Source organism: Rhinolophus hipposideros (assembly GCF_964194185.1).
Source record: "Rhinolophus hipposideros genome assembly, chromosome: 5".
Taxonomy (NCBI): Eukaryota; Metazoa; Chordata; class Mammalia; order Chiroptera; family Rhinolophidae; genus Rhinolophus; species Rhinolophus hipposideros.
The window spans coordinates 95,327,962-95,436,903 of NC_138051.1; the positions used below are offsets into that span (position 1 = coordinate 95,327,962).

At 40.7% G+C, this 108,942-nt stretch overlaps 3 protein-coding genes across 10 annotated transcripts in view; 2 read left to right on the forward strand and 1 right to left on the reverse strand.

The window, feature by feature from the left end:
* Nucleotides 1-9,346, forward strand: part of BDKRB1 (bradykinin receptor B1) — a 13,205-nt gene extending 3,859 nt beyond the window's left edge. The window contains exon 2 of the mRNA XM_081048020.1: nt 7,610-9,346. Within this exon, the coding sequence (XP_080904146.1) occupies nt 7,620-8,678 (1,059 nt within the window). The 5' untranslated portion in view covers nt 7,610-7,619 and the 3' untranslated portion in view covers nt 8,679-9,346. The remainder of the gene's footprint in view (nt 1-7,609) is intronic.
* A 16,238-nt stretch (nt 9,347-25,584) lies between these two features.
* ATG2B (autophagy related 2B) lies at nt 25,585-90,351 on the reverse strand. 5 transcript variants are annotated; one of them, XM_081048570.1, is made up of 42 exons: nt 89,827-90,351; nt 80,690-80,852; nt 78,605-78,757; nt 78,031-78,133; nt 76,628-76,790; nt 75,459-75,638; nt 71,818-71,914; nt 70,912-71,097; nt 69,745-69,899; nt 69,543-69,651; nt 68,563-68,824; nt 67,142-67,292; nt 65,874-65,966; nt 65,547-65,735; nt 64,247-64,520; nt 62,533-62,635; nt 60,655-60,850; nt 60,220-60,362; nt 55,230-55,387; nt 54,659-54,831; nt 54,048-54,198; nt 52,920-53,119; nt 52,675-52,755; nt 51,302-51,408; nt 51,043-51,135; nt 50,442-50,512; nt 49,961-50,037; nt 49,506-49,676; nt 47,800-47,941; nt 45,878-46,080; nt 44,633-44,859; nt 43,527-43,635; nt 42,541-42,735; nt 41,762-41,863; nt 36,443-36,521; nt 35,918-36,125; nt 33,424-33,493; nt 32,996-33,078; nt 31,989-32,110; nt 31,583-31,737; nt 30,504-30,653; nt 25,585-27,301 (listed from the first exon to the last, which is right to left on the reverse strand). In XM_081048570.1, exons 1-42 carry the CDS (start codon nt 89,986-89,988, stop codon nt 27,071-27,073), a joined length of 6,240 nt encoding a protein of 2,079 aa, XP_080904696.1. In that variant the 5' UTR covers nt 89,989-90,351; the 3' UTR covers nt 25,585-27,070. The 5 variants fall into 5 exon arrangements, with proteins under 5 accessions (XP_080904696.1, XP_080904692.1, XP_080904694.1 ...); XM_081048566.1 differs by having other exon boundaries at nt 69,745-69,896; nt 89,827-90,133; XM_081048568.1 differs by having other exon boundaries at nt 68,563-68,800; nt 89,827-90,133.
* GSKIP (GSK3B interacting protein) lies at nt 89,637-108,344 on the forward strand. 4 transcript variants are annotated; one of them, XM_081048574.1, is made up of 4 exons: nt 90,567-90,610; nt 91,675-91,804; nt 103,913-104,171; nt 107,079-108,344. In XM_081048574.1, exons 3-4 carry the CDS (start codon nt 103,914-103,916, stop codon nt 107,238-107,240), a joined length of 420 nt encoding a protein of 139 aa, XP_080904700.1. In that variant the 5' UTR covers nt 90,567-90,610; nt 91,675-91,804; nt 103,913; the 3' UTR covers nt 107,241-108,344. The 4 variants fall into 4 exon arrangements, with proteins under 4 accessions (XP_080904699.1, XP_080904698.1, XP_080904700.1 ...); XM_081048571.1 differs by having other exon boundaries at nt 91,675-91,787; XM_081048573.1 differs by lacking the exons at nt 90,567-90,610; nt 91,675-91,804 and adding an exon at nt 89,637-89,659.
* The last annotated feature ends 598 nt before the right edge of the window (nt 108,345-108,942 follow it).

Here is a 108,942-nt window from a genome sequence, read left to right on the forward strand (position 1 = left end):
ACATTTTCCTAAAGATTTCAATGTGGTCTTACTATTTTTAATTGTTCTACGTAATGGTGAAATCTTTTCCTTCAGATTTTATGGTTAATAAATTTAAGTTAACACCTTCAATTGACTCTTCTCTTGGACCAAAATATATTTAATCAAGAAACTGTTCCCTCTGCAGAGGCTGAGGTATCTGGTTAAGCTCTGAGCAAATCCTGACAAGCAGAGGCTATTTGAAAGTCCAGTTCTTTGCATATGGAACTACGTAAATATTTCCACCCAAGTATTTTCACAGGTGCTCCCTTTCCGCCTCAGTTCAGAGTTTTTTTCTTCAACCAATATTCTTAACAGATTAAACTCTTCAAATAAGTTGTAGTTATTTTTAATTTTTAAATGCATTGTCAAGTTTATATGCTGCAAACCATAGACTTTCTCAATTCTATCTCTTTTCTGTATAGAATATGAATTTATCCGATTGAAGATATTCTTCCTACAAATTGAGAGATTCCAAATCTAATTAAAGAATGTCATTAGAGAATTTTAAAATTAAATCTTGTGTGCCATTTGAGCTCTCGTCATTTAATTTGATCATTTCCTTCCTTGTTCTTTTAGCAAAAAAATTTAATTATTTGGAACAAAATCCAACAATTTAGAGATCTGTTTTAACAAACAGTTTAATAACATTTTAGGACTCTTAGACTCAATGTCTCCCCAAATTGACTGATACTAGGTAGCTGAGAAAGAACACATGCTAAAGTTGGGTTTTATTTTTCAAATTCTTCAACTTCATCACAGAGAGCTTGTAGTTCAGTAACTACGTTTTAAAATTTTGTAAATCTTGTCAACTACAATTTCCGTTTGAATTGACAGAATATTGAAACTTATTTATACGCAATTACAAATTGTGTGCACCATGCTCTGTTTGAAGTATATTTCTGTTAAGAGTCTCTCATTTTAGCAAGAACATTGTTATTACTAGTATGACACCCTGCCCACCAAAAATATGTGTTGTCATCACAAAATGCAGCAACTTTATTTCCAACGTGAACAATTTAAACTGAATTCAGTACAGCACTCACAAAAAGTCCATTGTTCACTTCTGAAGGCTTGGCTTTGATTCCATGGGTTGGACGAAAGAATTGACTCCTGATTGGAAGTGACTGGTTCTCCTGTTGGAAGAATCTGAACATCCTGATGTCAAATGGTCACCTGTCCCTGCCTGTGCAGTTCTGATGGCGCTGACACATACTCCGCCAGCACTTCCATTGTCGTATGTGCACAAGATGAGTTGCAACTGAAAATGAGCTGAATTAAAGACTAGTCGCTTGGTCTAAGTGAGAAGTCAGGCCTCGTATAGCAATCTATAACAGCATCTTCTGCCACTCGGTGGGTGAAATCAATGTCTTGGGGCACAATCTGTGAAAATGATTAGCTTCTGAAGTAGCAGTTTTGTGTCTTAGGTTTTCTCGTGGTCCATGAAATCGCTATGGCCTCCATAGTGATGAAAACATCAACAAACATTTTGTGCAAGTTACGCGTTCTTCATCAACTTCTTTAAGAAGCAGGAGTTCAGGATGTAAATTTTCATTGAACATTCATATTTTCAGGCCATTGCTACTGGTAGAGGCTTACTGCAAAATTTAAAAGTATTGGCAATAACAAAATAAGTAGTTGTGGATTCATGCCCTGCAATAAATGACAAAACCAGACGATCCCAACTGCTTCACATCCTCTGGGTCAGAATGCTGCATGCCGCCTCGCCCGTAATGTTCCATGATTCCCACTGACCCGTCCACTGGCAGCCCAGTGGCTTATCCTCTTCTTTTCCTGTATTCTCCTTTGCTGGTTTCACCCATCCTTGTGCCTTTAAACATAATCTATGTGATTACAACTCCTGATTATGTACCATTATCTCAGACCTGGTCTCGGAATACCAGTCTTAAACATCCAATCGTCCACTGGACATCCCCACTTGATGTTCAGCAGACATCTCAACCTTAACATGTCCAAAAGTGAACTCCTCATCTTCACCCCAAAAAACCTGCTCTATCTTCACTCTGTTATCTCTATTTCAGTTGATGGCAACTTCATATTTTCAAGTGCTCAGGCCAAAAATCTTGCCATCATCCAACTCCACCTTCCTCAAAACCTATGTCTGATCGCACCACATCAATTGCAACTAAACCACAGAACAACCATTATTGAGAAGTCTAGCCTGAAGTCTAGCTGAACCAAAGCTCTACAACTACGAAGATACAAAAGAAGTCAGCTTGAGACTGGTAGGAGGGCAGAGACGCATGTGACCATTAAAAATCGGGAGGGATACCTTGGCTGCCAAGGTTCTCCCCCTCCCACGAGGAGCGAAGAGTCCCAACCGCTTCCCAGACCAGGGTTTCAGTGCCAAGGAGAGAAGTCCCCATAACTTCTGGCTGTGAAAGCAGTGGAGATTGTGGCTGAGTGGGACGGAGGGCGGCTGCACTCACAGGTGCTCCTCTTCAAGGGACCACGCAAAGACTTACTTGCTGATGGAATCACTCGCACTGAGCTCAGCATTGGGGCAGCAGCTCGAATGGCGCCAGGGGCATACGGGGTGGAACTGAATTGTCTGGCTTCAGGGTAAGTAAGTGCTGCAGGGGCAGCTTTCTCCCAGATGGAGGAGCTGGTGGAGCCATTGTTTCTTTGTTGAGCCCTCACACTCTGGCATGCAGACGCCCGGTGGCAGCTATACCTCAGCTTCCAGTGACATGGCTAACGCCGTTCATTCACCACGCCCTGGTGATTCTGAGACTGCGCCCCACCCAACTTTCGGGCATACCCAAGCTGCTTCCAGTGGCTTTTCCATTAAAATGGCCTGCCTTGGATCATGCTATGGACTTTCCTAAAATCTTTCAAAGGTTCACAAAACCCAAACAAGCTGCATCTGGCTTCAGCATGTCCCATACCTCTGGCTGAGCAGCCCTAAGCCTGGCACTAGTGACAGCTGGCCTTGGTTTGTGGCTTGGCCTCTCAAGGCACCTCCAAGTGCAGGGGGCAGCCATCTCTGGATTTCTTTGTGGCTCATGCCAGGTGGTCCCAGGCAGGACACAGACTGTAGCTGAACTTGGCCTACAGCAGGTCCACTTGCAGGAGGCCCTGGGCTGGCAGGCCCAGTGGCCAGCTTCAGGTTGAGCTGGAGCATCACTTGGCCACCTCCTAGGACGACACACCCAAAGGGGAGAGTAGGCAGGCACCAGACCCCCACTAAGTGAACCCTGCTCTGTAGGGTCAGCCTCTGCACAACAGCCCCTCCACTGTAGTCACAGCCAGTCCTCACAACCAATCACCTGAGGGTCAGTCCCTCCCATTGACATGCAAATAGCAATCAAGTCTCAACTACAAGAGCAGGGCACACACAACCCACACAAGGGACACACCTGGAGCACCCAGCTCTGGTGACCAAGGAGACTGCACCACTGGTTCCACAGGACACCTACTAAGGCCACTCTACTAAGATCCAGAGACATAGCAGCCCTACCTATACATAGAAATAACACAGGGAGGCAGCCAAAATCGGGAGACAAAGAAACATGTCCCAAATAAAAGAACAGAACAAAGCTCCAGAAAAAGAAGTAAACAAAATGGAGACAAGCAATCTACCAGATGCAGAGTTCCAAACGCTGGTTATAAGGATGCTCAATGATCTCAGGGAGAACTTCAACAAAGAGGTAGGAAACATAAAAATTGAGATAGAAAACCTAAAAAAGAACCAGTTGGCAATAACAGAAATGAAGAATGCGTTACAGTATTCAACAGTAGATTAGATGAAACAGGGGATAGAATCAGAGATTTAAAAAATAAGGTAGCAGAACACACCCAATCAGAAGAGCAAAAAGAAAAAAAAAATCCAAAAAAATGAGGAGAGTTTAAGGGGCCTCTGGGACAATATCGAGTGTACCAACATTCACATTATAGGCGTGTCAGAAGGAAAAGAGAGGGAGCAAGGGATTGTGAACCTATTTGAAGAAATAATGACTGAAAACTTTCCTAAACTGGCAAAGGAAATAGATATACAAGCCCAGGAATCGCAGAGAGTCCCAAACAAGGTGAACCCAAACAGGCCCACACCAAGACACATTATAATTAAAATGGAAAAGGTTAAAGACAAAGAGAGCCTCTTAAAACCAGCAAGAGAAAAGAAGTTAATTACCTACAAGGGAGCTCCCATAAGACTGTCAGCTAATTTCGCAAAAGAAACTTTGCAGGACTGAAGGGACTGGCAGGAAATATTCAAAGTGATGAAAAGCAAGGATCTACAACCAAGATTACTCTACTCAGCAAGGCTATCATTTAGAATGGAAGAACAGACAAGAAAAACCTAAGGAGTTCCTCACCACCAAACCAGTATTACAAGGAATCTTAGAAGAACTTCTTTAAGACCTAATTAATTAATTAATTAATTAATTAAAAATATGAATAATAGGATGGCAATAACTACATATCTATCAACAATTACTTTAAATGTAAATGGATTAGATGCTCCAATCAAAAGATAGGGGGGCTGAATAGAGAAGAAAATAAGACCCATACATATGCTGCTTACGAGAGACTCGCTTCAGATCAAAAGACTCACACAGACTGAGAGTAAAGAGATGGGAAAAAGATAATTCATGAAAATGGAAATGGAAAAAAAAACACCCAGCATAGCAATACTTACACCAGACAAAATAGACTTTAAAACAAAGACTAGGGCGGCTGGATGGCTCAGTTGGTTAGAGCCTGAGCTCTTAACAACAAGGCTGCTGGTTCAATTCCCACATGGGGTGGTGGGCTGCGCCCCCTGCAACTAAAGATTGAAACAGCAACTGGACTTGGAGCTGAGCTGCGCCCTCCACAATGAGATTGAAGGACAATGACTTGGAGCTGATGGGTCCTGGAGAAGCACACTGTTCCCCAATATTCCCCAATAAAATTTTTTTAAAAAGCAAAAACTTTAACAAGTGACAAAGAAGGAACAAATAATTCCCTTGCGAGTAATTATCCAAAGAAACCCAAAACGCTTCTTTGAGGGGATGTGTGCATCCATATGTTCATTGCAGCACTGTTTACAATGGCCAAGATGTAGAAGTCGCCTGGGATAAAGAGGAGGTGGTACATATAGACAGTGGCATATTGTGTGGCCATGATAGGAATGAAATCTTGCCATCTGCGGTGGCATGGATGGACCTGGAGGGTGTTGTCCTGAGTGGAGCACATCAGATAGTGAAGGACAGATGCAATGTGATTTCTCTTATATGTGGAATCTAAAGAACAAAATAAACAAACAAAACAGAAACAAACTAATAGATAACAAAGAACATTTTGATGATTGCCAGCGGGGAGGAGGGTTGGTAATGGGTGAAAAAGGGGAAGGGATTAAGCAGTACAAATTGGTGGTTGTTACACAGTAGCCATGGGGATGTAGGGTATAGCATAAGGAATAATATTGTAATAACTATGTATGGTGTCAGATGGGCACTAGATTTTTGGGGGTGATGGATTGGAGAAGAGTTGGGTGACAGGGTGGAAAACGTGAAAGCATTAAGAAGTAAAAATTGGTAGTTACAAAATATTCAAAATAAAATGTAAAATAAAACATAGGGAATAACAGTTAAAATTGAAAATCATGGTGATACGACCTTCAAAATATATCTAAAACCTGATCACATCTCCCCATCTCCCCTGCTCACACGTGTTCAGTACATTTGGTGTTATTGACTCTCACCTCCCACGAGGCTAGAAGCACCCTAAGCAGAGGAATCTTTGCCTATTGCATTCACTCCTGTGTCTGAAATACCTCGTACAGTGCCTGGCACAGAGTAGGTGCTCAGTAAATGTTTGTTCAGTGGATAAATGGAGGAACTGGTGAATTACCCCCCAGAGTGAACGGCACAGTTTGTAAGTTGTAGACAGAGTGTCACAGCTAGGAGGTCATCAGGTCCTCCTCGGATGAGACAAAGTGACTCGCCCAAGGTGACACCACCAAAGATGAGTTCTCGCTTACACGGGATCTTGTGTTGCATGCTCTGAGGCTTTGCCCAGCTGAAGGCATCTCAAGCATCACCTAAGTCATAAGAACAACGATCATAATAGTGAACAGTTAGCAAGTGCTTACGAAGAGCCAGGAGCCATTTTAAGCACTTTCCATTTATTAACTCCTCCAGGTGGAGGGAGGATTTTCAGGTGTGGAGCCCCAGAAATCCCACAGTGTAGGCAGTGGCTCACTGAGAGTGTGGGACCATGTGGGTCCCCTGAGTTGGCTGTGGCCAGCTTTGCCAGCCAGTAAGCACAAATCCACAAGTACAGGATGTGTATCTCACGTCTCCATGGGATTCCAGAAGCCTGGGAGACTTGGTGTGTTTCCTTCCCACTAGATCCCTCTTCAATTGAAACAGTGTGGGCACGTGGGAGGAAGGCCAGCTGTGTGGCTATGAGTGTGGCTTTTGGGGTCATGGCAGGCTGAGGTCCATAGCCTGGTGCTATCACTCACTAGCCACATCTCCTTGGATAAGTCATTAACTTCTGAGCCTGAACTCATCTACCAAACGGGGACAAAACGGGCAGCAGAATACAGTAGAGAGAACCACAGGCTCTGGAGTAGGACTGCCTGGGTTTGAATCCAGACTCTGCAACCGACCTGCTGTGTGACCATGGACAAGTGACTCAGAGCCTCTGTGCTTTTTTCTGATTGGTCAAATGGAGATGACAATGGCTCAACCTCACAGGGCTCCTGGGAAGATTGAATGAGAAAGCACTTAAATTCAAAACTCTTAGGATGGTGCCTGGAATATGGAGATCATCTAATACATGTTAGTTATTATTTTATTACTCATATTTTTCAAGCCCAGTTCAAGAATCTTCTCATTCTGAAAACCTCCCACCATGCCCCAACCCCGTCTACCCCACCAGTCCCAGATCGGCTCCCACGCCGGCCACGTCTCTTCCTAGCCCTTGCTTGGTTCCATCTTAGGTCATTACAACTATCTCCACCTCTGCAACCCTCTAGACGGTGAGCACCTTCAGGCTGAGGGTTGCTCCATCCTGTTCCCTGTATGTCCAGCACCTGGCAGAGTACAGGCACAAAGTAGGTGCTCATTAAATGTTTGTTAAACTGTTAATGATAATAATACGGTTGTTAATAAGATTAATCACCGGTTTCCGTTGAGCGCTTCCTCTGTACCAGGCAACCATGCCACGCACTCCATAGATATTATCCCCAGTCCTTGCCACTGTCCCACGAGAGGCGTCCAATTAGCTCTGATTTTCACCAAGAAAAAATCAGGGGGTCTAAGTGGCCCACACCAAGTGGTTGTGCCAGGATTTGGACTCAGGTTTCACAGTCCTGGTCCTTTCCTTTATACCAGGGGTTGGCAATCTTTTTCTCTATGGGAACAGATGGTAAATATTTTCAACTCTGCCGGCCACAGTCTCTGTTGCAACCATTCAACTCCCGTGTTGCAACACAAAAGCAGCTGTGAACAATATGTAAACGAATGGGTGCGGCTATGTGCCCATGAAACTTTATTTTCCCAAACTGTGGCCAACTGGATATGGCTGGAGGGCAGAAGTTGGCAGCCACCCATGTCATGTTACATGCTCTTCATTGCAGGTCACTGTGGATGGCCTCCCAGGCCCTTCTGGAGTTCCAGTCCTCCAACCAGAGCCAGCTCTGGCCTCCAAATGCCACGTCCTGTGACAATGCTCAGGAAGCGTGGGACCTGCTGCACACAGTGCTACCGACAGTCATCATTGCCATCTGCTTCTGTGGCCTGCTGGGAAATCTTTTCGTGCTGTCCGTCTTTCTCGTGCCGCGGCGGCGTCTGACCGTGGCTGAAATCTACCTGGCCAACCTGGCAGCTTCCGATCTGGTGTTTGTCTTGGGCTTGCCCTTCTGGGTGGAGAACATCTGGAACCAGTTCAACTGGCCTTTCGGAGCCCTCCTCTGCCGTGTGGTCAATGGAGTCATAAAGGCCAATCTATTCGTCAGCATCTTCCTGGTGGTGGCCATCAGCCAGGACCGCTACAGCATGCTGGTGTACCCCATGGCCAGCCGGAGGCGGCGGCGGCGGACGCTGGCCCAGGCCACCTGCCTGCTCATCTGGGTCTTCGGGGGCCTGCTGAGTATCCCCACATTCCTGCTCCGCTCCGTCAAAGCCGTCCCGGACCTGAACGTCTCTGCCTGTGTGTTGGTGCTCCCCCACGAGGCCTGGCATGTTGCAAGGATCGTGGAGTTAAATGTGTTGGGTTTCCTCCTCCCACTGGCTGCCATTGTCTTCTTCAACTACCACATCCTGGCCTCCCTGCGAGGGCAGGCGGACGTCAGGAGGACGAGGTGTGGGGGTCCCACGGATGGCAAGACCACGGCACTTCTTCTCACGCTCGTGGCCGCCTTCCTGGTCTGCTGGGCCCCCTACCACTTCTTTGCCTTCCTGGAATTCCTGTTCCAGGTGGAGGCCATCCAAGGCTGTTTCTGGGATAACGTCATAGACCTGGGCCTCCAGTGGGCCAACTTCTTCGCTTTCACCAACAGCTGCCTGAATCCAGTCATCTATGTCTTTGTGGGCCAGCTTTTCAGGACGAAGGTGTGGGAACTTTATAAACGATGTACCCCTAGAAGTCTTCCTCCAATGTCCTCGTCCCATAGGAAAGAAATCCTCCAAATTTTCTGGCGGAATTAAAACAGCAGTGAGCCAAGAAGCTTGGCTCCCTTATCAGTTACTTCTGACATAGCAAATACTATCATAGTAGGCTGACGATGGCCCCCCAAGGTAACCAGGACCTAGTCCCTGGAAACTGAACGTTTCTATGGTAACGAGGACTTTGCAGGTGCAACTAAACCAAGGATCTTGTGATGGGGACCTGGTTCTGAATTCTCTGGTTGGGCCCCATAATCACAAAGGTCCTTACAAAAGGGAAGCAGGAGTGTCAGAGTCAGAGAGGGAAACGGGACAACAGAATCAAGAGGCGTGAGGTGATAACAGGAAGGGGCCCCAAGCCAAGGATTTCCGGCGCCCTGTAGAGGCTGGAAAGGCACGGAAATGGGTTCTATCTGGAGCCTCCAGAAGGAACCAGCCCTGCTGCTTCTTGCCTTCAACCCAGGGAGACTGCGTTTGGATGTCTGCCCTGCAGAAACATAAGATAATAAATGTGTATTATTGTAAGTCACCGAGTCTGTGGTAATTTTTTCCAGCAGCCACAGGACACTCATACACATTTCCAGTAAGGATCTCGTATTGCTTTTCCGATTGCCCATCCAAAATTTTCTAGGCTAACTGCTCGGAATACAGAGATGATAGCTAGAGAGCCTATCCACCAGGAACTTGTATAAATCTAAATAATTATCGATAAAAAAAAAGAAAGTGAGAAATCACATGAACATGCCACAGACCCCATTCCTTGAGCATTCAGAAAGAAAGGGGGTTCTTCTAGGGCTGTCAGAATGGATACCATGAAGGGAGTAAACTATGAGCTGAGCTTTAGCAAGTATCTGAATCTGTGGAGAGAGGGCAGAAGGGCTGGGGGAGGCATGACCAAGACACATGGGCAGAAAAACGTGGGCTACGCATGAAAGAATATTTATTGAACTCAATGCATCCGCGCTCTTCCTGCTACCAGGGACGCAGTGGTGAGCCTGGAAGTCTGCCTTCAAGAGCGCGTGGCCACAGGGACAATAATTAGGAGAGTGTCACCATCAGGGTAAGAGGAGATACTCCGAGAGCACAGAGAAGGGGCCTCCAGCCCAGGTGCCAGGGAAGGGGTGTTAGAGAGGGTTTCCTGGAGGAGGAGCCACATAAGCTGAAAAGGACTGTTCCACATAGAAGCAAACCAGACCCAGAGGCAGGCGGGTTCATAGACAAGGAGGGAGAAGGACGAAGGAAGGTGAAGTACGAGGCAGTCATGGAGAGATTTGAGGTTTGAGGAGAACGGAGATGTTGGGAGGCTCTGTGATGGTTAAGGGCAGCGAGAGAAGCAGAACGTGTCCCAGGGGACTTTGAGGGCCCCGCTGAAGCTACAAGGCATGAATTTGGTGTGTGAATAGCTGAGCTGCTCTAGCCATGCCCAGCGAGCCCCCAAAAGGCTGAGTGTTGGATTGCTCCAGGGCTCTGGTTTTCTCCAATGGATGGCCATAGTTCAAGGCTGTTGGGGGTGCTGATCGGACTATAGGGAATAGCTGAATCAAGGACGCAAATGAACACAGGAGGCGAGGGAAGCACAGTGACATTAATATGTTTTTAAAAAGCAGGTGTAATGAGAGCACTAAGTGATAGAGTGAGTAAAAGTAGGAGGTTGTAGCCACGGAGTAAGCATGTCTACACGGAACATTCCAAAGGTGGGGCCATCCCAGGAGATGATAAAGACCGAGTGCGGCCATGGCATTGGGTGGTTGGAATAGAGGGAAGGAGAAGGTCGTTGGAGACAAAATAGTGAAGGAGTGGAAAGGTGGAGAACGGGCTGTCCACTGGGGCTCTGTAGGCTCTGTAGGCAGGCAGGGCCTTAGCAGGACCCGGGGAGAAGAGAGCAGGCGCGCCAGGTCAAGGTCAGTCTCCAAGGAATGAGGCGGTGGATGAGCTGCCTCGACTGCTGCATGGGAAGGGCTGGTCCTCATGGGACAGCAGCAAAGACCCAGATTCGTTCGAGAGATGGAAAGGAGGCCAGTGTTCCTGGAGCCTGTTGTTGGGGTCTGAGATGCTGACAGGGGCTGGACCATAGGCCCTCACAGGGTGACAACCCTTTGGGCAGTGCTCCAGCCCCATAGGTTTCCTGGAGAGCCTAGACTGTGGTTCAGGCAGCTTGGATTTAGGTCACCGAGCAGGGTCCAGCCGGTGCATATGTTTAACTTGGACCACACGGTGTTTAAACAAACGTGTTTGAGTTGGTTCCCAATATTTAAATTCCACATAAGAATCCAGACTTCACACTTCCTTTGACCATTTGAATGTTTTAGCAACACCGACCTGCACTCGTTCATTCAGCTCATATTTACTGAGCACCTACTTTGTGCCAAGCACTGTTGTTTGCACTGAGAGCCCAGCAGGGACCAACGCAGAGGAACAAGCCCGGTCCTCTTGGAGTTCCTACGGGGGTTCCCTCAGGGCACCAATTCTTTGGTGCTGAGCCGCAGTGCCCTTGCAACAGGAGAGGCTCTCTAGCCCATTTGGCACAGCGCCCTCCCCAGGGGCAGAGCCAGGTCACCTAGCTTACTTGCCTCCAACACTAATGCAGTTTCTAAGCCCCTGGGGAAGAAATCCTGTAGCAAAGTGGCAAGAGCAGGGAGTTGGAAAAGGAGGCTACTGACCTGAATATGCCCTTTTCCTTTGTTCTCAGCCCCTGCATTAAACTGTGGCTTATAAAAATCCTTTCTAGGGGCTGCAGAAAACAATCCCACATTCAGGAAGAGGGTGTTGGCTGGGAAATCGGAACACTGACTGTAGTTCAACAGCAGACTGTCAAATCAGTCTCTGATATGCAGACATCTGACTTAGGTAATGCAGTAACATTGATCAACGCTCAGTGGGCAGCCCCCAGTGGGAGAGAAACTGGCAAACCTCCTCAGGAAGGATTCTGTTGCCCTGCTCTTGGGAAGCTCAATTATTCATTTGCAGAGGGAGAAATTCCTGTCTTGGTTAAAAGGATCGATGCTGCGAGAGAAATGAATATTTTGAGTTCCCATGGATCTAGTTGATGTGCTCACCTGGAGTATTTCACACCTCGATCCAGGCCCAGGCCCCACTTTGAAGGGCTGACACCTGGCATGGAGGATGGAGTTAGCAGATGGTCTTCCAGCAGCCCGGCTCCAGCACCCACGTGGGCTCCCACTTTCTCGCTGAGAAGGGCCAAGCAGAGATACAGAGCTTCCCCAATCCACTTTTCCAGCTTTGAGCCTGTCATGTGAGCCCACACTGCCTGCCTCCTTCCCCACCACACCCATCGCCCCATCCATCATGGCCATTGGGTAGCACTAAGCCCCCCAAGTCCCAGCCTGGGGAGACTCCCGTGTGTTGCAACAGACAGAGGCATTTTCCTGTTCACCGGAGATGAGTCACCATCTTGATGAGGAGCAGATGGGAAGTCTCCTCCTATGAGCTAGAAGGGGCTTGAAATATCATCAAAATGACTGTGTATCAAACTGGTGCAACCTGAATAAAATCTGAAACAATATACCAATGTCAGTTTCCTGGTTGTGATTCTGTTCCTTACTTAAGCAAGATGTTACCATTGGGGGAAACTGAGTAAAGAGTACAAGGGATCTCTCTATGAATCCAATAGAAAGTTCAAAAAAAGAAAATATCATCAAGTTCAACTCCTCCATTCTACAGGTAAGGAAACTGGGGCCCAGAGGTGGGCAGAGACACACCCAAGGTCATTCAGTGAGCCTGACCCCTGGGCACGGCTCTGTCCAAACCCAGGGATGCTCGCTAGGCGGTGAGGCTAGAGGAAAGGCCTAAGTGCCAGGGGTGCTACCATCTGAATCGCCTTGATGGTGGCAGAGACTCCCTGTAGCTGGGGTTGGATTTAAGGTAGTGAGCAGGAAGCTAGGACTCCTTTCCAAGAGCTTCAGGGGACAGAAGAGTATCAAAAGGGTCGTTCAGGGCTCAGCAAGCATGAGGAGAAGACACTTCAGAGTTTTAGTGCTCAGTATGCTATGGTTGCCAAAATAACTGCTGGCCCTTGGGCTATATTAATAGTAGTATAGCATCTAAAATGAAGGAGGTGATATCCCATTTAGCTTAGCACTGGACAGGCTACATGAGGAGTATTGTGTCCACTTCTAGGATAATTCAGAAGAAAGGAATCAGACTGGGGAAGGGACTCAACATCACACCCTCTGTGACACAATTAGGACCTGAGAGGGCTTGCCTGAAGAAGATGGGGGTGTAGGGAGGGACAGGAGAACAAAGGTATTTAGTGTGACCCCAGTAGGACCAAAGAGAGACCATTCCTGAGAAACCCATTCTGGCTTGATTTGAGGAAGAGCTTTTTGAGGCGCAGGGTTATCCCACAACAGAACTTGGAAAACAGTGGGTTCCTGGCACTGGAGGTGTCCTAGAAAAGCTGCAGGGTCTCTTAGCAGGATTCCAACAAGCCACAGGGATTCCAGAAGCATCTTCAGCATACCCACCCTTGAACTTATTGCAAGCAGGGGCAGCCAATAAAGAAAGAAATCACTTCTCAGTACGAGGTGAGTAATCATGAGGCGACAGCCGTCTGGGAGGAATTCAAGAAGGAAGGGGATAGCAGAGGAGGTAGCCCCAAGCTGGTGTCCCAAGTTAAATAGGACAATGAGGGTATTGACCCCTTGTGACCTTTGCCTCACCCAAGTTCTCAGCCAGTGAAATCGAGGGCTGGAAGAATAATGCCAAGGTCAACATTCCCTGTGGGCCCCGAGAGTCGTGGAGACTGAACAGGGGAGTTTCATGTTCAGATCTGCATTTTAGAGAGGTCACTCCCCTAGAGTGTGGATGGTGGCTTGCAGAGTGTGTCGAGTGTCTATTACTGCACAAAACCCCAGACCTTGATTTAAAGCCACCACCCAAGTTCACTGTTCTGTGGTCAGTCACTTGGGCTGAGTTCAGCGGGGCGGTTCTTCCGTTGGCCCGTGGCCGGGTTTATCACGCATGTGTGACCAGCAGCCCGTCAGCTAATGGCTCTGTTACTGTGGCTTGAGCGGAAACATGCATTAGATGCCGAGCTGACCTCAGATGGAGTAGGTGTAACGATGGAAGGCTGGGGAGCACTCGAAATCTTACTCCCCAAACTAAGACGGCACCAGAGCAGCTGATTTGTCCCCTGCTTTGACTACAATTAGTGTGTGTCTAATACATGCCAGGTATTGTGTGAGGCTTGCGCGTGCAGAGTAAGGAGACTTCAGAGAGGCCACAGGACATGAGGAGACATCAAGTGCAGCCTGCTCATTTTGCAGATGAGCAACCTGAGGCCTGGAATGCTCTGCCCTGTCACAGGGTGACGCCACTCTTGTGAGGTCTGGACCACCAGGCACCAGCTCTTCTCCTACTCTGTCTTGTCCTCTAGGGCTGTACCCGGGCTCCCAGAAATTGCTTCCTGAGAACCCCTTATCTTACCAAAGGAAGAGCCTTTGCCCAACGTTGATGGGGGTGGTAGAAGAGGCAGGAAATTCCTCTTCCTCCCTCTTCTATGAGAGGCATTACTGCTGCTCAGTGGCAATTCCTGTTCAGCTGTCCTGGGAAACGGGAGGACCATTGAGGCTAAGAGTGGCCTTCTCACTCCGTCGGCCAATGTGAGAGGACTTGTGGGTCTTTTCCAGAACATTTCGCCATGCTCTCCCTTCCTCTGCTGTAGCAAACCCTGCAGCCTGTGTCACAGCAGTGATGTCACTAAGTTGTGAAGACCCCGTCAGCCTGGACACCTGAGTGACTAGAAGAGCAGGCCCCCTAATGATGTGCCCTGAACATGCAGCATAAGTGAGAAGTCAACCTTCATCGTTTTAAGGCACCGAGAGTTGGGAAATGTTTGTTACAGCAGCAGACCCCAGCCCATCCTGACTGACCCACCAGGTTTCCATGAGGAGGGCTTGCTCCCTAAACTCTGCGTCTCTTGCCCACCCCTTATTTCTCTCCATGAAAAAGTGATTTATCCGATGGACCAGTTTCATAAAAAGAATTGAGCCTGTAGAGGTCAGTTCCTTTCTCCGTTCGTGACTGTCTGCCGACACTGGTCTTCTAGAGACTCCGCCCCAAGGAGGACTGTCAGCATTGCCCAGGCCTGTGTGGGTAAGTCAGCCTGACTCCAGGACTCACAATTAAGAAGTCCATTGTTTGGAATACTATTCGGCGGTAAGAAAAGATGAAATAGGAACATTTGTGACAACATGGATGGATCTTAAGAGTATAATGCTAAGCGAAATAAGTCAGACAGAAAAAGCAGAGAACCCTATGATTTCACTGATATGTGGTATATAAACCAAAAACAACAAAAGAACAAGACAAACAAATGAGAAAGAAAAACTCATAGACACAGACAATAGTTTAGTGGTTACCAGAGGGTAGGAGGGTGGGGGGTGGGTGATGAGGGTAAGGGGGATCAAATATATGGTGATGGAAGGAGAACTGACTCTAGGTGGTGAACACACAATGGGATTTATAGATGATGTAATACAGAATTGTACACCTGAAATATATGTAATTTTACTAATAATTGTCACCCTAATAAATAAATAAATAAATAAAAAGAAGCCCATTGTTGCCACCTGCCTAAGTGCCATGGTCCAACCTAGCCCTTTTCAGTAGGACAGCTGCCACTGTGGCCCCCATCTGTTCACTCCTGTCTGACTCATTTAGTTCAAAACTCAGGCGAGGAAAAAAGGAGCGTCCTCAAATCCCTGGTCCTGTTATTATGCCCATCCCTCACACCAAGGGACTCACATGGGAACCGTCTGTCACTCCTTGGGCAAAAACAAGAAAGCCTGAGGGTGAAATGCAAATTTGATACCTGGGCGAGTTTTCACAATTCCCTTAGAAATATCTTAGCAAGTTTGGATTCAGGGTTTGTTGGTACGATGGACATTTGGGGCCAGATAGTTCTGTGCTGTGGGGGCGGCCCTGGGCACTGTAGGTTATTTCACAGCACCCTGGGTCTCTACCACTGGGTGTCAGGAGCAACTGCTTCAAAATGACAACTGCTCTAAAATGACTGACAACCAAAATGTCTCCTGACATTACCAAGTGTCCTCTGGAACAAACTCCCCCACCCCAATTCCTAACTGAGAACCACATTTTAGCTGACCTGATCCAGTTAATAAACAGTGGCCTCGAGGAAAGGCTGGTGGTCTGGGGAGACTTCTTGGAGGTGGTGGGAGTTCAGCCCTTGAAGGAGTGAATTTAACAAAGGGAAGGGAGAAGCCCTGGGGCTAGGAAAGCATGAGCAAAGGGAGGCTTGGAGGCGGGCACGGTAATGGCAGCAGAGTGGGATGGCTGCACACGCCAACAGTTGGAGTGATTAATTAGCCAGACACAGAAAATCACTCAGAACCATTTCCGGCATGCATTCCACGCACAATAAATGTGTGCTAACATCGTCATAGCAGAATCTCTCCGTGAGTCCAGATAATGACATCAGTTTATAGCAACTCACAGCTCGCCACTATTGATTTTGGCACCATTCCTGGTGTTTAACAATAATCCCTCTAGCCAATGCCTTGTGGTTTCTTTCAATGTTATTTTCCCTTCATTGTCCTACAGCCAACCTTGGGGGGCGGGGAGGTACAGGATGGGGGCTCAGGCAGGGAGGAGGGTCTGGGGGCAGGGGTTTGGGGTGGGGGGTAAGATTCGAAAAGGGTGAGCAAAGGAAGAGAAGAAAGAGATTCAATCATCATGAACAAAATATCAACATTTTAAGTAAAGACACAACAGATCCTGGTGGAGAGAGAGGCAATTGAGACAAGCACGGCGGTGCAGTTGAGGCCGTCTTTATTTCAAATGTTGATGTTCTGTTTGTTCATCATGGGTGTTTTTACATTAATTTAGCTTTTGAAAAACTTTGCATTAAATTGTTATTTATTCTGATAAATTTATTCTGATGAGCCCCTGTGTCCACCCCTCCTTAAACCTCGTTCCCAAGGCCAGTACCTCCCTCCCCTGACCCTAGTGCCAGCCCTGAATTGCAGGATTAGGGAGCTGGGGCTGCATTTCCCATAGAGAAATGAATCTCTCAGAGAAGCTTAAATGGGCTCCTGTTTCAGACTCACCTTTAGATACCCCTCAGGAAGGACACAACAAAAAAGTCTTTATCTGGATATAAAGCACATTTCTATGATCCCATGCCCTGAATAGTTCCCTTATCAACGTTGTGAAAACTCCACCAGGGGCAACTTTCACAAGCCTTGAGGATTGAGAGACAGGCCTGGCATGTGTTATCACCCAGCCCAATATTTACAGGGAGAAATTAATCATGAAATGAAGTGACATTTTTATTTTGAATTTAGGCAATGTCCTCGACTAAAAGGAAGCAGCCGAAAACAAGCCTTGTGAAAGGGCTGGGATACTTAGGATTTTTCCAAAACCTTCCCACGGAGCGTGGGGTCAGCATTTGCGCAGGTTCAAACGCACTGCTGGGGCTTGTAGCGGCGAAGGCTAAACCCAAGTTCCACTTGGGAAGAGAGCTGGCACCCCCTGCTGACACCGAAAAGGTCTTTCCCCAGAAATGTTTCTGCACACATTCTCAAAGCAAGTCCTTAAATGGCTTACAAATTGAAGCCATTTACAAATTTAGGCCACTTTGGGTCGTTCCAAAGTGTACATGTGAACAGGCAATGATTTCTGGTTGGTGGGTATGTCAGTACAACTTCTACAAGAGGGCAAATGGCAACAGCCACCCAAATTTTAAATGGGTGTCACATATTAACTCGGTGTTTGGTGTTTCCCTTTGCAGGGGTCTATAGAACCTGCCGGGCAGCCAAGTTAAGGGACTTGCTCAAGGTCGGTCTTTGGGGTAGAGTCTCTACTCAGCTAACACTCCAATTCGGCAAATAGGACATAAAGGCTAAGAAGATGGCTTTCAAAATGAAGTCTGGTATGAAGGTATAAATAAGAACGGTTTTGAAAAAAATAGCATGTCCTGAAGGGGAACTAAAAACTAAGTGAAACTTCAGTTTGAACTGAAATGGATAAGAGAGGAAGGTACTTATTTGACCCTGGAAGTGTTTACTATAAATGAAAGGAGATTTTCTGACTGTAGAGATATGGCATTGTGAAAATTAACAGAAGAAATCTCAACTAGAATTGGAGTCCTGAGGGCCTTTAGGGGAAGCTCTTACACTCCACACCCATTATTGGTTGCCCCAAACAAGAAGAGACAAGACTTAAGTCCCCAAGAGGACTTAAGTCCAAGAGGAAGATGTTTTTCACTCTACTACCCCAGCAGGAAGAAGGAAGATTTTTCTCCTTCCCCAGCAACGACTTAGCCAATGAGAGACTCACAATCCAGACAATGAAAAGCCACCACATTCTATCTCCCAGTTTCCTCCAATGGACTTTTTGTTTATAACAGCCCCTCCTAATCCCCCTTTCCTCTCTAAAGGAACATTCTTCTCCTTTGTTCTCCAGACGTGCCTGTGGTTTTGTCATAGCTTTCCTGTCCTGAATTGCAATTCTCTGCTGTTCCTGAATGAACCAACCCATTTTTGCTGGTAAAACAACAAACTTTTATTTTTAAGGTCAACAACATTGATACTCATTTTAAAATCGCGTATGTCGAGGGGAAGGATTGTGTTTAACTTTTTTATTAAATGTTAATTTTTTTTTTCCTTAGAGTTACAACCTTGAGTTTGCTCCATCACTCTGAAAATAATTGGGCCACATCTGGGCTTGCACAATGCTCACATTAGGGTTTTGGAAGCAAAGTTAGTACTTTGCACTGAACAGTCACGTTTTCCTTTACACCTCAGGGGAATCTGAATTGAAAAGAATGGTTTGCCCTCTCCTGACAGCCATAGAAATTCTTACTGTGAGGATGTACTAGTGTTCATTTTTCTCAGCCATCCCCAAACCCCAAAGACTTTGCCTCCAACACCCTCCTTGACTTTTATTTCCAAATGTTACTCAAAAGTCAGCTTCAAGTCAAATTTCCCTGTAGCTCCCCCAGCTACCCTAAGGCTGCCTTGATCTGTGTTTAATGCCCAGGAAACCCATCCAGATGGCAGTGGGAGAGGACAGTAGGTGGTGTCTTCAAAACCAGGAGTTCCAATACTAAAACTGCGCTGAGTGGTTTTTCTGCTCCTTTCCTTGGCTTCGGGAAATGTCACTGGGTTTCTCAGGAGCAGAACAAGTTGATTTCCATTTATAAGGAACAAACGGCTGGAATGATTAGTTGGGATATCTTCCCATTGGTTCTGAGCTCCCCAAGAGCAAGGACTGTATCTTTCATCTCTCGCCCAGTGCTTAGAGGCTTTCAGGAAACTAACAGTATCTTAACACTTACACGGTACTTATTATGTGTCAGACACTGTTCTAAACCCTTTGCATATATTAACTCACATAATCCTCATAGCAACCCTTTTGTATCTCCATAGAGGAGGAAACTGAAGCACAGAGAGGTTAAGAAAGTTCCCTAGGGCCACACAGCTAACAAGTAATGGAGCCTGGGTTCAGTCCCAGGCAACCTAACTTTAAAAATCTATATTCTTAGCCACTATACCACTGGTTCCCAAACTGGTCTGCACATTAGAGTCACCTGGGGAGCTTCAAGAACACATCCCGGGGAATGTGATTGAATTGATCTTGGGTGTGGCCTGAGTTTGGAAATTTTTAAGAGATCCTCCAGTGATTCTTATATGCAGACAAGTTTTGAGGACCTCTACATTGTACTATCCTTCCTCATTACCCAGCAAACGTTTGCTGAATTTAATTTGCTCCATGTGGAACTGTTTTCAGGAATATAAACAAACAAGCCCAGGAGGAAAACAAAATCTAACTCCGGTAATGGTCAATTATGTTGTAGAGCAACTAACTTTAATTGATAGAGGATATACTAAGAGCATGGGTTTGGAGTCCAACATTCCTGGATTCAGATTCTAAATTACGAGCTGCATTGCTCACCAACCCACTTCCTTCCTTCCTAGGCACATAGAAAGATGACATTACCCAGCTTCCCTTGAATCTGGGTGTGATCACATGACAGAATTGTGACACTGGAATGTGAGCAAACGTCTGCGGCATTAAGCTGTCCTCCTGTCTCCACGAAGTTGCGGGGGAGGTAGAGCCACGAGACGAATCGGGAGGATTCTGGGTTCTTCCATTACCATTTGGAGAGCTGCCGAGCTGTCGGGTACTCAGGAGCACCGGACTGGACTTTATGTGAATAAAAATGGAAATTTTGTGAAGCTGCTGGGATTTGGGGGTCTATCTGTCCTTAGTGACTAGTGTTTCTTAACTAGCACATTGTGTGGCTTTGGGTAGGTCACTTACCCTAAGCCTGTTTTGTCATCTGCACAGTGAATAAGCCAAATACAAATAAAATAACGTTTGACAGCTCTCCGTGCCCTCTCTCCACCTGCTCTCTGCCACGCGGCTGAGCCTTAGATGCTGCATGGAAATTGGGATCCACCTGGGGGAGGCCCTGGCAGGAAATGGGCAGGTAGGAGCCTGAGGGTCAGGGCTGCTCTGGGCTCTCTGGCTACTTGCTGTAGCGAAGGCCACAGCTGCTGAGGGGCAGCCACTCGCCTTCAGCCACAGGTGCTGGGAGTCACTCGCCCTTGGTCCCTTCAGGACTGAGATGAGGCTTAGGTGGCTCCCGTCTCATGATCGATGGGATGGAGGAGGGGCGTCATGTTCCTGTTGCCAAGGAGAGCCGGAAAAGGCAAGAAATCAGCCCTGACACATGTGACTGAGGCCAAGGACGGGCCCAGAGTGGAAACTGAGAGGCGCCAAGTCTTCCCGTGGCCCCGAGTCAGCCCCCAGGTCTGTGTGGGGCTCCCTTGCTGCCTCTCACCTGTGCTAAGCAGTCCCTTCCCATGCCCTCCTCAGTCACCCGAGGGGCCACCCGCTTCCTCCCAGGACCCTGGCTGATACTGAACATGAACGCCCCCTTGTTGAGTCCTGAACGAAGCAGTAGTTACGTAGAAAATCCTCAACACATGTTGGATTTTCACTTTATTGTATATATATTTATATACTTTTGTTACTTCTTAGATTATTGCTACAACCAAGAAAACCTGAAATTGCGCCTTCAAGTACTAACCACGTGATCTAGGGCAAACAATTCGCGTCTGGGCTTAATTTCCTCAACTGCAAAGTGACCATATAGGACTAGATGACCACTTAACTTCATTCATTCACTCATTCACCAGTCCCTGATTCCTTATTCTGGGCAAGGTCTTGTGCTGGGCACCAGGTAGATATGTGCCCTGCCCTCACTGATGGCATCAGACAATAAATAGGAAAACAAATCAATATGGATTCATACAGTGGAGGAATGGCCACAAAGGTTTGTTTTGTTTTAAGGAGTGTGTGCTGTAACGGAGAGGAGGTAAGCAGGTGCCTGGGCCTGTCTGAAATGGTAGCCCTTAAGCTGAGATAAGGAGGAAGGAGGCAGAGCATTCTAGAAAGGAATGTGGGAAAGGTCTTAGGCACTATTCTGGCTCCAGGCTGCACATTATTTTCACCAGGGGAGCTTTTAGCCCAGTGGTTGCCCCAGGGAGATTTTGCCACCCAGGGGACATTTGCGTGTATCTGGTGACACTTCAGGTTTTTACAACTGGGCAGGGGATGCTATTTATATCTAGTGGGCAGAGGCCAAGGATTCTGCCAAACACCTTACAGTGCACAGGGCGCCCCCACAACAAAGCCTTCCCAGCCCCAAATGTCAAAATTGCTAAGGCGGAGAGACCCTTATTTAGCCCCATTCCCAGATTTTTAATGAATTGGTGTTGACTGGGGCCTGAGCTTCAGCATTAAAAGAATTTTTCCAGGTGGCTCTAACCCCTGCGTACAGGGACGTGGCAGAACTGAGTGACCAGAGTGCAGCCAGGAAAGGGAGAGGGGCTGGGATGCAGGTGAAGAGACAGATAAGCAAGTTTGTTCTCATCTTAGGCTCAACAATCCTAAGAGCCTTTAGCCTCCATCTTCTAGCAAAACGCCTTCCTAATTAGTGAAGTTTTTACTGACTTAGACAACTGTGCAAGTTCCTTAAACGAAACCATCGTCACATAAGCATGGGGTTTGGGAGCCAAACCATGTGACCTGAGCCAGTATCTTGACATCTCTGAGCCCGGCTCGTCTGGAAAACACGGACTCAAGTACCAGCCTCTAAGGTGCTGTGAGGTTTATGAAGAATACCACGAGCCTGGTGGACAATTGTTCCGCATCTCACAAAGGTTCCCTTTTACAAGAGTCATGTTTGAAGTGAGATGTGATTTTCCCGATTGCTCAAAGTGGACAATTCTATAATGACATCTGTCACATCAAAATCTCTTTGTGATATACAGAGGATGTATTACAGAATTGTACACTTGAAACCTATGTAATTTTACTACCCACTGTCACCCCAATAAATTTGAAAACAAACCAACCAACCTCTTTTAAAGTACTGTCTTTAAAAATAAGTATTTCTTGGGAGCATTTGAGATCTTGCTCCCCGGCATATGTCATCAATTTGGCTCAAATAAACTCTTATAAAAATTTTTTTTAAAAGAATATTTCTTTTAAATATTCCATTTACAAGTAAAAATATTCCTTAAAAAAAAAAAGACAGATTTATCATGTATTTATGTAGGTCCCTATAATCAAACCTACAAAATGTGTTTACCGCAAGTCTACACTGGAAGGATAAGGTAACTAACAGTGATTTGCATCCAAAAGTGGGGAGAAGGGGCAAGTGCTACCATCATGTCCCCTAGGTAGCTCAGAAATTGGTAGCATGGAAAAAACAAGATGTGCCATCAGATACTCGGGTCAGAAAAAACACCATTTCCCAACAGCAGAATCTCACCCCCCAGGCTCTGGGAACAGTTCTGGGCAAAAGACAAGTGTTGAAGGCGAACTCCAAAGAGTAAATACTTTACTTTTCTTCAAGAGGACTCTTAAATTCATAATATTTTAAATAGTCACACTAACAAGTTACATTCCCACAAAAATACTTGTACAGCATCAGTGTTCTTAAAGTATTGACATCCATAATAACATTAGTTAGGAAAATTAAGACACTTAGCAATGATACTCAACACATACAGCGTGTGTTCTTTTACTTGTGGAGAGATCAAGTCACGGTCTAAACTAATTCAGGGCAGATTCACGTAAGCACTGAACTTGGCACCCATACCAAATTTCGCAATGCAAAGTCCTGTGTGACCGGCAAGTTATACAAGGTAAATCCAACTAGAAACCGGAAGCTGCCATTTCATATACACAAAACACGTGTGAAACAGCAAAGTAAGCATATTTGTCTAAAGGTGGGGCTGCTATTTCAACCCCCCAAGGCATTAGATGTCAACAGTTATAATAGGAGGTGAAAATCTATCTCTAACACCTATGTTTTTAAAAATTGCTGACATTTCAAAGTATGAATTGTTGAAACTCTCTGAAATTTCTCATCCCAAAAGAAGCCTATTGTAGTGGAGTGTTAGACTGCCTTTTCCACCTCTGATTTCCATCCACTACAACGGAAGGAAAATATTCTGATTAAAATGGGCTGACTTGTAACCGCACATATAAAGTCTATTAAAGGGAGCAGTGTACCTAGCATGATCCTGAACCTTCTGAGATAAAAATAAATTGGCACAAAAGCAATCAATTATTCTTATAGGAAAAAACTGACGATATCTTCCAGTAAACAGAAGATTTCTTGGTAATCGAAAAAACATTTTTTACCTTCATTATCTATATACTCTACAAATAACTTTTCTCCTTAAGATTCACAAATGTATATTTGATTTATTCTATTTGATACCAGTTGGTACATCCAGTCGATGAACTTGCAGATACCAGTTTCACTTCATGCTTGCACAGCCCCTCACTTTCAAGAAGCTTCAAGAACTTGTAGACATCCTCTCTAATGTCTTAAGAAGGTCAAGAGGATGTGAGGGAAAACAGGGTGTAAGACTGCTCAGCACAGGCTCCCCACTAATCTGAAGAAGTATACCCAATGCAGGTCTAAGAAAACTGACGCAAAGTGAAATGATTTCTCCTTAGTCTCCAGCTTTTTGCCTATTTCAAATTCAAATTCATGTTGACCATTGTTAATCCTGAAACCATCTGGTGCCAAGTGTAGATTCCTCACTTCAAATTGCTTCACTTCAACCCTGCCTGCCGCCTCCACTCTGGTGAGCACACACAGTGCAAACGACCCCAGGGGCCACACCTCCTGCGCGAGCAGACACGTTTGTCTGGACTGTTTTGGAACTGAACAAAGGCACCAAACCTACAGAACAGTTTTCAAAGGAGACGGTTAAAAAGTAATTCCCTTAAAAGCTGGAAATATTGTAATAGCATTTTAAAAGTGACACATGGTAGGAGGGAGAAACACTGGTTTTTAATATTTTTGCCATTTTAGGCACATTGCTACTTGGGAAGTTGTTTTTCTTTCTTAAAGTGAGTGTTCCATGATAAAAAGATCAAGGTTAAATATGTGTGCTTAAGTGGGAATCCAAATGGGACCCAAACTTTAGTGAAATGGAAGTCTGCTATGATGTCTACAAGAAACACTGTATTCTATCTGAAAAGGCGAATGTTAAGTGAATGTTCTACTTGTAAGTAATACCAATCTGGGGCCACACAGGAAGGGAAACTGGGGGACCCAAACCAGTTGTTCAAGGGAAGACACAGCCATGGCCCTCGCTGCCTTCATAAAGAAAGGCGGTCTTACCACGTTTCTGTAACACTGTGGGTTCTGAAACTTGCCGGCAGATGTGGACCAGGCTTGCTACGTGGACTCCTGGGGGAGATATGTACGCGAGCTGGACGCAGTGACAAGCGGACACACACCGCTTACCCCATTCGGGAGTGTCGCATCACAAGAGAACCACGCCGGCACTGCGGCCATTCAGAAATGCCAAACTCTCAGAGATGCAAGATCCATAGGAGCTGCTCCATGAGATGTGACCAGAATGCTCTCACGTGGCAGTGCCACCAGTCTGAGGGGTCTCAGGTCTGGGCACTCTGCTGGGTGTTAACTCCCACACCATCATTCACACACAGGCACGCAAGCGCACACATGCACACACGCCCTAACCAGTGGAAAAATCTCTGGACTTTTGTCGTGAGAAATCCCTTTGTTCACAGAGAGGGACACTGAGGCTTAGGGAAGCCGAAGGCCATGCATGGCTAAGCCACCCGCTCGAGAAGTCCCAAATCTGGCAACCCCAGGATCCTGCCCAACACCCCTTACTGTGTTTTCGCAGCATAAAAGTTTAAAGCGACACTTTTAAAAAAGAAAAACTTAGGGATACTTAATGATGCAGAAGTATTCCTATATAGATACACAAATATCTCAAGTAAAGAGCATGTTGGCTAAACTGACAATGAGTAGACCCTTGACTCTGAATCTTTCTGAGACACAGGTTTCTTTTCCTAAACATAGATTCTCTCAATAGCAGATGCAGGAAGGCAGAACAGAGCAAGAACCATGGAGCCTGCAGGATATAGATATGTTTAAATGGGATTTATAAACCTAATTTGTCAAAAGACGGGTCCCTTTGCAGCTCAAAGAGCAAACAAGAGAATGATCATTCTCGCTATACCATATCTAATTGAACTTAAATAGTGTAACTGTGGGAAATATATTGGAAAGTGAAAGAGATTTTATACTTTTAGTTTGATCAAGCACGTTTCACTTTGATTAAGCATCACAGACAATGTCCGTCGTAGGTCCTATTGTAAGGGAAAATGGAGCAGGGGTGGGGGGGCTCCAAGCACAGGGCGATCGGACTGTGCCCCCGAAGCAGGCTGGGCTTTCACGGCAATAAAAACAGCCTTGGCGGCTGTTTACTCGGGACCTCGGTCTACACGGACTCCACTTACTTAGGAAAGAGTAACAGAGCTTCCGTGATGCTTAAACAGGTGCTTACTCTGAGTGTTGCCCTTCATTGTTTTTTGGCAGTAAAAAGGAGACAAAATAAAACTAACAGCTATTGAGCATGATTTTTATAAATTTTAAATGTTCAGATTTTTGGTTTACATTACTTTCTTGTTTAGAAAAATTAGACTGAAACTGATTCAATGTCATTTTCCCAACCCCAAACTGAAATGTGATTCTGAAATCCAAATTCAGCTCGACATTCCCCCACGTCAGAACCTGAGAATTCTTACCACGTGACTTTCAACAGTGGATGAATACAAAGTCCTACATTTTCTTTCTGCTGGATTAACCCCAAGTCAGAGACTGAGATGAGAACAACTTCCCTCTCACTTCCAGGTCATGATATACTTGATATTAACCAAACTCAATTCTGAGAAAGTGTTCCCAAGTATCTTGGAATAAATCACAGTATTGCATCTATGAATATGCATGCTCTAGGAAAAGCAAAATATTCATGGAAGCATAAAACACTTTTGCCTTTAAATAAAAATACTTTATTCATTCCTGACAGCTTATCAAAACGTACACTTAACCAAGTAAAAACGGTACTTTGAAATAGCTGACTAGGGCATATCGGGAGGATTTTTGGTTAATTTTAAGAGTAAAAACTACTTCCATACTCCCTTTCCACACATTCCTAACAAGCTTGCCCTATATAACCTGCTTAAAATTGAACATATAAACAATTATATGGGCCCCAGTTCTTTATAGAACGCACATTTTCATTTACACTTAAAATAAATGGAAGTTATTACATTTGAGTTACCTTCCTTTGCCCCAAACTTTCAGCCTTACTCCTCTTTATGTTTTGTGTAACTCTATAAATTACATAAAGATAGCACGTGACACGTATTAATCTAGAAACACATACACACACACAAGATAAAGTGCAACACAACAGAACGTGTCTGTGACACTCACGCTCTCCAACTCCCACAGGATTTTCTGAGTAAGTGGAAATAATGTTATTCTCGAGGGCATGAACACTAAATCCAACAGACGAGGTTATTTAGTCCTCACTGATATTTATTTTGAAAATCCTATTTGCTTTTATTTTCCTGTGGCTTCTGTCTCTCCCTCACCATGAAAGTTTCGAAGCTATGATTCTTTTTAAACCTTAAGAAAAATCAACTCCTCAGAACAACATAAACAGTGCTTTCGAAGTGCTCAAAAGTTTCTGAGCACTCCTGACTGTCAAAGGAGCTTTCCAATGACATCTCATCTGTAACCAGGAGAATTATACTCATTTTAATAAAAGCAAGCATTCCACTAGCTTGGCAGCAAATGCTTTAAGGACTTGATACCAGTCACCGAACCTTTCTACAGGCAAGTACCAACCTAGCCCTAAAACGGCAGAGAAGTTTTGGTTGCATGTGGCTGTGACATTACATTATTGAACTAAGAACTGCTTTTGTTCCTGAGATGAGCACAATAGAATTAAATGAGTTCCCTCTAAAGCTGCCAATGGGACACTATGCTCCTTAGTTCTGCCTTCGTTATCTTTGTAAGGATCACGCCTGAAACATCAGTCCTCCCCGTGGCGCCATTTCTGTGACTCGTCTTGCCGGACATCAGGTCGAATTTGGTTTCTCATGCCACCTAACACATTTGATGTTGCTTCTGTGGCGACAATCAGAGGTTTCACCACCGCAGGAGGAATCTGGCGCAGGACCTCGCCCACGGCGCCAGTAACGCCCCTGCTCTCGTGTTCTCGGGCTGCGGTTTCATAAATGGTGTGAGCCGTGTCTGTAATTCCCTGAAAGGGGGCAGGGGAGAAAGGTGAGTAAATTACTGGTCAGAAAACTCCCTAAACTATCCTGTAATCACACTTTAGTAGACTTAATCAACATGATATTTGTAAATTAGACCTCCCCTCTCTACCCAAAAAAGCCTGTGCTTTTGAGATAACATAGGATAATTGTTTCTATGATAAAATTCTAATTATAAGGGGAAGTAAGAGGCAATTATTATGATTTAGTATTCTGTGGTGTCACGTGTGCAGAAACCGTAGTAGGGAAGCTTACAGAAGTATTTAATGACTCAAGCTTTGCTGGCACTATTTGTCACTAGTTAAATCAAACTTAGCAAACAAAGCTTTTGGAATAAATATAATCACTAAAGGCATATGATAGTTCCTCTGATTCAACTGTAATAAGAAAATCTATTGCTAGCAAGCTCCAGGATATTATTAAATTTGTTTTAAATTGCTGGCTATGTACTAGAAAAGATAACTGGAATATTCCATTAAGATAAAGGGCTAAATAGAACATTTTATTGGATTAAACAGAGAAAACTCCGAGAACATAGAGCAGGAGCATATTTAATAAGTAGGAGCATTTTTCACCTTGCTTGTAACTGCCTTACGTTAAAGTCATCAGGATGCTAAGCTTTAAAGCTGAACATATAAACGTGTGGGTCAAGCCAAAGTGGTAAAACATCACACGATTTTCACATCTCTACCGTCGGTGGAACTTGAAGTCCCTCAGGGGACAAGAGGCAGTATCCGCTGTTACTTTTCAATGAAGGGCACAGTACGAGGAACTCTGGGTTCTCTGGGGAAACCAAGGAACCTCGTCCTAACCCAAATCTAGCCATCACTCTGACAAGCTAACAAGGGTATCATTTCTACCCAACACAGCAGGCAAAATGTAGTACCATGAGGGGCAAAAGGACAGAAGAACTGAAAAAAACCCAAAAACAAATAGCATAAGTGCTATTTTTATAACTATCTACAAGAGCCAATAAAAGAAACCGTGAACACGCTGAAGAAAATGCTTACAGTTTATACATTTGTCCCCATCATCTGCTTCCCCGTCCCAGCTCCCCTCCCTAACCCACAACAAGGAGAAGGTATCAGCTTATTGTAAAACAACGATTAACACCTCCAAGTCTGGAGGCTATAGAAGTAAATTCAAATCTCAGGTCCGTCACTTGGCTGTGTGACCTCAGACAAGTCCTTTCAAATGGGCAATTACAATATTGTGATGACTGCTTGAATTAAATGAAATAACACATCGAACGGGCTAGGCACAGCTGAGCAGGTCCTGAGTGTTCATTACAGAATTCCTAGATGACCAGCTCTGTGCCTTACAACTACCGGCCACAAATCACAACTATGCAAAGCAGAGGTAAGCAAGCTTTCTCCATAAAGGGCCAGATGATAAACATTTGTGGGCCATCAGTCTTTGTTGTTTATTCTTTTTTTCCTTTTTACAGTCCTCTAAAATTGTAGAACGCATTCTTAGCTAGAAGTGCACACAGAAGCAGGCACTGGCCAGATCTGACCCGCAGGCCTTAGTGTGCTGACTCCCATCTAAAGGATGAGCCTATCTGTGAAACACACAGGATGTTTTCCCTTAATCTTGGAGTTCTTAATATCTAAAAAGAAGAAGAAATATTTATCCCCATTGAGGAACCTCTATTTAAGAGCGTTTTTATATGGATTCAGATTCAGTCTCATCAAGCATCCCCAACCGTCTGAATCCCAGCTCACTGCTGTCACCCTCCCTTCCTTCAGTCTTTGCAGGGACAGCTTTAGAGAACGACAACTGAACAGCAGGCCCAAACCCCGGCTCCAACCCTGGCCCCCTGCCCACTCTCCATGGCCGTTCTTCCTGAGCCTGTCCCCTCACCTGTGACAGGGAATGCCATCTACCTTCAAGGGTTCCTATGCACTTGGCACAAAACAAGCACATAAATATTTATTTTAGAATGAATACAGATGAAACCAGGCAACCATTCTGCAAACTGCACAGTGCTACATATCCAACAGCTATTATTATCCTGCTGTCAACTGCCCCTGCTATGTCTTGAACCCCAGGACCATTTTTACAAACCTGATTTCTCACATGTCTACTGGTAACTGGCCCAGTCCTGACAAAGTAGGAACAGGTCTGACTGGTAATTATCTCTCTTTGTTCTCCCAACTAAATCTCTTTTTCATAAAGGTGACCAGTCTTGCCTTTATTTATCCACTAATACATTTCTGGGGGTTCCCCCTCAGTGGTCTTTCCACCACTGTGGTTTGGGATCACAGAGGCTAACTTTTGTCAGGTGAAAAAGACTGTTCTGCCTGTCAGCATATGATGGGGACAACAGCCTTAATGAAATCCTAATACACAAATCAATCGTAAGTAAAATGACCTCAAACAATGTGTCATATTAAAAAGAATGTCACAAAAGATTAAGACAGGGAATGCCTTTGAAAACAGCCATAAAATCAGGGTTCACTGGTGCAAATAAAGTACAACTTGGTCATATTTAATAGACATCAAGACTCAAATAGTCACAAATCACCATGTCCCCCAACAATTTCCTGCACATATCAACAAGAGGACATTCGTGGACATTCCCGTAGCAGTGTTTCAGGGAAAAAATGGAAAGCAAATGTCTACCAATAGGAAAACACATAAATTATCTCTACTCATACCGTGAAATGCCACAAAACAGTTGAAATTAGATCTACATCATCAACATGGGTTTATCTGGAAAGTTAGGATACCTATAACACCATTTATGTGAACTTTTAAAATACAAACAAGAGTATGTTTTGCTTATGAATACACACTTGTTCAGATAACTCTGTACTATCTTCAGGACAGGGAAGGCAGGGGAACGGGACCACGAGGCATTCACATGAAAAGCTGCCTTTTTAAACAAATCGGAGGTAAGCATAGCAGAGTGTGAACGTGTGTTGGGCCCCGTGGGTGAGCCCCTGTGCTGGCTCTTACTCCTGCTCGCTCGTGGGGGGAGGCAGGTCACTGCTGCTCCCGGGCACCCAGTGGCCACCCCGCGGCTCTCTTCTCCTACCTGATGCAGGGATTTGCCCTCATAGTTGGCAGCAGTGCCAAGTGAACTCCCACGGGTCCTTCAGAACAAACTCCAACCACAGGTGCCCTTTAGATAAAAGCCTGGGAAGCGTGGGAGAGGTTCTGGCCTGTCGCCCGAGAATCACCTACCTCTTTCACGACACTGTAGGCCTTGGCCACGCCTTCCCTCAGGTCTACTGGCTGCTGGGCTAACCGATGATGAGGAAACCTTCTCATTTTCTTGGGCTCGATAGCAAGGGTACCCGGAGACACCATGTCATAAGCAGTCTCGGCCGCGGCCTGGACCATTTATCAGAAAGTAGAAGTGAATGAGAAGCAAGTCTAGAGAGGCTCCAACGGGGCACTTCCCACAGGGCCTGGGGAAGGACGGGGGCTCATGCCCGCACACGGCACTTCCACAGTGCTTGATTCTTTACCACAGGACTTACGACTTTTATAAGAACATGAAAGCGTACATTAAAAACCAACACTATCTGGATTGAGCTGATTTTTTCAGGCCCTTTACTACCCTCTCAGAACATTCTCCAAGTGACCGGGTTAGTCAAGAACGCAGGTTCTAGATAAGGTCAGTTGGACCTTAATACTTGATGTAACAAACCTTAGAACAACTACTGTTTGCTCTGTAATTCTCTCTTTACATTTAGCTATGGTTTTTTTCACATAAATGTGGTAAAATAAATCCGCAGCTAGCTTAATGGCTATCATTTACAGTAGTTTCTTGGTTTTTGAACGCTTCCATTGATGAACATTTCGGTTTACGAACGCCATAAATTTTATGGATCTATGCTATCATTAGATAGTAAAAGTCACACTAAATTTGTAGTTTTAGGGGTTTATTTTAAAGGTCTGGAACAGATTTACCCATTTTGCAATACTTTCTATGGGGAAACCGCGCCTCAGTTTTGTTTCAGAACTCAATCAAACAGGATTCCGAAATGGATTACATTCGAAACCGAGGTAACACAAAATAGGCAAACACATTTCACACTGCATTCCACTGCTTTTTTTTTTTCTACAAATAACGTAACACTGGACAGCTAAGCAATTTAAAAAGCATAGTATTAAATCATTACAAATAATATACCTATTCTCATATTTTATTAATTTTGTATATTTCCACAGCATCGTTTTTGAAAACAAAAATAACCCCACTGTTTTATAAAGACCCTTCTTCTTTGTATAGGGTCAGGTAGCCTATGAAAAGATACCTGTATGGTTTGAACCATTCGATTGGTGAGTTCTAGAGCGGCCATGGCTGTAGAGGTGCCAAAGGAGGCGGCGCCTCTCTGAAATCCTCTGACAATGCGGCCATCCTTCCGGTACTGCTCTATCGGTAACCAGACCAAGTCCTTCAGGCCTTGCACTGCAACAGGCAACAGACACACAGCAGTCAACAAGCGTGCTGAGGCTCAGATCTCTGCTATCATTCTAACCCTGGGGCTTGCTTGCAGCCCCTGAAATGGGAGACAGAGTTTTGTGTATATGACTACAAATATAGGTTTTCTAGAAAGACGGTCCTCATGTAGACTCTCAAAGGCATCCGTAACCACAAAAAGGTTAAGCATCACCGATCAGGCAAAATAAATCATCTTCTGATTAAAAAAGGAAACTTACCTAATTGTACTAGTGAGTGCATAGGCCCAACACCTCCCAGGATGCCCGGTAGCTGGTTTTTCTTAATGTCAGTAAGCCATTCGGTGATTGCATACGAAAATAATTTGTCAACACCTAGCAAACTAGAGCAAATGACTATTAGTATAGAGGAAGGAAAAAGAAATGTATAGCTTTAGATAAGTTTGGGGGAATTTTTTAACTTAAAAGAAAATTTACAAATTACAAAGACAAAATAGTATAATAGATATTTAGTCTGAATATATAAATACATATAAAAATACATGTATATACACATACATATAATCCAATTATAGTGTTAATTTCTACAAGGCTTAGGTATTATGAATAGCTGTGTTTTTCCACTGTTCTTACTTCTTGAACATCTAAACCTCTGGCATAGGATTAACTCAACATCTACCGTGTTTCCCCCAAAATAAGACCTAGCCAGACAATCACTTCTAATGCATCCTTTGGAGCAAAAATTAATATAAGACCTGGTATTATATTACACTACATATTATATTATATTATGTTATGTTATATTATATTATATTATACCCGATCTTACAGGTATTATAGTAAAATAAGACTGGTCTTATATTAATTTTTGCTCCAAAAGACGCATTAGAGCTGATTGTCCAGCTAGGTCTTATTTTCAGAGAAACACGGTACAAATTGCCATATGGTTCTTAGCTACTAAGAACCATTGTTTTCTGAATTTAGTCTAGTCTTTTCACTAAACAAACTGATTTACAACTTTGGGAAATTATGAAAAAATATCATAACTATAGCTGTGTTTGAAAAATACTTCTTTGTCAAACTTATTCTACTCTCTCAGAATGAAAACTAGACGCTAACCAGTAAGGATGCTCTAAAAATGAGCTCTCTGCAGCCGACACGATAAAAGAATTAAATTATATGTGCTTGCTAAGGAAACTCAATTTTAATTTGTTGTAAACTAATGTTAGTTACTATAGCTCAAAGCCTCAGGTAATAATCCAACTTACCCATGCCGATAGAAAAGCCTCTTCAGCTTTAGTTCAGAACAATTTAACTGGGCTAGACCGATCAAAATCCCAGCTAACGTGCCCTTTAAAATGAAAAAAGCCCAGATTAATTTGTAAATTGAGAGACTCAACACTTAAAATAGTTGTTATTTGGGAAAGCCAAAGCAACACTCACTAATGAAGCTAAAACACTTAAAATGTTTGCAGTAAAAAAAACTGCTTTCATAATATGTATGACCCAATTTATATCAAATTGTACTCACGGGTTCTCAAGTAAAAACTATTGAATTTACTTTAAAATCAGAATTAAATTTTAAAATCTTATACATCATTTGAAACGTCTATGACATAAAACTTTTTTTAATTGAGTCTATCAGGAAAACAAACAAGGCAATTTTTTATACAAACTTTATACAAAGTTTGCAAACCTGATCCATTGACACGTGCTTTCCATGATAATCAAGTCGGATAGGAACTTCTGATGTGAATCTAAATTCTCTGAAATAAAGACAGGAGGGGAGTTATTATATTCAAAATTACTAATAGTTGAAATTAGATATAAATTAATTTGTTCAAACGGAGAATAAAACCCAAACCACAAAATAAATAAATAAAAATGCCTTTTCTTAAGGTAATATAACAACTATACTCATGTTAATCATCTTATAAATTGTATTTATTTTATTATATTTAAATTTGTTCACAAAAACTTTTTCGTAGTTTACTAAGTAATGTTTATCTTAGAAAAATTTACTCTGGCAGATATTCTCAATTCATACAGAGAACAAATTAATAAAAGCAACCTTCAAGATTAAACCAAATAATACCATCATTATCAACAAGTAAAAAGACAAGAGGTAAGATACTCATTTTAGCTCCATGATGAAGCAAAGGAGTTAGAAAAAAATGGACATGAAATCTCAGTTTTATCAGTTACATGGGAAGCAAACTTGGGCAAGTCACTTAAACTCTCTGACCCTAAATGTCTCTGCCAATACATTTTTTGAATGCCACCTACATTGGTGAATTGTAGTGAGCATTCTTGAGACCAATACTTGTAAATAGGGTATCGACACACAAATATTGGAATTGAGAATGAAATTATAATTATACACTGATGACACATCAAACAAAAGGAGAAGCTGGCTTCCAAAAGCTGGACTGTAAACTGGAACCAGAAACTCATTTTTTTCTACAGAGTATTGGTGATTACATACTAAGCCAGCCCACAAAGACATTTAACCTGCAGTAAAATGGAAATGCTGGATTCACATCAATCACACAAGAAGCCTGAGATCCAAGGTCCTCCCCCATCTTCTGAATACTCATCTCCATTTGGTTGTCTGGGCAACAGCCCGTTGACACCTGCCTATTGCTTTCTCACTTTCTTTTTCTCCAAAGCACATTAGGACGAATCATATGTATTAATTATTAATTAGGGATTTCTGTCTACTTTGCTCACCGTGGCATACATACAGTAAGTGTTCAATAAATACTTGTGGAATAAACTTTGAATAAATGTTTGGGGGGGGCATCACTTGCAAAATGCACTGAATTGGAGATGAAGACCTGTGTTCTAGTCCTGGCTTAGCCACTGTGCTAAGTCAGCTGAGCCAGTCAGCTCACGTCTCTGGGCGTTCATTTCCTCATCTATAAAATGAGGAATTTGGACTCTATCACTGGTTACTAGCCCAGAGTCCTGGACCCACTAGGAGCTATTAAAAGTAGAAACAGAAATCTATACACTATTTTAAATAGTCTAATGAAAACAATAAACACTTACATAGGTAAGTAAGTAAGGCTACACAAACTAAAAAGTGTCAAATTTCTTTGCTTTCAGGCCAGAATTTTAACAATTCAATTTCCTTTATACTGGTTATCCAGTGGTTACAAAAACCAAACTGGTAGTTTACATGTGATTAATATAAAATGAGAATACAAACTGTTACTTAGGATATACAATTTTTTTAGTAGAAACCATTTTTTAAAAGATCAAATAATAAAAGAGGTTCTTCTCTGTGGTGCAAATGTTTAGAACTACTAAAATCATCTATCTCAGGGTTTTGCCAATTCTCATATTGTTTTTTTTTTTAAACCTGTCATCAGTAGACAAGATATTTAAAACAAGAAAATACTTTAAAATAGTTATACTGCCCACTTTGAGCCAAAGTCTAACCTCAGAGCTCAGAGGAAAAGGCAGAATTTGGGGACCGCTGGTGTCAATGGGAGAGGAGCACGGAAAGCCAGGGAAAGTGGTCAATTGTCCCTCACAACACAGGTGGCTTGGAGCCTCAGCCTTTTCCTTCCAATAGAGCCAAGGCTCCACACCTACCCCAGGGGTGGAGAAAGAAACAAGACGGGAAGAATGAACGAGTGTGAAATGAGGGATAAGCTTGTGTAACCAGCTGGCCGCGTGGCTGGGCAGCAGTCACAGCAGACAGCAGCAGCACAGGGGCTGGGGTTCCGGACATGCAACTTACCCAGGGAGGGCAGGGTCAGGAAAGACACGACAGTGATGGAGGGCAGCCAGAAAACTAGACAGAACATTCCCGTGAGGAATAAGAAGGAATGCTGAAGTTGAGATGGATAACGGAAACGCGGGAAAGGACAGCCGTGTGAGGAGGCACAAAGAAGCCATACCAGTGACGGGAACGAGAGGGACAGGTGGAGGACAAAGGTAGGAGCTGAGGAAAAGGGAACCCCTGCTACAGAATCAACAGAGATACATCCTCACCAAGGGTTACCCTGTGTAAACGAGAGAGGGAATTAGGTGGGACCACATACAAACAAACATACCAGTTGATTATATGGCAGTGCAAAGAAAAGCTGACGTGACCTCCTGACTACCTGTACACAAACGCGTTCAAGGACAAGCTTCAAAACTAAAATAACGTCCTCTGTTATCCAAATTAAATGATTTACCTGAAAAACACAGGCTGATCACTAAATGAGGCTTCTTCGGCCGCGAAGGCCTTCTGCGCCTCCCCATTAACCACTTCCGCTGAGTTGGCACTGTCATTTTGGAAAGGATGCTTTGGCGCAGGGAAGGAAAGAACGACGTTTGGCTCCTTTGAGGTACTTAAATGCCTTGGCAAACTGCAGGTGACATCAGCTCCAGGAGACTTTTTAACTGAACATGTAATGTGGACATTTGAAAAATTAGGTAGTCTTCCTTAGAGTAACCATTTAAATCAATCTAGATTTAATTTGTGTTGCTACATTTTATTTAATAAAACACAATTACTACTACAGAGAAAATTGACTTTCACCTTTTAAATTACTACTATTACACAAACTACATTTGCATAACTTAATAAAAATAAACACAGAACACATTTATATAAATGAGAATAAAGATTGCAAGTACATTCTCAAAAAGGCCTCATAAAAATCAAAACCACTCCAGATACCTGTTACAGGCTTTTTCAAACTACATATATTTAGTACCTTCTGGATCTGGAGCCATCAGAAGCTCTACTTCTGTAGAAAGACTTGTGAAGAAATCCTTCAGGAAGAACAAGGCATCCTAAAATTAAGAGGTATAATTATAAGTAACACGGAAAAAGGTACATCTATTGCTAAAACTATGAAACAAAGTATGTTAAAGTCTCATATTTTACTTATTATTCATATACAGCTACAATTTATTCAGTCCTTACTTTGTGTTAGGCATTCTCTCTCTCTCTCTCTCTCTCTCTCCCCCCCTCTCCCTCTTTCTTTCTCTCTCTCTCTCTCTTTCTCACGCACCCTTTGCTAATTCTTACAACTCTGAGAAAATTAATTTATAGATGTGAACATGAAGACACAGAGAAGTTAAAAATCATAGTTATTTCTAAATCACAGTACGTTTCCGTTTCCTTAGAAACACAGCATCCTCACTCAGCCCCGCTCTCGCTCTGCACTGCCGCGGTAACGTTATTAACCATAGTAATGGCAGCCAGCATATCCTCCGTACTTGCATGTGCCTTAAAAGTTCTTAATGTCTTATTTCTGCCTTTACCACTATGTTTTATTGCCTTGATACATTTTCTTCATTGGACATGACATTCAAAACAAAAATTAAAAATAAATAAAATCACCCACGCACTGTGGTCTCTTCTGAATTTACAGTTATAAACAAAACTGGATGGCTCTGTCTGGATGCTATATACGCAATCCCTATTGGCCCGTTATCAGCAGCTTCGTTTTGCCTACCTTACTCAAACCAACAAGTCCATTTTGGAGAAGAAAATTCAATGCCTGAGCCTATTCTTTCTTATTCTTCCCTTCTATTTAAAAAAATTCTAAGTTAATATAAAACATTAATGTACTAAAATGCAATGCGAAGGTGAATCATAGAATCATGATATTTGGTAGGTAGCACACTGGAAGTTTGCCTGGCAATTCCCAAGGATCTGATCGACTACTGATCGCATTGATCAGACTACTGATCAGAAGTATAAATGACACAAGTTAGAAAGGTATTTTTCTGGGTAAGTAGCACATGGGAGACTGGGGGGTGGGACTGAAGAACAAGCAGGTGGTTTAACGGCTTTGGGAATATTCTTGCAGGAGGGTAGTGGGTTCATGAATTGTTGTTACATCATTATGCCTTACAATATATTTCATGTACTTTATAAACTATTTACATCATGCACATTTATTATATATTACTATACATATCTCCCAAGTAGTACATATTAATAAAATGCTAACAAAGTTAACAGTATATAAAACATTCTTTGGCCACTAGATGGTGATATTTTACTGCTATAAATGTTTTGACTCCATGGCTGCCTTCAGAGAAAGGCAGAGAAAATTCAGGTATAAATGTGCTCTGAAAAAAAAAAAGACTAAAGAGACAGTGGTTTTTACCCATTTTACTACAAATGCACAAAGTAACAAAGGGATACTAATAATTAGCTTTCAAAATGCTCTCAGAATTTTTTATTTTGATGTTTATGCTAAACTTTACAACTCAGTAAGACAACTTAATTTTAAAACTAGCAGCACACAGACATTTCACAGAAAAAGGTACACAAATGGTGAATCAGCACATGGAAAGATGCTCCGCAGCATGAGTCATCGGGAAATCCAAGTTAAAAGCACAATGAACACTAAGTAAAATAACTAAAATTAAAAAGGCAACACCACTGCAACTCTCATGCATTACTGGTGGCAACGTCCAATGGCAGCACCCCCAGGGAAAACTGTCTGGCAGCTGCTTATGATGGTTAAACACACATCTATCCTAAGACCCAGAAATTCTTTTTATAATACCCAAGGAATATGAAAACATATGTCCATTAACGACCTGTACACAACTTTCGTAGCCGCTTTAGTCGTAAGAGCCAAAACCAAGGAAACAACCTCAATGAGCACCGCTAAGTAAATGGATAAACAAGTGGTACGCCCGTGCGATGACCTACCACTCAGCAACAAATGCACAGACCGCTGATACATGCTGCCATCTGGATGAATCTCAGACATAATGTGAGGAGAGGAAGCCAGCTCCAGCTCCACTGATACGAACTGTGGAACGGGAAAGACCAGCGGGTGGTGATGGGAATGAAATGAACGGTTGCTTGGAATGGAGACTGACTACAAAGGGACATGAGGGGACTTTGCAGGAAATGGTCCATATTTCAATTGCTGTAGTAGTTACTCAAGCGTATGTATTTGTCAAGCTCAAATTGTACACCTAAAACGAGTGCTTTTTATTACATGCAAATTATACCTCAATACTATCAATTTTTTAAAACTTTAAAAAATGTGGTTTACACTAAACTTTGACCATGAAATAGTTATTTCTAGTTCTAAGGTCCTATGCTAAAGGATGTTAACAGTACTAAAAAGAATTGCTTTTGATGTCATACCCTGAAATTAAGCAGTGACGCTGAAAAACCACAAGTGTGCCAACTGGGCTTGCTACATATCCATCATTTCCAGCCTCAGCCGAGCACTTACTTATCTGACGTGCATGGCCTTACATCCCATCTTACAACCCGAATTAGGCCCTGAATGCCTGTACAAAACAATGAATGTGGCTACTAAACTCCACTGCATTCTGTAGGCCCCGCTGGAGTGTCACCTCTTCTGGAAAGCCTTTCCTGATCCCCACTCACTCTTCCAAAGTCCCAGCCTGGCTTGGGAGCCCTCTTCTGCTGGCGCATATCATCCTCTGCCAATCTTGATCACCTGTACTCACCACAGGTGCTAAGTCACATTTGATGTTGGTCCCTCCACTACACCCAGATCTTTGAGGATGGCACATTTATTCACCTTTGTATCCCTGGCATCCTAGTAACCTGGGACGAGGTTCGCATTCAGCAACCGATTGGAAATTCATTGACCTATCTTCCCTGCACAGATTCCAGGCAGCACAATACTAAAATGAACACTAGACCAGGAGAGTCAGGATATCTGGTCCCTTCCTATTTCCGATCTCAAACTGCCTACCTCTGGTACCTGCATCACCTACTTAAGCCCCTAGAGGGAGCTCATTCCATCTGCCTAGTTTCCTGCCTACCCTACCAACAACACACTGAGCTTTGGAGGCAATTGTACTAAACTTCAACAGCAATGCAGCTTTTTAAAAACATGAGAATACAGTTTGGGGAATATAATCAATAATGTTGTAAAGGTTTTGTAGGGTGTCAGATGGGCACATGTCTCATTAGGGAGACCACTTCATGGACAGTGTAGATGCCTGACCACTGCACTGTATATCTGAAGCTGAAGCTGAATAATATTGTATGCCAACTATAATTTAATATATATATGGTCACGGGATATGGAGTACAGCATAGGGAATGGAGTCAATGGAATTGTAATAGATTTATATGATGTCAGAGGGGCAATAGATTGGGGGAGAGGGGTTATCACTTTGTGAGGGGTGAAATGTCTAACTACTACATTGTTTTGTACATCTGAAACTAATTGGGAAAAAAAATAACACGAGAAAACAATGTATTGCTTTCATACTCACTGTCTATGATCCAGTTAAGATAAAGTCAGAGGTTTGTTTGGTAAGAAAAATATTAGTCAAAGCATTATCATTCATCAACTGATTTGTTTTCAAAAAAGGATGAAAAACACAAATATTTGGTTTTGTACTCAGATGACCATTTGCTTTCTCAAAATATGATGTTTCAATCTTAGAAGATGCAAACTAGAAAGGATTTTTTTGATTAGTAATATGCTTCATTAAGGCTTGCATATTTTTTGCATGGCTTTGTTTTCCTAGGTTTCATATCTTGGGGAATTATTTCCCACTCCTCCTCAGTTTAGTCATAACATTTATTTCCCTGACTTTCCTCTAAGATTAATATTTCCCCATTTGAAAACCATAATGCTTTATAGTTCTGAATGAGAAATTAAGCTCAATATTAAAGAAAATCTATTAAGGAAAATTGGACTTGCTAAGTCTGGTAAAAATCATACTACAAAGATATATCTTGCTCAAAGTCCTCCTCACATGTGATTTTCCACAGATCAAATTTCTCCTAAATCCTTCATCATGTTCCTAGTAGGCCAATGTATGGATAAATTAAATTAAAATATGGGTATCAAAAGATAGTCTCATAATGAGAAAGCATAAATCTAAAGTACTCATGGGTAAGTGTTACTCAGCTCAGAAGCTACAAATGTTAAAGTTGTGCTAAATTTCTGTGCTTCGTACTACACCTTCTCTGAGATATGCCTATATTTTGTTTACAGTATAAATATTATTTAAGTTTATTCCTGAAGTATCTGTTAATTACTTACATGAGCCAACATTATTCAGTCGATATTATCTAAATGAACACATAATGCCACCCCACACCTATTCTGCTTCCAAACCTGAACTCACACCAATATAAGGCATAACAGGAGGGTTTTGTTATTCCAAAAGCAGATTATTTAAAAAACTCCACTTGTTTTCTTCAGTTGGTGTAAGCATTTTTGACCTTTAACACTGTGTGCCAGGCACCAAGCTAAATGTTTTATATACACTAATCTCACTGAATCCTCATTTTTAAAAAAACAATGATGCTACATGTGTTACTATTTCTTCCATTTACCAATGAAGAAACTGAGGCTTGGAGAAGCCACATAACTGTATAGTAAAGGAGAACTAAGCCAGGTCTGGCTCCAAGCCGGTCTCTTCACTACACTGCACTGCCACAAGGCATCGTATTTCATACACCTTGAAAAAAGTTTGTAGAAGAGGCACCAACTATGTTTTAAACAGCTCTCTGGGTCAAACCAAAACCCAGAATGATTTGATGGGATGCTTGTTAGAATATGAGAAAGTAGATTTCTTTCTGTCTTTCCAAAAACCTCTGTTGGTTGTGACCTGTTTAGGTGCCCCTTCACTAATTTGTCATTTTACCCAGAGCAGAAGGAATTCTCTCCCAGGGGCTGCGTCTAAGACACACCCCTTCATAACTTTGAATCAAACACATAAGGGATTCCTTTGATACTCTCTGAAAATATCTGCATAGCCGCATTAGGGGTATGTACATAAGAATTAGAGAGAATGAGAAGCAGGTTCAAGCGCTATGTCACGGAGACCATAAGAGGAAACTGGAGGTAACATCTAAGAGCATTTACTCACCAACAGTTCAGGTTCCAAACGCCTACTGAATCTGCTGTGTTCTTACCAATGGGAGACTGCTTCAATTATGCAACTTTCATCAAAGTTCATTAATAATAAACATATAATTCTACTGAATCAAGTTTCCCATTCTGAATGTGGGACATGTATTGCATCAGAACCCCATGAGTTATGCTTGCAGAACGAACCTGGTCAATATTGAGGCGAAGTGGCATGAGTGACACTCGTAAGCAGCACTCCTGGGGCGACCTGCCAGACTCCGGGCGCACGTGTAATGCTTTAACTGTCAGCTACAAAATAAGAAAGAGAAAAATATTTTCCCCCCAATGATATTATGACCTTGTTTGCATTTAAAAAACAGGAAAAACAAAAAAGAAAGAAAATAAAAAGTCCCGTTTCTATTGCCTTACAGAACAAAAAATGGCATTGTTTATCCTTTTTCCTTAAAAGCCTTAATCAGACTTTCTTGGGTACAAACTCCCTCAAGAATCTGATGAAAGATACGGGTTTTCTTTAGAGGAGAAACCCATATATAATGTTGTACGTGCAGTCTTGGAGGAGTCTGCAGGCCCCTGAAGCTAAACCATAGACCTATGTTCTAAAGACAGCTTCTGACATTTTCTTCTGAAAGTCCTGAGCTAATCATTTCTATCCTAGTAAAATTTAAAAAGCACTAGAAATCTGAACATTTCCAACAATACTAAATATTTTGTGTAATCATTATGGACTTCTGGTTTTCTTCAAGTACCCTTATATTGGCAATTATAGTTAATGGACCCTAGAAGTGACATGCAAAATGATTTTTAAAACATAAAAATTTAAGCTGCATATTTTAAATGGATTTTCATATTAAATTTAGAAAAAATACCCAGTAATTTTCCCCAATCTAAACCTTTTGCAGTTCAATATTAATAAAAACACTTTTCGAAAACTCATATAGCACAAACTATACAGTTTTCAATCTTACCATGTTGGAATGAGCTTTTCGAGGCATTTCTTTACTGCAATACAGGTACAAAAACTTATTCATTTGTGATGTTGCCAGACGATCTCGAATTTCCAGGTCTTGCACAATGAATACCTGGCGGGAGACTGGGTGTTCTAAGAGGCTGGAGTCACACTCTGGCTTGCACGGGGGGTAGACCTCATGCTGAAATTTCACCTTCACAGACAAGGAGAAGGAACACAGAGCAATCTTCACATTTGATTTAAACTAGATTTTCTCTTTCCAGTGCAAAATACCACTCATCGTTTTCTTTAAATGCTCAGCTTTCAATTCCACTTTCAGAGAACAACGTAACATCCATTTGTTCGCTTATGTATTGATCCATGTGTACCGTACCACACAAGGGTAAGTTTGACTGACATTTCTTATTTGACCTATCTTTTTTAAGCAGAACCCTCAACAGAAATAAGATGTGAAATTATCATCTTACATATCTATGAAATTGCTTGAAAATCAATCAGTGGCAGCAGGGTTTAAGTTCCAAAGGGGGCAAGGATACAATTACATATATGGAATTGGCATCACTGTAACATTACCACGTTGAACACCCTAAAATATGACACTTAGCACAATCGTAGAGAAGCTGACAGAATTAAATGCATGTGACGTTAGCAGTGCCCTGGCCCTGCTGTTCCCTAGACGCCCACAAAGGACCTGACAGATGTGCTATCCAGTAGCAGGCCTTCTCTGTAGATACTCCAGGGCGGTGGCTCCCCAGTGTGGTCCTGGGAAAAGCTGGGTCAGAATCACCCGAGAACTCACTAAAAATGCAAATGCATGGGCCCTACTAAAGCAGAAACCTCCCAACGCAGAAATTTTGGGGCTCAGCAATAGGTGTTTTAAGAAGCCCTCAAGGGGACTCTGATGCTTGCTCACGGGCGGGGTCCTAATGAAGTCCATCAGTGCTCCCACTTCTGGGGAATTTTCCTTTCAAAACGCCATCTTACCTTGCTTAATTGTATTTCCATTAAAAAGTCATGGTTTCTTCCTTTTCCCCCACATACCATATTACGTCCATGTCTTGTGGGTGTGTGAGACGGTGAACTGTGGGGACTGCTATAAATAAATTAAAGAAAATAAACACCTTTTGTTAAAGGCATATTCGAAGGAAGGTAATGAATGATATCAGGAAAAAATAACAAGATGAAAGGAGAAAATAAGATTACAGAACTGTCAGAACATTGCCACAAATTGTACGACTGTGAATTCAAACCACACCTTTTATACTTTGGGGACACTGAGAACACGACTTATTATTGCCATTATTTTGATTGTCCGTTTGCAAAACAGAAACACCTGAATACAATGTTGATGTTCGTATGACAAGGCAGACTTGGAAATGAGACCTCCTTACAGTCCCTTATTACTTCAGAAACCCCGGAGAGAGTACAAGTCCTAGAAATCCCCACGAATATAGAAAAGAATTATAGTGAACTCGGAAGTTTTAAAACATCATTTTTAAATAGAAAAGTCACTCCACCACTGTGCCCAAGATTACCTCTTCATGAAGCTTTGTCTGTTCCTCCCCACCCACTGAGAAGTTTGCCCCACTGTACCTAGTCCCTCTATCTAGTTCTCTTCCGGATAATGCACCTGTGGAACAAGTACTCCGGGGGAAGTGGCTCTCCGCTTGGTACCCAGCCGGACGCTGGAGGTTCGGGGGCACACATGGCCCCTGCCTCCTGATACACACACTTTACTTCACTGCCTTCATTTGCTCACATAACTGTCTCTCCCTCTAGAACTGAGGGCAGAGTCTGAGTCATATGGATTTCAGTGAATGTGCCTCTAACATAGGTTCTGGCACCTGGGAGGTACCCAAAAAATTATGCTGAATGGAAATGACTTAAGTCACCACATTTTAGTGAAAATACAAACACTGCAAATAAGTTTACAGAATGCAAAACTTTAACACTAACATTGAATAAGTGACATTTAAATTACATGGTTTTTAATACTACTATATTAATAATTCTTAAAATGATAAATGCTATGCATTTTTCTACAAAAAGAGTACATTGGTCTGCCAAATAAACTACAGAAATTAACTTACATGTAACTTTTAGCTGGAGAAGTAGGAGGGGCTGTTCCAAAATCCTTTCCTCCATAAAGATGCCAAACTAGAGAGACTTCTTTAACAACATACCGGACTACAGGCATGGGAAAGTGTAGTGGGGCTCTGCTCGTATCTGTCTTCTTAATGGGCAGACTAAAATAATTATCTCTTATCACAATTGTGTCATCGACCATTATTTTTACAACTGGTTCTTCTTCCTTCTCCTAAAATAAACAGGTAACACATACTGTCTTATCTCAGTAGAAACCACGGATTATCCTGCATATCTCACGGGGATTTCTTCATTCTACATTCTTTTTAGTAATTCCAGTATATAAAAATGGGATAAGTACCGACATAATCATCACATAAAATATTCTGCAATATTAACTACAAAATGGACTCTCTTTCTGCTCTATGTTAATCACTCCATTAGGATTTTTTACAGTCTTCAATTTGGCTTTTATTATTTGATTGACAATAAAAAAGACAGAATTAGCATGTGTGTATGTGTGAATGTATATGTGTAAGTATATTTGTATGTGTGTGTCTGCGTATAATTCTTTAATTCAAAGTCAATACTGCATTCCAAATCTGACATATTTCAATATGCTGATCAAATTACCATATCCCTAATAATGAGCTTATCCTGAATTTGATTGCTTTTATTTTTTTAATTTCCCAGAACTTAGTCAAACAAATACACTCTGGGCAGTTTACTACTGGGCAGTTTAATACATATATACACTACATAGTGATTCATTTTGAATGGGGTTCAATTCTAACACCAATGCTTACCCATTTTGGTTAGTGAACTGTGGATTCATTAAATCCATGCTTTTTAAGTGTGAGCATGACTCTAAAATGGAAATTATATATGTCCACCAAGCCTTCACACAAACCTTTCCCAATTCTTGGATTAGCAACTCGGCAGCACTTCTTTCTGCCATCTAATTTCACCCTGAAGAGTTATCTTACTACATACAACATCTGTAGTTGAATAATCCATGTGGGAAATTTTGCAAATATAGAGAGCATTGTTTTCTGAGTCTTTGAGAGATGTGCCATAGAAACAGTAAAGTATAACAAAGATTTACAAAGCATCAGTAGTAAATTACAAAATAAAGTCATTCTGAACTGCAAAGAGTTAAAAAAAATCTAAAGAATCTTTATCGTGTACCATTTGGTCAATTTAATTTGTAACACTCTCGTAAGGCCTCAATTATGTTATAAGTTTCTTACCTGAATGGTTGCTCTTGGTGCAAAAAGAATGCAAAAGTCGTCATTTTCAGTGGGCACACCTGTCATTGTGTCACTAATCAAGTGGTGGGTGAATGAGGCGTAAGTGGGGCCGGGCTCCTGGGACACATTCCCGCTCTCATCTGGAAACAGGAAGAGGTCTGAACAACATGGCTCCTGAGGGTGAGATTTTTCATCCACAACACCTGGGTACAAAGATTACGGCATTCAGTACTGGCACATTCAGAAGCATCAACAGGAACAATTAGTAAGCATTTTAACCATATGTCAGATACACATTACGTTGAGTGCTTTCACCTGCAGTATCTCATTTTTTCCCTTAAAATTACCCTCTGACTACTAAAAAAAAAGATTAACAAGAAGTTTGAAGTTCTCTAAGAAAAGAGTAAATGACGGCCTCAAAGTTATAGACAGTCTCCTCTGACCTATTTGGCGTTAGACAAGCTCAGGAATTCAGCAGTAGCTGGTTAGTGTTGACTAGAGTTTGGTTTTAGCCAGAATTTCATATTGACAATTCTATCCTGTGGGTGGAGCTCTGGAAGAAACTTCTTGGACAATATTGCAAGGGGAGGGAAAACTGGGTACACCCAGCAGTGCCTCATCTAAAACTATAGAAATTGTCTGCTTAAAGAGTTGCCCAACATGGCTTCAAGTGACCCCAAGCCACAAAAAGAGTATTTCTTGGGGTGCTGGGTACCCACATGGGAACCTGTTCTCACAATATGAAATTCATACAAGAGTGCATGTGCGCCAAAATCTCTATGTGAACATACATTTTTATACACTTATATTACATATTACAATAGATTCACTAAGTCTTTCTCCATCCAGTCATTCAAACTAAACATTGTGAGATAGACTGAGAACAATAAGATAAATAAAGTGACTATTTTAGCCTAGATTTTAAATTCTTCTATGGCAGCACCTTGAACTTATAAATCCTTACAAGTGCCCAGTGCCTAGCACAGAATCCTGTATGTTGAAATTGCTCAGTAAATAGTCATTCAATATTCTTTCCCACATAAGTAGGTTAGCTGCTAATATTTATTACAAATAATGTGGTACATAGGAAGCTAAAGCTTCCCATTTGCTTCTTTAGTTCTAATTTAGTCTAAATTAGAATGAGAGCAATCTTTAATGCTAAACTTTTATTACAACACAAAATAATTTTTAAAAATTAAGACTATACAACATATAGAAATGGCTAAATTCAACCAATTAGAAAACAAATATTTTTCAGATAGGTGCTTCAAATTATTTAGACGCTTCCAACTTGGCTTTCAAAGCTCCCTAACCGTCTGGTTCCTCCCTGCTTATCCAACTTTATTGTCTAATTCTTTTCAATACTACGGGGAAGTTTTGTTCTAGTAAGAGCCTGAACTGCTAGACCAGTAAGGCACGTGCATGCCTTTGTCCGAGCCTCCGCTGATGTTAATGACCTGGCCAAGATTATCTTCTCTCTCCCCTCTAGACACCTAAATCCTATCCCCTTTTTAAAAGCCAACTCATCTCACTTTCACTCAAGTCTGCTGAACCGATGCCAATCCTTTCCAAACAGTAGTTAGAATATATAACACATTCTGAAGTGCTTTACATCATTTCTGAATCGTTCTAAGTAGTAGCACGAGTCTGGCTTACTGCCACTTTGCCTTACTAAACTACAGCTACCAGAAAACATAAGCTTTGTCTTCCACTCAATCTCTATCCCCCACAACACCCAGGCCAGTGTTATTTAACTACTAGACACTCAGTGAACACAAGCTGATTGACTAATAAACATTCACCAAAACTCAGACTTGTCTTTTCTTCAATAAATTACTCATTGGAGAATTTGTAAGAATACAAATAATGGCAGCCTCGTCTACAACATCAAGCTTCCAGAGAAAAGTCCCGGTCTGCCTTACCATTAGACCGCGGCTTTACAGACGAAGAGGCTTGGTGCACGTCAATCTCCTCCATCGCGTCACTCATCAGATCTCGTAAAATTTGTTGATCTGCTTCAGGAAGTACTGGACCTCGTGAGGATGATCGACCACCAGACTCTACCTGCAGTCAAAAGACCCAATTAAAAATAACTGAAAGGGCTGTAAAAAGCGAACTATTTAACATTATTTTGTCCTGGAAATAGACTACATTTTACAAAACACCAGAAAGAGGGACATATTCATTTTTCGACATTCTGCCCAGCAGCTGTTGAATTTTCATTTTAAGTTTTTAGTTTATCATCACCCCAACAACTACTGGCAAACAGAAAATAAATGTGTCATTGCCTCAAAACCAGCACGGAGAACTGGAAGCTTGAAAAGGCAACACATTAGAAGCGAGGCAGGGTGAAAACAAGTGCCGTAAAGCTGGGGGGTAAGGCATCTTGCTCTGTAGTCTGATCTGTTCCGATCTGCTGGCTACAACTACTTCCACTCCTTTGAGACAAAGTCACTGCAGGTCAGCACCTCATTTGGGAGATGAGCAGATACTGCAGGACAGTAGGGGGCATGCACAAGAGGGGACATCTCTCAATGGGGGCTCATGGGGTTCAATTCCAGCACTGACACTTAGCCATTTTGGTTAGTGGATTCATTAAATCCACATCAGGCTTTTTAAATGTGAGCATGACTTTAAAATGGAAACATCCAATTTGAACAGAACAATTTAAAATAACTTTTTATAAACTGGACAATGTTTCCAAAAAGAGAATCAACAGCAGAGAGGGCATGTCACAAATCACCTTATTATCATCAGTGAGAATACGGCAGCAGTAAGGAATCGAAAGGAGAAGTGTAACACAAATGCAGTAGAGATCGTCCTGACGAAAGGCAATACAAGGCCAGTCAGACCCTCACTAGAGGCTCCATAACCTAAGAGAATTCTGTTCTCAGAAGAAGCTACGAAGAAGAATGAAAACACACTGAAAAATTAAAAAGTGCTGAACAAAGTGGACATTGTTCAATCTGGACATAAGTGAGTGCAGAGGTGTGACACTTGCAGGCATATGGAAGCACTGAACCGGTAATCAAAAAATCTGGCTTTTGTTGCTGTTTCTATTACTAATTGGGACAAACTGTCTAAATTCTCTGGGTTTTAGCTTATTCATCTGTAAAACAGAGATAATAATCTCTCTAACCTCTGCATCAAACTGGATTAAAGGAAATCACATATGGCAAAGTATACTGAAAACTGGACAGTATGATAGATAACAAATACGTAGGATAATATTATATGAATCAGTCTTCTGGTAATAATACTAACACCTGCCATCTACCTTCTCATAGCATTTTTACATACAAAGTTCTTACATGACATATGTTTTCTTTTTCCCTTGAGGACAGATGAAAATAACTTAAGTCTGGAAAAAAGTATTATGTTGGTTGAGGAGATTTATGTTCTGAAACAAAGAATATCAAACAGCAGAAAGATTTTCCAAAAAGGCCCATGGAATGACCTTTCCAGACCCCATCACTCTCAAAGTAAAGAACAGACAGAAGATTTTTCAGCTTCTTTTCTACTTTATGCCTGTCCTGAGACTTCACTGATGTGAACGTGTCACTCGCGTGCATGGAATGGGGCGGGGGGTGGGAGGGGTTGGTTCTAAGGAGCGATGCTGCCATTGTACCTTCGTCTTTTTTTGAGGGGCTCCAGGCTTCACGTCCGCCTTGTTAGCTGCATGTAAGTCCCCATAGCTTGCAATGTACTGAATGAGATTCATTAATGCAGCACACGAGTCTGAGCAAGTTCTGATATGGACAATATCACTGGAACAGTGCAGTTCAAAGCGCGAGTCGGCCTGGACAGGACACAGGGAAAAAAAGATGAAATGTTTTCCAAACAAAGGACAAAAATTTCTTTTTCTGGCATAGGTTTACATTGAATAAAATATAACATGACAACGTGTCTTGTCATAGGAAATATGTATTTATAATAACTCAATCTTAACTTTAAAATATTTAATCCATTTTTGACCAAAATTAGGTAAGTGGAAAAATAATTTTACAGTGCAGTCAATACTTTCTTAGTGTTTCCTATAAAAAATAAGACAAATAAAAATTTCCATTTATTTTAATAACTTACTTGCTCTCCATCAGAATCAGGTTTCACTGCAGTTATGGTTAATTCCAAAAGCCCCATATCCATCACACGAACATAATCTAAAATTATATAAATAAATAAAATGTCTGGGTAAGGCTTCCAAAAAATGGTTATCCAACCAACACCTAATAAAACTAGCATCTCTTTACAATTCATGGCAAGTAGTGTTACAAATATTTATAATGCAATGGAAATACAGTTTCATCCACAAAAAATCCTACAATTCACTTTATTTTAAGTAGAAACGAAATGTGTCATAGTAAATGGAGTACATGTGATTTAATGTACTTAGCAACATGACAACTTCAAACTGATATTTAATAAAATCCTTAGTTCACTGGCATTATTCTGGAGTTAAAATGCTTTAAAATATTCACGCACAAAAATCTGGTATTAAAATATTCATGTACACAAATGCTCTTTTAGCATTCGTCTAGTGCAGATTTTGGTTTTTAACTCTTACCTCTATTCAGATTTACAGTGACAGTATTACACTTGTCAGACAGGTGTAAAGCAGCTTCATCCAAGATTATTCTGAGAAAAAAACGATAAAATCAACATCTAAAAAACTAACCTCGAATATATGCCACATGATATATTATTTGAGTCATATGCAGCTTCTAACTTACAAATGCCATGTGACATTTCTTTAAAATTCACTGTTTATAAGTGCTAGACATATTTAAATGGTGTAAAACGTGAGATTAAATCATCTGCTCAAATTAATTCTAAATTTTCAGCAGTTGTTTTTTAATAGATGCCCAAATTCACAAGGTTTAAATTATGAAAATAAAGTATATCAGGTATTATGGGAAGTTTACGTACATATTTTAAAAAGTAAACTAAAAATCTCAAGAATTCATTTCCTCCCTAAAAATGAAATACAGTAATAAACAGAAGAGATGGGACAAATCATCTGAGACAGAAAAATTGAAAATTGAGATAAAGAGACATGACTATTAGTAAAAGAATGTTGATTTTAACAAAAGATTGAGACTTTAATAAAAGGGTTTAGGGAAGTAGCAAGCAGTATGTTTTGAATACAATGAAGTTCACACAGGTACCTGAGAGTAGAAGATGATTTATCCAAGGCAACACTACTTGAGACACTGAATGTTTCCACAGTAAGAAGAGATCGGATTGGCAAATAAAGAGGCCTAAGACCAAAAAGAAACAACAGAACATCAGTCTGCTGCAACAACAGAAACACCCTTTAAAGAGCATTTGGAACCTTAACTCTACTGAATTCAATGATTTTTTTTTCCAAAACTTAGTACATACTTTAAATGATAAAATTTTATTTTGTTCCATTTGTGAACTAACCTATAATCAAGTGCACAGCTCCAGAGATGAACATGAAAAGTTGTAAATGAAGTTGGAGGATTATACCCCAGAACAGGTTCATCAGCAATATTCAAGAAGTATAAAATCTATAATCACAAAAATATAAAATGCCCTGCTTTAGAAGAAAAAAAAAGTTTTGATATATCATTAATACCAATGTAAAACAAAGTATCTCACAGAAAAAGCAACCATTTATTGGAAAATCATAATGCTAAAAGAAAAAAAAATCATCATTTTGAAGGAATTCATTTCAAAAAGTATCTGCAAAACTGGACTTTGAAATAAAAAGTCCCATCCAACAACTGCAATGCTACAGAAACCTTAGAAAAATCATATCTTAGGAAACCAACCAAGTAGGTATAATATACTTTCACATTATTTTGCTTGGAGCAATTCTTGAAAAAAACATTTTCCTAAAGACTGCTTAAAACTATCCATCTGGTTTTCTATATAATCCATTGTTGGGAGAAGTTTTTTATCCTTAGTTTGTATCTAGTTCAGTCTGAAAACCAGTCCTTCTCACCTACGTGTATTCTCACATATTTCTAATCTAAGCAAACAAGGTTAGGCTAAATCTCTCCCTTACAGACCGGTCAATGTTCATACTCTCCCACTGTACAGATGAGAGAGAGAAAGAGAGAGACAGAGGCAGAGACAGATATAGATAGATATAGGTACAGATAGAAAATCTTCTCACGTTTCTATAGATAGGTAGACAGGCAAACAGAATATCTCATGTTTCCTAAATGCTTTTATGAAAAAAGCCTTCTGAAAATATTCAAGTTTAAAATAATTTATTATTTTCCCAGCACAAAGAAACGGTTCCTCTTTTCTAAGGAACATGAACAAGACCCAATGGACTTGTTTTCATTCTCACATAAACCCAAAGTTTCCTGTGAAACACAACCAACTGTATTTCGTTAACCATATACAATTACCAGACTGGAAATTAATTACAGAAATCCTTACAAGTGTCTCAAACCATGTTATTGGCCTACAGAATAATTATGAAATTATGGCACTTAAAAAGAATATATGGTTATGAGTGCAAGTCCGACACATGATTTGTTGTTCCTCTGTGCCAGGTACCAGAACACAAAGTCCCTTTTCATGACATAAACGATAACTCTGTCTCTGAAATGTTTAGGGACCAAACTTGAAGGTTTCCAAACTAAAAATCAATCACAGTTCTGGAGTGGTGATAATCTTCTGTTTCCTAACCTAAGAGGGGGCTGCTCATACACGAGTGTTTACTTCATGATTACTCACTGAGCTGAACTTATAAATAGTACATACGTCACGTCAATATAAAGTACAAAACTCGACGGGCACATCCATACCAGCGCTCTCACCTGCTCGTGCCAGCTCAGCCCGGAAGGGAGCATTCTGTGCTGGAGAGTGGCTCCTTTCAGGCCTACAGCAATGAGAAATTCCTACAGAGCAACAACATAAGGAATTACATTCGTCACCTACTCAGTCCTCCAATTCAAAACTTGACTTCTTTTAAAGAAAATAAATGTGTCTTTTATGGAATTATTTTAGCTAATAATCAAATCAACAGCAAGTATTTAATGACATAAAAGTATAAAACACAAACCTTTGTATTGGACTCTGATTTATCGGATACTATTTTAACTGCAACAGAGAGCATATTCAAAGCGTCTCCTCCAACACCGTCAGAAGACGCTCTATTGAGGCCGTCTTCTTCAGAGGAATAAATAGTAGGTTCCAACCAATGTGGGTGGCTTGAACTGGGCAGTCGTACTTCCGTAGGAAGAATCACTCCATCCACTATGCCTACATTCCCAGTGAAGTGAAAATATAACAAAATCATTACCTGAAATTAGTTCATGGACTTCTGTAACTGAAAACAAAAATCCACGTACTTCACTGAATATGACATAATTCTGGAGGCGAAATGACCAAGAACCAACTCACTAACAACACCTCTCTACTAAGGTTGGCATGACTGGGCAGTACCCAACTTAACAAATAATTAAGATTTAAAATGCTAGGAAAATTAAATTTAATAAGAACAATCTGATAAGCGTTAAGAATGTGCAAGGATCTCAGGTCTATTTATAAGGTAACACAGGAAATGAGCTCAAGAATGGTAAATTCTGTGTCTGTTACCAACCGGAAATACTCCTTAAGAGAGAAGAAAGAATGTAAAGTCCCACCAACGGATCAGCGGATCATAAGACATGGTATATCCATAAAATGGAGTATTATTTGGCAATAAAAAAGAATGAAATACTGACACACTTGGATGAATCTTGAAAACATAATGTCAGTTGCAAAAGACCATACATTATTATATGATTCGATTTATATGAAACATCAGGAATATACCACAGTGACCAAAAATAGATTAGTGGTTGCTTAGGGCTGGGGGGAATGGGAGGGTTTTGGGGGGTGATAAAAATGTTGTGAAGTTGACTGTGACAATGGTTACACAACTCTGTGAAATATTAAAAACTACTGAAATGTATACTTTAAATGGGTAAATTGTACAGTATGTGAATTACATCTCAGTAAAGTTATTGTAAGAAAAAGAACAGTCAACCTCCAATTTACAGTAAGTATTATTTGCCAGTGGAATCAGAACCCACAGAAAATAATTTCTAATATCAGAATTCTGTTCTCAATAGATTTGCTTTATTAAACAAAATTTAAACATGTCTAAGCAGAAGTGAACAAAACCCACGTTTATCAGTTGTCCTACCTTTGTGGTACAGACTGAAGCTACTAGAATGAAGGCAGATGTAGTGCTTGTCGTCAAAACCTTCATATTTTGTCACGCAAAATACCGAACCACTATTGAACTCTAACCAAAATTCACCATGCTTGTTTTCCAGCAGATCTCCATTATCTTGCTAATAAAGATCAGAAAACAGAGAGTCATTATTTAAATGCAGAAAAGTAAGAATGACCAAGGGAGGCTCCTTCTTGACTCAGTCGAGGAGAATCTCACACTGCAGCTAAGAGTTCTGACTCCTGACCCATCCAACGCGGTGGTATTAAAAACTGAGTAATTAAATGCTCTGTGGGGCCTCTTCTGCCAAAGGAATCCCTGTACTTCATCCTTCCACTCTATAATGGACAAATTACTAGTTACCACTTCAAGAGTACAACCAGCAGGTTTTCCAAAATAAGGTATATATAATGTTTGTCTTTTGATCTGCAACGAAAGCGAAATTTCCAAGTTGCTGTCATCATGGCGTGCCTCAGAAAAGTAAAACAACCTCAAACCACCTCGATGACTGGATGAGTATAGAATGGTAGACCTAAAGCAAACTACACTTGAAAAAAAACTACGCATTTGTAAATCCTTACCTTTACGTCTGTAAACACTGCCATTAATCCGTGATTAATACTCAGGAGAACTGAGAGAAAACTCTGTGAGTTCTTGTTCTGAGGGTCTAGTTTTTTTTTCCTACGGGAACGACAGTTGGGATCAACAGTAGAAAAATAGTGCAAACTCTCCTCCTCAGATCCACTTTCCTCATCTATGAGGAAAAAAGTGTCACAATTACAGGGGCCTGACAGCTTGTTAAAATAAAACAGCAACTTGACCATTATCACAAGAACATTTGTTAATTACACAACCTGTTCATTTTTACAAAGAATCTGCATGACAATAAAAACGGCCTTGCTGTTTTTTCCTTTTACCACTGAACTTCAGACAATGTATACACTATCAGTATAAAGGGAACATATTTAATTAATAACAATAGTCTCAATATACAGAGAGAAGTGGGGAAATATAAAGTACTGAAAGATATTGTAAAATATAGTTATAAATGAAAAAACATCAAAGAAGTATTTTTAAATCCATCAACTGATAAAGCTCCTACTTTATTGATAAACCAGGCATTTACATCAGAACAGATTTAAAATATATTACCATAGTGAACTGCAGATTTAAACGGGCTAAAACTATCTTTGTTGAAGGTACTGATCAGTTGACTGGCTACTGAGAGCCCGATACCATATGAAATGTTTTCAAAAGTCTCTACCGGTGAAGGCGCTGTCGGCTCCCACAGCAGCAAGTCGTTAAAGATTCTATAAAAACAAAGTTGAATAATAAGTACTCAATTCCTAGCCCAAATGAAGGCAAACTAAAGAACAGGAAGTCATGTGAATGATATTTTTTCTAAATGGTGAAATAGAAATGAGATTCTACAAGAGTAGTTCTTTTTCATATCAATTATGTCCATATAATGGAAAATAACTGATATGGCTATAACGCAGGGCAATGAGAAAGGAATGTATACAATTAGATACCAAACTAGACTCCTGCCTAGTTTTACCTGTGTTATATGCATCGAATTACATGCACCTGAATGCACTTTAAAAGAGGGAGTTAATTAAGTACACAAACACTGAAGGACAAAAGGAAGACTGTACCCTATACCAGAGCACTCTGTAAACCCTAACAGATCACGCACTGTGTCACTGGGCCCTCTCATCATCCTGCAGGACAGCCAGGGGAGAATCCTTACTCTCACTTGACACTGAAGAACGGGCCTCAGGAAGGTTCAGTGAACTGCCCAAGGTCACACAGCTAATTAGTGGGAGAACTGGGACCAGAGCACAGATCATGTCCGGCTCCCAATTCAGTTCTTTTCCATCACTCACTTTCCGTCACCAGGGATATCTGCTTTTTCTCTCTTTACCAGGAAGCACAGCTTCATGGCGAAGATTGCATGAGGTGAAGAATACATAGGGAACAAGGAATAGAGAGAGGAAATCCTTCTAACTAGCTTAGTAGCCAACTCAATACTGATGACTAATGGGGTGACAGATGTCAGGCTATGCTAACACCCCATCCTACTCTTTCCAAGAACTCTCTCACTACTCAGACGCCCTTCTGACCCTCCCCTCCCCTCATCACCCACGCTCTACGGTTTCATAAAAGCTCAGGCTTTACAACGCCCTCTACGAAGCCCTTCGTTAGGTCTGGACCCATGGCGTCTCCTTCACACGCATGCAGTTCAGTCACAGCGCCTGTAACACGTACTGTATTGCTTCCCCTTCCTAGACTGTAGCCCCTCAGGGACAGTGACCTGTGTTTTCGTCATCTGTGCATGCGCCTGGCACAGTGGCTGTCGCACAGCAGGCAATGAAGGTTTGATGATGGAAGGACCAGGGGATGACTCATGTGGAAGGGCTGCCAAAAGTACAGACTCATCGCAAAGCCTAGTGCGAATACCAAGCAAGGTGCCAAGCGATACGCCACCCTGGCCCCTTCCTGTGAGAAGCCACTTGTCTAGGAATTTCCTGGGCCAGTCCCTGAGCTTCTGAAGCCCTAGAAAGTACAAACCAGGACCGAGTGCTGTGACTTTCAGCAGACTGGAATCCTCACCCAAAAGGACTCTTGTGGAAGCATCACTAGGTAAAGGATACCAGGGACAGAGGGCAGAAATAGGTCACATCTCAGATACACGCAACTGTGCCCCAAAGCTGTGTGGTACTCAGTTGGTTCACTGCTTCCTGGACATAGTTACTGAAACAAAAGAGTTTCAATCCAGACCTCAGTCTAAACTCCGATATAAATACATAAATAAATAATGAAGGTATAAAATGAATTTTCTCAGGATATGCTCTTCCCTTTATCTTATTCCCTATAAACCATTATCCGATCCTCATAGGTTAAGGAGAAACCACTGACTTAAAATAAAACCTGGACTTCATGGTATGTGACGTGTAAATAAAATTTCATATGACTGTACTGTTTTCCTTATTTATATTTTGGTTCTAAACACAGTCGTGATGACCTGAGACTCTAAAATGTTGAGTGATGATTTTACTATCAAGAAAGAAAACACAAGATTCGTAAGGATATATCACCAAGATTCTGCAGCTAGGAGACTAAAACATAATAGATGCTCAATAAATATTTGACTTCATAAAACCGGTTAGATTTTTTATATTCTATTCTAAAGGACTTTTGACACAGAAAAATTCTCCTGTCTTTCCTGAGACTGTCTTTCTAAAAAGACAACAGCTAGTTGACTGAGGCACTAAAGGAATAAATTAGTATCTTAAATGCATGAAGTAAAGGCACAATTGGTTAAAACTCCTGCTCAAAAAGATATTTAAAGAGGATATACCAGGAGTGCCAAAAAAAATGTATACACATGACTTGTATTCATCTTTTGGTATTGGTAAATGTTGAGTATTAGAATTTTAATAGTTTTTTTCCTTTCTTAAAATGTGTATACATTTTTTGGCACCTCTATATATAAAAGGCCCTTTAGAAAGACTTGGATGGGGTCTGAGGACTAGATGGCAGTAGTGTGTAGAGTGACGCCCTCATCTTGATGGCTGAGCTGACTCTGTAAAAGAACGTCCCCGCCTCTGGGAAGCTCTCAGGCACTCCCAGTTGAAAGTGCCTCACGTCAGCAACTTACTCTCAAGGTTCAGGGAAAAGGTTCTTTGTGCTGTACTTGTCACTGTTCTGTGAGTCTGCGAATGTTTTAAAGTTTTTTAAATAATATTTGACAATTAAAAAATAGATACGACACCACACAAGAGGCAAAGAACTCATACCGTGAGGAACTTAGATATGTGACTTACACGACCCACAGCGTGAGGGAGCATGTCAGTGTTTATCTAAGTCTAGGGGCCTGAGAGACCAGGGGGCAGAGTAAGATGGAACAGAAACTCCCTTCAGCAACCCCATGCAGCTAACTCCCCAGGTGAACAGATACTCTCAAGTTGCCTGGTTTAGCAAGCAGCTACCCCACTGTCATCAGTCATTCAGACTGATGTCCCCACGTGCTAGCTGCTGGCGGACTCCTCTCTAGCACACCTGAGCACTTCTGCCCCAGGAGTTAACCTGTATGTTTTGTATACTCACCAAGGGTCCATTGTGTTTGGGCTCAAATCTGCTCATCACAGCTTTTAGAATCTGTTATTGTAAGTATAGTTTAATTAAATACTGTGCTAACTGATGACTTTTAAGTATACAGACTGAGGTGAAAAAAGTCTTAAAACCTAGAAAAATTTTGCACTCAGGCTGCTTTGAAACTATTTTTTCACTCCACTTTAAAGAAACTGAAACTGAAAAATGTAGACAAAACCTTCTGGGTATTCATTATGTGAAAATTCTAAGCAGTGGCTCATCCTGAAAAATAGGCCTTGTCCTGTATTTTAAAAAGAAGTGTTAAATGAACACGTAATTATACACTGAATGTTTACAACATGTATCCCTGTTCTGATGTTCCAACTGAAACAACAGCCACCTGGTCAGTCAATGCAGAAAGAGACAGAAATGTGGTAAGCTGTTCTGACCTCGGAGCTGGGCCTTGAACTAGTTGTTTCCTTTTGCTCATTCTTAGCCTTGTACATTTGAAAGCGCTTAGTAGACATTCTTCAAGTGTGAAATAAGGAGAACAGGCTAGAGATCAGTGGTCTCCATACTTTAGTGTAAACCCTAACAGTTAAAAAAAAAACAATAAAGCTCTCTATTGTGAATTTATAAATCATGTGCAACTATTTATAAATTGTGTACATTATAAAATGTAAATTTTAAAATAGGATTTCTTTTTAAGTTAAATAGAAGTACTAACGTTTTCTTCCATAGTCAATGCCTATCCTATGAATCTCATGTTCAAGACAACTGAACTAAGCGGATCTTTGCAGAATTTATGTTCTGATTCTAAGACCTACCATCATGGTCACCGGTAGTCAGTGAGGAGACCCAGAGCTTAGTATTAATAGTTCAGGAATGAAGAGCCAGAGCTATTTGATACCAGGAAAATCTGCAGCAGAAACAACCGTGTGGGGCTTCTGAAGGTTACCAGAAATGAGAATCACCTGCTTACAGGTGGGAAGCTAACCATGACAGACACTAGGACATCTCTACCTAGAACCCCATGTGACCATCTTTCAGGTACGCTATAGAAGAGATTCCTTCAGTAAGTGGAACAATAACAGTACCGTTGTTTCCCCGAAAATAAGAGGACATAGCCGGACAATCAACTCTAATGCGTCTTTTGGAGCAAAAATGAATATAAAACCCGGTCTTACTTTACTATAAGACCAGGTCTTTAATATAATATAATAAATATAATATAATACTGGGTCTTATACTAATTTTTGCTCCAAAAGACGCATTAGAGCTGATTGTCCGGCTAGGTCTTATTTTGGGGGAAACACGGTAACAGATGACCACTGAGAGCTTACTACATGCCAGGCACTGTTCTCTGAACTTTTCCAAGTGTTGTAGTGTTTAATCCGCCCAACAACCCACTGAGGCCGGCACAAGTGTCATCTCTGTTTTACAGATGAGGACACAGAGCTTATAGAGGCGAGAGAAATTGGCCAAGGTCTTGACAATCTATGATGTTTCAACTCTAGAATGACATTCATTTCAAACTACTTGCTTGGTATGTATGTTTAAAGGTTTTTAAATATAATAAATTAAAAATTGTATATATAAGTTTATAAGTTATTTATAATTCTAACAAGACCCTTTGTTGAACTCTGAGAAGGGACAGTCCTTGTACGACTCTGGGATGCTGATTCTCCCCCAGTGTCTGCTGGGCCTCTACACAAGTATTTCCCAGCTCTTTTCATGTCACTGCACACACAGAAGAGACATCTGCTCAGTCCCCTCTGATAAGATGAGAGAGGGCAACCAGCCAACACGAGGGCAAAGGGAGTATCTCACACGCCAAGTAACCCAGTTACCGACACACTGGTTAGGAAACTCTGCTATGACAACAACACATCATAATGGTAACAGCTCTCTAATCAACACCACACAAAGTATACTGAGGTGGTAGGTAATATTAAAGCAAGGGAAGACAGAGGGGAACGAGGAGGTAGGAAGACAGTTAGGCAGAAAAGTCCATCCCAAAGACTCGACTAAATGTGTTGCAACTCACCTATTATAAAGCTTCTCATAAAAGCTTTTATTGGGTAGTGTTACATGAACATTGGGTAACGTAAGTTCCAGCACATAGTGAGAATTGCTGATTGCTTTATCCTGAAACTCTGTCATTTCCACAGGGTCTCCTGGCATCACCATCTAAAACAGTTTAGTGGGGGGGAAAAAGAAGAAAAAATGCATCAAATAACCATGTTATGTTTAAAATAGTAGCAGCAACTTCTTATTCTATGCATAGGACTTGGTATGTCCGCAAATAAATAAACGTGTGACTTTGAACTTTTAACCAAGGAAAAAAATAGATTAGTCAATCTTGGAATTGAAAACCTAGTGTAAACAGTATGCGGAGTATTTTTTTAAAGATAAAGAATTACAACCATGGCCGTATGATACAGGATAACTCCTGCACTGCACGCTCACACTTTCATTTTACCTGTTCATTCTCAAACATCACTCTACGAGAAGAAAAGGGGGATGGGGCGGGTCTCCTCAGGTCACACACATCTTTCAGGGAGTGAGCACCTCCTTCCTCCTCTTCCTGATAGTGGCCGTCACTCTCTTCTTCTTCCTCGGCTGCTACTCGCTCCAAAATGGAATGCATGGCTGGGGGATTTATTTTCAGTACGATTCTGAGAGCAAAGACAATTTTTGAAATCAAGATCTACGTCTAAAAAAAAAAAGATCTACGTCTAGACCGCAAAACTTTAGCTTTTATGCAAATTAATACCAAGACCACTGACTGAATCATTAATGGTAGATTCGGCTTCTCTATGAGGTCTAATTATGTCTAGTGTAACTCACTTTTGAGCATGTTTTAAACTGCAAAGTGTGGAACTGATGAAACAAGTCAATGAAAGAAGGGCATTGACACTTTATTCTTGGGTAACTGAAAAATCTCATCTTTTGAGGATAAAAAGGTTCTTTTCCAATTTCATGAACAGTCAGCAAATGCTACCTAAGAATTAGGTAAGAACTATTCTCAGTAATCTAGTCCTTCCCACATGCGGTCTGTTCTGCTATCGTGGAATACACGCATACCTAAGAAAGCTTGTGTTATAAAAACTGTTCAAATGGAAAAGGAGAGATTGAGTAGGGGATATTTTCAGAACTGCAGACAGTCATTTTTTCTCCTTCAGGACTGTCACTAAAAGGCTTGTGTTAATCCTCTGCCAGCACATCACCAACACAAGGCTTTGTCCCCTTCTCATCACCCACCAGCCCACTGTCGTGATGAGGCATGGCGCCCTCCAACAAGACCGCTGTGTTGCATCTAGAACAGCTTTTTTTTGTTGTTTTTTTACTAAGTAGGTGGTGCCAGTTGGTCTAGTTATAAACAATCACAACTGTTTCCTAATTTATAGATATCCTAATGTAAATTGTGCTTCCAAATTACCTAATTGAAGTAGATCCGTTTCTTATGCGTTTCTTTTTTTTCAATTTATTAGGGTGACAATTGTTAGTAAAATTACATAGATTTCAGGTGTACAATTCTCTTATGTGTTTCTTATGATGAAATGCATGCTCTAACCTCCTGCTCCTTTTCAGGCCTGTGCTGATAAGGTCTGTCCTAAGAGTCTAACAGGTCTGATACATAGCGGGCGGGGGTAAGAGAAGGTAGGCACGAAATGGCACACAAAAAGATCACTTTTAGAGAGGCTTCAAATACAAAGTTTTCAATATAATAATGGCTTGTTATTTCAAGCAAACGAAGTTCTTTCAAATATAACCCACGCCCACTATCAGGCTAATTTAATCACAGGAATGATCACTCCTGCCTAAGAAATCCTGAAGCACTGTTCCCTAAGTACACCTGCGCACTGGAATCAGCTGGTATGATTTTGAAACTGTACTGACACCCAGGCCCTGTCCAACAATCTCAGGGTGAGGCCCAAGAAGCAGCATGTTGTCAGAGCTCCCCAGGTTAGACAAACACTGTCCCAAAGCATCACTGACTATAAAATTCATTTGACAACTAACCAAATGGTACCCTATATCTCTTCTACTGTCGCCTTGAACTATTTTTAAAATGGTTAATGATTCTTTTGTCCCTCTCCGTAGACTAGGTAACTTGAGACCAGAGAACACATCTTATACTTCCATCTCTCACAATCTCTCACAGATACCTTTCATAGAGTCATGTGCAGTATATATATTTTACTTAACTTGTCCATCTTCCTCTGGGTTCTCTCATCAAGGCTGGGTATTTTTTAGCTTAAATTTAATAGCCAAAATATCATTTAAAAGGACTCTAGCAAATCATTTTTTGAAAGGAAAATCTCACTAGATGTGTCGTATCCATTTGCTTACTCACCGAGGCCAGTCAAAGTCATCTGACGATGTTGTGTCTTCATCGACTCCACCAGACACGTGGAAAAACTTAACAGACGGCTCTCCTTTATCTTCCTGGAATGACCCTAATAAAACAAGACTGATGAACTGAAATGCAATTCTTCTCAAGAGCTAAAAGTTACTTTTCCTGCTTAGGGGAGCAAAGATCCTCTAAATCAGGAACATAATGCAATATTAAGTTCTGCAGCATTTATTCATTTGTTCCTGTTTCATGTGAACATGTGGGGAGACACAATGAGCAGATAAAGATGCTGTTTTCTATTCTAAGTCAAATTTTTAAATGCCAATGTTTAAGTGCATAATCATGACACAGTAAATACAGTAGCTACCACTTCCTGAGTGCCACTTAATGATTATCCTCCATAAAAATTTATACAGTTAATCTAGGAACAGAGAGATAATAACTACATGTCTTAAATGTCTATTTGGTATCAAGCACTGTAAGAATTACCTCTATTCACAAAAACCCTACAGGTTTTTTATATTCAATTTTACAAGGAATGACTTTCATCCAGAATAATGAGTTTCTTACCACTGGAGGTAAGGAAAGATCAGATAACCCCTAAAAGCCCTTTCATGAAGTCATAAATGGCAACAATTTCAAACACTCGTATATACTCTTCATTAGCTGACAGAAGCAAAGTAATACAGAAAAACTTAAAATGGGTTTTTTGGGGTTTTATTTATAGATTTTTTTAAAGCTTTTTATTTATTTTAAGTGTGTTTTTCCAGGACCCATCAGCTCCAAGTCAAGTAGTTGATTCCAATTTAGCTGTGGAGGGCATAGCTCACAGTGGCCCATGTGGGGATTGAACTGGCAACCTTGTTGTTAAGAGCCTGTGCTCTAGCCAACTGAGCCAACCAGCCGCCCCAAGAACAGGTTTTACAAAGAAAAGTCACTAGAGATTAGTTTGATGGTACAAAGCTCAAGCTCTAGTGTCAGATTTGGGTTTGAAACTTGATTCTGCCACTTGCTATTCCACGACCGTGGAAGGTCCCTCTTAAGTCTGCAGATTCTTCACTTAAAAATGACAAAAATGATTGGAAATATGCCTACATACTATGATGATTAAAGGAAACCAGGTAACGTGTGTGAAGTGCTTAGCAGAGTAGCTAACCCAGAGTGGCACTCAATTAATTCTGGCTGCTAGCACCCTACATGGGTAGGTGGTAAGAATGTAGGTGGCACTAGATTCCCCTGGAGAAATGAAGATTGTAACAAAGTGAATAATCATCGTGCTTAGTGATTTCTTTTCAAAAACTTACATCACATACTGTGTTTCCCCGAAAATAAGACCGGGTCTTATATTAATTTTTGCTCCAAAAAATGCATTAGGGTGTATTTTCAGAGGATGTCTTATTTTTTCATGTACAACAATCTACATTTATTCAAAAACAGTCATGTCATCTTCTCCTGGAACACTGTCATAACGTACTAAATGCGTCCATCTGGCTGACGATTTTAACTGGGGCTTATTTTCGGGGTAGGTCTTATTTTCAGGGAAACCCGGAATTTGTATACAATACCGGAAAGCAATTGTTAGTCTTGTTTTCTAACGTAATGGTCTTTAATTCTGTCATACTTTGCGGTTGTCATATACTTTTTTCATGCTGTAAGTTTCAGTAACAGGTGTTTGTTTCTAGTCTGGCTCCTTTACAGGCACATTCGATCTTACCAACTAGATCTCTAAAGGTCAGTTCCAATTTAATTTGCTCTGGGGTTGATCCTCCTATGAACTCAGTCTTAAATTCTAGATCTGTGAATGCTAAATGAAGGATCTCCTTCTGCAATGACTTCTTAAACCATGGTCCTCTTTCTTGATCTGATCGAAGATCGGGTATTGGGAAGCGAACAGAAAGGTTTAATGCTGGTGTTGTAACTTGTACTGATATCCGACAATTTGCAGGATTATGTGAATCATCTAGAAATACTTCAGTGAAAGCCTTGTGCTAAAATGCAAAACATCAAAAAATAGGTCAAAATGTTAAATTAAGTAAGTAAACATAGGTGACATTAGTATTCAACATTATGATATGTATAATCATTATTTCCTCATTGAGTATAATACGTTAAAATATAATTCAAAATAATTACTACCATATTAGTTTAGTATGATGAAATTTTATAACCAACAGCTATTGACAGAAGCCAAAACTATTGGCAGAAAGCAAACCCTTATGTAAAAAACTAAAAAACTGAAAATAAAAGCTGAACCAGGCACAACTGATGCATATGTATCTTACAACAGAATAAAATAGAGTAACATGTAAATTAGCTTATCAACAAATTCCATGCAGTTAAACATCACTATAGTACCCAATATTCAATTTGAAGGATTTATCCACAAATATGCTACTTTAAAGATGAATTATGCCAAATGCAAAGGCCCGTCCCTGACTCGTCTTCACATAACATTTCCAGGACTAAGCCCAGAGTCTGGCACATCATAGGTTCTAAATAGTCACTAAATGACTCAATCACACTAAGCTCCCATTCAACCCAAGGGCATGATCTCATCAAATGAGTCTTAGAAACCAAAACATGTATGTATCATTTATTCAAAGTAGTGTTATAATAAAAGGGTTAGAGAACATGCCCTTCAGATAATAGTCCATTTCTGTTCTTTCTCTAAAATGTACTGAATCTTATAATACTGTAGTCCAGAGTGTACTGCCATGACTCAGTTTCTGACTCGCTAGATTAGAAAGATCCTTTATGCTGGACTTGGATTTTTAACAAATCTATTCTTTCTCTCTCCTATTTCACTCAGAATATTAGCAAAGCTTCTTTGGCTAGTCTAGTATCCAGACATAAAAGATGTCTCCATGTTTTCATTGTTACAAATAATAATGCTTTAATAATGTATGTTATTTAATCTATTTAAATACTTAAGCTCAGAAATAATTCCAATAATCCCAATAAGCCTATTAGATAGCAACAATTATGATTAGTACTTGCAACCTTTAAATACTTACCAAACTAATATGCTTATTATATGAAGTATACATGTGAGATGCCATCATCTCCACTGTAGTGAGTTTCTGTGGTTGAAGCAAGGAATTTAACCTGTCCACAATACTGATATCCAGCTCACAAAATACTGGATTTAATTTAATTTGTAATTCTGACTTCTGAGGAACATAACTGAGTCTTGCTTGATTACCCTTCAAAAAAAAGGGGAGGGGGCATTAATACGATCACTAACAATACAATAAAATTAAGTTAAAACCTTCTAATCGTGACAAAATACTATATATAAAATCAAAATTTACAGGTGGTATTCACAGAAAATGATCTGTTACCTGGGGTCCTTTATTCTCAGAATGCTTATAATGAAGCTGAAGACACACAGGGGCGTGGAAATCAGTTTGTTCTTTGGAATGGAACATTAAAAGCTTAAAAACAAAGATAAAAATAAATTAAATGTAAAATATTAAGCTATAATTGATCACATGAATTAACAGAGGTGCTAATATAATAGTGGGAAGAACTTTTTGAAGTCAGAAAACCTTGCTTTCATAATATATGCTATTTAATCTATTAAGAATACTTAAGCACAGAAATAATTCCAATGCCATACTTAAAAATTTGTTTCGGGCGGCCCGTTGGCTCCATGGTTGGAGCACAGTGCTTGTGGCACCACGGTCTCCAGTTCGATTCCCACATGGGCCAGTGAGCTGCGCCCTCCACAACTACATTGAAAACAACGGCTTGAGCTTGGACCTGGGCCTCCGGCGGGCAGCTGGTTGGCTCAGTGGTTGGAGCGCAGTGCTCACAACACCAAGATCGCCGGTTTGATTCCCACATGGGCCAGTGAGAAACAATGCCTTGAGCTTGGAGCTGAGCCGCTGGTGGGCAGCCGGTTGGCTCCATGTTTAGAGCGCAGCGCTCATAACACCAAGGTCACTGGTTCAATTCCCACGAGCCAGTGAGCTGCGCCCCCCACAACAAGATTGAAAACAATGACTTGACATGGAGCTGATGGGTCCTGGAAAGACACATTGTTCTCCAATATTCCCCAACAAAGATTTTTTAAAAATTTGTTCCAACAAAACACAAATGCACACGCACATACATACACACAGGCACACACACACGTGCGTACATGCCTCTTCCTATATGACTGCCTATACCTTTTTTTAAGAGAACCATTTTTGTTCATACATTTCTTAAAAAGCAAGACAGTTTTAAAGAATAATCCTGCTAAGCAAAATAAGTCAGACAGAAAAAGTAGACAACCATGATTTCACTGATATGTGGTATATAAACCAAAGACAACAAAAGAACAAGACAAGCAAATGAAAAACAAAAACTCATAGACACAGACAATAGTTTTGTGGTTACCAGAGGGTAAGGGGGGTGGGGGGGATATGAGGGTAAGGGGGGTCAAATATATGGTGATGGAAGGAGAACTGACTCTGGATGGTGAACACACAATGGGATTTACAGATGATGTAATACAGAATTGTACACCTGAAATTTATGTAACTTTACTAACAATTGTCACCCCAATAAACTTTAATTAAAGAAAAAAAAGAAGAATCCTAAAGGAAAAGTATCTAGCATTTACCTCTGTATAGTGAGGAGAAACAGAATGAAAATCTGTCGGAAACAGGCATTCCAAAAGTTCCATTTGCCCAATGGACATATCAGTGCTGAAATATCTGGATGATGATCTCTGTCTTTGTTCATAGGATACTTTGATGCCAGTACCGATAAATCTACATGAAAAATGCAGCAATAAAAAGTATCCATTTACTTCTAGATAAAACAATGCATCAAAGAATAGTACACAGTGTTAATAAAGTGTAACAATTACCTACCTATTCTGACAAATTCAAGTTGTCAGTAATTAATATTCCTAAGGATACTAACCAGAAAGGTTTCTTCAAATTTCCCATTCCCTGACTTAAAATAATGAAACCAGTTCTATTGACAGGAAATTACCCAGGACTGCCCTATTTGTTTCCCAATACTGCCATTCCTTCTTCCACTGCAATGGATAAAATCTTTCAAATCTATAAAATATATGTAATTGTTTCTTAAAATTATCTAAAAGCATCATGTAATGGTTTTCAAACTTGAGTCAGCAGAACTCAAATGAAGGCCTACCTCCAGTTTCCATTGCTTTTATTATACTCCCTACTGAGATACTTGGAACCTTGTCAAAAATGGGAAGAAATAAAAGCTTTCTAGTTTGCTTATAAATACTATGGTCCCAACCTACAGAATTTCTTTTGCTAGGTATAAAAACCACTTTGTATATTAATTTTAATATTTCAAAAAAGTTAAATTAAAAGCCCAAAATATTTTCTAAAAATATTAATGTATGTGTCTAAATCATTGTAGAAAAAAACATGTGACTCGAGAATTTATAGGTCACTTTCATGTTAAAATAAATAGCATCTGCCTATTAGCAATGTTATACTTACAAATTTAATTGTCTCATTTATTAGGATCCAACCCATGATTTCCTGATCACTGGCCATTTGGACAGCTTTGGTTTCTTTAAGTAGAAAGTGAAAATGTAGCATCCAAGCTCAGACCAGCGTTGGCACCATTTCCCCACGGCCAGTGTCATACGGATCATTTCCAAGTCCCTTCTAACAAATTCGTTCTGCTTTTGGCACCACGGCCATCTCTGCTAAGTCAGTAACAATAAGAACTATTTCTGATAGTGATGGTGTCGGGGGGATGATGGCAAAATGGGATCAAAGAAATTTGATAGGAGCAGGACAAGGAGCAAAAGAAAAAATAATTTCCAAATTCCAGATTATCTAGATGTTATATCCGAATGTTTCACACTCCAAATAACCTGAACGAAAGATTCTAGGATAAATATCTTTGCAGCACTGGAAGAAAACCTCACTCATTCCACTGATTTACAAATAAAATGTGAATTAGAAAAACAAACGAAGATAGGTAGACAGACAGATGCAAAGTCCACATCTGGGTCTTTTTCAAGGATCGTTAGTAAATAAAAAAGGTTACCTAAGGTGATCATGTGAGCAAGCTTCTGCAAATACTGTTCGCAAAGACTTAAAATCGTCTGTTGAAAACGTTGATGGATCAATCTTTTCTATACAAGAAAAGAAAGCTGTCGCGAGAGGTGTCAATGGATTTAGGTTCAATGACGTTTCAGGTGGAGATAACGGGTCGATGTGAAGCACAGAGACTGAGAAAGTACCCACAGCCAGTCTGAAAATAAGTTCAGGCCTGGATTCATCCACTGAGACAGATCGAGAAGGGAGAGCTGAAATAATGTGTTAAAATTATATACATAAAATTTAATACTTAAAAACAATCCATTATATTAAAATTATAAAACATATACTCAAGTATTAGTTTTCAAAAAAGGGTGATCACACAACAGTTTGAATGATATCAAACAAGTAAAACAAAATAAACTGTTATCTTTCTGCATTTGTACTTCCTTGGTACTTGAAGTACAAAAGAGTATGCTACAATAGGAAATGTATGAACAAAGCTTTGCATTAAAAAACTATATTGGAAAATTCAGAGATTAACCACAAACTGCTCACCAAATTTTCCTCTAAGCTTTGTGTCTATTTCAATTAAATTTTGCAGAGAAGAAACATAAGGTTGTCTTTCAAGGAAAACTGTAAACAGTGAAATAAAAATCAAGATGTTGATTGGGATCCTAAACTACAATAATAACATGAAACCTACGGTGAAGTTTTTACTGAAAATATTTCAGTACTTAAATATCCAAAGAATACAGTGAACGGGCAACGGGCTTCATAGTAAATTGTTCAACTATGCTTTATTTCTTTCTAAACTTTGCTAAATAGCATAGATATAGCTATAGCTATAGCTATAGCTATAGATACAGATACAGATACAGATACAGATATAGATATAGATATAGAAGAACAGAAGTAGTAGAATGGCATTTTTAATTTTTAAAAATTCTCGTGGGAACCATCAACAAATGTCTTGTTTGCACTTACAAGTCTTCGGTAAAGATGCTGGGTGACTGAGGTTATTAGATGGCAACGCTGACCCTTTCACTGGCTGTTCTTTATGATGATCAAGGAAATCTCCCCATGTTGGCTGAAGCTATAAAAGAATTTTTTTAAAGCACATGAATAAAGCACAGAATTTCAGAAGCAGCTTTTCAAGAACAGAACACAAAACTGAGTAATACTTTACCACAGTAGCACTTAATGGGGATCCTGCTGGGGTGTGTGTATGTGTACTGGTTAACGATAACTCGAGGTCCATGTGTGGGGGGTCTCCCAGGGGTGGAAGAGAAGAGAGACTGTGGGACATGTCCATATCAGCCATGGAGAAGAAAACTTCTTCTTCTAGAGAGAATTAAACTTTGTCAATTGTATTGTAATTCCACAAATTCACATCTTTAAATACATTAATTTAATATTCTTCCTTCAGATCATCTCAGATATAACAGTGATATCCTAAATTTTATGTTACTTCCAATGGGGTAATTTATTTGGATCTAAGATATAAATGACACAGCAAAAACTCAACTGGACATAGGTTAACAAAAGGTTATAATGACCTACTGGTGAACTTTTTAAAAAAACACGATATGCAGTATTTCCCGGTATATTTTTAAGTGTTGTGTTACAATTTAGAAGTTAAAAATCTAGGTTTCAAAACAGTATAAATGTCTTGCAATCGCTGGTTTCATATGGATACAGCTATTTCTTTAAAAGAAAAAAAAAGAGCTGATTATTTAGAATTTTATTTACATTTCTCTTCCTTCTTTCTGGAAGTTGTTTAACCCTCATGCAAATGAAGTTTGCCATGGTCAAAATTTCTTAAGTTGACTTTAATTTTCTATTTAGTTCAACATTTCATACTTGTATCAACATTTCATACTTGAAAATAAATTGATTCTTATTATTTAGGGTATTAGTGCTCATACATTCTGAAACACCTGTAAATGCAAAGTAAATGGGTAAAGATATTTACATATAATTGATAGATTAATAGAGAAAGGTTCCTAGTTAAAAGAATTTACTATACATCATTATGTGAGCACATAAGGATTTGACAAAATGAAGAATTACCCTCTATTTATCTTTTGTATAAATCTACATTTTTGTAACCTGACTTTCCTTAAAATAAATGATTTATAAAACAAATTACACAATCAAAAAAGGTTACTGTAGCACACGTATGCCGATGCATGGCTGTGATGCTATAGTTAGATTAACTTAGAAATTTAAACCTTCTTACAGTATGGCTGCTTTGCCTTTTCATTACTAACTCCTTTTCACAGTGGCCAAAATCAAGTACTTAGTGCTATGATGATAATGTATGGTTCTGGTGTCTGCTTTTTGAGTTGCTTACCACGGCTAGAAGGTGTACGAGCCGTTTCTGTCTCATAAAAGCTTTGCTCTGAAGATACACCCACACAGAGGGAATCTTTTCTCAAATAATACCGGTTTAATTCCATTTGAATTCGATATTCTTCTTCCTGCTGCATGGGTCGATTTTTTCTATCTTTATTAGCTAACCCTATTTTGCTAGAATTTTCTACAAGTATACAAAAGGAAAGCAAAACAGTAATTAAATTTGGAGTTACTTAATCATTTCTCTCCCAAAGCCCATTTATCCAATACCAATGGCAACATTTTTGTACACGAGACTTTCCTTAGAATAAATCATGATTTATAAAACAAATGACACAATCAGAAAAGGTTACTGTAGCACACGTGTGCCAGTGCATCATTGTAATGCTGTAGTTAGATCAACTTAGAAATTTAAACCTTCGTACAGTATGGATTTGTTCTTCTTTCATTACTAACTCCATTTCACAGTGGCCTTAATACCACAGCAAGCTAATGCCACAGTCGGTGCCAAACCACCACTATTTAATACAAATCAGAGATCTAAGCAATACTTGGAAGCATCCAGCTAGGAATCACAAAATCTTATGATAAATAAGTCTTTAAAAACATAATCACTTACTGTTTTCAAGAATTTTACTTTCTCAGTTGTGTGAAGTATTATATCCCCAACCAAGGAAGTCAGAGAATTTTGAAAGGGGATGTGACACAAATAATCTGCATGCTAACTTGTGCCTCATTAAAACAATCTGATAGATCCAATCAAAGGTAACTATTCAGAATTCTTACTTACAATACATCTTTAACTTCACACATTCCTCTGTAACAGAATTTCCTGTATGTATGTTATGTATTTTAATTAGAAGTGTTAAAGAATTAGAAATAATAACAATAGAGTTATACTTGCCTGGCCCCGCAATAGCTGCTAACATATCCAAAAGCAAGTGTACCTGTCTTGGAGACAGGAATAGATGAATCGAGTCTATCTGTCCATCAATATCCAACTTCAAAAAAAAAAAAAAAATTCAGGATGAACACTTCATAATCTCATCACCACAAATCCCAGTATATTTTAATACACTGTGATGAATACTGATTATTTAGCCTTGGATTCCTTCACCTAAGATTCTCTCTACTAATTCACACAATCTAAATGAGAAGACTTAAAGGCTACCAACCTGTTGTTCTAAGAGGGAAAATCCTTCTAAGAAATTCCATGATGGCAAATCCAATGTCATACTTTTTGTCTGTTTAAGCTTTCTGTGCATTTAAGGTATTTTAGGAAGCCTTAAGACAGTCTCCAAGAAAGAAAATTAAGAGAGCAGTAATAGAGTACTCATTCTCACCATGATTTCAAAAGACTCAAATCCTAACTCTTAAAGCTTAATTCAAACCACGAGCACATAAAGTTGGCTTTCATAAGTTTGCCCGTGGAAAGCAGAGCACAGAAGGCCCTTCTCTACCAAGTGTGCTTGTCCAGCACCCAGTGTGTTGCACACAGCCCCGCTCTGCTGGGCATGGGCGTGTAGGCCACAGCACAAATGCCAACCAAGGAGGGTGCTCATGGGCACCTCCCTCCTCTTCTCCAGCTCTTTGTCCATTTTCCCTTCTACAAAGAGACTCTCGTCCTGCTTCTTGTGGAGTAAAGTCTGACGGGACAATTACTCTAGTCTCTAGATGACATTCGAAAAAGTGGAATATGCCTGCCTTACATTTCATTCACCTCCTCTTAGTTCTAATGCTAACACTGGTTCCTATTGCAAATCTAAAATAATTCAATTAATAAAATACATTTATATTTGGAAAAATGTCATCTTCCCCAGGAGGAAAACAAATTTTTTCTGATTACATGGTGATTCTGAGAAATTTTTATGATCTAACAAAGAATTTGACACATTCTCCAATCATCATCCCCATCACCACCTTTTTTTGAGTATTGGGGAACGATGCTAGGGGCTTTCATTGTATTTCCTCTCATTCTTTGTACTGTTCCTGTTTTACAGCTGAGGAAACAGGTTCCCAAAGATTAAGCGATTTGTCCAAGGTCGTCTAACAGATCCAGAGCCGGACTTTAACCTGGGCTGACCCAGGTGGAAAGGCCTCATTCCTTCCATGGAATGGCTCTCTGTTCCGTCCATAGAGGTGTGGACGAAAAAAGGGGTTCTACGGAAAGTAACCTCACAGGGTGATCTGAGCATACATTCCTAACTGGGCAGGTCAGGTGGGGAGTGACGTCCCAGGCCTGTAATTCCTTTAGTAAAACGTTCATCTTAGCCTTCAGCAAGCCCTGCCCAGGTTCTCATGCCTTTATCTAGGTTAACAACCCTCCAGAGAACACACAGTCTTCACGATCCTGTAGTCCGGTCCCCACTTTGCTTCCTCCTCCCTCCAAGTCATCTTCCCTACGTTTCCTCCTTCATTTCAAATGCATAAAAAACTTCTTCTCCGAAGAAAAAACTGCTTCTCCGAAGCATTTGACGTCTTGCTTCCTGGCCACTGTTGTCTGTTTTGGCTCATACAAATGCTTATAAAAATTCTTTACAGGTTTGGATGTTTCTGACATCACTAGAGGATTTGTTTAATGGGCTCCTTACTGACTGCTGACATCTCAGGACATGACTAAGCAAGGATCAAGGGTGGGGACTGCGTGGGGAGAGGGAAACCTCTTTCTGATGCTATGCCAAATTTAAAAATTATTTTGTAATTTCTTAGAATGAAAATATATATCTGACATTTACTGGAAGGAACAATCAAGAGTGTAACTTCTAATTTTCAGAGAAATATTTCATTATTAGTTCACTCCGAGTTTGGCATATAAAGAACAAAGTATGAATTACTTTCCTCTAGAAAAATAAAAGATAGAATGTAACAATTATAATAAATTTTAAACTCAATGTAACATGGCAATTGAAACAAAATCTCTAAATTCAATACAGGCTGTCCCCTATTTTCATATATAATGCATTCCTGAAAACATGCTAAATTTGAATATGTGAAACACCAAAATTACACACTATTTGAGGTGAGTACTAGTCTCAGGCAACTAAGAAGAACATGAAACCTTTCATAACATTTTGAATCCACAGTTGAAAGACTTACATCAGAAAGAGTCTAAAGATCTGCCATTTTGAGCACCCCGAATTAATGTCATTTTGGCTATACTGTATTAAGTTTATGAGATCTATGTTATCAATGCTAATATTTAGAGCTTTTATTTTTCCATTCAGTATTCCTTTTCGTTAAATAAGAACAAAATATACTCAAATACTCAAGTTATTACATAAAAATTAACATATAGGCAAGAATAGCAATATCTTCAAATATCAAAAACTGGCTGGCAGACAATACCATCATGCAATAGTTTCCAATGTTCATTTGTCCCCTAATACACAGATGTCCAAAAGTAACATCTAAAAGGCATTTATGCAAATCAACACATACTATGTAAAAGTTTCGGTTTGCACAAAGATCTAATACACAAATGTTGAGGAGTTAATCAAAGCAGAACCATAAACGTTATTACTATGGTTCTTCCCTCTTGGAGAAATAGCAAAAGCATTCTCCAGAGGTATGTGAGTATTTGTTTCCCCAGGACATTACCAGGCAGGGGATTCCCTGTAGTGTTTACATACACCGATGGCTTTCTGCTCCATTAACAATCCTATCCTGTTATTTTACAAAGAGGATAGACCTGGCGGAAGGATTTTGTACCATCTGAGGAAGGACACGGCACAAAAGGGGGAAGGGGACACCCGTAACAGGAATGCTGTCTTCCCTCCTTCTCTGTCTCCAGTCAGGGGCTCCAGTCCCAGGAAGGACTTCTGGGGACCCTTCAATCCTCTGCAAACCTTTCTATGTACATTCGCGTGTACTCAAGAGCTCCCTCTTCCATGTTCCCACAGCAATTTCCATCTCCCCGCCCCGTATTACATCTTTTATTAAAAGGCAAAGACTGAAGTCCACTCATCTTCGCATCTGTACTGAGAGCTGGCCCGGGCCTGGCTAACAGTCACTCGAACATCTACAGCTTGGTACACCAGTGAACACACAAATGAGCAAGTCCCAATCCTTCACAATTTAAACTATATTTTACAGAGCTTATATAGAAAATTCATTTTCAAAGTCTGAAAATAACGCTTGACAAATACATTTTTTACTGACTGATTACATGAACATTTCCTGATTCTCCAACAAACTGTTCAATACTGTTCCCTAAAAAACAAGTACAGTTGTCTTTACAGTGTCTTCAGAAAGCTGAGACAACATGGGAAAAAAACACCTCCTTTCATCAGTATCACACAACTATAAAAACAGTCAATCTGTTCAAAATACACATAAGGTAGATATTCTTACACATAATTAAACACCTTCAGTCAACTTCTTGCTTTCTAAATCTCCCCTCCTTTAAATTTTTTTTATTTTTTGATGCTAGAGATTTCTTTAACAGTAAATTCCTAGTAATCGGGACTGAAGAACGTACCATGTGGATTAAAGAATGCTTGTCATTTTGTTTTGTTTTTCACTATAGGAAATAAAACAAGCACTGACCTTAGCTCCAGGAAGTACTTCATTCTGTTTCAGCGTGAGACTCAGCTCCAACCTACCCATCAGTCCCCCAATCTGCACTGGGTCAGAGGGTGCTGCCTCTGGTAAATTCCTAGTTAGTTGTGGGTGTGGCTCACAGACGATTCTGGGACTCCAGCTAGGTGACAACTTTGGCTCAGTTTCCTACAATAATGCAACACAAATAAAGTGCTTTACTGAAAATAAATCGAAATGTAAAATAACAAATTTCAGCTTAAGAAGAATAAAACATTTGACATGCAGAACTATATTGCATTACAACAGATAAACCAGTATCTCATAGTGTGAAAACACTATCAAATTAATACACAGTGGGCCGGCCTGGTGGCTCAGGTGGTTGGAGCTCCGAGCTCCTAATGCCGAGGTCACCAGTTCGATTCCCACGTGGGCCAGGGAGCTGCGCCGTCTACAGCTAAGATTGTGAACAACAGCTCTCCCTGGAGCTGGGCGGCCAAGAGCAGCTGGAGCTCGCTGTGAGCTGCCAGTGGGCTAGTGTGAGTGGCCGGCAGCCATCGTGAGCGGCTGGCAGCTGGCGAGAGCTGCTGTGAGCGGTGGACCTACGACCGGCAACCGACTGCCTCAGCCGGGGGGAGCACAAGGCTCATAACACCAGCAGTGCCAGGGAGCTGTGTCCTACACAACTAGACTGAGAAACAACGGCTGGAACCGGAGTGTGGGGCGGGGGGGGGGGGGGGGTGGAAGAAAGGAGGGAAAAACTAATACATAGTCAAAAGCAAAGGTGTTAATTATAAATACAAATGTTGTAAAATTTCTGAAATATATGTCACCATTATTGAATATTTGTGTTAACTTCCAGATCAGATGGAAACTCATTCACACTTATATATCCCAGCAAAATTTAATGGCTCTCATTGAAACCTTTAAAAAAGTCTATGATTTGGGGGCAGCCGGATGGCTCAGTTGGTTAGAGCGCAAGCTCTGAACAACAGGGTTGCTGGTTCAATTCCCACATGGGCCAGTGAGCTGCGCCCCCCCCCAACTAGATTGAAGGACAACAACTTGGAGCTGATGGGCCCTGGAGAAACACACTGTTCCCCAATATTCCACAATAAAAATTTATTTAAAAAAGAAATCTATGATTGAGTTTTGGTTTTTTGTTTTGTTTTCCTTACCACTGGTGCAGTTGAGCACACTGGGGAAGATTTTGCTGATGCAGAAAACTCATCCCAGAAAAGAGACACTCCAGAGAGCTGAAGTAACTTGTGAGCAAAAGCTGTGGGCTGATGTACATTAATTCCTGAGGATTCGTCAGCAGTTTCATCACAGTATACAGTTCTGAAAGTTAAAAACAAAAAGAGCATAAAACTACAAAAACCGACTTACAGTTATAAGAAAGGCACATAGTTTTTTAAATTAAAGGGATTTTTCAAGTGTTAGCACTCCTTCAAATATGCCTGTAATGTGGGTAAATTAACTCCAGGGAAGATTACTTTATGAAGCTCCTAAATTAGGGTGGGGGAATCAGTTAACTCCCTCAAGTTAGCTTTAAGAAAAACAATTGCTACACTCCCTCACAAACACCTCTGGGTACCAGTGAGAGAGCATTTGGCTCCAAGTCACAAGTTAGTCATAAATGACACTTCTTGAGTTCTTATGACTATTCTTCAAATTCTTATGACTAATCTTCAGTTTAAACAAAATAAAGTAGTTCTAAATGCATGAAAATTTTTGATATTTTTTAACATTCCACTTAAGGTAATGCAACCTAATTTCAAGTATCTGTTAACAATAACTGTCTCATTCATAGGTACGTTTTGTGAAAGACAGAAAACACAACATATCTGCTTAAAATGTGGCACAGGCCCCCCAATATACAAGCGTCTTTGCTGCACAGTGTACATATATTCTATTTATTTCTATTGATTAATCGTACGGCATAAGACAGGTGAACAGTTACTATCTCAAATGAACACTCGTGTGAGTATGGAAGTCAACCCCTGTCTGAGAGCTGTTTATAGGGGCTCCACGTGGGCATACGCAGAAATCTAACAGTGATGCGTTTATATCTTATTAGGTAAATCGCTATTGCACATATTGACCTTAAAATAGCCTCACAGAATCCTGTAAGAAAATGATGGTCACAGCCTTTCTCACTAAAGCAGCACTTGGACAGAAAACAGCAAAGCAAAGAAGTCTCTTACGTTAACGAGACATGCCTAAATTGTACATCGCTTATGTGAAAGAACTGAAACGCTCCAACAAGAGTGCCTTAAATTGAGTAGCACTCAAATTTTCATTGTTTTGATTTGATATTAACTACTACAGGGAATGACTTCCTTTGAATTCAACACAGTATCATGTAACATTATACTGCACTGGTAGTCTAAGTTTTCAATAATGGGATTGGAACATAACATGGCGAGCAGCACTTTACTCTAAAATTATGCAATATATCAATTTAATATCATCACCTCTCATCTCCAAAAGCATCTTGAAATCCAATGTAAGAATGAGATTTCATTATTCATAAAGGAAAAGAATAGGGTCATTTGTTTTCAGATGTAAGAAGTCTTACCTTTCTATTCGAATTTCAAGTGCAGTTCCAGTTTTGGAATTTTCTGGCACATGTTCAATTCTCAAGACAGTGTCTATAAAAGTGACTTTTACTCTTCTTAGTACTAGAGTAAACAGGTAACCATCAACATAAGAGACCATATGTATACTAAATAAAAACTTCGAATGAAAGAAAACACTAAATTTGTTTAACAAAACCTTACAAAATAAAATTGAATTTCTTTCCTTAAAAATCCCCAAATCTCGAGTTGTGCAATAAATATTTTGCCTTACTGAGCACTTACCCCTTGTTACATCTCAACAGACACTGGGGCAGTGAGTGACTAACCCTACCTGTTGAATTCTAATCCCTTAATTATGCAAGCATAATATAGTAAACAAAGGAGAAACTAGAGTACATAAGAACATGTCATTAAATCGAAAACAATGTTTAAAATAACCTCAGTTCTAAAGTTCTGAAATGATAGCAGTTCATTTAAAAATCACTCCAATGGCTTTTCCTTATACAAGGCTGGCTATACATAGAGGTACTAAATAAAATCTAAGAATTTTTGAAATACTCAGTTATACCAAACCTGTTTCAATGGTTTCAGCAAACTTTTCAAGTCCTTCAAAAGGCTGAGATCCTTCTCCTTGTTCATCTGTTAGTTTCTGGCTAAGACATTCTTTTGCCAACTGCATACTGCTGGTCATGAAACTTGACCAATACATAGGCTCAGAACCAGTCGCTGCAGAAAATATAGATTAATCCTAAATAATTTCTCATAGTTACAATAAAGCCATTTCTTAAAATAACACACTTCCAACAGATAAATCCTTAATCTTCCACAAGATATTTGACATCTGGTGTTACCCAAGGAAACAATATTCTAGAAATCACCCTTGAGATTTAAGTATCACCTTATAAAGACTGAGAGAAAAAAAAGATCACAGAAAAAGTCCAGCGACATATGCTCTCATTACATGATATACACCTGCCAAATACTAATTCATGTATTCATCAACATTTAATGGGTATTTTATACACACAGTGTTCAATACTGTACAGCAGGGGTTGACAAACTCTCTGTAAAGGATCAGATGGTAAATATTTTAGGTTTTGGGGGCCATATGGTCTCTATCCTGACTGCTCAAATCTTTCACTCTAGTCCAAAGCAGCAAGAGAGCATAAATAAATGAATGAGTATGGTGGTGCTCCAATAAACATTTATTTACAAAAACAGGTGACAGACCAGATTTAGCCTGCCAGCCTCAGCTGATCCTACTGTAGAGGACAGAAAAATAAAATAATTATTAATTCTACCCTCAGAGAGCCTCAATATAGAAGAAATGAGATGAGGTTAAGAAGAATTAGTAGGCAACTATTAAGTGTCGACAGAAAACATGACAGCTAAGAGGTGAATTCTTCTAGCTGAGCAAATGAACGGGAAATCTGGTAGAGGCAGGAGTTAACCTAGGCTTTAGAAGGTTAACATAAGTATGGAGAAAACAGAAGAGTGACCTTGGAAGAAGAAATACGCGACCTGAAAAATCCTTTCTACATCTTCCCTCATGAGACAATTCTACCACACTCCTTCATAGTATTCAAAACAAACTGACAGAGATTAGTAGAATTGCTGCCTTCCAAAAAGGAATTTAAAAGCTCTTCTAATAGAACATTTTTAAAGTAAGAAGAAAATATTTCACTTTCCATAGGAAAAAATTATTATATCTACTCATCATAGTTAAAAGATAAAATATTCTTATTAAATACCAGATTACTAAGGAGGATTTCCATGCACAGATTACCAATTTTCAAAATATAGGTACTATAATTCTACTAAGCATAATTTAAACTTTGGTGTTTCAGACAGCACTTAAGATTACAATTCTTCAAGTATATCTTTACAAACATTACTTGTCACTGAAAAAAAGAATTTAAACTCCTAATTTAACATGATTTATCCTCATGACTGGACTGGTTCATGAAATTCATTCTCTCTCTCTTTCCTTTGTAAATAATGCGTAATCAGTGGGAGATATCTTGATACTGTCTAAATATTAAGCTTCTCAACAACCCTTCATGATACGGTGTTAGCATTCATTGATGACTCTGATCTGTACCAACTTTTACTATGATGGCTGAAAACATAGCGAACATTATCATTTTTTATGTGCATAAGTAGGTATGCTACTACAGTGAAGAGCTTTCCCTTCTCCGTGTTCCCCTTACATAGCTTATTTGTATCAATGTGGACTTACGGTATTTTTGTTTTAGTGTTATACTCTATTATTGTCATTATTCTTTTTGATACTCAAGCTTTCCCATATTTGGCCAATGGGAGCCCTTGGGAGCCCAATCCTGTGTCCTTTTAACATTTCTTCATCAATTCCTCGCTTTCTGGCCCAATACTTTGAATCTTGAAAACACAATAGATTATTGGTAACAAACCAATCATCTGCATACTAAAGTTCTGAGCAAATAGTGTAAATAGGGAGAGAAATAACTAACACTAACTGTGTAATCACCCTACATAGACCTAAGTCCTATTACTTTACTGAAAATTTCACAAATACAATGCAAAATAATAAATTAAATACTGCATTGAATGCAATTAGGTTACTTTCCCAACCTCTGAAAAATACAGATGGAAACAAACAGAAACACATCACACACCTACCTAGGCGAGGTCTAGGTCGGAAGACCATTTCTAACCCTCTCACTTCCAGTGCACAATTATCCTGTAGCAAGGAGCCCCACGGAACTGACAGAGAAATGGACTGTATGAATCCTTCGGTGACTTCTAAAGGTGCGTCTGCTGACTCCAGGATCTCATTGAGACACTAGAGAGAAAAACAAAGTGCAATTTGAAATCACAAGAACAAGAACTTAAAATTGTTAGCTTATTCAAAGAAGCTGAGTATGCTCACATACGTGTCAGGCAGGTACTAGGGACCAAGGAAGCGGGATCTATTAGGTTGGTGCATAGGTAATTGCGGTTTAAAAGGTTAATGACAAAAAGCACAATTACTTTTGCACCAACCTGGTCCTCACTAAGCTTACAAGACAGCTTACCATGAAAGACACGCGTAATTAAAGTGTGAGGAGTTGCAGGACAGGAAATGCACGGTGCTATTTGAGCGTGAAGAAGAACCTGACCTGGAGATTCAAGGCAGGCCAGCTGAGGAAGTGCTATTTAAAGCTGATACCAGAAGGCTGAGGAGTTAACTCGGCAAAGTGTTCCAGGCAAAGACAAAGGCATGTAGAAGGATTAAAAAAACACACAACAGAAATCAGAGTGCAAGCACACATATTTGAGGCACAGAGGATCTTTAGTGAAGAAGAAAAGGTGCTTTAGCTTTAGCGTAGTGTGCCAGGGTGATGAGCCAGAGATAAGGCTACACAGATAAGGGAGAGTGGGATCCAAAGAGCCTTGTAATTCATGTCAGAGTCTGAAACTTATCTCAAGGGCAATGCGAAACCACCGAAGATTTTAAGCAAGAGAGCCATGATGGGATTACAACCTTTAGTGGGCCACTCCTGCTGCCAAGGGAGAGTATGTTTTAGAGGAAAGCAAAACTCAGGCAGAAAGGTTATGAGTCAGAGAAGCCAGAGAAATTGATTTGACAAGGAAAGTGACATTGAGGACAGTAAGAAGCACGTGGATTCTTGTAATATATTAGGCAACAGAATGAACTGGCATCACGAGGGGTAAAGCAAAGAAGGAATGAAGAATGGCTCCCAGGTGCTGGCTTGGGCAAATGCTCAGACAGTGGTACCATTTACTGAGATATGGTACCACTGGGGAGTCTGGTTAGGGGGAAGATGTGGGGGTTCAGTTTCAAAGAACACATTTGAGCACACATCTAGGTGACGTCTAGGAGGCAGCTGGAAATTCCAGTCTAGAGCTTAGGAGAGTCCTATGAGCGGGAGACAGAGAAGGGCATTATAAACACAGAGGCTAAATGAAGCCACAGGGATGAGGAAAAACAGACTTTGGGAACTCACGTAGAGTAAAATGAAAAGAGGTCTAGGACAGAACTCTGATAAACACCAATATTTAACAAACAGGTTAAGAAAGAGGAACCTGCAACATAAACTGTGGGGGTAAAAAAGCAAAGAGGTAGAAGGAAAATCAAGAAAGCTTCACGTCCCAGAAAATCATGGAAAGACAATATGAAAGAGAAGAATGGTCAAGTGCAACAAAAAGCTAACAAGAAGCCAAAGATTTTTAAATGTCCACTGGATTTAGTGATATTTTAGGGTATCGGTGATCCCATTGAAAGAGATTGCAGTGTAGGGGTAAGGCAAACCAGACTAACAGAGGAAGACAGAATGAATGTAAATGTAGTTAGTGGAATAAGTAAATGTATTTTTTGACAATGTACTTTTCCAATTAAAATAAATATTGATTAAATGCCAGTTTATATGTAAGGTACTTTCTGCATGCTATGTTGCATGCAGCGTCCTAATTCTCTGTCTACAAACCTAGCACTGATACATATTGAGATTTAGACTGGCTCATGTTTTATCAGATGTTACTACTTTAAAAGGCTTTCTTCATGCTGGTGTTTGTACAATCCCACAGACTTTCTCAAGAGTATATGGGCTTGGATGGTTTTAAGGTACAATACCCAGATCCTGAATCTCTAAACATATTCTTTCCTAAAGCTGACCTGCCTGCGAAAAATACTTATAGCAGTGACATCATGTTGACTCTCCTTTCCCCTATTCCTTTATACTGTCTCCTTTCCCTCACTTAACCGAAAAGGCCTACCTTTTTCCCTTCCTGGATTCTCCCTTATACACTGCCTAGGGTATAAAAATCTCCACGCAGGGCCAGCAGTAAGTTTTCGGGTCTTTCCCTATCTTATACATATTTTTGTCATGACACGCAAAGAAATTAAAAGAGCTAATTGATACTGCTACAGCAAAATCTATCCCAATTCTCCCCCCAACTACTTATTTATGATATCAGTATTTCTCAAACTTATAACTATTTTAAAAATTTAGAAATGAGATTTATGCTGAGTCCTATCGCATTCTAGTTGTAAGGATATTCATCTTTGGATGTGTGAACTAATCAGGGAAGGAGGAAAATAACTCACCCATATCATTAAGAAATGCATTTCCAATAAGTTTCTATGTTTAATTATTCAAATGTACATTTACAGTTTTGTTCAACTGCAAACTTATAGTAATTATAACACAAACCAGAGGAAAAATGTTAATACTTAAAGCCTAATGATTATCTGAAAGAAATACTGATAGTTAAGATCAATATAAGCCCAAAGGCAACCACTAAGGAAACCTTTTAAAAACTCAAAAGAAAGTAAAGAAATCATTAAAGGAATTAAAATGTTACACTACAAAATATTCACTTAAAGCAAAATAAAACGATAGTGGGAAATTTTTTTATATAATCAATTTCAATTTAGTTACATGTTTTTCTGCAGAGAAATGATAATATGATCAATAAAAGGCTCAAGCATAAAATAAATAAATTATGATAAAATTTTGCAGTGGAAGTAAGATGAATATAGGAGTTCAGTGGGACAAGACACAATGTTAATTTCCAATTATTAATGAAGACTTTGTTCAAGCACTTTAAAATGTATTAATGATAGAAATCTGATCCTACTGGGGGAAAAAATTATATTTTTACAGAGATATTTACAACACAAAAGTTACCCTCTACGACTAAACTTACAATGAAAAAAAAATTTAAGTCAATTTTTAAATGAACAAGGAATGCAGTCATTTTTCAAAAATTTTGAGAAAATTGGGCAAACACATGTGAACATTCCTTTAAAACACAGCATGTGTTCACGTCCTAGGTCAGAGACTTACTAACTGGGTGGCTGTGGATAAGGTCTTAACTTCTGAGTCTCAATGTCCTCATCATAAAATAGGGATAGTACCTATTTCATAGGGTTATTGTAAAACATAAATGAGATTATAACATGTAAAACCACCAACATAATTCCTGGTACCAAGTAAGCACGTTATAAATGCTGACTATTGTTCTTTTCTTTTCCTCCCACAGTGCCTATCTAGCTCAACATGAGCACTACCAGGAATTCCCGGTGGGCTTGAGAGTAGGAAAGAAAGCAAACAGTTACATTTTATGTTTCGTTTTACTACGTACATAAAATTATCTAAGAGAAGTATACATCCTTGGTAGTTTAAACCAAGGTATCAAAATTCAAGTAGAGATAAAACAGAGCATAAAAATATGCAAGAACAGATTTAGTCCAATTAACTTAATTAGCACTTACTACATACAGGACACCACACTATACTATTTTATACCTATGAAGACTATATTTTCAGGATCATTTCTATAGTTTGTTACTATTTTATACCCATGGTATTGCACTACTTTTTCTAAATAATCCCCTGAATTAGGTATTTTTTGTCTCATTTTATAGAGATGGCAACTGAATGAAGATCATAAAAATTAAATAACTTGCAAAAGATCTTCAATTAATCACTGAACAAACAAAACTATAAAACAGAGAGAGAGAAATATATTTTCACCATGGAAGATTTTGCAGGAGGCTAAGTGAAATCAAGTGCTAAAATCATAATTCTCAAAAACGTAGTGCTTGGGCTTGGAAGCTGACTACCAGAACAAGCTTTCAAAACTAAATGGAAAAATGCTCAACCCCTTTACTATTGGTGTTTTACGAAATGCTGTCAAGGACCACATGCATCAACAGAATCTCCCAGGATACTTCTTAAAAATGTAGATTCTTGGGTCTTTAGAACCAGAATCTACAGGGAAGGGGGCCAGACATCACATGTTAGCAAACTTCCCAGGTGACCCTTCCAGGCTACTAATATGCTCAAGAAGCTCAGGTTTCTTGAATCTTTTGAGGCGGTGCAGAGTACAAAAAGAATATGAGGGGCCGGCCGGCTCGGTGGCTCAGGCGGTTAGAGCTCCATGCTCCTAACTCCGAAGGCTGCCGGTTCGATTCCCACATGGGCCAGTGGGCTCTCAACCACAAGGTTGCAGGTTCAACTCCTTGAGTCCCACAAGGGATGGTGGGCTCTGCCCCCTGCAACTAAGATTGAACACGGCACCTTGAGCTGAGCTGCCTCTCGGATGGCTCAGTTGGTTGGAGCGCGTCCTCTCAACCACAAGGTTGCCGGTTCGACTCCCACAAGGGATGGTGGGCTCCGCCCCCTGCAACTAGAAAACGGCAACTGGGCCTGGAGCTGAGCTGCGCCCTCCACAACTAAGACTGAAAGGACAATGGCTTGAAGCTGAATGGCGCCCTCCACAACTAAGATTGAAAGGACAACAACTTGACTTGGAAAAAAGTCCTGGAAGTACACACTGTTCCCCAATAAAGTTCTGTTTGCCTTCCCCCAAAAAAAATATTTAAAAAAAAAAAGAATATGAGTCAGAAAGACTTAGGCTTGAAAGACTTAGGCTTGACATCTTGCTACACTGCTGATACTAAGCCTAAGTTACTTAACCTCCTGGTAAAATGCAAATGGTAGCACCCGAAGTAGAGCAAGACACTGCAGATATGTACAAGCACCCCGTACAATTTATAGAGATGGAAGGTGCTTAATAAATGGTCACTATTATCTTCAAAAGCAAACAAAAATCCCCTACCTTAACTCCATGTCCCAACCTCAATCTCATTTCTCTTTCTTTAGTCAAGGCAGCTATGTGCTCAAACCACAAACTATTATCAGCCTTCTAACCCTCAGCTGCTCTGAAAGTGCTCTTCACTGCCAATAAACTGACAAATGCAATGAATTTGTCTTTTTAAAATTCTAACTTTCCTTAGCTTCCATAACACTCTTCACAAGCTCTTTTTTCCAACCCTTTACCATTTGAAATGCCGGTGTTCATCTAAGTTTTACCGTCAATCTTTTCTGTTTCGCAACCTAATCGACAACTGCCCATGCACGTTGTGCCATTCCAGTGTTTCAGTCACTACTGATACTCTGATAACTCCCAAATCTTTATCTCCAACTCTTAACTCCAACACTGTATACTATTTTCAATGGAAAAAGAACTCAGGAACTTCTAAGACAGCTCATTCCAATTGTGGAATAGTTCCAAACCCCTGGCCTCTATCACTCCCTCCCATTACAAGTGCTTTTGAGTCACTAGTCTCCAAAGTGAACAAGGTGTGATCAAACAATACGGTGAATGTTTAAATAAAAAAAAATTACAGTAAAAGACACATTGCCATTAATCCCCCTCAAAATACTCCCCCTCGCTTAGAAAACACTTATCCCATTATTCTTGCCACCTTCTGAAGCAGTTCTGGAAGTCCTCTTTCATGAGTGTCTTTAGTTGCGCTGTCGTGGCTGCCTTGATGTCCTGAGTCATTTTGACTTTGGGGAAGAGCCAGAAGTCCCACAGTGTCAGATCTGGTGGATAAGGTGGATGAGGACACACTGTGATGATTTTATTTGACAGAAATTGCCGTCCCAGAAGCGATGTGTGACACGGAGTGTTGTCATGATGGAGGATGAAGTAAAGACACGAAAGAAGACTTCCAGAACTGCTTCAGAAAGTGGCAAGAACAAGGGGATAAGTGTGTTTGAAGCGAGGGGGAGTATTTTGAGGGGGTTAATGGCAACGTGTGCTTTACGGTAATAAATTTTGTCAATTAAACATTCACCGCATTTTGTGATCACACCTCGTATATCCCAGAGAGTATAACCGATAATCGATAGGGACGTGAGTAGAAAATTAGACATTCTGTATTAAAATTTTCATTTTTAGATTTAAAAGTTGTACTAATATTTAATTTACAAATGGGCACTGACGCTTTCACTCAGACCATACATCAGACCGGTACAAAGAGAAGATGAGTAGTTCCACAATGGGAAGAGTTGAAAGAGTGGTGTCCTCAGCTGAATTTTCCTTTTCAGCACACTGAAACTTACTTCTACATAATAAAACAGACCTTAAAGCCGTTGAATCTTTGCAAAGAAACAGAAAGTGACAGTAACTTTCTGATTTCCTGGGTTTTCTTATGGCCAAATATTTAAGAGTTGAATTTAAATATGAAAAGCAATTTTCTTCCACACCAAGATTAGAGTGCTAAATATGCCGACCATTCACGTGATGACAGATGGATATTGGTAGTACATGCTACCAACCACATGTATTCCAAAAAACTAAACATACTTTATCTTTTCAAAGTAAAGATGTCACTTTAATAATGAGTGAGAAAGTAACTAACTGCTTTTCAAATGATACTTGTACTATGAGGAGAACCGTTGTAAAAAATTGTATTTGGAAATGTTTCCATTGTTACATGATTTTGTTGCTGAAATAATGTCTATTAAAAACACTGTCTCTTCTTTTAAGTCATTATCTACAGTTATAAAAGATTTGAAAACATGGAAAATTATCCAATGAATCTAAAAGTCTGCTGAACAGTTTTTAAAAATGGATTTTAAATTTAATTTTTTATATATAAAAAATGCAACACCTTCCAATTAATTAGCAAGCACAACTGATTAAGATCAAGGAAGATGGGAATGTCACAGCTAATTTCAACATAATCCCGAGCACAATTGATGGCTGAGAACTGAAACATTAGTGATGTTGCCAATGATGGAATTCTTCCACTTGGATCCATGAATCTGTGAGGTACCTTTGTTTCAGTAATGAAAGTCATTAAAATCAAGTGTCAAAAGTAACTGGATTTGAATCAGAAGTTTGAAGAGCTAAGTGTCACATCAAGATTTGTCTTAGTCGCCAACACAGCACACTATAGTCAATAAATAAATAAACAGCAACAGCAAATATTTACTGGATGCTTTATTTGACATTATCATTTTGGTTGGGCATAGCCCCAGCCTTCCAGGAGCAGAACAAAACAATCTTCAGATTAAATCGAGCCCTAAATTATTCTGCCATCAATCCTGGTCAAACTGTAAAATTCGAATATTACCACCTGATTTCCATGAGGATTAAGCAAAACCACACAAATGGGAGTGCCTAGAACAGTGCCTTAAATAAACAGATGCTCAATAAGCATTCACGGTCCTTTCCTTGAAGACACATGATTAATTAAAAAAATAATAATAGTGGGCTTAAGAATTAGGTTTGAATTCTCACTGTATCGTTTGCTGGCCATGTCGCTTTGGAAAAATTATTTAACTCCATCTGTAAAATGGAAATCATACCACCCACCTCATAGAATTAATGTGAAAAGTCACTAAAGGATAATCTGTACAAAGTCATTCGACCCACAAAAGGCAGTTAATACATGCCCAATCCTCCTCCTTCAAGACAGTCTATTCAAAACTGTACCACAAGGGGCAGCCCCTCTGGCTCAGCCCCTCTGGCTCAGTTGGTTAGAGCACAAGCTCTTAACAAGGTTGCAGGTTCAGTTCCCACATGGGGTGGTGGGTTGCGCCCCCTGCAACTAAGATTGAAAAGGGCGACTGGACTTGGAGCTGAGCTGCGCCCTCCACAACTAGATTGAAGGACAACGACTTGGAGCTGATGGGCCCTGGAGAAACACACTGTTCGCCAATATTCCCCAAGTGAAAAAAAAAAAAAAAAGCTGTACCAAAAGTATAGACTCATGGGTCATTGAATTTAAAAATATCTATCACAATCCCTATCTTCTGGCAAGAGTTGCAGCAATACGGGACCCTGACACATGGGGTGGACACTCCGTTAACGTTTCCTGAGCTGAAATGCGTTACTATATCCAATATCAACTGGCTAACGGGGTAGCCTGGGCTAGCCAGGCGGGATTGGGGCTTTCTGCTACTCAGACGGGGCTCTTTCTACTATACTATGTGCTCTCCTCAGTGTAAATCATCGATTTACGGATAAAATTATATGCTTATTTGTGCTAGAGCAAATTAATTTAAGGGTCATAATAAAGTGTTACCATACCCTGAGCATTTCAAGTTTCTATGATTCAGGACATCATTAGTCTGTTAAAAATAAGTTTTACATAAAAGGTAGAAAACACACACTTTTTACACAGCTTAAATTCGGAGGAAAACAGGTTTCCCTTTGTTTACACAACTCTCCTAAGAAGCTTACCTATATTTATGATTTCCTAAGTGGAAAGTGTGTTGGACTGTTTTGGGAATAGTGAGACTCCTTAAGGCACAACCAATTCCAACTGTAGACAGCAAACTGGAGTGCAACAAACGGAGGGTCGGGGGAGGGGAAAAGCCACTGCACTCCCGTCCGAGTGCAGGCTTCCCACGCTTTAGTAAAACACTGTGTGCACTGAGCACACGCGCCGCTGCAGCCCCACGCCCGAAGCACCTGGCAGCCGCGGTGAGGCCGCCCACAGCCGCTGGACGACGACACGGAGAAGACGGGATTTTACACGTCTGCCAACTGCAGCCGCGGTGCTTTTACACCTGCGCTCACGCTCCGTCCGTGAAACCAGCAGCACAGGGAAAGAGCACGGCCAGCGCCGCGCCACCCGCCCCAGGCTGGCCCTGCCACCCGCGGCGCGCAGCCCTCAGCGACCAGGAGCACCGGGGGGTCCCGACGCTCCCCGGGGTCCTCCTCAGCCTCGGGGTCGCCGTGTCGCCCCACGACCCCGGCCGTCGGCCACAGCACCCGCGACCGCCCCTCCCCGCACACACCCGCGCGCCGCGCCCACGCCCCGCGCCGACCCCGCCGCGGCCGGTGAGTTTCCGGGACACGTGACTCGGGGGCGCCAACTCGCCGCCAACACGTTAAACACGGCTCGAGCCCACTTCTCGGGGCCCCGCCACCCCCCGGGAGGGGCCGCGCGTCGCAGGTTCGGCCGGAGCCGGGGAGCGCGTGGCGCCCGGCCGCGCGGCAGCTCTTACCCACTTGTCCAAGGGGACCTGCGCGAGGGAGCCGGTGCCCTGGAACAGGTCCAGGCTGAGCTGCTCCAGGCTCAGCTTCTCCTGCAGGAAGTGGCCCAGGTACCTCTGCAGGAGGTACCGGCAGGCCCTCTTCTTGATGGACTCTGAAAACGGCCACGGCATGACGACGGCCGGCGGGGCTGCGGGCGGCGGCGGCCCCGGCCTCGCGGCCCACGCTCCGGTTCCAGGCGGCGGCGGCGGCGAGGGCCCTGGCCGGCGTGCCCGGGCCGCGGAGGGGCCTAAGCCCGGGGGGGCCCCTCCATGCCTTCTCGGCACCGGGCGTCCCTCAGGACGACCCCATCTCCGCGCCGCGCCGCTCGCCCTAGGCCTGGCGGGGACAAGGGGCGGAGGAGGCGCGGGCGCCCCGGGCCCGGGGACTTCCGGAGGGGTCCTCGTCCGCACGGAGAGCGGGTACGAGAGCGCGCGGCGAGGCGACCGGGCCTGGGGCAGCGGCTGAGGCAGACACCTCCACCGCCGCCGCGACACGAATTTGTTGTCATCCGCAGGCGCGCTCCCGGCTCTGGGGACGCTCCGGCGCGTTCGCGAGCCCGGACTCCCCGCGCGCGCGGCCTGCGCTGGCGGAAGTGACGCCACACAGGGGCTGCAGGAGGCGGGACAAGGGCCGGAAGCAAGCAGTTCCGGCTCCGAGGGGGCGGGGCGAGGGCGGGGACGAGAGGAGGCGGCGCCGCAGGCCGGTTCCCGACGCCCCGGGAGGGAAGAGCAGGAGGACGCCGGGAGCGCGCAGGTGAGCGTCCGCGGGCCGGCGGTGCGCGGGAGGAGGACTGGCGGCGGCCGGGGGCCTCCGGGAGGGTGGGAGGGCGGGCGGGGTCCTCCCCGCGGGACCCGGCGCACTGGGCCGGGCCGGGAGCAGCGGCGGCAGAGGCGGCCCGGGGTGGGGCTGAGTTGGGGTCGGGGCGGGTCCGGCCTGGGCCGCCCGCTCGCCTGAGACCCAGACCCGGAGCCCCGCGCTGGGAGCGCCGCCGGCTCCCCGGGGGGGCTGCAGCCGCTCGGTCGCTTCCCGCCGCCCCCGAGCAGTGACCGGTGCCTGCGGTCCGCAAGTTCCTCGTCACCCGCCTCCGTCGGGTATTGTTTCCAAAGCTTCGTCCTCGCTGCTGTTGGGCGGCTGGCGGCCCCCCGAGCGCCTTCTTCCCCCTGCCGTGCTGCACCGGCGCCCGGGACCCAGGGTGCGCGGCGTCTGCGGGCACGACTGCCGCCTCTAATGAACGCTACGGCCTCGCGTCCGCTCCGAACCGGGCGAGGTCCGGGCGCCGTCCCTGCCCGTGGGGAGGCAGCCCCTGCGGACGCGAGCCGACCACGAGGCGTGTGCTGGCCCGGGAGCCACGTGCCCCGGTGCCGGTCGTGGTGCGGGCGCGCGTGGCCCGGATCCGGCCGCCCGGAGCCCCCACCGCTCGCGCTCAACCTTTGCCACGTGTCCGCGTGTTAACGCCAACCTCCCGGCCTTGTTTTGCAAGTTACGCGGTGCGAGCGCCCCGGGGACAAGCCTCCCTCGGCAGGGTCTTGATTCACACAGTTCAGTGGAGGGTAGTGATTCAGACGACCTGTTGACGGAGATTCTGTTCACAGGCTGATGACTCGCGAAGGCCGTACAAACACTAACCCAGCCCCAGCGACTGCAGGTGGCGAAAGCCAGGTGGGGAAAGCGGTGGGCGCCCGGCCCACCCACCTCCTCGCGTTAGAACCGGTGTGCTCTACAGTTGCATGCGTAGGTGCTTGGCTCGGTGCTGCCCCTCTTTTGTACGCCCGTCCCAAGCGGTCTCAGTGACTTCAAGTTCCTGGCTCTTCTTTCAGCAAATATTTGTTAAGGGTCCGTTAAACGAAAGTCTCTGCAACTGGTGAGGTTTCCGTCACAGGTAAAGAAGAATCAGGCAGAACCTTCAGGAGCTTATGTTCCGGAGTGAAAGGTCTGTTCCTTTAATCAGTAAGTATTCATTGCTTGCCTCCCTGAGCCAGGGACTGTCCTAAGTGCTGGGGACATAGATAGCACTGAAGTAATTAAGGCCCTGCCCTCCCAAAGTTTACTTTCTGTTGACGGCAAGGGAAACAAACAGTAATCACGTACATCATATGCCATGTGGTGATACGGGCCGTAGGAAAAATAAATAAAGCACTGGAGAGGAAAGAGATTTGTCACTTTTATGTAAAGCAACACGCGAAGGTCTCCCTTATTTAATAAGGTGACATTTTAGCAGAGACTTGGAGAACGCTGGGGAGCAAGGCACGTGAATACCTGGAATAGTTGTTTTCCAAGCAGGAGGAACGGCAAGTGCGAGGCTCTATGGCAAAAGCGTGCTTGCTGGGGTCAAGGACCTTCAGAAAGGAGTGAAGGGAATAGCAGAGGGAGTGAGGTGGAGTGCGGGTCAGGTCACCTAGGGCATTGTAGGCGATGATAACGACTTGGGCTTTTACCCTGGGTGAAGCAGTTTGAGGAGAGGTGACATAATCTGGCCTGTTTTTACAGGATCGTGCTAACTGCTGTGTTGAAATAGACTTGTGTGGGGTGGGAGAACCAAAGGAGAAAAGAAAACCAGTTAGAAGGACATTGCAATAATCTAGGCAAAAGAAGACAGTGGCTTGAGTTAGGGTGGTAGCAGTGCTGATGGTAAGAAGCAGTTGGATTCTGGATATAGAGGGTGCCAAAAACATTTATACACATTTTAAGAAAGGAAAAAGCTATTAAAATTGTGACAATATATACCAATACCAAAAGATGAATACAAGTCATGTGTATACATTTTTTTGGCACCCCCACTATTTGAAGATAGGAAGCCATGTCTGTGAATAGTAATTATAACACTTGCCATAGCAAGAATATAAACAAAGATGGGATCTCAGCTGGCAGAGAATTAGACTAGGTTTGGGAGGTTTGAACTGGACTTTTGAAGAATGGGTGCATATGTTTTGTTTTGGAATGTAAAATTACAAGTACATTCAGGCTTTTCATAGAATGCCTGAAATTTCAAATATAAGAAAAATATAAAAATTGGAAGATTTTATAACAGACGTACTCCCTTTAAAGTTAGGTGTGTTGCCTTGTACATTATGCTTTCTAAGAGAAATTCAGCATAAATGTTAAGGTGTAGGAACTGTTGTTATACCTTTCGCTCAAATAGGGTACAAACTCAGCCTAAATCGCAATGCTATTTTTGTGTTTTATCAAAGTACTATCACAAAATGTTAACAACGAGCATTAATTGAGGAAGATGGAGATAATCCCCGACCACTGTCAACTTTTTAAGAATTCTATAAAAAGATACCGAATGGGTCATTCTTCAGAATAATCCATGTTAACATGTGAAATAGAAGAAAAGCCGATGGGACGTCATTGGCCTTTTTTAAAAACTTGCACCTGATGTAACAGGAACATGATGTTTGGGCTCCCTCATCGCGTGCCTCTTGGAGTCATAAGGCAGCAGCTACAGCCATTCTACATAATGTAAAGAATCAAATGGCTGGAGTTTCGAGGTCAGCTCTTTCTTTTTTAAAGATATTTTTAAATATTTTTAGTGTGTAATAATTGACAGGTAATATTTCTTGAGCTTACCATGTGCCCAGCGCCATGCGAAACACTTCCTAGATGTTCACTCATTTAGTTCTCTCAGTATCCTTTTAAGGTAGATGCCATTGTTGGCTTCATCTTAGAGAGGAGAAACGTGTGACGGAGATTAAAATATCTTGCCTCGAGTTGCAGCAGAGTAACTAAGAAGCAGGACTGAGGTTCTGGCTCCATCAGTTTGCTCAAGAGCCCCTTAACAAGCACATACAGACCGCTTCTTGTTCATGTTGAGAGGATTTTGCAGACTTGATGTATGATACAATAAAAGTAACCATGATTAAGATATTGCCTTCTAGCCCTCAGCTGACTGTTGTTGTAATTCAGCTGGAAAAGCAAACTTTCTTTCAGAGTGAAAATTTGAAATCCGTACACTGCTCTTGTAATCTTTCAGGTCTGTTCTTTTGTCAGGCTGGTTCCTAAATTAATTATGCATGATGTTATATGGAGTCATTTTGGAAACTTTATACGGGATGATGCAATTTAGCAGAATAACTAATAGCAACTGTAAGGTATTACAATTTTTAAAGATGCTGGCAACAGAATATTGCTCAGAACCTGTTGGAAAGCCAATTTAGAGTTTAAATAGAAAGCAAGCAAAGAAGTTTTCTAGTTTATATCTGTTTAGATATTAATTTGTCTTGTGTTGGTTAGAATGTACTTTAAATTAAATATAGTACCAAATTCTCTATGTAACCTAGAGGACTGTATAGAAACAAAAACTTAATTCCTGGAATTTTTTTTAAGCATTCAATTTTTGAGTGTCTTTTCTTAGACTCTCATTTACAGTTTCTGGTTTTGAAGGAAAAGTTGTTTACAGGGTTATACTATTGCTGCTTATTTGCAGTTAAAAGGCTTCCCAAATTAACACTATCACCCTCAGCTCCCCCCTTAATCAACAAAAGTACAATACAGTTCTGTTGGCTAGATTTGTTACTGCTAGGTTGTGTGTTTGTGTCTCTGTCATTGTTGAAAGTGAGGTACAGGGTAGTTTTATAAATCAATATACAAATGGAAAAATGGGCTTTTTTATTAAATTACAAATACTTTATATTTGTAATATTACAAATGGTTCTGATTTAAATTTTTTTCAAAATAAACATAAGTCTCAGAGCTGTTGAAAACATCTGAAGTATTGTGTTACAGAAAATAAAGGTGAAACTAACTTTAGCATTGCCTAAATTCTAAATGTTGCGATTTATAATTAATCAACTTTCTTCATCTTTAATTTCAAAACCTTTGTTTAAAATGCAGATAAATTCAAACCTCTCATTTTATTTAAAACTGAAGGTACTAGTTATTTTAACTATCTTAATAGCCTGGCTTCCCTAAGAAGAAAAATGTTTCTGCTTTCTACACCTTCTACTTTCTAATATATCACATTTTTAAAGTTTTTTTTTGTCTTGTTGCAAACATAACACATTTTTTGCCATAAAAATATTAGAATATAAAAAAATTAAGAAGTAGAGAATAAAGGACTTAGAAATCACTATCCTGATAACCAGTTTCATGAGTGCTCCAAAAAACACTAACACAGCCCAGAAATCATACGAACAGATGGAGTAAGAGCTATCAATAATTACCTTCACTTTTAACAAAGGACAATATCATAACTGAAGTGGGAAGAGCTATAAAGACTCAGAAAAAGTCTTACTCGGTACTAACCTCCTACCCTTCTACCAGCTCCCATCTATGCCTGTTAATCTTGTACCCCCAGACCCAGTGCCTGGAATTTTCAGCTCTTTGAGTTAATTCCTTCTATTAAAACACTATTCCTTTTCCTTACTTTTCACTCAAATATTCCTTACTCAGATATTCCTGTCAGAGGCAAAGAAACCCTGGGGTGTGGAGGCATAACCTAAAGAGGACATGGTTTGAGACTTCCATTTCCTATACAATTCTAGGCGATTTTATATCGTACTCCATAATATTGTTACTATAACAGTGATGTGTATTTTCTAGGAATGTCTACCCTGTTTATCCTGTGGCTTTGTATGCCCCTTGTCACCAAGTTGAGTGCCACATCTTGAGAAGCAGAGAGTCAAAATGTTTTCTTACATTCAGTGAACGCCTGCTTTGTGCCAAACACTGTCCTGGTGACATAGATATTGCAGGCCCCCATTTGCAATGAAGTATTATAAGTACAGCAGTATCAGAGCAGAGATTCTACTAAGGAAGGTAGTGCTTATCTTGTCTTGAAATCAGGTACAGAATCCTGAAATCGATGTATATTATCTGAATTTTGAAGGATTAAAAGTCTGAAAGTAGTGTCAAACTACATTTTTTTAAAATTAAAAACATGGGTCTTATGCATAATAAGCACGTGTCAGAACTGTATTTAACTCATTAATGAAGGAACCCACAAGATAGTAAAGTTGATTCAAAGTAGTGTAGGAGAGACTAAAATCAGTGAAAGAAAAACTGATGTAGTAAGATGGCAAAATTAGCTCAAAATTAATGTTAATGGGGTTTCCACTCTGGCTAAGACAGAGTAACAGAGACCAGATTGACTCTTACCTGAGACAATAAAAAACAGGGGGCAAAAATACCTAAAATTGTTTTTAAGACTTTGGGCATCAGGCAATGAAGGACAGTGATCCCTGAGAAGCAAGATACAAATGAAGTGAAACTCTTACTCCAGTTTATTGTTTGGAGATCATTTCCAGGCTTGGCCCTGAGAGGAGAAACCGGTATAGCCTGACAGTCTCCTCGAATTGAGAATATAGGTCTAGGAGTCGATAGGCAGCTAGGAGAAGAAAGTACTGGAAAGTAGAGAGCTTCACAGAGAGTGAGAGCTGTGGCGAGATAGAGGGTAGCCCTCTAGCCTGCGACTCAGTATTGGTCAGCACATAGGGATGAGGAAAATTCCCAAGGCTGAGGAAAGAACTACCTAAAAGAAGTAGAGGAGTTTTCAGAGCTCCAACAAGACCAGGGATAGTTTCTGTTTCTATCTCCCATAATGGAAAACCTCGTAATTCTTAGGGCATCAAGTAGAGTACTCAGAAAGGTTTGCCTCTATGGTGGAACAAAATTAACCAGAGACTAAATGCAGCTTTGATACTGCATTTAAAAACCTAAAAGCAAGACTCAAAAGGATCGAGCTTTTTCCAGATAACTACATCCCAGGACAGTGCTCAGTAATATTTATAGGAATATTAAAATATCCAGCCCCATGCAAGGTAAAATTCACACTGTCTGGCATCCGATCAAAAATTACCAGACATACAAAGCCCATAATGAGGAGGAAAATCTGTCAATTAAAACTAATCCAGAAATAACACGATAAAATTTGTAGACAGTACGGTAAAACACTTATAACAGCTATTTCATATGTTTAAAAAAATTAGAGATTAAGTAGAGACCTGGAAAATATATTATTTTTAAAAAGGAGGGCTGCTTGTCCAGTGGCTCAGGCAGTTGGAGCGCCGTGCTCCTAATGCCCAAGGTTGCTGGTTTGTTTCCCACATGGGCCAGTGAGCTGCGCCCTCTACAGCTAAGGTTGTGAACAACAGCTCTCCCTGGAGCTGGGCTGCTGTTAGAAGCCGGAGGTTGGCGTATGCTGCCATGAGCGGCCGGTGGCAGCATGAGTGGCCAGCAGTGGGCTCCTGTGAGTGGCTGGCCAGCCATCAACTGTCTCAGCCAGGGAGGGAGAGCGCAAGGCTCATAATACCAGCTTGGGCCAGGGAGCTGTGTCCTATACAACTAGGCTGAGAAACAATGGCTTGAACCAGAGTGGGGGGTGGAGGTGGAAAAAAGCAGGGAGGGGAAGACCCAAGTAGAAGAGATTAGATACTGCAGAAGAAAAGATTAATGAACCTGAAGACATAGAAATAGAAACTATTCAAAGTGAAACACAAAGGGAAAAGAGACTGAAAAAATGAACAAAGCTATGATGGATGGGACAACTTCCCTTGGACTACTTCATGCAACTGGAGTCCCCAAAGAGAGGAAGGACAGATAAATGTCTGAAGAAGTAATGTCCAAAATTTTTCAAAATGTGTTGAAAACTATAAATCCACAGGTGCAAATGGTTCAGTGAACCCCAAGCAAAAGAAACATGAAGAAAACTATACCAAGAGAAACAAAGATAACATTGACATCAGATATCTCATGGGAAACAATGCAATCAAGATGAAATAGAGAAACATCTTTAAAATCTTGAAAGGGAAAGAAATACCTATCAACCTAGGAGTCTATACCCAGCAAAACTACCTTTTCAGTAATGAAGGTGAAAGGAAGACTCATTCACATATAGAAAAACTGATGGAATTTAACAACATCAAACCTGTACTACAGGAAACTTAAATCCATCAGGCAGAAGGAAAATGATTCAGATCATAGATGCAGATGTAGAAAGTACTGGAAAGTACACAAAGGAATGAGGGGCACCAGAAATATTAGGTTGGTGCAAAAGTAATTGCAGTTTCCAAGGTTAAAAACAATTGCAAAAACTGCAATTACTTTTGCACCAACCTAATTGTAACAATATGGCTAAATATAAAATACTTTTTTTCTTATTATCTAAATCTCTGAAAAATGATTGACTGTATGAAGAAAAATAACCTGTATTATGAAGTTTCTAACATGTGGAAGTAAAATGTGTGACAAAAATAGCACAGACTATTTATAGCATGCTCTTGCTACTGTGTTTCCCCAAAAATAAGACCTAGCTGGACCATCAACTCTAATGCGTCTTTTGGAGCAAAATTTAATATAAGACCCCATATTATATTATGTTATGTTATATATTACACCGGGTCTTATATTAAAATAAGACCAACCAGGTCTTATATTAATTTTTGCTCCAAAAGACACATTAGAGCTGATGGTCTGGCTAGGTCTTATTTTCGGAGAAACATGGTAGTTTCTTCGAGTATATGGTAAGTGCTATGTCACTTGAGGTAGAGTAATAAATTAAAGGTGTATACTATAAACTCTAAAGCAACCGCCATAAACACAACAAAGGGTTATAGTTAATAAGGCACCAAAGAATGTAAACTAGAATCCTAAAAAGTGGTTAGTCCGAAAGTAAGCAGAAAAACAAGGAAAAGGGAATAAAGTTCAGATGGGACAAATAGAAAACAAATATCAAGGTAGATAGTAACCGTATTAATCGATCACAGTAATCATGTTAAATGTAAATAGTCTAAACATCCCAATTAAAAGGTAAAGATCATGGCCAGCCTGGTGGCTCAGGCGGTTAGAGCTCCATGCTCCTAACTCGGAAGGCTTCTGGTTCGATTCCCACATGGGTCAGTGGGCTCTCAACCACAAGGTTGCCAGTTCGACTCCCGCAAGGGATGGTGGACTCCGCCTCCCTGCAGCTAGCAATGGCAACAGGATCTGGAGCTGAGCTGCGCCCTCCACAGCTAAGATTGAAAGGACAACAACTTGACTTGGAAAAAAGTCCTGGAGGTACACACTGTTCCCCAATAAAGTCCTGTTCCCCTTCCCCAATAAAATCTTTTTTAAAAAAAAGGTAAAGATCATCAGATTGGATAAAAAAGCAGAACCAAATAATATCCTGCCTACAAGAAACCCACTATAAATATAAAGACATTGCTATTCCCATTCTTGAAAGCTTAAAACAGCTTATTTTATCAATTAAAATTCCCCTGTGTAGGTATCAGCACCCTGTCAAATTGGGGTAGCTCTACCCATTACTGCCTTAACAATTACCATATATTAGACTAGCTAGGCTAGTCTTTCTATTCTTCCCACACCCTGTATGGACTGGTGCTTATGCTTTATCTCCTGTAAAGAAGCTGTCACAACTCTCAAGTCCTTTAGCTTATCTATAACGCCTCATTTGTGTTCATTCAAGACCAATTTTGAGATCTGTTCCATGAGCCAAGCCTCGTTATAACCAACCATTATATCATAGATCTTGGAGTGTCAGAGCTCTCAAGAACAGTAACGGATTTCCCATCCATTCCCTGTTTTATAGATGAGAAAAACATGAGTCCAATGAGGTTACGTAGCCAGCCTAAGTTCATAGAAGTGTAGTGGTAAGTTTGTAGTAGGACCACGATATATCGTTGTTTTCTCTGATTATGTGCCCTTCACAATTGAATACATTTTGTAAGTTATAATTATGATGTGTGTGCATGGAGTTAATACTTATTACCTCTTTCATGTACTTGTCGTATCTCCCAAATTAGGCTCTATGCGACCAGTCAACATTTTCAATTAGTATTGTAATGCTTACAAAAATGCTGGATATGTAGATACACAGTGGATTATGATATTTGATTAATAAACTTAGACTCTAAATAGACAAGGTTGCTAAATATAAGAATAGTAATTCATTAGTTTTTGCCATTTGAAATAATGATGATTAATTCCCCTCCATGGAGTAGCTAAGATTCAAAATAGATTTTCTAACACATAGTTCCAAACTTTCCTAGTCCTATATACGTAAATTTAATTCAGTTACCTTCACGTCTATTTTTTCAACCATAATATAAACTCAGTTCATTATTATCCACAAATATTCGCAAAGGTCTAGACATACGCTGTCTATTATAGTAGCCACTAGGTATTTAAATGTAAATGAATGAAAATTAAATGTGAAATTCAGTTCCTCAGTCACTCTATCCAAACTTCAATTGCTTAGTAGCCATATGTGCCTAGAAGCTACTCTATTGGACAGCACAGTTAAAGAACATTTGTATCATCACAGAAAGTTCTGTTGGTCTAGAATTTCTTCTAAGTTGTTTGCCTACAGAAGGGAAACCACGCATATTTTCAGAATTCGTATTGATGAGTCAGACATTCTGATAACCGGACAGCAGCTGTTATGTGTTGCTAGTAATTCTGGTCGTGCTCCTTTCACTGCAGCGGGCATGTATTTCCTCATCCTCAGGGCGGGCCTCCACAGTGAGGTCCACAATATAATCCGCCGAGCAGTCAGAAGAAAGTCGGTTAGCATTTCATATTTTACCTTCTGTTTAATTTTCTATGTATGTTTTCACAGTTTAATTGTAGTAGAATCTATATAAACGTACATATAATGAGGTATCTGCTCAAAATATTTTTAGTTAATTGAGATGCATAATCAAAAAAGGAGAAACCAAGTGCCCTATGGGTGAGGCTCCCCCAGTTGGTCTCTGCTTTGCCTCTGTACCCCGTCATAACCATGTTTTTTTGGTTCTGTGTCCAAACTCCTCAAGAGAGGACCTACTCAGACAGGCCAGTTCCCAATCAGAATCTTGTCGTTGGACCAAGCTCTTCATTTAGGATAATTCGAAATGGTGCCTTTAATTGAAATACCCATCCCCAGTACATTGTGCTATGATGATAGTGCTCGAGTTACAGGGTACAAAGCATGAAACCTACAATGCCCTCTCCCCAAAGCTGTCCATGTTCTAATCCCCAGAAACTGACCACGTTACCTTATACGATAAAAGGAATTTCGCAGGTCTGATTAAGTTAAGGACCTTGAAAGGAGTAGGGATTGTCTGGGAAGGCCCAATGTAATCACAAGTGTCCTCATAAAAGAAGTACAGGTGTCCAGAGTCAGAAAGAGGAGATGTGAGCGCAGAACCAGAGGTTGGAGTGATGTGCTTTGAAGGTGGAGGAATGGACCATAAGCCAAGGAATGCGGGTCGCCTCTAGAAGCTAGAAAAGGCAAGGAAACAAATTCTCCCCTGAAGCCCCAGAAGGAACTCAGCCCTGCTGACACCTGATTTTGGATTTCTCACCTCCAGAATTGTAAGAAAATAAATTTGTGTTGTATTAAGCCACTAAGTTTGTTATAATTTGTTACAGCTACAATACGAAACTAATAAACACATATTGATGTTCAAATTCTACAAAACCTTTATGAGCACTTTCTATAGGACAGGCACAAAAGTATCAGGGTTCTGTATTTCCAACCTCTTCTCTAAAGCTGTTAAAGAGCTAAATCTTTGCTTTTTCGTTTCTGGTAGTCTCCTAAATCAGTTAGGATGCTTTCAGTTGCCAGTAAAATAATGGGACTATATTGGCTCCAATAACTGAAAAGTGCAAAGCAGGGGCAGCCATCAGGTCTCTGGCTCCATTTCTCAGGGACTTGCTTGGTTCTGTACTTTTCCCATTGTCAGCATCATCCTTGCGCTAGTCCCCCATCTCAGGATGTTGGCTGGGGACACCTGGGGCTCTGTACTCTTCTGGTAAAAGTGACTGGGAAGAAGTTGGTCAGCTCAGGACAGTCTGTAACTGAGGTCAGGGTCAGTCTCACCCAGATTGCTTGCTTACTTTACTCATTAGGAGAAGGGGGCGTTACGACTCCCCTTGGAAAACCTGGGTGCTATTAGGAAAGGATATTGATAAATAAGACCCTGAGACAGCCAACAGAAGAGAAATTGTTATAGTGCTTTACAACAATAAGAGCTTAAAATGTTATCAACTTGTGTAGTGCTTCAATAGTAAAGTCTATCATTTTTTATTTATATGTATCATTATCAAAGGTTCTTAATGTCTGCTATTTTATATGTCATTCAGAGATATTTTAGAAAACATCTTCTAGATGTTCAGTCTTAGAAAAGGGGTCTTTCTCATTTTTGCCCTTTGGTGCTGAATATTACACAGCAGCTTGATGACCGACTTTTCTGACCTGGGAGGATTTCTCCATTCTAGTATTGGGTTCTTCATCTTTCTCCATCATTAAGGTCCTAATTGCAATGAATTAGACTCTTGCTTTAAAAACTGTATGTATTGTCAGTCTGCCTCATATAAACATCTTTTTCATGTAATGATTTTTTTTTCCAGTGGGCCTCAGATTAATGATTATTACTTGTGACACCCCTAATTGAGGTACTTGATCACTTAAGTCAAAAAAAGATGTTTGGTATCCATGATATTAAGAGATTTATAGTGAACAGTCACATTTCAAAGTCTTCAGACTGACTTCATAAAAAATAAAAATGGGTTCGTTTTTTATACATAAAACCAAGTATACAGGAGTATGATTATTTTTAGAGTAAGGTAGAAATTTTTAGAAAATCAAATATTTTCACATTCGTATGTAGTAAATCGATGTTAGATTTCAGTTATCTAACAAATTGCACCAGCAATAATTGGTAAATTAACTTGTTAGGAGTAACTAATTCTGTAAAGTGCTGTGGGAAGCTAGATAAATGATCTTTAAAACATCATTAGTTGAACAAGGACTGGAAGAATACATTTGTACGTTTGCTATGTAATTTTTTAAAATAGCTTTACATAGTTTATCATAAATTGCTTTTAGCAAACAGTTTTGACTTTCGTAATGTGCAAGTGACATGCAGCTGTGGGAACTCTAGCTCCTGATGATTTTTGCTGGTAATTTAGAGTGACTGTATAGTAGAATCACCCAGAAGCTCTCAAAAATCTCCCAGAGATTTCTGATTCGGTTTCTCTAATGATGTCCTCTAAGTGGCTGAGGACATCATTCTTTGCCTCTCAAATTGGCAAATATTAAAAAGTATTGGAGAGTGTGGTGGGAAAGAGCACAGTCCCTCATATTCTATTGGGGGAGTTTAAATCCTACAGGCTGTTTTGAAGGGTGAATCTGTGGTATCTATTGAAAGTTCAGATGAGCATGTATTTTGACTCAGCAATTCCAGTTCTAAATATCTATCCTAGAAAAATAATTTTATATTTAAAAAGTAGGATGTACTAAGATTTTTACTGAGGCATTGTTTGAAATAGCTAAAAACTAACATTCTCAATTCTTATCAGCATGGGAATTAACCTTTTGGGGAGAAGTGGAGAACAGAGATCTTTTTTTTTTTTTTAAATCTATAAATATCTATAATTTTGCTGTGAAAAACTTCTGGAAATGTGGGCCGGCCCGGTGGCTCAGGCTGTTGGAGCTCCGTGCTCCTAACTCGGAAGGCTGCCAGTTCAATTCCCACATGGGCCAGTGGGCTCTCAACCACCAGGTTGCCAGGTTCGATTTCCCACAAGGGATGGTGGGCTGCGCCCCCTGCAACTAATGATTGAACACGGCACCTTGAGTTGAGCTGCAGCCGAGCTCCCGGGTGGCTCAATTGGTTGGTGGCTCAGTTGGTTGGAGCGTGTCCTCTCAACCACAAGGTTGCTGGTTCGACTCCCACAAGGGATGGTGGGCTGCGCCCCCTGCAACTAGAAATGGCAACTAGAAACGGCAACTGGACCTGGAGCTGAGCTGCGCCCTCCACAACTAAGACTGAAAGGAGAACAACTTCAAGCTGAATGGTGCCCTCCACAACTAAGATTTGAAAGGACAACATCTTGGAAAATATCCTAGAAAAATACACACTGTTCCTCAATAAAGTCCTGTTCCTCTTCCCTAATAAAATCTTTTAAAAAAAAACAACAAAGTACTGGAAATGGTTTTAGACAATATTTTCCCTAAAAGTGTCTGCTAGCTAATGTTTCTTACAAAGTAGAAGATGCCAGAGGTAGCTGCTTTTAATGAAACACTGACACTGGGAATGTCTGTGAGCAAGTTTTCTGTCTCCTTTTTTGCAGAATGGAAACGGACTGCAATCCCATGGAGCTAAGCGGTATGTCAGGATTTGAAGAAGATGCCGAGCTCAATGGTTTTGAAGGAACTGACATGAAAGACATGAAGCTAGAAGCGGAAGCAGTTGTAAATGATGTTCTCTTTGCTGTGAACATCATGTTTGTCTCAAAAACCCTGCGCTGTGCGGACGACGTGGCCTACATCAACGTGGAGACCAGAGAGAGGAACAGATACTGCCTGGAGCTCACTGAAGCAGGGCTCAGGGTAAGTCCCTCTGCTGTCCTGAAAGAAATGTATTCATATCGTCACCACTTATCAGAAAGAGGCTGGGGCGTAGGAAAGAGTGGTAAATGAGAACTCAGCACTCAGTAGCTTCCAAGATATTTTTAAGGAAAACGTTTTTTCTAGGAATTTTTAATAAACCTAAAGTCTTTCAGTCAACATGGGGAAATGGGATTTTTTAAAAAAAAGAGAAAAACATTTGATTTGCAGAGTGTTACTTTGTCCTAATCATTGCCCCCAAAATTAATTTATTTCTTATCTATAGCTAAATATGTCCACCAAAATTATGCATTGTCTACGTTGGCTGGGTTTTGCAATCGTTGTAGTGAGAGGATCTTTTTCCGCCTCTTACAATAAATATCTCTTCTATAAAACAACATGCTTGACTCCACTGTTCTCTAGCTGATAGATCAGAATGAAGTCACAGCAGACAATTGTGCCTCCAAATTTCCAAGACTGTCCTGTTGGCTCTTTACTACATGCGAGCTTTTCTAGGCATAGTGACTTCCTTCCATCCTTGAAACCGGAATCCTGAGTTAAGAATAGTAGAAAGCATCAGCCGAGATCAACTTTTCATTAAAAAAAAACAAAGCAAAAAAAAACTTACTATTATAAAAATTTTGGCCTGCTGAACAAAGGAGTAGTCATTAGAAACTCCAAATTTTAGTTTTAACTTTAATAATTAATTAATATTCAATCTTGGTCAAAGACCTCTGACATTTCTGTTTCTCTATATGTTGAGAGCAGTTCCCTCAAAAGTGGCACGGTATCATATGATAAGGCAGAAGGCAAGGCCTAAGGAAGTGCGAATGTCATATAATAAATGTTACGTTCAACGACCACATGAACATCTCCATTTCGCTACGTTCAGTTTCCTTAGGACGAGTATGACTCACGTGTTTCGTGTGTGCCTTGTCAGAGGATTACTTACACAGAAGCAAATGTAAGGCTGCGTCTTCATGCTCTCAGTTTCCTCACGGCGGCCATGGAGATGGCTGCTTTAGCTTTGAGAGTAAGACTGACTTGACTAATTTTTGTGTACGCCTTCCCAAACCCCAGAATCTGTATTTGAAGCTTTTAGTCATTAGAGTGGATCTTAAATAGGCAAAGTAAAAGTACAAAAGACCCCAGGTAAATTAATTCTATCTTACATCGATTAATTCCAATAATACATTATCTGTTAATTCTAAGGTGGCTGTGATGAGGTTCGGAAGGGTTCTGATCAGTCACAAGTCTTACGTGTGAATTTGAGTGATCTTGGGTGAGTCCATCGAGTCCCTGGTTCTTTACCTATAACCTGGAGATTAAAAAAGAAAAACGAAAAACTAAAAAGGGTTGGGGGTGATTATATGAATAAAGTAAGCAAAAAGATCTAGGTCAGTTATAAAACCTGGCATGTAGGTAGTAAAAGGTTTGTTTTTCCAGCCTTGATATTTATTAACATTCACTGAGCAACTATCCTGTCAGGAAGTGGAATTGAAACCATGAATAAGACATGATCCCTGTCCACTAGGAAGGCGACAGTCTCACAGGAATAAGAGAGGGGCGAGCAGAACTGTAATACAGTCGTCCTGCTTGTCCAGTTTCGCTTTCCACAGTTTCAGTTACCTGGAGCCAACCATGGTCTGAAAATGTTAAGTGGAAAATTCCAGAAATAAACCATTTGTATGTTTCCAAATGCATGCCTTCCTGAGTAGCGTTGATGAAATCTTAGGCTGTCTTGCTCCGTGCTGCCCAGAACATGAATCACCCCTTTGGATCCCTGCTGTACACTACTCACCCGTTAGTCAGTTCCCTCTTGGTTATCAGAGAGACCACATTCACATAACTGTTATTACAGGGTATTGTTATCAGTGTTCTATCCTGTTATTGGTGATCGTTAACCTCTTAGTAATTTATAAATTAAACTTTCTCAGAGGTATGTATATATAGGAAAAAACAGTATATACAGGGTTCGGTACTCTCCTTGGTTTCAGGCAACCACTGAGGGTCTCGGAACATGTCCCCTGCTGATAAGGAGGACAACTGTACATTGTAGAAAGTGCTGCGATGCCGCGTGGTTCTGAAGAGGTGTGACTCATCAGCCTTCCGTGTCTGCCTCTGCTTTTCATTAAAGCAGTAACAACAACACTTCCATTTCTAACTTGCATTTTCTGTGACTTGAATAGATGTCATAAAAATGTTGTGTTTATATGGGGAATTCACAAGCTTTAGTCAAGTCAACAAAAACTAAATCAATTTTGCCCTACTCTGTACTGGTGAACCATGTCTCATAATCTTGGCAGACAGAAAAGGTTTAGTTGCGTTTAAAAAAACAAAAAAACACACAGAATAACGTTCCCTGTTATCTCACCGCTCTGTTAGATAAGTATTGTATTAGTCATATGAAAGTGGCCTTTCAGATAACTAATTATAAAGCAGGATTAAAGCTATAAACAATTTCTAGAATTCTTTATAAAAACAGTCCAAATCAAGTACATAGTGATAAAAATACGGACTAATAATACATTATCTGTTAAAGTGCCTTTATATAGTAGACGCTCAGTGTATGTGGAATTAAATTGAAGCATGTTTTAGACGATGAAAAGGAAACACTGTTTTTGTGTAGTTTTTTAAATTCTTTCACTATCTTACATTCCTTTTAGGACTAGGAGAGGTAAATCAAACCATTTAAATTTTGAGAAAAAAATTATAAAGGCAGCATTTTGCAGGTGTTATTCCCATATGTTATAAATTGCTGAAGTATTAATGATATTAAAAATATGAATATTCTAGCTATTGATTGAAAAACAGTTCCATTAAAGAATGACCTATATAAATAATTGGTTTTTGCTTTCTACACCAAGGTGAAATCTAATTATTGAATTCACTGTGGAATTTCTCTTGCAGGTGGTAGGTTATGCTTTTGACCAGGTGGATGATCATTTACAGACTCCCTACCATGAAACAGTCTACTCCCTGTTGGATACTGTCAGCCCTGCCTACCGGGAAGCCTTTGGAAACGCACTCCTTCAAAGATTGGAAGCTTTGAAAAGGGATGGACAGTCATGACTAAGCTTTTTCCTTAGAGGGGGCGGCTGCTGGTACAGAATGTTGACATAAAGCTAGAAATTCTTGCGTATGGTCATAGTAGAAAATGCATATTTGGTTTTATGTCTTTATCATTTCTTGCTTCAAATTTAGGCTTTTGACTCAGAACAATGAATTGTCTTTCTTAGTTTCTGATTCATGAAGAAAATCCTGAAGCCATTGCTGGGATACCATCTTAGGACATTTAGATTTCTTCATATAGTATCTTTGCATTTCAAAACCAAATCGGTATTTCCTTGTGTCATTACAGGGCTTTGATGCTGCCAGCACTCTCTATTACATAGAAAATTCAGGATTTGCACAGTAATTAGGAGTTAAAATCACCTAACTGCAAACTTTGGTTCAGCTTGGACTGACTTTGCAGTAAACGTTTTGGTACTAGCCTTACTGGAAACAAATAATTAGCGACTAGTCTCCCTGGCACAAATTTTGAAATTCACTATTTCAGTTAATCTATTTATATTATTAATATGGACTGATAAAGATGAATTAATTATATATTGCTTAGCTAGTATTAAATGAAAAACAGGGACTGAAATAGTTCTGCAGGTATTACTTGTTTGCAACAGCCAGCCAACTGAGAGGATAAACCGTTAGCAAATGAATGTAATAATTACTTGTTTCCGAGGTATTTAAGCACATAAGCAAATACAGGAACAGGCTCCATTCTTTTTCTTAACAAAAAGCATCTTCAGTGTGTGGGATTTAAATGAAAGAAGACTCTGATTTCCTAAAAAACAATATTTTGGCCTGTGTTGATTCTTATTATGAATGTTTGTTTACACGATGTACAGTATATATTCGGAAAGTATTTTTGCTTCAGCGTTTACTTTCTACAGTGTAGTGCTTTCGTACTCCCACAGCTCCCCTCTTCCCCTAACAGATGTACAGTGTTCCATCTCAATGCTAAATCTACAATGTAATATGAGTGCACTGTATGGGTTTGAAACCAAAGGATGAATGAAGCATTCAGAGACTTAATATTTGAAAAAGGGAGAATCTGCATTTTATATTTTATTACAGGTACTAATATTTATAAACTTAATAAACTATATTATGCTGCTACATGTTTTCAAGTACGTGTTGAATAATGCTTGGGGAGGTTGTGGGTTTTTTTAAATAATAGTCTAAAGCAGCAGCCATAGGAATGTTGAACTAAAATTCTGCATCTGGAACCCACCTTGATAAATCTGTCATTGGAGGCTTTTTTTATCATTAAATAATAGGTACTTTTAGGCTCTGAAGATCATGTAGACCAGAGCAGATTAAAATTCAGTTTGGGTCACTTCATTGTCAAACATCATCGAAATGCTTTCGCGATATTGGGTAAGTGCACATTCATCCTCAGCTTTGTTTCCAGATGCTTAACCGTTAGGGCAGGGAAGTCTGAGTTCAGGTTGAACTTTCTCATGCTTAATCTCAGGCTAACTGTAAAGCGTATTTGTAAGGTTTGAATAAAATTCTATTTACTCCTTTTGAATTAAGTGTGAAGAAAAGTGATTGAATGTATGTTTAAAAATTGAAATTATTCATTTTGTGATAAATGATTGATTCTAAGAGCTCCCGTTTCTATTTTTGAATTCAGTATTGTTACATCTTAATGTGAAGTGAATTGCTCTTTTTATTAGTATGAAAGAGAAATAGAGGAAAAAGACTTAGTAAA

Bases quoted from the DNA above. Each gene is read 5' to 3' on its own strand.
- ATG2B (XM_081048570.1), bottom strand. From the start codon at position 89,988: ATGCCGTGGCCGTTTTCAGAGTCCATCAAGAAGAGGGCCTGCCGGTAC. The intron at 64,521-65,546 runs GTAAGTATTTAA...TTTGCATTTTAG, and splicing joins ATAATAAGCATATTAGTTTG to CACAAGGCTTTCACTGAAGT. The intron at 52,756-52,919 runs GTTTGTGTTTTA...GTTGCTCTGTAG, and splicing joins AATCAGAGTCCAATACAAAG to GAATTTCTCATTGCTGTAGG.
- GSKIP (XM_081048571.1), top strand. The intron at 104,172-107,078 runs GTAAGTCCCTCT...TTTCTCTTGCAG, and splicing joins TCACTGAAGCAGGGCTCAGG to GTGGTAGGTTATGCTTTTGA.